Source organism: Hemiscyllium ocellatum, chromosome 15 (assembly GCF_020745735.1).
Source record: "Hemiscyllium ocellatum isolate sHemOce1 chromosome 15, sHemOce1.pat.X.cur, whole genome shotgun sequence".
NCBI classification, from domain to species: domain Eukaryota; kingdom Metazoa; phylum Chordata; class Chondrichthyes; order Orectolobiformes; family Hemiscylliidae; genus Hemiscyllium; species Hemiscyllium ocellatum.
Window position 1 is genome coordinate 24059646 of NC_083415.1, and position 144179 is coordinate 24203824.

Sequence of the window (144179 nt, forward strand, 5' to 3'; positions counted from 1 at the left end):
TAAATCAAATCAGATCAAAACTGATAAATAAAGAAGGTAGAAGAATTGAACTGGGTGTAGTATCTGTTGGCAGTGGGTAATAGAACAGTTGTGGGAGAACTGGAGCCAAGGACAGGTCTCATCTTGAATCAGGGATGAGCAAATAGAGCACTTGTTCCATGGGAACACATATTTTGATTTATCAGTAATGGCAACCAACTAAGGTCTGGTTTGACAACGGCAGCAAGGGAACCGCAAGAAAGGCCTTCGGCATGGTACTAGATATCAGAAACATAATGCTGAACAAAAGCGGATTAAAAGTCTGTGATGGTGAAAATATCAGCAATATCCGAGATGGAATGTGATTAGGATATAATGGCACCCTATTGCATGCTGTTAGAGAAGGGGGAAGGCTTGTGGGTACCACTCTGGAAAAATGTCAGCAACCCAAACAAGTTTTTTGCCCCAATCCTGTGTATTCAAACAGACATACTTGGTGTCGTTTCAGACAAGCACCAGTTTAAACTACACCATTGATATCAGGAGCTTGAATACTCACATCACTCAAGTAGCGTACATGGTGGGGGGAGAAGAGTGCATCACAACTCCCCTCAATACGGAACACACAACACCACTTTCTGCATTTGGTCTCACTTATCACCCAGGGTAGACCTAACTGAGCTTATAGACAAACACATAAGAAGTGGGATCTTTGGCAATGTCATTGAAAATCTCCAATGGACCTTAGGAGATTACTTGGAAAAGTACGACTCTGGTGTTGATCTCCTACCAGAAAAACTGTCAACAGGTCCAGACACAATCGGCTAATGCACACAGCATTTTCACTATGGTAGGCTGACAGACAGAGCAAGAACAATAAAGAGTAAAGAAATTGAATCACCAGTTGGTGAGATGAGTTTTGGAATCAAGGCACAAATGTACAAATCCACTCTTGGTTCTGCCTCCTATCATACTTCACTGTATTGTTCATTCTATTTGCTTTAACATATATCACCATCCTAGCAGATAAATTCTTTTAAGTCAAAATGGAAACTCAAAGAGTTTGAATGTAGAAACAGCACTGATCAGACAGCCCTGCTCAGCAAAAATTGAGTACTATAATTTATGTCACAAAATATCCTGGACAATTAGTAAATAATTTGCTCACTGCTGCTGTACAGACTCTACATTACCATGCATATGGATATTTGTTTAATATTTAATAATTGGCTAATGAAAGTTTTTATTCATTTTTCTCTTTTTCTCTATTCTCTATTGTATTAGAAGTATCGTGTAGATTAATGTTAGGTATTTAGACCCTTCACCTGGAAGCTTGCTAGTTACTTGTGCAATAGTGTGAGCAGTGCTGTGATCCCAATCTGTTGACACTCAATAAATCAACAGTGGGGAATCTGGTCAGGTGACCCATGCATTCCAGGATTGTTACAGAAATATTGGCATATTTTTTTCATGAACATGGATAAAACTTGAAATATAGAAGTCAAGTTTAAACCTCGCAAGACTCTACAAATTTGCAAACTGTGGAGCTGGAACAAACAGTATTCATGCAGCCAGGTCTTGGAAAATCAACTTCCTGTCGAAACCAGAAGGGCCTGAAACTGCCTGACAGCTACTAACAGCCACATTGTTTCAGAATGAACCATTGTTTGCTCCTCCAGTGAACCTGCTATGTTGGCAGAATGCTATGCAGACTTGGTGGCACCCAGCTCAGTAGGAGGCCAGAGGCACAGAGTGACAAGGATAGTGTCTGACAAGATTCAAAACCATGCTCTGCAAACCTAAAATATGGAAAGTTGTCACTTCATTAGATCCTGCTGTCCTGACGCAATGCTATTATTGGACACAGGCCACAGGATCTTTGAGAGGAACACAAAGACAGGTTTGAAAGGGGCAACCTGGACCCCCAGATCTCTTTGTTCTTTTTCACCTTCTTCAACCGAGTGGCCAGACAGCTGAGCTGCACAGTATCTCCAGCTCCTGGTACTTCATGATGAGCATGACTCATCAGACTCAGAGAGACCACCTCAGTGAGGTGACCCAGAGACCAGAACCAGCCCTAAATGAGAGGGGAAAGCTCGAATCGATGACTGTAGATCCTGAAACATCAGCCAAACTTCAAAGATGAAGGAAAAGCCTGTCCCAGCCTTACTGAAAGGAGATCCCAGACAACAGTACAAATACAACAGTGGGAAGCTATGGATAGGGTGTAGCAAATCCTCAAAAGTGCATTTCAGAGTTAGATAGCATAAATTTGAAACTGGTTACTTAGAGATTTAAGACATTTTATTGAAGAGTCATCTGAAGAGATTTATAGAGTTTGATAGATTTTAATAATTGAAATACACAGTAGATTTTGATAAGTGTTGTTTTTCCTTGATAAAGTGTTCAATACAGTTGAGTTAAAGCTTCTCTGTACTCTTGTCCCTTTAACCCACCTAAGTTAAAAAGTGTTACTGTAAACTGATCAACATTAGTCAGGGCACATTTACTCACCTTTTGCAATGCTGTTGTTGTAAAGTGAAGTTGCTATATTAACATCTTCAAAGCCTTATACATGACTCCAGCTGATTTACAAGGCAAGCAAGGATGTCATGGACTCTTTTGACATTATCACAGAAATACAACCAAACTGCATACTCCCACCATTTTGTTGGGATTTCATCGTGAGGGTGATGGCTGGTGCAGACTTTGACTGTTCCATCAAAATAAGTCTGGTTGCAAAATCTGGGTTTTGCAGGTGTCAACACTTGCTGGTCAGAGAATCATATACTCCAACCAGTCTAGATGGTAGCGACATCAAGGTTGATCATTCATTCAGCTGTGACTGGCAAAAAAGAGGAAACCCAAAATAAAGCAACACATGCAATTCTAAAGGTGGTACAGCAACACAGGGATTGAGGATATTTCTGAGAAATTGTTGAAGGTAGCAGGCCAGTTTGAGAAAATGGTTAAAAGGCCATTCATGATGCAGGGCTTTATAAGTAGAGTAATAGGACACAAAATGAAGCAAGCTATGCCTTTTATTTAACGAAACATTAGTTCAGCCTCAACTGAAGTATTGTGTTGAATTGGGCAGTACATATTTGGCAAGAATATAAAGGTTTTAGGGATGGTGCTGACATGATTTGTGAGTTTGATTCCAGGGATTTGAGACTTGAGTTATATGAATGCATTGGAGGAGCTGTTGTTGTTGGAAAAGGAGACTCCTTGATTGTTACTGACTCCTTGATTGTTACTGACTCTTAAATGTTTAAGTCTGACACAACTATGAAGAAGCACAGATATACATGTTTCCCATCAACTTGTTCAGTCATGGTGTGATACACCTACGGAACATGTGGGATCTAGATTTTCTGGTCAGAGACAGGGCCGCTATCACTGCAACACAAGAGCCCAGAATCACTAATATAGATTAGATTCCCTACAGAATGGAAACAAGCCCTTGGGCCCAACAAGTCCACACTGACTCTCCAAAGAGTAACCCGCCCAGACCCATTCCCCTACCCTATATTTATCTCTGACTAATGTACCTAACACTATGTGTTAGCAATTTAACATGGCCAATTCACCTGACCTGCACATCTTTGGATAATATACACAGACCATAATCACTTGGTCTTTGCTGATAAATTTTAAACATGAAAGGGAAGATTATTCTGACAGTTTGTTTGTTCAATAATAGAACCATCATCATATTGCTGGAGAAAAATATGTAATTGCTGATACATACACAATCTTGTAGTGATGCTAGAACTGTCTGAAAATTTGAGAAGAAAATTTGACAAGAAGTTGTATAAAACCTGGCTAAAGAATGACTGAGTAACATTCTTGAGTTTTACTATATATTTGTTATGTTTACCTTTGGATGAAACAAACAGAAATGACATTTCATCTCTTTCAACAGTAGAAATGTGTAAGGACCACTTATATATTCCTTTGGAATACAAACTGGGAAAAGTTGAGGCTTGATCCCTGCTGAGTTGCAGACGACCATCTGTTTCATTTACAACTCAATGGTCAAAAATGGAATCCTGTGGTGTTCACTTATTGGTTACACAAGGTAATGTAGACCTTGGAGAAGTTGGATTCGCTACCTTTATGACATAAGCTGGCACTACATGTCTTTGAGTTGAAAAGATGCCTAGATTTTGGATAGTTCGATTGTAACTTGTTACAGAAGAGGGTAGTTTCACTTAAATGTCCAGAAAATCTCTGGAAAGATGAACTTCTAATTCAAGCAAAGTCTTCGATTCAACTGACTGGGTATCAGATTGAAGATCTTCTGTGATCAATAATGATGTAATATCATCATCAAAATTGTTTTAAAAATGGTGAAAAAACTACCTTATTATTGTGGTTTACATCCTTGATCCATAGAATATGTTGCTTTTGTTTTCCATTCATGATGTTTTTACAGAATTGTCTTGTCTATCCTCTGAATTTATGAATTAATGTGTGTATGGTTGGATCTAAAGAGAGTGTAGTTTAAGTCTGATAGGTTTGTTTATAATGAATAGATTTTGTATTCTTTTTTATTGATGAAACCTAATGTTAGTTTCTTTTATCTTGATATTAGTCAAATTCAGGCAAATGAACCTCCTTCCTGATTAAGTTGGACGTTTATACACATGTAACAACTCATGTAATGGTGGAGCTTGATTATGAGCGCACTCCTCCCATCAGGGTTGTGACTGATAATTTCATGGATATATTTACATTCTGGTGACTATTTGACCAATTCCCTTTTGTATGACAAATAAAAATGTGACATTGTTCACCACATTCAGTGAGTTTAGTAAGTGTAACATCTCAAAAAATTAGGTATGTCTGACAATGGTCCATGGTTCACCAGTGCATCTTTGCAAGATCTTCAGTGTTCAACATGTTCGCTCTTCTCCTCACTAACTTCAGTTGAACAGTCTCGTACAACTTGCTGTCTCTATTGTGAAATCCACAATCAGTAAATGTAAAGCGACTTGCCAAGATTCTTGTACAGCTATATTAAATTTATATAGCATTCCTCTAGGCAGCAGTAGGCTCACTGATAGCACTCATTTGCAAAACTGATCTATACAGTCTCTCCCTTCCACTCTCTCACCACCCAACCATATGTATGTGGCTCATTATGAGGAAGAAGGGAGAAATTCTTATTAGAGAATGATCAATGAACATGCAGACAATTATCCTAGCTTGAAACAGGATGAAGCAGAAGATTTTGAGATTTTTGCATGAACATATGGGTGTGTGAGAAAATATTGCATAGGTGCGTCCAGCCTAGGTCACATGACATTGCAATAAGAAATGGTCAAGTGTCAGCAAAGTAATAGATGACATATTTGAACAACATATTATCAACCATTCATTGCACAGGATAATATGAAGTCATAATACCGGACAACAATTACACATTGACAATATATGGTGCACCTACATCTGCAACTACAACGCATTTCAGTGAGAATCTACATCACCAAGTAACAATTGCTGTATTAGGACTAGTTCTAATCTTGTTAAGCATCTTGTATATCTTAAAAGAGATCCCATTCTTTAAATGGTTGGGATAAAGGCAGGTATGGGTGGAGTGTTTTATGTGCTAGAAATTCCAGACCAGACAGGCCTCAATCTTTACGACAGTTACATGACATCATAACTCATGATGTTCTGTTATAAAGGAGTGCGCCTCACCTTCACTCTCTTTGTGTAATGGAGTCAGTATAGTGTATTCACACAAAAGCTATGTGTATATAATGTACACTAACATTAGTAAGCACAGAATACAGTTTGTGTGTGTAAGTCTTTGATATGGTAGCCATGGAAAGAATTAGTGTTGTTAATAAACTTCAAGGCAGGTACCTCAATAAGAACCAGACTCTTTACACTATGTGTTACAGGGGCTAATATATAGAAACAACAAAGTGCCTTACTCATGGTGTATAGTTAGCTGAACAATAATCAGGGCTTGAATTTACAGGATTAATGGAGAAAGGTGGCGGGCCCAATCAGGGGCCTTCATTTTTTGCAAATCTTCTCCAGTTTGCTATCCTGGAGAAAAGGTTTCTTACATGACCAGAGGGTTAACTGGCTCATTTCATGATCTCCCTTCACACATTGACCAGTTACACAAACATTGCCATTGCAACTTGATTCCACAGGTTGGACATGATTTCATTACGGCTAGTGAATTTTCAGCAGGGTCTATTGTCCAATGTAATTGTACCCAATGGTTTGTTCCCCTCCCTGTTGTCTGGATGATTCCTGAAGGCCTTTCACATTCCTTGATGGTGATTGTCTCTGATTGTCTCTGGAGAACCTAGCTACGTTTTATTGGCTTAGAAATTTGTAAAATACAAGTGTAAGAATGTTACAAACCACTTTCTCGGATAGTCAAGGTCATTTTTAAAAAGAGCTACTGCTCAGTCTTATAAAGTTCAACCAGTGATTTCAACTGTCTCAAATAATAGGTCATTGCATTATAATATTGTTTTAACACTGGAATTATTTGAAACGTTTGGCAAAAAGCAGTGGAATACAAAAGAAAACATTTATTAAATGTCTCCTGTTAATTTTAATAGAAAATTGAAAAACTTTTACAAATCAACATATAGAAATCTTTTCAGTAGTACAAAATTGCCCAATACTAGCAAAGACCCTGAGTTTCTAATTGTCATTGAAAAGTGCATTGTAAATTTGTCCCATAACAGGCTCGTAGTTCTGTAACCGAAATTTTTAATTACTAGAGAGACTAAAGCATTATTATAAACTTTGATTTGTTGCATTTCTATGTGGAGTAATTTATTGAGTAATAATATTTTCAATTGCACCATTTTCTAATAAGTATTTGACCTTAAAAATATTGCTTAATTTATTGCAAAAGAAATTATGGGGTATTGTGTCAGCTACCTTTGTATGTCTCACATGACTTTCAATTCAAATGAGTGGGATTTAATGCTCCCTGGTGATCAGATGTAAAGCAATGGGTGGCTATACCATGTAGCAGTAAGACATAGGGTGAAGGCTCCATCTTTCTAATTCCCCTTGATTAAATTCAAGGATAGCCTTCTACCAGAAACCAGTTGAGATTCAAAGACACCACCTGAGATCTGGTTAAGGGCCATAGCCTACTGCCTCTGGTCCAGAACCTGGCCATGTGGACAAAATATAGAAGTAAACCTGACTGGGTATTCTCATGGGAAAACCTATTTCTTAGGCATCCTGAACCCAACAGATGGGCCTGCTGGTAGAAATGCCAGGAACCTTGGAAAGTCACTGACATGTCCTTGACAAGGAGCATTCTATATCTCCCCTAACCCAGTCATCCTCATACAATATGACCCACTCAAATTGGTCAGAAAGGTCCCAGCAATCATTCGCGCAGTAGTTCCCACTGCAGTACTGGCAATAGCCATGCAGCCCATTGTTACTGCCAGGACTGGAGAGCTATTGGTTAAAGTCAGACTTTCACACCTCATTAGAAATCTGATTTAATTTGCCCTCATTGGAGCCAGTAGTGCCAATGGAGAATTTAATCATAATGGTTTTTCCATAATGCTTGTGTGAGGCTGTTGCAAATGGGGGGCCCCACTGCTGCGTTATAAGTGTTTTGTCCATTGATTATGATGCAACTGTATATTGGACAGAGTGTATAGCAGACAGCCAATATGATACATCCCATTTTACACTACCAAACACTAATTTTTACACCAGTTCTATGTTTTGTGATTATATATATATTCTGTGACTCTCTGCCAGTCAATCCAGAAAAGTTCCTGAGAATTTCTGATGCAAAAACAGTAAACATTGGAAAAATTCAGCAGGTCTGGCAGCATCTGTGGATAAAATGCCGAATCATTGTTTCAGGTCCAGTTCTGAAGAAAGGTCATTGGACCTGAAACGTTGACTATGCTTTCTCTCCACAGATGCTGCCCAACTTGCTGAGTTTCTCCAGCAATTTCTGTTTTTGATTCAGATTTCCAGCATTGGCAGTACTAGTTTGCAGTACCTAGAATTTCCTCCATGTTCAGAATCTCAGCTTCTTTCGACAACTTTGGCAATGTTCGTAGTGGGGAGTTGTCTGCCTCTCGCTGTCAGTAGTGTCCAAACAAACGCCTAGTTTCTTTCACTGAAGTTCCGTATCAGAGTTAACATTGGAACAGTCAGGCACGTTCGGATTATCAAGAGTTCTTTCTGGTTACTTACATCTTTTGGGAAGGTAGCATTATGACCAGCCATAATTTATATCTTAACCTGTCATGATGTATTAAGCATCAAATGTTGGATAATACAGTTTTTACTTCACCAGCAAAGGCTATTGCCAAGCAAAAAGGTCTAACAGTATAACTTACTGCATTACTCAATTTCTTATCAGAGCAGCCTTAGGATTCAAAATGTAAACCTTTGTGGGTCAGTGAATGTGTTGTAATCTTTCCATTCCCATAACATTCTTCTGGCCTTGCAGTGCCTTGTTTCACTGATTATAAAACGCTGAGCTTAACAAGAGTCTAGGCTGGGCTGTGCTCTCGAAGAATCACAGTACTCCTGAAAAGAAAAAAATATTGCCTGATGCAACAGCTATATGTAACTAATAAAGAAATGAATGTAAAACCAGTTTTCCAAACAGAAATATTTGTCGCTTTCTAGCTATGTTTGTTTGTTAGATTCAAGACACAATGTTCTTTGTTACAACCCATTTACCTTTTGCTCCATTCGTCTTGTCTCAACAAGCTCTACATTTAAAACGGCAGGATGTAAAACCTGTTGCATCAAAGCTGTTCTGTAATGACAGCTTCCAATTTTGGATTATAACCAAAATTACACAACCTTTGGAACTCATCGCTGTTTTTTCTATTAGCAAACAGTATGACTAACATAAGGTATTTAACAATAGACATTTACAGCTTTTAAGTATTAAGGTATTACAGGGAGAGCTGCATTGTGTTTATTTGCCAGGCCACAATATTCCTTGGAATACTAACATGTTAGCTTTACTCTGCTTCACACTGTAGAAGTCAATTTCTATTCTGCCACCTGGACAGTAACATGGCACAGGAGGTCACTTGCTCATTGCAGAACGCACAAGAGAACATCAGGATTTTCCTGGCTGTATGGTGAAGGCTCCCTGATATAGTTCCACTGTCAAAGAAGTTTCCAGCTGTGTGACCCCATCCAGAGGAATGCAGCCAATTTAAATATTTGAAGGTTCGATTAAAGGTGACTTCCCCAGCTTGCCAGCAATGGAGACCCCCATAAACCCCAGTCAGTCTGGGAAAGTGCCAGCCTCCTGGACATGGGCTTTCTGTGAATGCCCCAAGGGCAATAGGAACAGGATCCTTCATCCACTAAAGAGAGGGTGGGGGAAGGCCACACACATAACCTTAAATGGAGATCTGGAGACAACCTGTCTGAATGGCTCCTTAAATTGCTCTCTCAATCACAACCAGTTTCTGCACTGCCTACCCATCTCAGTTGCAAGACTGTATCAACAAAGCTGCAGAGCAATCAGTTCAATGATAGAGCCAGCAGATTCAACATCCTATCCATTGTCCTTAATCAGATGACAAGTTCAAAGGCAACCAGCTGCAATGGCCACTTGTAGGAAAATTGCTGAGCTAGTCTTAATGCTACAAAGTGCAGGCTCAGAACCCCACACACACCTCTACCCTGAATTGGTTCTGACATTGGGGGCCCAAAGCCCATACACTATAGGGATCACAACAAAGAATTTGCACCTTAAACCTGTTCCTTTATTGAATGGAAGCATAGCTCATCACAACAGAGATGAGGATCTGGCAGTTTCCTTAACAACAGCAATTCATATAACATTTTAAATGAAGATAAAGCATCCCAAAGTTCCACTTAAGAGTGTTATCAGACAAGCTATGACATAGCTTGCAGTCATAGAGAAGAATGCTATGAGATGTAACATAAATTCTACTTCTTTGATCAAGCCTTAAGAGGGAGGTGAGTAACTGGCTTCCTTTGCCAAAGAAATACTGAATTTCAAAATGAATTGCAGTGATCTTGTGGTATCATTTGACAGGACTAGGCAGAGAATGATGGAAAATATTAAGAATAAACCAATAGGTATCATTTTAAGGTAAGCCAACTGCAAGTTTTCAGCAGTATCAGCAGCACACAAGGACAGGAAAAGGGGAAAATCAAAGCAACAGGGTCACCTATGCAAAATTTCAAAGTAATGATTTGAAGACAATTGTAAGTGTACCTTAACGTCTGTGGAATGCTACTGGGATTTCCCGATTAGGCACCAGTGTCCCAGAATGCAGTGTTTCCACAGGATCTTCATCAGTTGCCACTATTTTGTACCTTGGCACCAGCTGCAGTGGAGATAGCAAAACCCTGATTAGAAAAATCTGTGACTGGTTGATTGCTGTATTTAAATATAGTTAGCAAAACAATGGTGATGCCCAGCACACGAGACTCACCCAACAGAGGGCTAACTGCAACTGTAGCTCAGCCAGCCGCCGGCCTATACACATCCTCTTCCCAATCCCAAATGGCACATGTGCAAAAGGATTGATTGTATGCCTATCCTGTAGCCATCGTTCAGGTTTAAACTGCATTCCATCATTGAAATATTCTTCATTCCACCCCAATGCATGACTGTTTATCATTAAAATAGTCTACAGAGAAAAAAAAAGAAAACCACATATCCTTATATTTAGAATGGAAGTGAGATCATTCTGGAAATGCATTTGTTTAACCCACTCAAACCCAAGACTCATATTTCCATGATATGAACAATGAATTGCTCTTATATTTTATAAATAGTTAGCTACTCTCCAGCAGCATTAGCAAATAAATAGAAAGAATGTGGCCTCTTTCCCTATGTGCAATTGTTTCTCTGTTTATCTTTCACTATCTAATTCTATTAGTTTGTGTTGATGTGTCTTATCTTTCACTATCTAATTCTTTCAGTTTACTTCTATTTGTCTGCTTTAGACACAGTTACATATTAAACATGATTTTGATCTTAAAATGCTATAAATAAAAGCGTGACAACAATTTGGCAACAGTTTGATGATTTAACAGAAGCTACTGCCCAGCTGCAGAAATCACGATTGACGTAGGTAGTCTCTTGAAATAGTACTTCAACCAAATAATTGTCAAGTGACAACCCAGCTCACTTGGCACCACTCAAAAAAACAGTTGTAGGAAGTTTATTTGAATGTATAATCTGGGATGATATCTCAGGGTATTACTAAAATCTGTTTGAGATACTCCGCTGTTGATGCAGGGGTCACAATACATATTCTTTCTCGAGGGCTCCTCTTGAGATTTTCAGAGGAGTTCTTTTTGGTTTAGAGCCATTCTTTCTGATTTTTAGGGCTCCTTTCTCATTGTCATTAAAGCCTTTTTTAGATGGTGGAGTCATGTAGTAATGATATGTTCTATATTTGTGCTGACATATGGAGTATTTGACTCACACAGAAGCAGATTTAGAAGAATTAATCTGTATTCTCAATAGTCAAGCTTGTATTTTTCTTCACTCATGGATTGTTGGTGTCGCTGGCTAGGTTAGAATTTATTGGCCTAGAGGAGGCTGTGGTGAGCTGTCTTCTTGAAACTCTGCCATGTTTGGGGTGTAGGAACCTGCATGGCACTGTTGGAAAGGAGCCCCATGACTTTTACCCAATGACAATTAATGAACAGTGATATAATTCCAGTTCCGGATGACAAGTGGCGTGGGGGGTGGTCCTTGTATGTGGCAATGTTCCCATCCAGGTGGCAGAAGTCACCTGTTGTTGATGAAGGAGCGGAAGTGATTTAGTTCAGTGCATCTGCAAATGACACATACTGCTGCCACAGTGTGTCAGTGATGGAGGGACTGAATATTGAAGGTGGTGGATGGGCTGCCAATCAAGTGAGCAATTAGATGGTGTTGAGCTTCTGAGTATTGTTGCAACCACACTCATCCAAGCAAGTTTAGTCAGTACTCCATCACATTCTTGACTGTTGCTTTGTAAATGGCATACGTGCACTGGGGAAATAGAAGGTGCATAATTGCTCACCTCTGGCTTCTTCAAATTACTATACTTATATGGCCTGTCCAGTTAAGGTTGTGGTCAATGGTAACCCCCAGGATGTTAACAATGGGATATTCTGTGATAGAAACACCTTAAAGTTCATGGGATGGCAGTTATATTTCTCTCTTGTTGGAGATGGTCATTGCCTGGTACTTGTATGGTACAATAGCTTGCCAGTTAACAGCTTGGATGTTGTCCAGATCTGGCATTATCTCCATTGGACATAAAGCAACAGCACACAAGGAAAGCATTAATTTTCTAGGCACCAAAGTATTTAAATTAGCATAATATAACTAACATGTTAGCAAAATATGTTTTTGTTTTAGAAAATAACTGAAACATTCTTCTATGTCCTAATAACCATCATCCTCAAAGTTTATCCTATAGAGTGGTCAGATCAGAAATAAATGGTTGCATGTTTGTCTTTGGCACTGTCATTACACCTCAAGTATTTCACAATACATGAAATGCTTTGAGATGTATTGATGTGTGTATGGCATTAGCTGCCAGAGGGAGTGGTGGAGGCTGGTACATTTACAACATTATTAAAGTCATCTGGATGTGTGTATGAATAGGAAGGGTTTAGAGAGATATGGGCCAAAAGCTGGCAAATGGGACTAAATATCTAGTTGGCATGGATGAATTGGACCAAAGGGTCTGTTTCCATTCTATACAGCTTTATGACTCTATGTGATCATATAGAAACACTAATCTTTAAGAAATAAAACCGTTCAATATTAAATTATAACGGTCATAATGTTCATTATGATAGCATCCATTATACATCCTCCTACAAAATACTTCATGAATTTCTGCAACTTCAGCCTATAGTTTCCATATTCACTTGGAAGGAATTCATTGCCTCAGTGACCTCAAGTTTTCCTGGTTCCCAGATAGCTGTGTTTTCCAATGTTGTAAGATGTAAATGTGCACTCTCCTGATTAGAGTCATTTCACATTGCAGCCCTTTATTCCCCTTTGAAGTCCTTCCCCCTGGTGTTTGCAGCTTCTCTTTTTAGCCTCACTTGCCATCCCCTCTCCTTTCCCCATCCCCAGCCTTACAAGCCCACAGTCCCAGCCCCTTGCCCTCTCAACCCAGTGGTCTCCTTCTCCTCGAGCCTAGCAGCCTGACCACCTTCTGTGGCCTTCAAGCTGACTTTCTTAGATCTCTACACCCTCTTTCACTGCTGCCACTCACCTCTCCATGTTGCACTAACCACAAACTGGTTCTCTCTCACATTTACTGCTGATAGGTATCTGTGACTATAGGAATGGCAGGTGAGAGATTTTTAACAGTCCCACTTATGAGGTGACTTTCCATTTTCCCAAGCATTTTGGATGATGGTTGGATAAGATAATAAAACTAGAACCTCTCAGCTTGTTCTGGTTCAAATGAATGTTAAAGATCCCTTATTGCTGTTCAAAGAAGAGCAGAATAATCTTCTGGTGTTCTCAACCAACATATGCCTTAACCCAACAATGTTAATAACAATTCACTGGTAATTAATTATATTGTTCTTTGTGAAAAACTAGTCTGACCAAAATAGATACCTTATTATATTTAATTAACAGTCATTTAGCTTCAAGTGTAATTTGTTATCTGAATGATTTTAGGATGCAATAAATGCTGAGTTTTGCCTCACACCATAATATGAAAAGTCCTTCAAACTATGGGATGATGAATAATTTAAGATGTTAATCAAGTAGCAGCAAAATGGAGCATTGTTATTTGTATCTGAAATGTCACGTGATACTTACTCCCTTCGGTAGTAAATAGTCACCAAGAACAGTTTCTTCATCCAGTGTACGACTCGTGAAGGGCACAGAAGGTGTAATCCTAAACAGGTATTTGATATTAGTGATTATTTTATTGAGGCATTTTGTTACTGCATTTTAACAGGACTACAATCTTCTTTGTAAACATCTTTGTTCATTTTAAAAAGTAATTGGAATGATCATTATAGTTGTATAGGATAGAAAGATACGTGCAATAGTGAAGTGCGATCAAATATTACACACTAAGTAGTTCTGAAGAAAATAAATCTAAATGGGGCAGATACAATTGCAATACATCAGCATTTTAGTCTTGTTCTGACAAAAGAATGCTTGACAGAACAGAGTCTGGACTCTTTCTCAATTAAAAAAAAATTCATGTCTCATTCTTAAAATGATACTGAAGTAATAAACTGAAAGTTTGCTAGTTCCACTGTAATTCACTAGTGTGATTTACAGTGCATGCTAAAGAATGATTGGATGATTATAGAATTGTTTGCTTTCAGAATTTTGTATATTTCACAATCTTGGCCAAACCATATAACGAGAGAATTGAGTGCTTGTTCAATAGAAGAAAGCTGTACAGTAAGTATCATTCTAGCTGTGATTAGTTGCTTATTTTTGACTGGGATTATATGCATAATATAAGGAAAACAAAAAAAAATGCAGGATTGGAAATCACAATATAAAGCACAGAACTATTAAATACAAATGTAGATTTATTTTTAATTTACTCATGCAGTGTGGATGTCAGTGGCTGAGCCAGCATTTATCACCCATCCCTAATTGAGCAGGGTGATGATTCCCTTTTATTTTGAACCACTACAGTCTGTTTTGTGTAGGTATAATGCACAGCCAGCTGGTCAAACAAACCTCATAGATTCCTTTAGACAAGCCTTCAGGTAAGGCATTTTCTTAATATCGTTTGCAGTTGGGATCTGGTTTTTAGACAGCACAGACAATATTTCTTTGTGAAGTTCTTCTTGTGCCTTGGGATTGCGAGACAGATTGAAGATAGCCCAAAGCAAACTGTTGGCTGTCTGTAATATAAGATAACATAAAACATAGTGGACTTAGTGCAGAATTTTCATTTAATTGCTGTCAATTAACTAAACTGTTACTATTTACAATATTTGTACAAAGCTTTTCCCTCACCTTGAATTAAAGACACAATGATGTCGTGCATGCATAATAATAGTAGGATCAAACTTTGTAATTTAGCTCTTCACAAAATTTAATCATTTTAAATTGATTGAATTAAGACTTGTGGGAAATCTTGCAAATCTTCAATATCGTGGCAGTTAATTCAAAATTTATAGTTACAGCTTAAACAATTATGGGTTTAGATCAAAGTTTTACAGTCCTGTCATGTAGTCATTAATAATAGGACAATTTCACAACTAACAAGGAGAAAGCTCAATGGATCTCCCATTCTAAATGCTTGCAGTGATCAGCATCTGGATGCAATAGGCAAGACTGAAGACTTCTAATTTTCAGGGTAAATGAGGTAGTTACAAGGCAATATTTCCAGAAGAAACCTTCAATCACATCCCAGGCTTACTCAATTCACTTTTTGAGTAAATCTCAACCCAGATGGAAAACTGGTTCTGTCAATTAATAATGAAATATAAGGAGATGGCAGACGAACTGAACAGGTATGTTGTATCAGCACTTTATAATGGAAGAAACACCCTAGATGCAGCAGTCAATCAGGAAATGGAATGTAGGGAGGAACTCAGAAAAGTTGCAATATCATGGATACTTGCATTGCACAAATTGTAGGAGCTGACAAGTCCCTGGGTACTGATGAAATTCATTCTGATGCCTTAAAAGAAGTGATTAGTGAGATCATTGTTGCAATGGTTTTAATTTACCAACATTCTCTATCCGCAGGAAACATTTCATCAAATGGGAAGACAGCAAATATAATTCCTTCATTCTAAAAGGTAGGGCAAGAGAAAGCAGAGATCTACAAGCAGTTGGTTAGACATCTGTTATAGGGAAAATGTTAGAAGCTACTTTTTCAAATATTATTACGGCTTTGTGAAAGGGAAATCATTTTTAACCATTTATTGGCATTCCTTGAAGAAATAACACAAATAATAAAAGGGAACAGGTGGAAATACTGTCCTTAGATTTCCAGAAGGCATTTATTAATGTGAGACATCAAAGATTATTGTCGGAAATATGAAAATATGAATTAGGAGCAGAAGTATATAATTTATCTCTTCAAACCTTATCATTCAATAAGATCATGGCTGATCTGTTTTTGGTCCAGATTCCACATTCCATCTGTAGCCAGTAATCATTGGTTCCCTTTCCTAACAAGAGTCTACCTACCTCCATCTTAAAAATATTTAATACTTCTATTTCCACCATTCTGCTTCAGAGAGTTCCAACTGAAAGATTTTATTTTTATTCATCTTTTTCCTAAAAGGGTAACACCCCAACTTCACCCTTGGCTCTGGATTCACCTACAAAAGTAAACATCTACCTCCACCTTGTCGAGACCACTTAATCTTTAATCAGATAATTTTTTTAAACTTCTGTGAAAAATAGCCAACTTATCTAATCTGCCCTCATTTGACTGCCCATTCATTCTGGATATCGGTATAATAAAACGTCTCTGAATTCCCTTCAACACAATTACATCCTTGTTAAATAAGGAGATCAAAACTGCAAAAAATATTTGAGGAGTTGTCTCATCAAACCCATATACAACTGAAGCATTTCATTTATGTTAAATTTATCTAGTAAGAACTTATAGCTTTCTATTAGTATTCTTATTCACTTGCTGCACCTGCATATTAACTTTTCATGTCTCATGCACTTGAACAGCTAGATCCTGCTGCACCTCAAAATTATACAACTGGTCTCCAGTTGAATAATACTGTTTTCATTAGAATCATAGAATCCCTACAGTGTGGAAACAAGCCTTTCAGCCCAACAAGCTTCTCCAAAGGGTAACCCACCCAGACCCATTCCCTTACTCTCTTATCCTATATTTAACCCCTGAATAATGCACCTAACCTACACATCCCTGAATACTATGGCAATTTAGCATGGCCTAATTCACCTAAACTGCACATCTTTGGATTGTGGGAGGAAACCGGAGCACTCAGAGGAAACCCATGCAGACACAGGGTGAATATGTAAACTCCATACAGAGTTTACAAGGCTGGAATCGAACCCAGGTCCCTGGTGCTGTGAGCCACCGTGCCGCCCTATTATTCCTGCCAAGGTGAATATTTAATATTTCATACTCCATCTGTCAGTGTTTTGCCCACTCTCTTAACCTATCTATACCTGTCTCCGTCCTGTGATGTCATCTCATGAACAACACACCATACTTTGTGTCATTTAGTAATTAAGCCTTTAATCCACTCAGGTAAATGCTGAATATAAACACTAAAATGTTAAAGGCCAAGTATGTAACCCTGCAGGCTCCCAATCATCACATCCTGAAATCAAAATTCAATTTCACCAGCTGTTATGGGTGAGGTTTGGACCCATGTCCTAATGTCTTGCCATTGGACTATTAATGCAATGCCATCACCACTAAAGAATTATTTCTCTGTATGTGAAGGATTAATATATTGGCTATGATAGAAGATTGGCTAGCTAACAGGCAATAGAGTAGTCATATATGGATCATTTCCTTATTGGAAGACTGTGATACACAGTTGTGCACCACAGGGGTCAGCGTTGGGGCCATAGCTCAACAATTTTTCTAAATTATGACAGTAACAAAGGCACAGTTATTAAATTTGCTGATAAATGAAATATAGATAGGAAAGAAGGCTGTGAAGAGGGCATAAGAAAGCTATAAAATGATATAGATAGGTTAAGTGAGTGGCCAAAGATTTGACAAGACGGATAAAATGTAGGAAAAGGGGCCATTTTAGAAGAATGGATAACAATGATGCATACTCTTTCAATGATGAGTAATTACAGAGCTCCAGAGGAATCCAGGTGTCCTACAGTTATTGCAAATGGCTACAATATCTGTTCAGTGAGTAATTAGGAAAGCTAATAGAATTCCATTGTTTATTGTGAGGGAAATTCAATATGAAAAGAGGGAGGTTTTCTTCAGTTGTACAGGGACCGGTGCAAGGCCATCTGGAATACTGTGTTCGTATTTGTCACCTCACTTAAAGAAGGTTGTGAATGCTTTCGAAATGTTCAGAGAAGATTTACCAGACTAATATCTGGAATAGACAAATTGTCTTAAGAGGGAGGTTTGGACAAGCTAGATTTTTAGTCAAAAGGTGGCTTGATTCAAGCATACAAAATTCTGATGGTTCATGACAGGTGGGATCAGGAGAGGATGTTTCCTCTTAAAGGAACATCTAGAACTCGGGATGTCAGTTTAAAAGTAAGATGTTGACCATGTAAAAAAGATGAGGCAAAGAAATTGAGAATTCTTTTGGAACTCTCTTCCTCAAAATCTATTGCAAGTATAATCTTATAAGATTTTTAAGGCAAAGGATAAATTCTTGATAACCAAGGAGGTGACAGGCTATTGGTATTGGTGGGAATGTGGAGTTTAAGTTACAGCCAGATAACAGGAGCAAGCCCAAGGGGCTAAATTATCTACTGTTTCTCCAAACTCATTTGTGTGTTCATAGGTGGCCAGTAGTCTTGTCCAAAATAGGATGGAACCTCAACAAAATATTTAAATCCGAGTTTTAATATGTGCTTATGCTCGTCTTTTTGTGGACTGGGCTCTGTATCTCAGCTGAATGGAATTCAGCTTTCAGAGTTCTAACCACTAGACATTAAAGGGACAATTAGAGGTCACTCTGGAACAGTTTTCCTAAGAAATTCCTGTGGCACAGGAATACATTGCTGGTCCTTCTGTGCAATCTGCTCCTCCCAGAGATTGCCCATTCTCCACTCAGAAGAACTAGTCAGCTTCCTAGAGGAGTTGTTGGATTTTCCTTTGCCTGACTCCCCACGCCCACACAGAGGGCTACAATTCTTATCTAGCATTGCCACCTAACTAAGATATTTTTTTCTAATGATACCTGACTGTGGTATATTTGGTTATATTGGACAGATAATGTGCAACTGACCTATTCCCACTGTCGGCCCAATGTGCACAATAACTGCCCATCACCTTTAGCAAGAGTAGATCATTTAGCGCCTTGGACTTGCTCCTGTTATCTGGCTGTAACTTAAACTTCACATTCCCACTGACATGAATAACCTGTCATCAAGAATCTATCATTTGCCTGAAAAATCTTATACGATTCTACTTGTATTGGCCTTACCAAGGTATCCTTCAGTTAGCATCAAATTTTCAGCCTCAAATCTTGGGAAAGAGCATGAAATCATGGCAATAAAAATGAAAACAGAAACTCAGAAGATCTGGCAGCATCAATGCACAAACAAATTTCAGTATTTTGAGTCTAGTATGACCTTTTGTCAGAACTAGAACATTCTGACTCCAAGGTGAGATTGATATCACGTGAGATAATAGTAATTAAGATTGTAACCAAGTGTTTTCTCCTAGTGTAGGTCGGAGCTACATCTTTCCAACAGCTGCATGTGGATTTCTGTCAGAATATTACCGTTTCTACTCCTCCAATCTGGAGCTCAGTGATTGCTGCATACAACTCTTTTCTCGATAATTCACTACCATTGTAGATTTCAGAGAGGAAGTCATTGGCTGGGCAAGCCGAGTGTCGGTTCAATCTTCCATCAATATGGCACTTTGCTAAAAAAAAATTGCACACAAGAAAAATTAAAATGACAAATACACAAGCAAAAATAAACAAATGAACAAAATATACAAATTCAAATCACTGTACCAATCTCCAGGCATTAAAGTGGTTTGCAGTTAGCTTCAGTTATGAGGACAAACTACTTCTTGAGAGTATCAAATTCTTCATGGAATTATCATTTAGACAACCTAAACTCTTTCCTTTTCAGTTCAGATGTTTTCTTGGTAAGGTCAATTTTAAAAATTGACGTATTCAAATACATTTATCTATGCCTGATCACTAGTTGACAAAGATAAAAAACAGGTGATAGCATTTAATAATTTCCATAAGATATGTTGAATAAATAACTAGGAAAATTGCACTGAATGGCATTGATTAATGGTCTTAAAAAAGTAGACTATTAATTTTCTTAAGTGCATTATTATTCAGAACTGAGTTACAAGAATCTGAATTCTTGAACAATCTGCTTGGATTCAGACAATTTGTGTGAGTGACATACAAACTGTTTTTATTTGTTCTGTTTATTGCTTTTTGCCCCCCTGACCTGCTAAATGTTTAGCATCTACTCAAGATGACAAACAGGAGATTATCTAAATCATCTGGCTCAAACAGTACTGTTTGGTAAACAATTATCTGAATAAGAAATAATTACCTTAAAAAAATAAGTTTTGTTTGATATAGCTGTGGTTGAGTTCAAAACTAAGGACCATAAAAGTAGGATAGTCACCAGTAAATCAAATGAAACAATCAAGAAATACCTCTTGGAAAGGTGGTTAGAAAATGGAACCTGATAGATTGTGAAGTAGTTGCTGTGAAGAGGATACATGCATTTTGGAGTGAAGCTAGTCAAACTAATGAGGGGGAAAAGGAAGCAAAGGTTGGGTTGATGATGTTAAATGAATTACATTATGAAAAGGCTTATGTGGACCATGTATATGTCTTAGATATGTTGAGTCAAAAGGCATGTTTCTGTGCTGTAACTTCCATCTAATTATACATAGCCACATTAGATCGAATTTCCACAATGTCCCCGAACTGATATGAATCCAGGATCCACTGGGTCTTTTCATAAGCCTACGTACAGTCCTGGCAGCATCCAGTACAGAACTCTTCTCCGTTCAAACATTTCTGCCCATGCTTCCTCTTAAAATTCCAAAATTCATTAATTATTCAGTGCTTTTCACATTTTGATTTCATCATAACGTTCCCTGTAGTTTCATCATAATGTTTGATTCTTCTAACACAAGTGAACAAATGTTGTGTATTCCAGTGCTTTGTTTCAAAGCTGGTGAAATTAATAATTTAACAGACAATAGGCTTACAATGAGCATCATTCTTGAGGTATCAGCTTTTTCAGGCGCTATTTTAGATTCTTTGAAACTGCTGTTTAGATTTTGTTTGTTTTCTAGTTTGAAATGAGTACTACTAGCCATTAACAAATTGTCTTTTTCAGTAAATAAGGTTAAAGCTAAAAATGTTTGTCATATTACTTTGACAGAACATAAGCAAAAGAAATACAGGCAAAGAACATGATGACTACAGGTTGATCAGTTAGAAAGCAGAACAAATATTCTCTGATGTGTTAATATCTGATACAATGCCCATAAATCATGTTGAAAGTGCTTTATCTTTGCTAAACTACTTCAGCTATTTTCACTCACGCAATAGGAAAGTAGGTGTGTCTGTCAATAGTGCCTCGAATGAATAAGCTATGTGCGCAACTAGAGTTACATATCGCTGTCAGTTCAGCGACCTTAGTCAATGTCTCATGTTAACCTTAGACTGTTATAAACACTTGGCTCCAATACCTACCCAGGTCATTCAGTTTACCAGTTAGATGACGATCCTAGAGCATGTCATTCCAGTGAAATGGCATTAGGTTCAGCAATCAATCACATGATCCAAAAAGAAGGGACTTTAATTTAATTCTTTTCAGATTTGATAAATGAATACCCATATTTTAAAAAAATGTTTGGGTAAAATAGTTGTTAAATTAGACACTAATTGATTCTTTAGCAACATTTGATGTTTTCCAACTGTAATGACTTTTAAATATCATTTAATTAGATTAGATTACTTACAGTGTGGAAACAGGCCCTTCGGCCCAACAAGTCCACACCGACCCGCTGAAGCGAAACCCACCCATACCCCTATATTTACCCCTTACCTAACACTACGGGCAATTTAGCATGGCCAATTCACCTGACCCGCACATCTTTGGACTGTGGGAGGAAATCGGAGCACCTGGAGGAAACCCACGCAGACACGGGGAGAACGTGCAAACTCCACACAGTCAGTCGCCTGAGTCGGGAATTGAACCCGGGTCTCTGGCGCTGTGAGGCAGCAGTGCTAACCACTGTGCCACCGTGCCGCCCACTAATTATTTGATAGTGACAAAACTTTTGCTTTAATGAAGAGAGACAAAACTAAAAACAGAAAATTGTAGGTTAGTGAGTCTTACTTTTCAGCTGCTAAAAACAAAATAGTGTCTACATTACAGAAAAGCATTATGATGCACATAGTCATACTTGAACTAAATGTAGCTGGTTAGCAGAAAATTTGAAAATGTAGGTTATACTTGGCCAACTCAGTAGAATTTTTGATGTCTAGGTATGCCAAAAAAACTCCGTTCAGTGTTATAATATTCTTTGTAATTTTTGTTTAAGCTTTATGTTCTTTAGGAATCAGTTGCATAGTAATTTTCAAATGATTGTTCAGTGTTTGAAAACATCAAATCCAACTCTGTTGATTGAATGGAGGTCCCTTCTATGAGCAGGAAAGATTCCACATGTGAAATTAACTTGTGTAATCAAAATCGAATTCCCAATCACGGTGGACTTGCTTTAATGACCATGATATTTTTTTCAGCCCAACCTCAGAAACGTTACATTTATTTCCACTTCTGGCATCAACCATCTGATGTATTTTTGAATGAGCATTTTAAAACCACATGTGAGCTAATTTTGTGCTGCAGATTATATACAAAAAGAACTGAATGAAAAGCTGCAGAAGTCATTTTTTGGTTTATCACCTTGCAACTGGTTTTTTATGCATAGAAAATTGGGAAACAACAAAGGATGATGATGTTATGGGGTAATATACTTCCAAAACAATGCAATCCTTTTCATTGCATATTCTACAGTCATGGTCTTACAGGATTCTAGTTTATTTTGGGTGGAACTTCAACCGGTCCAATCGGAATGGAATATTGGGTAAATAAAAAAGTGGAGCGTAAAACTGCCACTCTCAAATAATAATCATTTTGACAGCTTTATACATGCTGAAACAGACATTAAACTACTAACATGTCATACTGCAAGAAATACAGAACCACAAGTTCAAAAAAACTATTGCTTTGAAACCATTTTGTTAAATATGAAGGAAAAAAAAAGTCTATTTTCAGGTAGAAAAATGTTTCCTATGTGCAAGATATTAACCCACCACTTTCATGCTTAGTGAAATCATCAGTAAAAAATAAGTTGCCTGCAGGACAATGCCCAAGAAACAATAGCAAAAATTATTTCCCTTCCATCAGTCAGGACTACAATTTGATAGTAGAAGCATTATCATAATTTTTTTTCAGAATATTAATATATCAAATTTGAAACTGCCTGAAAGTCAAGAGTTCCCACAAGAATGCACTGAAGTTTGAGATTTTAGGTATTCATAGCTGTTCAAAGATTTCTATGGTTCCTATGATTAAAACATTAGCTTTTCGGTATATTTTGTTGAAATGATTTTTGTTATAATTTACATTACTAATATGCACTTTCATCAGACATGTACCTGTTTTGAATATATTGTCCCAAGCTTCAGTGTGGTCCTTCCAAGTCTTTGTGTTTAAACGTTTATGGAGCCCAACTGGAGTCACCATCATTTTACCAAATGTATTCATCATCTAGGATATACAAGAAAGATGGTCATTTGCAACTTATATACAGGGAGATGCTAAGTGTATTCTGAAGAATGAAATTAGCTTCTCTTCATTGAGTTTATATATAGTTTACCTGCAAAAGATGCTTCTTCCATCATGAAAGATGCAAGTAAACTGTTTAGTTACTTGCTATATTAAGTCAGATGTCACAGTCAACAGTGTTGATCTACATAAAATCATTTTGGGATCCCACTTATTTTAGGGATGTACCTAAATCTCGATTGCTTCGTTGCATCTTAACATTCAGAATAAAATAGAGAGCGCAAGCAACTTGTAACATTCTATAAAGTTCCATAAGAAGAAACAAAAGTAAGTGTTTCACATGTGGGGCTTCACTAGAACTCTGAACCTTGTGTTTGCTTTGCATTTTATCATTTGCTTTCCATTTTATCGTTGTAATTGATAGCAAGCTTTTATCCAATAAATATACAGGATGTTGCAGAAAATTATACTTGTTGTTTTAAATGTAGTTTTAATTAGATATTAATTCAGTAATCTGAGTATTTTATTGATTTATGTAATTAGTTAAAATGCTGCAGAAAAATTGATATCCTATAGCACTTATTAATCATTTATTGTAAATTCATTTATCACTGTGTACTTACAATTTTAACTGCCTGAATGAAGTTCAAAGATTCTTCAACAACATTTTGGTCCAGAAGACCAAATCTTCTATCATACAACACCAAACAAATTGCTGGAATTAGAAAGTTATTGATAAGTACATAATGCAATCGCCAAGATACAAAAATATAAATGATATATTAAATGTCATTATTCCTTTTGCACCTTCTGTAAGTGTACACTTTATTAAAGAACAAAAAATAGTAATTTGCAAACAAATATTTAATTCAAAGATAGATTGATCCCAAACTATGACAGAGCAATTAAGAACACTATCTGAAGGATGGAAAAAAATAATGCCACACGTGTACTTGTCTTTTTTAAATGTATTTTCTGAGATTTCTGGGATGGAATGCAGGGCAGAGGTCAAACGTTTCCCCAAGAGAATTTTAGCAACCCTAGAGAGGGCAAGTCTGAAGAGTTGTTTATATGATTTTTCTCTTGCATCATTCATCTCACAAAATTTGTATTATTTTGATACAGAATGGTACATGCAACGTTTGGGAGATCTTGTCTTCTGGGGAATTTAGAATGAAACAGGCAGCTTAATATTTGGGGAGGGAGGGATCGAATTGTAAAAATAAAGAGCGGGATCCCTACTTAAAGGATTTTCTTCTTGGTTTCTTCTAGCTAGAAATACATCATGGGCGGCATGGTGGCACAGTGGTTAGCACTGCTGCCTCACAGCGCCTGGAGACCCGGGTTCATTTCCCGATTCAGGCGACTGACTGTGTGGAGTTTGCACGTTCTCCCCGTGTCTGCGTGGGTTTCCTCCGGGTGCTCCGGTTTCCTCCCACAGTCCAAAGATGTGCGGGTCAGGTGAATTGGCCATGCTAAATTGCCCGTAGTGGTAAGGGATAAGGGGTAAATGTAGGGGTATGGGTGGGTTGCGCTTCGGCGGGTCGGTGTGGACTTGTTGGGCCGAAGGGCCTGTTTCCACACTGTAAGTAATCTAATCTATCTCTTGTCATATTCAAATGTTCACAAATAGGTTTGTGTGTGCATCCCCCACTGATCGCTTGGTTCTTACGGTATGATCGGTTAGAACTGAAGATTAGAGGTCTACAATCTGAGTGCCTATCTATTTCACCAACTTCACTTTCATTACTAGTAAGAAAACCCTGACCTTATAAAACTTATTAACCCCATACTGACATGTTTAAATACAGCACTGCGTGTAAACAAAGATCAAATAACTTTTGTGTCCATTTCAATTTAAATATTGTTGGTGTTTTAATTTACTGAAATGCAATTTATCAAATTTATTCCCACAAAAAATGAGTTGAAATGCTTAAATAATCTTAATCCAATTACCCTAATATTTAAAATGGATTTTATTCTAAAACTGGGAATAAGACCGCAAGGCGGGATTTGCAGCTCTATTGACCGTACATTTATTTTCAATGTGTTTGGCGTCGAAACAAGAGCTTACTTTCGAAGGACCATTTGTTCAGTTCCTGGTACAAATCATTGATCTTCCCGGTCTCATCGCGAAGCTTCTCCATTCTGTCGACGAAATCTTTCAGAACCTGACAAACATTTAACATAAACGGAGTGAACAAATATCCAAAGCAGGAGTTCCTGGAACGCACGGTTTGCAAAGGGGGGAAATCACAGGACCTCCTACTTGAGAATCTAATCGTTACATTTTCAACTTGCTCTCTCTCCCTATTTACAACACAATATTGATTTCCCTGCAGAACACATTTTTCTATAACGATCGCCCAGTTTTGTGGTGGGAAGTCATTCCAGCCTCTTGGAAGGAATATTAACTGTTGGAAGGGATCTCACACGGAAATAATTTTGAAAATCTCACTGTGTAACGAGTAACTTTTCTCAGCGGGTCCACCTGACCCGCTCACCTTATTCCTGACTTGCCTCATGTTGACTGATCCCTTTGCAATGTTTCCTCATACCAACTCCAATCACCAGCTTGCAACCCTAACCCTCCACCCTATTCATGTGGCAAAGCCTCTCTGTATTTCCAGGCACGTAACGGTGCTCTCCAACGATGCCGAGCACTGACCAGGTGCTGGATCGAAGTGCGTGCAGTGAGGCAAACACTTTTACTTCAGCGAACAGCGAACTCGGTAGTTTCAGGGAGATCAAGGCGGTCCCTTTTGCTTACACCGATACCTGTTTACATTGGTTGCAGAGCTCAGCTTTGGCGTACCCTTTATGTAATCCCTGTGTCAATCTTTTGAACTGCGCTGTGTAAAAAAAAAGTAATCTTTTTCAAAGTGTGTGGTTCTTGACAGTCTTACAGAACCCTGTGAGATGGACAGCTCTCGGATCCCTCTGTTAAACCGGTTGGCGTGGAGGCTCAGTCTTGCCTGTTCATTAAAGTCAGCGCCGCGACAGGGAGGACGTTATATAAACACCTCGGTCTCCCGCCCAGATTGATGTAAACGCCATGGGACGCGCGCTGAACTCCAAAATCCTCACCCCATTGATTCTTCCGTCCAGTTTTAATACTTCCGTTGGCTTCATTAGCTTTCGCTGAAAGATACTCCTCACCCTTTGCCAATCTTTTCCTTCCCTAAAGACAAGACAACGAAAAAGAAAAAATATATATATATTTTAAAACCCGAGCGAAATCAGGAAGAAAAACTGAAGTCACTGGAAAAGCTCAGCAGGTTCGGCAGCATCTGCAGAGAGAAATCAGAGTTAACGTTTCGGGTTTTAAAAAAAAAGTTTGTGTAAAAAAACCCCATCAGTGATCGCCTCGGCTACTTTTTTTTAACATTTACTAATTGTTTTGGAACAAGCGCCCCGCGTTTGTAATAATGCAGGTTCTCAGTCTGATATTTTGGGGGCTTTTTTTGCAAATATTTAAAATAGTACTAACTTGTAATTTCTAACGCAATGCGCTCAATGAAAAGTAGTTGGGGTGATTTGTCTGTACAAACAGATGTCGGCGTTTCTGGTAATGATATGGTCGGGCTAGCCCGTCCTTCCTTTCACCCGGGAACTCACAGTATGAGGAGTCCATATGCCTCATCCCTGTAATCGCGATAGGCTTTCCACGGTTTGATCTCCAGGCGCTGAGGGTAATTGCTTTCCTTCCGGTAAAGTGCTTCCAGGAGACACGGAGCCCCGATGTGAACGGATTCAAACGGACCCAACTTCATCTTAAAAATCTTCCCAAACTTCTTGTGAAATTCCACCTACGGGAAGGAATACAACACGCGCTTAGTTAGACTGTTAGGGGGGTGGTTCATGGGTGCAATGCATCCCTCTCTAACCTTATCGATATCTGTCTCCTTTTAACGAAATACATAGAGATCAGTTGAGCTACGATTTTTAACTTATTCCCTGCAGTCGCTCCCGTAGCTGAGTCTAACGCTGTTGCATCCCCTGAGTTTACCAGTGTTTTGTGCTGCTTTTGGAGTCCTCCCCTCCTAATGATCTCCAGCAGACTCCCCAGCACGGGCCAGTTCGTGGGGCCAGGGAGAGTGTTGTGCCCAGGCGGAACCAAGAGTTTTTCTGAGACACTGCCAGCGGTAGAAACCGGAATACTGCCCCGCCATTTCCCCCCTTGTCTCAAAAACTGCAGGAACATTCTGACATTTCGGTTCTGAAATCTCATTTTTTTAAAAAAAATCTCAAGTGTTAAACGAGGCAGCAAGAAATTAGCAGCTTCTGGTTGGGGCTGCAATTTCCTCACCAAATTTATAGACAGCGGCTTGTGTGGCTCCCAGGTTCCTGGCCAATCAGGAGTCCCACCTGCTTGGTGTGGCTGACAAGCCCATGGTTTTTTTTCTCTCTCTCGCTCTGCAAACACACCGAGTGCCAGAACAAACTGTGGCGTGGACTGTAGCCGCTGCAAAGTTGGCTCGCACCTGACTGACTGACTGTGAGTGCACCTCATTGAATCGCGTCAATCGTTTCAGGCCAGGGGCACTGAGGTCCGCCTTCGTTTGCACTGCAACCTCAATTAGGAATCCCGTCTGTAAACAAAAGCCAGGACGAGAAAGAAACAACCTCCATCAACAACTTCAGTTTTCTCTTTTATAAAAAACAAAACTGAATTTGGGAGTGATAGAACCTTGCATCCGATAACTTCTGCTTTAATACGAAAGCTAACATGCACACTATCCGCAGAAATCTTACATTCCTGGCTTCCACCTCCTGACACGTTCCCATTATGAACCTGAAATGTTTTTCTCTCCTGTTCTGAGGAACCTCCTCTGGACTCAAAGCTTTACCCTGCTTTCTCTCTCTCCACAGATGCCGCCAGACTTGCTGAAATTCTCCAGCAATGTCTTTTTTTTTGCCATCTTCCCTGTTCGTTTATCTTGCCTTAACGAAATATTCGTCCAGGTAGCAGCTTCGTGGAAATATTAAAGGAGCGAATGTTATTTAACATCGCCAATCTGAGTTGTAACTATGTGTATTTGTTTCCGTCTAAATAATATGGTGTCACCTGGGCACAGACCGTCCATGATAACTTGTCAGTTAAACGCAAGCGCCCGTAATTGAGGCTGGCACGTTCGTGTGAATGCCGCCCTATTCAGGATGACACATATTACACAAAACCCCACCCTATTATACAACTGCAAAGGCTACAATGCATGGCACAGTTCCGAAAGATGAACGGAGTTGGAGCTCTCTTCCTTTTACCTAGTTCCTTCAGAAGACAAAGAACTGCTTATCACTAAAACTAAGAACAATGGATGCTGGGAATCTGAATCACAAACTGAAATTGCTGGAGAAACTCAGCAGGTCTGGCAACATCTGTGGGGAGAAGGCATGGTTAACCCTTCAGGTCCAGTGATCCTTCTTCAGAACTTTAACACTGCTTTCTCTGCGCAGATGCTACCAGACCTGCTGGGTTTCTCCAGCGATTTCTAATATTGGTTCATGTCTCTGTTGTTTTGGATGGTTGTGTAGAAGAAACAGTGGGGTTTACTTAAACTAACAACTAGTTGACTTTCACTGGAGATGAAAGTGGTATCAATCTAATAGAAATGAACGTAGAATCCTTACAATGTAGATAGAGACCATTCAGCTTATCGAATGTATCAACCCTCCCAAGAGCATCTCACCCAGACCCACCCAATTCCCATTTCCCACAGCTAACCCAATAAACCTGCACATCCCTAAACACCGCAAGGTAATTTAGCACTGTGGCCAATCCAACTAACCTGCGCATTTTTAGGCTGTGGGAGAATGTGCAAACTCCACACAGGCAGTCACCCAAGGCTGGAATCAAACCTGTGTCCCTGGCACCAGTATTTTCTAAGTTAATTTCTTTCCTTCTCCAAAATGATCAGATTTCCAATTTTTAAAAAAACAGAATCGAATATCTTATTCTTATCTGCTTTCCTTTCTTTTTCTGTTGATTTCTCTGCTACTTCTCCCACCATTTCTGCATTCCCCACCACACCGCATGTTTTTTTCACGACTATCAGTTTCTCATTATAACAGAAACATGTTCTTCCTTCTTTAAACTATTTGAAGATTACTTTTACTCCATTAGAGTCAGATACCAAAGTCTCTTATCTAATCCCACTGACCCTTCATCAACCAAAGCACTCTTATACATGAGCACAATGTTATGGGGTGACATGGTGGCTCAGTGGTTAACACTGCTGCTAGGGACTCATGCTTGATTCCAGCCTTGGGTGACTGTCTGTATGAAGTTTGCACATTCTCCTAATGTCTTTGTGAGCTTCCTCTCACAGTCCAAAGATGCACAGATTAGGTGGATTGGCTATGCTAAATTGTCCTGTGGTGTTTCAGGATGTGCAGGCTAGGTGGATTAGGTGTGGGAAATGCAGGGTTATAGGGATAGCGTGGGTCTGGGTAAGATGCTTTTTGATGGGTTGGTGCATACTCGATGAACTGAACAGTCTCTATCTGCATTGTAGGGATTCCCTGTTCTTTTCTCTTGGATTAGATTCCCTACAGTGTGGAAACAGGTCCTTCAGCCCAACTAGTCCGCACTGACCCTCCTAAGTGTAACCTCCAAACCTATTCCCCATATTTATCCCTGACTACTGCACCTAACTCTATGGCAATTTAGCATGTCCAATTCACCTAAATTGCACATCTTTGGACTGTGGGAGAAAACCAGAGCACCCAGAGGAAACCGATGCAGACACAGGGAGAATGTGCAAACTCCACACAGACAGTCAGCCGAGGCTGGAATTGAACCCAGATCCTTGGTACTGTGAGGCAGCAGTGCTAAAACCACTGAACCACCCATTGATACCACTTTCATCTCCATTCTAACAACTGCTGTCACTTTACCTACTTCTTTGGCTGTTTCATACTTTGATTTATTTCTCAAATTATTTTGTAGATTATGGTGGCATGATTACACTTAGCGTCAAGAGTGTGGTGCTGGAAAAGTACAGCAGGTAAGGCAGCATTCGAGGAGCAGGAAAATCAATGACTCGGGCAAAAAACCTTCATCAGGAATGAGGCTGGGAGCCACGGAGATGGAGAGATAAATGGGCTGGGGGGAAGGTAGGAGAGTGCGATAGGTGGACAGAGTTGGGAGTAAAGGTAGGAAGGAAGATAGACAGATGGGACAGGCCATGAGGATGGTGCTGAGCTCGAATGTTAGAACTGGAGTGGAGGAAGTGAGAGAAAACAAAGGAGAAATTGTTGAGGGTGAGTACCAGTTCAGCCAAATGAATAAGAGTGTCAGTGGAAGGGTACTGGTGGGGACACCGGGAGAGGAAGAAGAAGGATTCAAAGAAAATTATTACACTTAATGACTAGGCAAAAGTGAGGACTGCAGATGCTGGAGGTCAGAGTTGAAAAGTGTGGCACTGGAAAAGCACAGCAGGTCAGGCAGCATCCAAGTAGCAGGAGAATAGATGTTTTACCCTTCATCAGGAATGTGTGTGTGTGTGTGTGTGTGTGTGTGTGTGTTGGGGGTGGGGGGGAGGGGGGGAGAAGGAGGGAGGTGAGGTAGATGGGGGGGAGAAAGGGGCTGAGAGGTAAATAGGTAGGGCTGGGGGAAAGTAGCTGGGAAGGCGGTAGGTAAATGCAGGTGGGAGTGATGGTAATAGGCCAGAGGGGTAGGTGGAGCAGAAAGGTGGGAAGGAAGATGGACAGATAGAACAGTTCAAGAGGGCGGTGCCATGTTGGTGGTTGGATCTCGGATGAGGTGTGGGGGAGGTTAGCGAGTAATTGCAAACAACTAACTTTAGGGATCAGTTGACCACAATGTAGAGTGACACCAGCAGGCTGAGTTCAATTCCCACACTGCACACTGGCTGAGGTTACCATGAAAGACTCTCCTTCTCAACCTCTCCCCTCACATGAGGCATTAAACCACCACCAGTCGTCTCTCTCTAATGAGACAATATGACTATGATGACTTTATCTGTAAGAATAATTATGTTCAATTGATTTCGATAGATATAAATAAAATGTACCATATTTTGTACAAGGTTGTAAATATATCCATACATTGAACTTTTCCAAAGCATTCATTTTTTTTTCTGTAACAGCTTAAATTTATCTGCCGTGTGAAAAAATCATGTTACTTTTTTTTACTTATTCTGGACATCCTTTATGATACTGATTAGCACAAATATGGATAGATATACAAAATTACCGCTTAAAAATAAAGAATGCACACAAAATGTAATCACCTGACTTTTCTAAATTTAACAATCTGGTAGCAGAGGCTATACATAAACAATCAATCAATCACATTGTTCAATTTAATTTCAAACAAGTTTCTGTCACCATCAAGGTCTCTGACCCAGCTGTATGTATAAGTAACAAAGAAGAATAAAGATATGTAACAAATGCAGAGACAGCAACAGCGGCACTTTTAAAATCTAGAGGCTGTAATATCATATGAGTTCCAAGCCTGCTTGTTCTCAAATTCACAAATACAGAAAACCAACCTCCTGTACCAAAGCTGCAGGTGACTAAAGTTTGTGACATGTTAAAAATCCATCACTTCAAATATATCATTCAATAATTCCAGCAATATGACTGTGGTTACTGATGTCAACTTGACTATACTTGAGAAAATAACAAAAATCATCAGGCCTGTATGATCTGATTTACAAGATAAATAAATCACTGTTGTGAATCATTCTTTTGTTTATAACTTGTAAAAATGCATTATTTTCTTTAACTGCAATTTCCTCAAGTGCATTTCTCTGTATGAGTGATCAATATACCATGAGATTTTCTGGGATGAACAGATGATTAAACAATCCTCTTTATTTAAACCCATGAAAGGCTTGCCACTGGTTTTCAAATGATCTCAACACTCAGGATCGAAAAGCACACATATCCTCCTTTTCAAAAACACAATTATTAAAGATTTGGAGATGCCAGTGTTGGACTGGGGTGTACAAAGTTAAAAATCAAATAACACCAGGTTATATTCAACAGGTTTAATTGGAAGCACTAGCTTTCGGAGCGATGCTTCTTCATCAGGTGGTTGTGAGTACAAAAGTGTAAGACACAGAATTTATAGTAAAAGTTTACAGTGTGATGTAACTGAAATTATACATTGAAAAGTAACTTGATTGTTTGTTAAGTTTCGTATGATCAAGATATTTTTCAATGTATAATTTCAGTTACATCACACTGTAAACTTTTGCTATAAATTCTGTATCTTACAGTTGTGTACTCCACAACCACCTGATGAAGGAGCAGTGCTTTGAAAGCTAATGCTTCCAATTAAACCTGTTAGACTATAACCTGTGTTTTGTGACTTTTAACAATTAATAAAGGTAGTTAGGGAAAGGAGCAGGGGTTTCAATTCTTTCTCTTCCAAGTTTGTAACATTTTCAATGCTCATCAGGAATGCCATTATTTAGATGAAATATTAAACCAATACCCCTCTACTTGTTTTGGTGGTTGTATAAATCCAATGGCACTACTTTGAAGAAAAACAGGGATGTGCTCTTCATGGCCTGGTCAATACTTATCCCTCAATCAACAGCCTGCCAAAAAAAAACAGACATTCTGGTCATTACCATGATGTGGAGAAGAAATGAGTTGCTGAAGATGAAGTCATTATGGCTCATCACCACAAGATGTTTTGCCTGTTTATTTAATTCTGCATCTTCTATTAGATGCTTATCCACGAGAATAAGTGTCCTGAGATATTGGTGAGGCCAGCAGAAATGCAGACTAAGAATGTTTTGAAGACAACATGGCTTTTGTTCTTTTAGAATTATACTTAAATAATCTTCTTTGCTGTAGTGATTTCAGAGTTAGAGATTTTTCAGAGTTCAACAGAGCTTTCAGAATTGAGAAAGAAGGAGAGAGGCTCTAATGTGTGGTCGTAACCATTGAGTCTTGCACAAACAATTCTTTCATTTGAATTTCTCAGGAACAGCCAATGGGCTGACTGGGCAACAGACAACAGCAATGTCATTGGATAGGAGTGTCAATGATCTCATCCTGATGGAGCATTTAGGTTTCTGTTTCATGGAGCCACAGCCAATCTTTGAGGTGGTGGCTAAGCAATCCTCCTGTCCTGTTAGAAAAGACTTTGATGGAATAGTGAGACATCCTAGATGTTGCTTCATACAATGGCATTCTGAGCCACATATGGTGGGCGGCACGGTGGCACAGTGGTTAGCACTGCTGCTTCACAGCGCCTGTAGACCCGGGTTCAATTCCCGACTCAGGCGACTGACTGTGTGGAGTTTGCACGTTCTCCCCGTGTCTGCGTGGGTTTCCTCCGGGTGCTCCGGTTTCCTCCCACAGTCCAAAGATGTGCGGGTCAGGTGAATTGGCCAAGCTAAATTGCCCGTAGTGTTAGGTAAATGTAGGGGTATGGGTGGGTTGCGCTTCGGCGGGTCGGTGTGGACTTGTTGGGCCGAAGGGCCTGTTTCCACACTGTAAGTCTAATCTAAAAAAAAATTAGAAATCTTTGAGTTTCTATTGAAACACTCAGTGACCCACAAGGGAAACTTTTGCATTGCAAGTGAAGGTATTATGTTGGCTATTAGATGGTGTATCATGATTGGTTCCATTGATATACTGACGTAAGTGGGCACCAATTCGACTTGGGCAGAATGAGCCCCAAGCTGTGCACCAAGTTCCATATTAAGTTAGTGTTAAATGCCTCAGTCTCCTTTACTGGCAGGCTTTCCAGTGCAACAAGCATTTTATCATGTGTACCTATCAATTTCCTAAATTTGGCCCATCAAAATCTTTATTTAAGTCGTCTGGAGCAGAACAAGTGCGCGACCTTGCCCTCTGCTATCCTTTCTTCCATTTTCAGCAACAAGACACTGATAACAGTTTCTCTAACATATCCTTGCTTTCTCTTAACATTTAAGATACATGCAGTAACATTAACGTCTAAAATACATGAGTGTCACTCATTGAGCTGGCAGCTGAGAGAGTAATATCATGTGATACTGTTCCTTTGTATTCAATATCCTCTTCCTCTTTCTCCTTTGTTTGTGAATATTCCAGTTCTTGTGTACCTGTGATGAAAAGGAACACGGGTTTGTTTATTTTGAAGGAGACTAGAAAGCATAAATGCATGCTCACACTATTTGTAACTTGACAGTCAGAAGAGACTGAAGGGTGAGGGAGAAGTGGAAGCAAGAAGAAAAATTTGCTATTTGTATATCTTTAATAACTTACAAGTGCCTCTTCCCATAATTACTCTATTTTGTATTCATGCCCACCGATCTTGGATCACCTGAGTAGCTTCACTGCCAACAATCCTTTTTGGTATTAGTCTAAGTTACTGATACCAAGTGGAAGATTGCTCACATGAGATCTTCAGCAGAAGATAGGATCAATCTTTATAAGTGGAATAGGTTTATTGTATAGTATTTAAATAGCTAGTGTGGAACATCTGAGATATATAAATCTAGAAGATAGCAAGCTGTAACTAAGAATAAGATCACATTATACTCATGAAACATTCTGCTAAATGACTGAGAGACATCTGAATAACCTAAAAAAAATGTCAGTACCGTCTCCTTCATGAGAATTAAAATGTATTGTCTTTCAGTTCATTCCTGTTGTCTTCTGTTATACACCAACATCTCCCGTAATAAACAGATGCATATAAGTAAATATTTTGAAATATGGTTGGATGATGTAGCTATTGTGGTTGGACAATTGCCTGTGTGAGAGAGCTGTGTGTTGTGAGGTGAAGTTTGTAGCGGTGCTAAGTGTGTGATGGTGAGTTATTGAATTGAAGGGTTGAGTTCGATGGTTAGAGATTTTTGAAAGATTGATGATAGGAATATGGTGAATTAATCAGGGGATTGATTTCATGCTCCATTGGTAGGATAAATCATTTATGCTTGCTGATACCCAAGAGTATGCACAGTTACAGCAATTGTTTTACACATGTGATCAAATAGTGACAAATACCTAATAAGGAAAATCATTTAATGCAAGAGTATATCCCTAAGAGAAATAAAGTCTTAAAATAAAAGTTTATTTTAGTTTTTAAAAATCAAATTAATGTTGTGCACTTGCATGTGCAATCTGAAATAATCACCAGTGAATATGCACAATTGGCAATCATCATCAGAGCACTGGTGTTAGTAAACATGTCGTTTGAAGATTGAGATCTACCACCTTGATAACTTGTCAGACTGTTCAGTTTCTTTCTGTATTATCAATTTTTCTGAAGCAACAGTCTTAATATTGATCTCCATCTCTACTTCTACCCACTGCTCCCTGAGCATATGTGGAGATCCTCCTACCTACCTGCATCAGTTGCATTTGTTTCCTCCATGTTATGCACCAAGGCCTCTGGTGCAATCTCAGAAGGCTGAGGTGAACAGTCTCTCATCATATTCTTCAAAGTGTGGTACCACTACATTCCTCCTTGCAGCCACATGCAGATCCCACTGAAGAACTGCAGGCTGTCTGGAAGCAGGGCTAACCACTCACTTTGGTGATCCAGCTTCTGATGTATGCAGCAAATGAATGATGTATATAATGTGGCAGCACAAAGCAATCATTTTGAACTGACAGTAGTACAAATTTAACATGCAGCATGGTGAATGAACTTAGTTGAATTGTGTGTTTGCAATCCCCACAATCAATTTTGAAGTTGCCTGATCTAAAGCCCATAATGCTTTATTTAGATTTAATCATAAACAATGTGTAGAATTTGATGATTCATAAAGGTATTAATTCAGCGCCATATGCTATTTAATAAATGGCAACAGAAGTCCCCGTGAGCTTTGATTGGTTTTCTATGGGAAGATAAAGTGGATTTATAGGTTTAGGAGACGTTCAGTCAGGTCAAAATAGAGTCACTGAGTTCTTTCCAGTAAATTCTATTATCAGCAAATCTCTTTGCCAAGAGAAGTTTGTGAAATTATTGCCAGCGTCATTACCAAAGGCGTAATGAACCAGACTGCCGTCCACAGAGTAGGCTTGTTTTATTTACTCATCAAATGCAATCAACAAAATCTGATCTTTAGATTTGACTGTTGCCAGTGAGCTATAAATTCCTGACCCCAGTCTCCTAGATACACATGTGTTTCTGGTGCTCTGGGGATTAGAGCCAGTGAACTGGATTTCAACTCCCTTTTTAATTTTTGTTATTCTAAACAACCTGTTCTGGTTTGTTATGACATACTACTGAGCAGGTCGGACTTGAATGTGGACCTTCTTGCTTAGAAATAGGAACTCGCTGGATCCTGGTTCATGCTCAGGCACGACCTGCCCTCTGCCTCCAATCACTGGATCCCTCGCCAGATCCCGGTTCATGCTCAGGCACGGCTTGCTCTCCGCCCCCGATTGCTGGATCCCTCGCTGGATCCTAGTTCATAGTCAGGTGGGGCCTGCACTCCGCCCATTATTGCTGGATCCCTCACCAGACCCCGGTTCATGCTCAGGTGGGGCCTGCTCTCCTCCTCCAATCGCTGGATCCCAGTTCATGGTCAGGCAGGACTTGGTCTCCGGCTCCAATTGCTGGATCCCTCATTGGATCCTGGAACATGCTCAGGGAAGGCCTACTCTCTGCATCCAATTGCAAGATCTTGGAATATGCTTGGAAATGACCTGCTCGTAGCCTGCACTTGCTGGATTCCTCGCCAGATCCTGATCATACTCAAGCACAACCTGCTCACAACCTCTGGTCGCCAGGTCCTGGAACATGGTTTTATAGAGCCCATCACCAATGGCTCACTGAAGTGAAAGACTTTGAGGAATAGGGAAGAAAGAAAACAAAATCAAGAAAAGCAGATGGGAGTGAACAAGTTCAGGAACTTGAATGCAGCCCTGCTACTCCACCGCCATCTTGGTAATTGTTTAAGACTACAGAGAATAACAATGAACAATTTTCAAATGGCAAGCAGGAGGATCATAGAGTAGGGGAATGGGTCTGGGTGGGTTGCTCTTCAGAGGGTTGATGTGGACTTGTTGGGCCAAATGGCCTGGTTCCACACAGTGGGGGTTCTATGTGTTCTATTTGATGTTTCAGCATCGCTGTTGGGATTGGATAATGCTCCTGACTAGGTTGTATTAAAGGGGAGAGTGAAATGTAGTTGCTCTTGGAGTGTTACAAAGCAGTCATCACTAGAGCAGAGAGGCTTGGCCTTCATGGGGAGAATGAAATTTTGACAGGAGCAAGGAGCAGCCAAGAGCATCTCCAGCCCAATCTGCATTGGAGCTGTTCTTTTGACTGGATAGAAGGACTACTACTCCTCTGCCCTTCCCATTCATCCATTGCTAAATGCATTGGCTGTCATTTACCACTTAATGTATCCACTCATGTCTGGTTCCTGCCCAAGACCTGAACTTAGCTCAATGCCAAATAACGGTTGACCTTGTGGATTAAAGGAAATTGTTCTTTACTCTAATATTAGCTACTGAGCATGTGTGAAAGACTCTATTATAGTGAGATCACATCAAATAGAACTGGTGCCTGGCTCCTGTGGTTGTCTTTACTTGCCACCTGCTGAGTACAGTTACCTTCAATAAATTAATTCTCCCCACTGCTGTGCCTTGTTGATTGGGAGTGGATGGGGAAGGGTTTCTTCTGGAAGAGGGGTCTATTGATCAGTCATTACCATCAGCCAGTGTGGTTCTCTGTCTTGACCTGATCACTCTCTGTTTCTTTGATGTGAATTCTTATTGGAAGGCAATGGAGATTCTAAACTCCTTAATCAGAATTATTGAACAAAAACTTTAAAAAGTGATCTATATCTTACGTGTCCATGCCCACTTTGCAAAAGCAAGTGCTTAAACCCTTCGAATGACAAGTACTTGTGGATGAACCATTCCTTGAGAGTGTAGAATTTCTAAAGGTAAACTCTTAAGATAGGCTTTTTTACTGCCTCATAATCAGTGGTACTTTCCTGAGGCCAAGGTGAGTAAACCTTGTGCATTTTCCCGGTAAGTTTCCTGTGCAGTGATACGGACCAATAATTGATCACTTTAACCACTGTATTACTCACTTGAAGAGACAATGAAAGATCTTCCTTTGCCTCCTGAAACTTATGAACTAAATGGCCAACACAGGCACACAGGTTAAAAATAAGAGGTGTGTCTAAAACATGATAGTTTTTTAAAAAAAATATATGGACCTGTGTTTGAATTGGTCATGAAGAGAAGATACAACAAAAATGCATCTGTGATTGGGTGGCACTAGTAGCATTGATCTTGATGGTCAACCAGTAAATTTTGGGTTCTTACCCTTGTAGGCTGGTTGAAGTTCCTTCTTACCTGACTTTTTAAAAACTGTTTTGGAGTGACAGTTATTCTTCCTTTGTTTGCTGTGGTGCAGAGATGCCTATTGGCTGTTCTACCACATCTAGATGCATCGTAGTCCACAGCAGCATAATAAAACACACTCTAATGTTGATTCTTGCTTTTAATCTGTGGTTGTGTATTCCTGGAAGGGCAAACCACCAAAAATATTTGCAAGAAATTGCTGTCTACCGACAGTTGGGACAGAAGGGTAGGGTGTGTTGGTTTCGGATAGACAGCCACCTTATTATCTCTAGTTGCTGTCTTGCTGCTTGAAGTTTATTTGACATCTTAATGTATTACATTCCATCACTGCTGCACTGGAGTCTTGCCAGCAAACCAATGACATTGCACATCGGTTATTTTGACTCTGTAGCAGTCCTCTTTAGAAAAAAACAACACATTTTCAAATTAAGAACTAACATTGTCATGTAATAATTTAGGGTTGCAGCCTATTTTATGACACATTGCTATGAACATTTAGAAGTTTGTGATGGATTACTAATGCTGAAGTGTCCCACTGTTAGGACATGGATATGTTCCAACCATTGGGATCCTGACCTCAGAATGAAAATTCAGCCATTGGGATTTGCCTGTGCATAAGATACTCCCAGTAAAAAGATGGTTCATTCACTTTGTTCAGTTTCTGTAACCATTTCCAGGAAATTTTTACACCGTACACATGATTTACTAGGTTATTCTGAGATATGGAAATGACACATAATTACCTAGAAAACTTACGCTACAGCAACATACATTTATATAATATGTTTACATAATGGAATTTCCCAAAGAACTTTACAGGAGGGGTATTTGACACTGAACAGCAAGCTAGAGGATGTATCAGAAAATATTATATGCAAAAGGATAAATTTTAAGAAGGTTTCTGAAAGTTGAGAGAGAGATTATAGAAGTTTGAGAAGAAGATTTGAGAGTGTTGATGATGAACTAACTCCACAGGGGCCAGTATCCTATCACCAAGTCACCCTTTATTTACAAATGGAGAGTTCTTGTCACTGATCCAGCTTCCTTAGAGCCAGCTTTCAGAATGAACAAAATTCTTTTCTGTGTGTGTACAGGTGTTGGACACAGTGAAAAACAACAAGTCTGAAAATCTTTATTTATATTCCACCACCAGGAAGAAAGGAAACACCCGAGTTGGAGGGGGAAATAATACAGGGTAAAAACAATGACTGCAGATGCTGGAAACCAGATTTTGGATTAGTGGTGCTGGAAGAGCACAGCAGTTCAGGCAGCATCCGAGGAGCAGCAAAATTGATGCTTCGGGCAAAAGCCCTTCATCAGGAATAAAGGCAGAGAGCCTGAAGCGTGGAGAGATAAGCTAGAGGAGGGTGGGGGTGGGGAGAAAGTAGCATAGAGTACAATAGGTTAGTGGGGGAGGGGATGAAGATGATAGGTCAGGGAGGAGGGTGGAGTGGGTAGGTGGAAAAGAAGATAAGGAGGTAGGACAATTCTTGGGGACAGTGCTGAGCTGGAAGTTTGGAACTAGGGTGAGGTGGGGGAAGGGGAAATGAGGAAACTATTGAAGTCCACATTGATGCCCTGGGGTTGAAGTGTTCCAAGGCGGAAGATGAGGCGTTCTTCCTCCAGGCGTCTGGTAGTGAGGGAGCAGTGGTGAAGGAGGCCCAGGACCTCCATGTCCTCAGCAGAGTGGGAGGGGGAGTTGAAATGTTGGGCCACAGGGTGGTGTGGTTGATAGGTGCAGGTATCCCAGAGATGTTCCCTAAAGCGCTCTGCTAGGAGACGCCCAGTCTCCCCAATGTAGAGGAGATCACATTGGGAGCAACGGATGCAATAAATGATATTAGTGGATGTGCAGGTAAAACATTGATGGATGTGGAAGGCTCCTTTAGGGCCTTTGATGGAGGTGAGGGAGGAGGTGTGGGCGCAGGTTTTGCAGTTCCTGCGGTGGCAGGGAAGGTTCCAGGATGGGAGGGTGGGTTGTAGAAGGGCTTTTGCCCGAAACATCGATTTTGCTGCTCCTCGGATGCTGCCTGAACTGCTGTGCTCTTCCAGCACCACTAATCCAAAAAAAAGGGGGAAATAATACGCTCCACTCCCTGCGGCACCCACCTCTCCCTGAACAACGCCAGGGTGTTGGTGGATACCGCGTGTTCCTTCTCCAAGGATACCTGGGCTTGAACATAACTGCGGAAGAGGGGCAGGCAGTCGGCCCTCACGACCCCCTCCACGGCCCGCTGCCTGGACCTGTTTATGGTCAGTTTGGCCAGGCCCAGGAGCAGACCCATGAGGAGGTCTTCAGACCTATCCACCGGCTGGGTACCCAAATGTCAGAGCATGGGACTGAAGGAGACATTCCTGGTTTTTAAATATTTTTTGTTTTGTCTTTTTTTTTGTTTTTTTTATTGCCCCCACGCTACCGCCTGACTGCGGTAGTGCTTATTTTTCCCCCAGCACCCATGTTGTGTGTGTGCGGGTGTGAGACACAGTGAAAGACACAAGGTGCATGAATCTTTATTCAGTTTCCATCACCAGGAAGAAAGGAAACACCCGGGTAGCCAGTGACAAGCAGTGTCCTTCACATCAAAGGGCAATGCTGTGTGATCAAACAGTGAAGGGTAGGGCAGGGATTAAATCAAAATAGAGTTGGAGGGGGAAATAATACACTCCACTCCCGGGCACCCACCTCTCCCTGAACAACTCCAGGGTGTCGGTAGACACCGCGTGCTCCTTCTTCAAGGACACCCGGGCTCTAACATAACCGCGGAAAAGGGGCAGTCAGTCAGCCCTAATGATCCCCTCCACGGCCTGCTGCCTGGACCTGTTTATGGCCAGTTTGGCCAGGCCCAGGAGCAGACCCATGAGGAGGCCTTCAGACCTGCCCTCCGCCCTCCGTCCTCCGCACCGGGTGCCCGAAGATCAGGAGCGTGGGACTGAAGTGCAACCAAAAGCAGAGGAGGAAATTTTTAAGAAAATCAAAAAGGGAGTGCAAATGCCCACACCCAATATACACGTGGTCCACGGACTCCACAGCGCCACAGAACAAGCAGTTGGGCTGGGAGTCCGTGAACCACCGCAATCTACGGTTGCAGGGGACTGCTGCATGCAGCACTCTCCACCCTAGATCCCCGAGAGAAAGGGGGAGGACTCCCACATAGAGAGCCATCCACTGGGGATCCCCACCGCCCGGTGGCAAATGGGCACGCCAAGGCGTGTGCGGATGGTGGACGAGGGAGAAGAGGTGGACGAGGGAGAAGAGGTGGATGGTGTGCAGCAGCAGTCGATACAGGGCCCGCCTTTTTACGTCCTTGATAGGGAAAGAATTAAAATTCCGGAGGCGACTCAGGTAGTGGGGCACAGGCTCCTGCGGGAAGTACGGGACCTTGGGACCAATGTGAAATTCCGTCCAGGCTGGGGTGTGCGCAGATGGGATCCCGCTGCACACCTGAGCATCCTCCAACTGGTGCACTACGTCGGGTCCGAGCACTGCCGTTTTAAGGCGTCGGATGGCAGTGGCCACGTACCGGACGTCTATCGCTGCCCTACATTCCTGTTTATTTATTTATTTTTTAAAAATAACTCCACAGAGGCTGGTATTCCGTCACTAAGTCGCCCTTTATTTACACATGAGAGTTCTTGACAATGATTCAGCTCTCTCAGAGCCAGCGCTCAGGCTGAACACGATGTCTGACACTCCTGTTCAACATTCCTGTTTATTTTTTGTTTTTTTTATTGTTTTTTATTAAAACATTACAAAATAGGTTACAAAAAACAGTTAACATTAACAGCTGTATACAACAGCAATTTTACAAGGGAGAGGAGCAGCAAAGCTAGGTCCCAAACCCTACCGTTCAACCAGTTTACAGGGAAATGAGGACAAACCTCAAATCCCAGTTTCACATATAAAAGACAGCGACAATGACATTTGTACATAAAAAGCTAATCCAGTTACATAAACAGTGCATACAATGCAGACCCAGCAAGCCCCCGTCCCTCCCACCTTCCGACCACTATAAGGCAGCACGCCCCTATACACCTTTGGGCTCTCGGTCCACCTCATGCCCCTTCCAGTTCTCGGTCCGCCCTGACACACCTTTCGACCACCTCTAGGACAGCCCGCCCCGGTACCTGCCCAGGGTGACAGCAGTCAGGATGGCCTACCCACCTTCCACCTTCACTAACCACCCTTAGCATCTTTCGACCACCTCTAGGGCAGCCCGCCCCGGTACCTGCCCGGGGTGACAGCGTTGAGGATGGCTACCCGCCTTCTGGCTCTCGGTCTGCCCCTGCATACCATTGGGCTCTCACTCACCCCGATGTGCCGTCCGGCCAGTGGGCTATCCTGGCACACCTTCCGGCCAAATTCTAGGACAGCCTACCCCAGTAACATTCCTGGTTTTTTTTGTGTTATTAAACAAATTACAAAAACAGTTTACAACAAGGTTACATTTACAGCTGTACACAAGAGACAGCAATTTTACAAGGGAGAGGAGCAGCAAAGCCAGGCCCCAAACCCTACCGTACAACAGTTTCCAGGGACATGAGGACAAACTTCAAATCCCAGTTTCACATATAAAAATATAAAGAGACATCAGCAATGACATTTGTACATTAGACAATACTGTTACATACAAAAGTGCAGACAATACAGACACAGCAAGCCCCCGCCCCTCCCACCCTCCGACCACTCTAAGGCAGCCCGCCCCTACCCACCTTCCAGCTCTCAGTCCAGCCTATGCCCCTTCCAGTTCTCGGTCCGCCTTGACACACCTTTCGACCACCTCTAGGACAGCCTGCCCTGGCACCCGCCCGGGGTGACAGCGGTCAGGACGGCCTACCCACCTTCCGGCGTCAACCTCAACACCTTCCGGCCACCTCTAGGACAGCCCGCCCCAGTAACATTCCTGTTTATTTTTTTTTCCTGTTTTATGTTATTTTATTCAACAAATTACAAAACAGTTTACAATAAACATTTACAGCTGTACAAGAGACAGCAATTTTACAAGGGAGAGGAGCAGCAAAGCTAGGCCCCAAACCCTACCGTTCGACTATTTTACAGGGAGATGAGGGCAAACCTCAAATCCCAGTTCCACACATGACAAGACAGTGACAATGACATTTGTACATTAAACAATACGGTTACATACAGAAGTGCGGACAATACAGACCCAGCAAGCCCCCACCCCTCCCACCTTTCGGCCACAATAAGGCAGCCCGCCCCTACCCACATTCCAGTTCTCGGTCCACCCCGTGCCCCTTCCAGTTCTCGGTCCGCCCTCACACACCTTTCAACCACCTCTAGGACAGCCCGCCCTGGTACCCACCCGGGGTGACAGCGGTCAGGATGGCCTACCCACCTTCCGGCTTCACTAACCACCCTCATCACCTTTCGACCACCTCTGGGGCAGCCCACCCCGGTACCTGCCCGGGGTGACAGCGCTGAGGACGGCTACCCGCCTTCTGGCTCTCGGTCTGCCCCTACGTACCATTGGGCTCTCACCCACCCTGTTGCGCCTCCGACCAGTGGGCTATCCTAGCACACCTTTCGACCACCTCTAGGGCAGCCCGTCCCCTTCACTGGGACGACAGCGTGTAATGTAGCCCACAAGCCTTCCGGATCTCAGCCGCCCCTATGTGCCTTCTGGCTCTCGGCTGCTCTGACACCTTTCGACCACCTCTAGGACAGCCCGTCCCGATTACATTCCTGTTATTTTTTTTTCAATTTCCACCACCAGGAAAAGTAGGAAAACACCCGAGTGGCCTGTGACAAGCAGTGCCCTTCACCATCCCCTGTTTATTTATTTTTTCTTTTTTTTATTTTTTTTTCCGACACCCCTGTTTCTTTTTTCTTTCCCCCCACACTACCACCTAATTATGGTCGTGCTTATTATTCCCCCAGCACCCATGGTGTGTGTGTGCGCAGGTGTGAGACACAGTGAGAGACAAGGTGTACAAATCTTTATTCAATTTCCACCACCAGGAAAAGTAGGAAAACACCCGAGTGGCCTGTGACAAGCAGTGCCCTTCACCATCCCCTGTTTATCCTTTACATTCCTGTTTATTTTTTTTTTCTGTGTGATCAAAACAGTGAAGGGGAGATACTCCAGTTTTTTTATCTTTTTCTTTTTTTTTACACTTCTGTTTATATTATTTCCCCCACACTACCACCTAACTGCGGTAGTGCTTATTATGTTTATCCCCAGCACCCATGGTGTGTGTGTGCAGGTGTGAGACACAGTGAGAGACACAAGGTGTACAAATCTTTATTCAATTTCCACCACCAGGAAAAATAGGAAAACACCCGAGTGGCCAGTGACAAGCAGTGCCTTTATTCCCTGTTGATTTTTTTTTCTCTTTTTTTTAGGGAAAACACCCGAGTGGCCAGTGACAAGCAGTGCCCTTCTCAAATCTCCGGTTTAATTTTTTTTCCATGGTGTGTGTGTGCAGGTGTGAGACACAGTGAGAGACCTGTCAGGCAGGGCTCCCTGATTGGGCCTGTTTAACAGCCCCAATTGGAGAATTTATATTAAGTGATGTACAGCACAGAAGCAGACCCTTCAGTCCAACATGTCCATGCTGACTAGATATCCTAAATTAATCTAGTCCCATTTGCCAGCATTTGGCCCATATCCATCTAAACTCTTCCTATTCATATACCCGTCCAGATGCTTTTAAAATGTTGTAATTGTACCAGCCTGGACTACTTCTTCTGGCAGCTCATTCAATACGCACACTACCCTTTCCACTCAGGTCCCTTTTAAATCTTTCCCATCTTGCCTTAAGCCTATGCCCTTTACCCAGTTGCCAATCGAGGTTTACCATTTGTTTAAAATCTGCACAAAGGAGAACGGACCTGTCAGGCTCCATAATTAGTGTGACCTGCCCACTCTACAAACTGTACTGGTTTGATGAATCCTTTGCTTTCCAGCCACCTGAAGTTTGCCCCTACTTTTGCCTGTAAGGAAAATGGCACTGGGCAGGCCTTGCAGAATCGTGGAATTGCATCCTGGTCAAAATGCATGGTGGCCTTGGCTTCTTTGTTAGTCCCTAGCCCTTACTGAAAAACATCCAGATATTTAATTAGGACTTTACTCAGACAGCCACTTTCTAATCTCAAATGTTGAATAGGCAAATCTTTCTCTCTCAGTTTCGCACCATGATGCTTTGGCTCGAGTCTTTTACCATAATAAGACCATAAGACATAGGAGTGGAAATAAGGCCGTTCAGCCCATCAAGTCCACTCCGCCATTCAATCATGGCTGATGGGCATTTCAACTCCACTTACTCGCATTCTCCCCGTGGCTCTTAATTCCTTATGACATCAAGAATTTATCAATCTCTGCCTTGAAGACATTTAGCGTCCCGGCCTCCACTGCACTCTGCGGCAATGAATTCCACAGTCCCACCTCTCTCTGGCTAAAGAAATGTCTCCGCATTTCTGTTCTGAATTTACCCCCTCTAATTCTAAGGCTGTGTCCACGGGTCCTAGTCTCCTCGCCTAACGGAAACAATTTCCTAGCGTCCACCCTATCCAAGCCATGTATTATCTTGTAAGTTTCTATTAGATCTCCCCTTAATCTTCTAAACTCCAATGAATACAATCCCAGGATCCTCAGCCGTTCCTCATATGTTTGACCAACCATTCCAGGGATCATCTGTGTGAATCTCCGCTGGACTCGCTCCAGTGCCAGTATGTCCTTCCTGAGGTGTGGGGACCAAAACTGGACACAGTACTCCAAGTGGGGCCTAACCAGAGCTTTATACAGCCTCAGTAGCACAATGGTGCTTTTATATTCCAACCCTCTTGAGATAAATGACAACATTGCATTCGCTTTCTTAATCACGGACTCAACCTGCATGTTTACCTTTAGAGAATCCTCGACTAGCACTCCCAGATCCCTTTGTACTTTGGCTTTACGAATTTTCTCACAGTTTAGAAAGTAGTCTGTGCTTGTATTCTTTTTTCCAAAGTGCAAAACCTCGCATTTGCTCGCATTGAATTCCATCAGCCATTTCCTGGACCACTCTCCCAAACTGTCTGGATCCTTCTGCAGCCTCCCCACTTCCTCAGTATTACCTGCCTGTCCACCTAACTTCGTATTATCGGCAAACCTCGCTAGAATGCCCCCCAGTCCCTTCATCCACATCATTAATATATAACGTGAACAGCTGCAGACCAAACACTGAACCCTGCGGGATACCACTTGTCACCACCCGCCATTCCGAAAAAGAACCTTTTATCCCAACTCTCTGCCTTCTGTCAGACAGCTAATCCTCAATCCATACCAGTAGCTCACCTCGAACACCATGGGCCCTCACCTTGCTCAGCAGCCTCCCATGTGGCACCTTATCAAAGGCCTTTTGGAAGTCTAGATAGACCACATCCACTGGGTTTCCCTGGTCTAAACTACTTGTCACCTCTTCAAAGAATTCCAACAGGTTTGTCAGGCATGACCTCCCCTTACTAAATCTATGTTGACTTGTTCTAATCAGACTCTGCTCTTCCAAGAATTTAGAAACCTCATCCTTAATGATGGATTCTAGAATTTTACCAACAACCGAGGTTAGGCTAATTGGCCTATAATTTTCCATCTTTTGTCTAGATTCTTTCTTGAACAAGGGGGTTACAACAACGATCTTCCAATCATCCGGGACTTTCCCTGACTCCAGTGACTTTTGAAAGATCTCAACCAATGCCTCCGTTATTTCCTCAACCACCTCTCTCAGAACTCTAGGATGTATCCCATCGGGGCCAGGGGAGATTTGTCAATTTTAAGACCTTTTAGCTTTTCGAGCACTTTCTCTTTTGTAATGGCAACCATACTCAACTCAGCCCCCTGACTCCCTTTAATTGTTGGGATATTACTCATGTCTTCCACTGTGAAGACTGACGCAAAGTACTTGTTAAGTTCTCCTGCTATTTCCTTATCTCCCATCTCTAGGCTTCCAGCATCAGTTTGAAGTGGCCCAATGGCTACTTTTGCCTGTTGTTTGTTTCTTATGTATTGAATAAGAGTGCTGACTGATCCCAGCTGCTTCTCATAAGAGACTGAAACCGAAGTTGTACCCTCAATCTATAAAGGACCCCCAGTATAGGTTCTTTGTCTAGACACAAATTAAGGGTTGGAGGCCAAAGCGAATTTTATTAAGACTAGGTCTACAATCATTGAAACAGCCAGGGCAATATTGACCTCAATTAGAACCAGGTGACCATTTAACCCAACTTTTATTTTGACTGGTTCTGATTTGGTTGTTGCTAATCAAGTTAACTGTTTCAAACCAGATGTAGGTGGACTTTCCTGCTGTGCACTCTCCTAGATACCGGCCTATGAGTTATCTTACTCAGTTTAGGTTTAGTGCAGATCATAGAGTTTTTATGTATCTCTTGCCCTTGTCCTTGCAGTCAGTAGAGATTACAGCTTTGGAATGTGCTGTTGAAGAAGCCACAGCGAATTTTTGCAATGCATGTTGTAGTTGGTTCCATGCTGCAGCTTCAGTGAGCCAGTGGTGTAGGAAATTAATGATTAAGTTTGTTGATTGCATGCCAATCCCTTGAGGTACTTTATCCTGGATGGTGTCAATTCTTGGATATTTGGAACTAGACTTATCTAGGCAGGTGTATGGCATTCCATTACTCTCCTGAATTGTGTCTTGAACACCTTGAAAAGTATTAGGGTATCAGGAGATGAATCAATTGCCAGAGAACACACAGCATTTGACCAGCTCTTGTAGCCACTGCATCTATATGGCTAGCCCAGTTAAGGTTCCTGTCAATGGTTACCATAAGATTATGGGAAATTCAATGATGGTAAAGCGGCTGAATGTGAAGGAGAGGTAGTTTTATTCTTTCTTGTTGGAAATGATCATCACTTGGTACTTGTATGTGAATGCTACTTTCCATTTGTCACCAAAGCCTGAATGTCATCCAGGTTTCACTACATGCAGCCATAGAAATCTTCGTTTCTCAGGAATTATGGATCAACTTTTTAAAATATTCACTCATGTGACATGTGCACCATTGGCTAGGCCAGCATTTATTGTCTATCCCGAGATAACCTTGAAAATTTGGTGGTCAACTGCCCTCTTGAACTGCTGCAGTCCATGTGCTGTAGGTAGATCCACAATATTGTTCAGGAAGGAGTTTCAGAATTTTGACCCAGTGACACCAAAGAAACCGTAATATATTTCCAAGACACAGTGGTTAGAGAGGAACATGCACTTGGCAGTGTTGCCATGTATCCACTGCCTTTGTATTTCTGATGGAAGTGGTCATAGAGTCATAGAGATATACAGCATGGAAATAGACCCTTCGGTCCAACTCGTCCATGCTGACCAGATATCCCAACCCAATCTAGTCCCACCTGCCAGCACCTGGCCCATATCCCTCCAAACCCTTCCTATTCATATACCCATCCAGATGCCTTTTAAATGTTGCAAATGTACCAGCCTCCACCACTTCCTCTGGCAGCTCATTCCACACATGTACCACTCTCTGTATGAAAAAGTTGCCCCTTAGGTCTCTTTTATATCTTTCCCCTCTTGCTCTAAATCTATGCCCTCTAGTTCTGGACTCCCCCACCCCAGGGAAAATACCTTGTATATTTACTCTATCCATGCCCCTCACGATTTTATAAACCTCTATAAGGTCATCCCTCAGCCTCTGACGCTCCAGGGAAAACAGCCCTCATGGATTTGAAATATAAATTTATGCAGTGCATCTATTAGATGATACATACTGTTGTGACAGAGCATCAGTGGGGGAGGGACTGAATGTTTGTGGACGTGATGCCAATTAAGTGGGGTGCTTTGTCCTAGATGGTGTCAAGCTTCTTGACTGTTTTTGCAGCCGCACCCATCCAGGCAAGTGGAGAGTATTCCATCACATTCTTGTACCTTGTATATGGTGGACAAGCTTTGGGCAGTCAAAAGGTGAGTTACTCACTACAGGATTCCTAGCCTCTGATCTGCTTTTATAGTCAATGTGGTGAGTCAGGTTCAGTTTCTGGCTGGTGGTAACCCCAGAATGTTGACAGTGGTAATTCCATTTATGGTTATGTCATTGAATGCTGCTGGGCATAGTTATTTCTTATTGGAATGATTACTGCCTAGCATGAATGATACTGCTACTTTTCAGTCCAAGCCTGAATACTGTCCAGATCTTGTTGCATTTGAACATGGATTGCTTCAGTATCTGAGGAATAGCAAATGGTGCAGAACGTTGTTCAACCCTTGCATTAAAATCCCCATTCTGAACCAATGTTTGTAGGAAGTTCACTGATGAAGGAGCTGAATATGATGGACAGTCCAGAAGAATCTCTGAAGCAATGTCCTAGGGTTAAGATCAGTGGCTTCCAATAATCATAGCCATCTTTTTTTCCAAGGATAATTTTACCCTTTACAGAGCTTTTCTCCAGATTCCCATTGTCCTTAATTTTACAAGGCCTCCTTGATACCACGCTTAATCAAATGCTGCCTTACTGTCAAGGGGAATGACTCTCACCTCAATGTTGAAATTCAACTCACCTTTTCATATTTGGATTAAGACTGTAATGAGGTCTGAATCTGAATGATTCTAATTAAAAATACTCACAACTGGTGAATATGTTAATGTTGGTTAGACGCTATTGATAGCTGAAAATGTGTTGCTGGTTAAAGCACAGCAGGTTAGGCAGCATCCAAGGAATAGGAAATTCGACGTTTCGGGCATAAGCCCTTCATCAGGAAGGCCTAACCTGCTGTGCTTTAACCAGCAACACATTTTCAGCTGTGATCTCCAGCGTCTGCAGACCTCATTTTTTACTAGCGGCTATTGATAGCATTGTTAACAAAATCTTTCACAAGTTTCATGGTCAAACAAGACTGGTAGGATAGTAATTAGGAGGATTGGGTTTGTCCTGCTTTTTGTGGAAAGGGCATACCTGGTAAATTCCACTTCTCTTCTGGAAATCCTCCTATAATTCCCTGTTTGAATAATTCCAGACTGGTTTCTGTCCTCTGCAATGCATGGCGATTTTCCCAGGAAAAGATAGCACCTGAGACAGCAATCTTGGACATTACGCACAACTGAAGTCTGCTGCTGATAATGGTCATTTAATCCTCTGTGATCTAACACTGGGGGACAACTCTTGCCTGGTTGCATGCTGTCTATCCCAATTCATCCAGCTCTCCAGCACTTAGCTGCCCATAATGGTCCACATGGTCACATTTGGAGTTCAAAAATCTCCTAACTTGTTCTTTTCCTTTGCTTTTTCTATGTTTAAACAAACAAAAAGCAGTCTGGAATTAAGATCACTAATCACAACACAGATGCACACAGACAGATTTAAAGAAGTAAAAACAATGACTGCAGATTCCTGATGAAGGGCTTTTGCCCAAACATCGATTTTACTGCTCCTTAGATGCTGCCTGAACTGCTGTGCTTTTCCAGCACCACTAATCCCGATTTAAAGAAGTGATAGGAGCAAACTTTTATTTTTTTAACAACATTCTCACATATACAGTATTCTTGGTCAAAACATGGCTGACACGGTGGCTCAGTATTTAGCACCGCTGCCTCACAGGGCCAATGGAATGGGTTTGATACTACCCTTGTGTGACTGTCAGCATGGAGTTTACACTTTCTCCCTGTGTCTTTCATCTGGGTGCTGCAGTTTCCTCCCACAGTCCAAAGATGTGCAGGCTAGGTGGATTAACCATGGGAGGATTATTGGTGGGGAGTCCCTATTTGGAGGGATGTTGTGGACTGAATGGCCTGCTTCCACATTGTGGGGATCCTACGGTTCTTAAAAATCTAATGAATGGCTTCAATTATAAGGCAGCATAGACAAACAGGAGGCTGGAAGAACACAGCAAGCCATGGAGTGTCAGGAGATGGAAAAGCCAACATTTTGGGTAAAACCCGTCTTCAGGACTGGATGTGGGGTTTGGGGGAGGGGGGGAGCTACAGCTAAAGAGAAGGGGGTGGGGAGGAGAGGCTGCAAACTAAGGCAGCTGAAAATGTGTTGCTGGTTAAAGCGCAGCAGGTCAGGCAGCATCCAAGGAACAGGACATTCGACGCTATGCCCGAAACGTCGAATTTCCTGTTCCTTGGATGCTGCCTGACCTGCTGCTCTTTAACCAGCAACACATTTTCAGCTCTGATCTCCAGCATCTGCAGACCTCACTTTTTACTTGAAAACTTAAGGCAGTCTAGATTTCTAAAAAATTGAGAGATCACTTTATTCCCCGTTTAGATTTTTGGAAGATTTGCTGGTGAGACCCTGAAGGGTAGCTGTATTGAGACATTTACACATGTGCAAAATTATGCAGTAAATGTGATTACTATGAAAATGGATGAATGTTACACAGGAGGCTGGGCTAAATCCAACCACAAACACAGTTGTGGCAGCAGGGGAAAGAGATGAAAGACATCAGGGTGCAAGTCTACATCCAGGATGAAGCAGATGCCACAATGTAGACCCTAGTAGCCTCCAGCTGGATTCTCTCTCTCTCTCTCTACCCCGGGACAGGCGGAAGTCTCCCACAGCCGCTTCCGTCGCGCTGGATAGCTCAGTCCCAGCCTTTCATCTCACTAGTTTGTTTGCAATTAACATTTATTTATTTCTGTGGTTGCGGGGGTGGTGCTGGGGAGAGCGGTCGAGCCCGCCGGGCGCTGCGCTATGAACGCGGGCGGACAGAGCGATGGCTTCGCCCCGGTGCCGTGTGAGTATGCCCGCAGTGTGTATGCAGGGGCTGGGGCGGCGGAGGCAGGGCCCGCGTGCAGGCCCGCAGCAGCGCTTGCTGCCAAGGCCAGCCCCGGAACCTGGGTAGTGAACACCCCGGGAGCCTGGCTCTCTGGAGGCAGCATACTCAGGTTCCAGGGCTGGCATCCAGGTATCTGTCAAATGGACAAGGTCAGGGGGCTCCCCAAATCCACTCACCCGCTCAATTCAAGGGCACCCTTCCAAATCCAAGCCCTCAGAAGTCACGGCCTTGCACTTAGAGAGTTGCACTTAAAATGCAAGGGATTTCAAAGGTTTCAGATTTAAAAGTGCACTGTTGGACTCTCAATACTTTCAGCTGCTTTCCCACTGACTTGTTCTCAATGCATGGGTTCAGGTTACAAAGTTCAATTGTGTAACCCTCCCCCAATTTTGGTGCTCGTGCTTCTGGTGCACCATTTTTGGTGCATCACTGAATATGTACCAGAAGTGTGCAGGCTAAGCAGATTGAGAGTATTGTGTAACACTGGTTTGATTCTCACCTGATGACCTTCCAGTCAATGCCTTCTCATGACCTACAAGGAGCTGAAGGTATCTACAGTAGCAGAAAGGATACCTCCATCAGTCTTGAAGGATCATCACTATTTTAAGACTAGTGGCTGATGGATTTCTGCTGTCTCATGCTGAGTTAGTCATATGCTTGGAGGTTTAGTCTGTCACTTAATTTTGGTGACACCTATAGAATGTGGATGGTACATGGTGAACGCCTTGGTTCTCACTTCAAGAATTCTGCATAGAACACTTGCTATCAGCTTTTGGTGCTGCTATTTTTAATATGCTTGGTGTGCTGCATGAATAGGGAGGAAGGATGGCAGTGTATCAAAGGGGCTGTAGCCACCCTGGATTTTTTGGGAAGCAGCTTTCCTCTTCTGAGTACAGCAATGAAGTACATGTGACTTTTCCTTTTTTTAAAATTTGTTTGCAGGCTGTGGGAATTACTAGTTCAGTCAGCATTTATTGCCATCCCTAATTATCCAGAGAGCTGTTAAGAGTCAACCATATTACTTGGGTCTGGAGTCACATGTAGGCCAGATCAGGTGAGGGTGGCAGATTTCCTTCCCTGATAGGTTTTTCAAACAATCAACAATAGTTTCATGGTCATCATTAGAATCTTAATTCCAGATTATTAATTTGCTAAGGAGATGCTCATTAAGGTGTGGTATCTCGTGTGAGCAGATCTGCGTCCCCCGTGCAAAGTGAGAATGCCATTGCCAGTGGCTGTAGAGGTCATGACGGCCTTGGAATAATTTATGTCAAGTTTCTTAGAAGCTAAATCAAGCAATACCTCCATCAGATGATTCAAGGAAGTGGAATAGATTCTACTGTCACTTTCCTAAGCACACAGCTCCACCTGGATAGATTTTTATTCATTCATGGAACTTATGCTTTGCTGACTGGGCCATCAGTTATTGCCCATCCCAAGCTGCCCTTGAGAAGGTGGTGGTGTGCTGCCTTCTAGAACAGTCTTGGAGGAGAACCTGCAGTAGGTGATATTCCCATGTACCTACTGCCTTTGTCCTTCTAAATGGTAGTGGTGATAGGTGAGAAGTTGCTTCTCAAGGGGCCAAAGTGAATTTCTGCAGTACAGCTTGTAGATGATACATAATGTTGCTACAGTGCATCAACGGTGGAGGGAGTGAATGCTTGTCGATATGTGCCACTTGATGGAGCTGGTTTGGTGTGTCCTGGATGGTGTCAAGCTACTTGAGTGTCATTGGAACTTTAATCATCCAGTGGGGAGGATTATATCACAGTTCTAATTTGTGCTCTGTAGATGGATAGGCATTGGGGAGTTAGGAGGTAAATTACTCACTGCACGGTTCCTAGACTCTAACCTGTTGATTTAGATTTACATGGCGAGACCAGTTGAGTTTCTGGTCAATGGTAATTCCCAAGGATGTTGATAGTAGTGGGGGGGGGGGGGGGGGGGGGGGGGAGGTTGCATTGGGGGTGCAGTGATGGTAATGCCATTGAATGTCAAGGAGTGATGGTTAGGTCGTCTCTTAGAGGAGATGGTCATTGCCTGGCACTTATGTGTTGTTAACATTACTTGCTACTTGCCAGCCCAAACTTGGACATTGTCCACACCATGCTGCATTTGGACTGTTTCACTAACTGAGGAAATGCAAATACTAACTGATGGCAGCTGTCTGAGCATACGTGTTGGTAAGCTGAACATGCAGGAATCCCTTCTGAGTGTCATTACAGCACTGGGCCAGTGGATGAATCTTGCTTGTTCTGCAATGGAAGTTGGTTATTAGCCATTGTGTTCATGATCAGTCCAAAAGTATTTTTTAACAGGGTGGGGGGGCTTAAATATGGCGGTGCGCCATGGTTCCAGGATCCTTGCTCCCATTTTCATCCAGTGGCATTTTATGGCTCCAGGATAAGCGAGTCCATATGCAGCAATTCTGTCATTGTGGAGAGGGGCATCTTAGATACCCACTATTTCCATTGAGTTTAATAAGAAGACTAATGAGACCTCAGAGAAATTGTGAACTATAGGTGAAGCCAGTTGTGGAGTTCTTTTGACAGGCATTTTTAAAAGGTCTTTCTAATTTTACTGTCATAATCATTTTCTGTATGATAAATTAGATATGTCTTAGTGTAGTGTGCTCATAAAGCATTATCCTTTATAAGGTAAATCTTCATTAATTTGACCTATGTTATTAATATGCTCTAGTATGCCTTATCTAATAGATAAAGTCCACTTCTGCATTCAGAATTATTAAGAAGTAAACATTAAAATGTCATCAGACTGCTGTTGATTTAAAATCCAGAGATCTGTTTAGCCTTCAAAGCACTCTTCCAGTATCCACCAAGGGTTCTTATACTAATGCTGCAAAATCTTTTGAAGTGCTCATAAAAATAATTTAAAATAAACGAACATACATCTGAAAAGGGATTATTTCTATTAAATGTTCATAAAACCATTAAAATAAACAAGACATTGAAGAGCCACTTAAAAGAAAGCAATTCTACCTCAAAGATGACACTCTGGGCCTATAGCTTTGAACGGAGGCAAACGAGAGAGAAAGTTTTGCAATATAAAGAAGATATCAGGTGAAACAGAAAAGGTGGACTTAAGAATTGTTTTAAGTTCACAATAGAAAGAGAGGACATGGGTACAAAATGATAATGAACAAATACAAATCAGGAAGTCACTTCAGAAAAATAAGCTATTTCTGATTTGAATGGTTGATTGGATTAGATTGTGAAATTAAAATGTCTGAAATCTTTTAAGAGACTCGTTTTGATTGATATGAAGTAAACAACTGGAAGGGTGAGTGACCTGGATCAAATGGCCACTCTTACATGTACTGAACATATGGATAATGCTTTATGCACAAACATTAAAACCAAATGTGTGGTCAGGCCTTTGTCTTCCTAAAGATGGTGTATAAATTGGATGAATAGGCCCTGCTCTCCATATATTGTCTTGTGAAGCAGTTAAATCTATCTGTATAGGACACAAACCAGCAGGTAACTTCATGATCAACAGAACAAAATTTACTAATCACCTTTATAAGGCACAATGAATACACCAGACTATAGTCTGGTGCAGTAAATGGCCACTGCAGATGAATGGTTCATCCTAGATCCTACTTGATTCCCATTCCCATTTCTGTGTTTGGACAGAAACTGGAAAATTTTCTCCAAAGACTCCTGTAGCCTCAGGGTATATACTGTTTCCTTTGCAAATTATTTTATAAGTGAGTAATTTTATATTAATTAAAGATTTGTCAAATTGCAGATTTTATTTTTTTTTATACAGGGAAGTTTTCTGGAATGGTATTTAAGTACATAGTTTTATCAGTATCTAAAGCAGAAAAGGATGGTTAAAAGTCCGATTATAAAATAAAACTCATACATTTATCATTCATGGTATCCATAAGTCATTTATAAATCTACTTCTGCTACACTTGCACATTTGTGCACTTCTGGTCTTTGATCCTGAGATAGAAGTAATTATATGTTTGAAACTAAATTCATGCTAGTCCTGTGTCCTTCCGCATGCACCTTTTGTGGCTCGTGATATCTATATTTAATGCACCGTTTGAGTGGTCAAGCTTTTAAAAAGAAACACACCCACTTTTGCTACTTGCTTAGCCTAAACTATAAAGAGAGGAGGTATCAAGTTGGGCATGATTTACTGAGTTTTAAAGACCCTATGATATATTGTAAAGCAAAATAATAACTTCTCTTAATGCACTTTTCCTAAATTCCTCCTTGAACGAATATCACCGAAACAAAGAAAAACCCTTATTTAAACACAAATGGAAATTTCTGGAGAAATTCAGGAGTTGTGACAGCATCTGGGAACAGAAAGCATTGTTAATGTTTTGAATCCCTTCTTCAGAACTGATGAGCATTGACTCTTCTTCAGAGATGCTGCTAGACATACAGCGTTTCTCCCACCATTTCTGCTTCTGTTTGTTTAAGATCTCCAGCATCAGCAGTTCTTAGCTTTCTTTCACTTTAATCGCAAGCGTTTATAGAACTTTTGACATGGTGTTAATTTAAATTGTGTTTAAGAAAAGTAATCTTTGAATACATTCCTATGACATATAAAAAACACCGTGCGACTGATGTTTCAAAGCAGAGAAGGATCCCAGCTCTATCTCTTACCTCATTCAAATTTGCATGGCAGTTGTCTGTAAGGAAGATTAATAGCTCCCTCTGCTGTCCTAAAAGGTACTTGCATAATACTATGGATTGAGTGAAAAGCATTAAAAGAAATTGATTTAAATGCAACATGTCATATTTAGTGCACTCAATTTCACATTTACTATGAAAGCAGGTAACAATTTGTTAACATTTTTAAAAAAAATTATTTTGTAATTAGTAACATGGTCACAGTGAAATTGTTTATGGAAGTAAAAATATCTGCAAAGTGTACTAGTTTTGTTTTTAGCAGTTCTTCCCTTCATTCCTGAAAGCAGTGAATTTTTTGGAGTTGGCTTCACCTTGGCTATCAGCCTTTTCAGTACCTTAATCAAGCCTTCATGCCTGAACATTGACCTCTTGTCTGTTTGGCTTAGTGCTCTGCCCAGTAGTGTTAATTTTTTGTGCATACTTAGTGCAAAACATTTGATATATTTTAGGAGGAGACAATGACCTGATGGTATTATTGCTGGACTGTTAATCCAACGACCTAGGTAATGTTCTGCGGGCCTGGGTTTGAATCATGCCACTAAATATCCAGAATTAAGAATCTAATGATGATGGAGTGGTGGGATGGACCGTGCTGTATGATTCTATGATCATTTGTCTATGATGAATCCATTGTCAATTGTCTGAAAAACCCATCAGGGTCATTAATATCCTTTAGGAAAGAATTTACCATATTTATCTAGACTGGCCTAAGTATGACTCTGGACCCACAGCAATGTGGTTAACTCCTAACTACCCTCTGGGCAATTAGGGACAGGCAACGAATGGCCGAGCCAGTGATGTGCTAATCCTGAGAATGAATAAAATATGTATATTTTTTCTGTACTATTCTTACCTAGGCTGGACAACAAATGACACATAACACTGAAGAATCACAATCCAAATTCACTGCCATGTTTTTGAGAAGTTTTAGTGAGAATGTTGCAAGTCTCCTTATTTTTAAACATAATCTTACATGAACAATCTTGGGTCTAAACTCTGGCACAAGGTTTGAAATGTACCCTGAACCTTATTACTCTAAGCCTTCAAGCTCAGACAATTTCATCTCATTGTGATTCTTTATTGTATTTGCGGAGGTTTGGAAAGATTTTTATTTGGAGCCAGTGCTTCACTGATGCATACAACACTGAAGTGTATTTGTGTCATCTTGAACCTATCAGTGTATCCTTCTAGCAAGTTTATTTGAATCCATTTAAGGAGATAATAGGTACTGATGGCAAATTAAAGTCTGTGTCTGTGGTGTATTTGGAATTCAACAAGAACACTGACATTGGAACACTCAAGCAATTAATCCACAGTTAGAAAGGTTTGTACAGAAGGCAGTCCTCTGACATAGTTTGATTGCCAAATGAGAGACAACAAACTTTATGCCATTGGTGAAGCTACTTTGGTGTGACGAGGTGACTGCAGCAGAATGCCTTGGGCTTCAGTGATTGTTGCTTAAGGAAATGTCAGCATTTCCTACATTACAACAGTAACAGCACTCCAAAAAGTGTTTAACTGGCTGTAAATTGCTTTGGGATATTTTGAGCATGTGAAAGTTAGTATACAAACATAACTTCTTTAATTTCAAATGGTGAACAGAACATTAGTTCCTAAGTTTCTGCTTTAGGATTCAAGAAAAGTGCAAGATTTTGGGTTGAACTTTAACAGTAATTGTTGTAACCTAAGTCAATTACAGTTATAGACTGGCTGTCTCAAAATTCAATCTAATGGTTTACAAGTCCCATTTCAGGTACAAAAATGTTTTCACTTTTTTTTCCAGAATTTATTTAGTTTATCGTAACTAGTACAAAAACAAATTTAATCAAAGAAGTAGTTTTTTAAGTCAATGCCATTCATGGCACTGGTTGACTGGGCACAGGTCTCTTGATCTGTTCTGTTGATTGAAGTTGTTCTTCTATCTGTGATATTCCTTTTCTTTTACACTGAACCAATGATATCTCCACTTGTAAGGCAGGTGGGTGATCAGGAGTGGTGGTAGGTCATTCTTTGAAATTATATGCCCAGTGTGTAGCAGAAGCAAAAAAAAGTTAATATTAACTTTGGATGTATAACCAAAGGAGTAGATTACAATTCAAGTAATTAAAAAAACACACATATAAGACATGACTGGCCCTCATGTGGAGCACTGTGTATATTTCTGAATGATTTAAAACTATTTTCAGATTTGGAGGTGATACAGAATATGTTTAGTACTTGTACATTATTAACTGAATGCTAGTTGGTGGATGAAAGATTATTCAGACTATGCAGGAATATAGAGTTGAGGTTAAAATCAGGTCAGCTATGATTTTATTGAATGGTGGAGCAAGCCCAAAGGGCCAAGTGGCCTATTCTTGTTCCTTATTCATACATTTGTATTGTAGTAACTACATTGCAGGAAGTACCTGCTAAGGTCTGTCTTGTATTGTTTTCATTTTTAATGCAATAAAATCAACTGCCATATATATTCATGTAAAAGTCAAAATTTTTAGACTTTTTTTAAGGTTAAATTTATGGGGTTGACTTTTACATGGATACTACTTTTGAGGAGCTGAAATTTATGCTACAGTCCAAAATACTGCATCATTAGCGGAAGGCCAATTGATCTCTCAAGGAACAAAGAAAAATAACACAAAAGGAGATTTGACGCCTGACTCTGACCTTATGCATCTTAACCTTTCACACCAAATTCTTCCATTTATTTCCATTTTCTCTCATCTACTGTTGTTTTAGTTTTTCAAACAAACAAACTAACTAAAAAAAATTCCTCATAATGTTTATGTACATGATGATACCTTGACATACAAATGTTGACCTGTTATTTGTGAAGAACTGAGGTTGACTTTTACATGAGAAATATGGACATTTCCAGAATTTCTGGTCAAAAGTAGGGGGTTGATTCTTACGTGAGATCAACTTTTACTCGAGTGTATACAGTTGTTATTATCATGACAGCTTTAGTTTTATTCAGATGGCAACCCAGGCAAAGCAACAAATCTGAGACCTAGCTTGTTTTTTGCTGGGTGGGGCAAACCTGAGCTACGAAGAGAGATTGAGTACTCAGGATCTAGATTTATCGTGAAGAAGAGGCATATCATTTTATTGTATTCAACTATTCAAGATCCTCAATGGAATATATAAATTGAGACCCAGCACGATGCTTCCTGAGATATGAGATCATGGCATTAGCATTGGTGTAAGGTGATGCCTCACCAGGTTGTATGAGCTGTCTAATTAGATTTCGTTGCAACTGTCCTGTTTGCTGGTCTAGCGCTATAGAGAAAAACCTGCTTTGTATTCCAGCAAGAAGACGCTCTCGTCTTAAACAGAATATAGTTTATTTCATGTCAGCAACTAGATACATTAGTTTGATAGACATTGCTACAGAGTCTATGAGGAAGGCTGAGATGATGGGTCTTACTCCGTCTCTCACCAAATCTATGCGACATCATAATAGCAGGTGGTCCTTAAGGTGCTCTTAGATCATAGACTATTACAATGCAGTACAGGCCCTTCGACCCTCGAAATTGCGTCTATCTGTGAAAATAATCTGATGCCCATCTAACCTACACCGTTCCATTATTATCCATATGTATGTCCAATGCTCATTTAAATGCCTTTAATGTTGGCAAGTCCACTACTGTTGCAGGCAAGCTGTTCCACGCCCTTACTACTCTGAGTGAAGAAACTAACCCTGATATCTTTCCTAAATCTATCACCCCTCAATTTAAAGCTAGGTCCCCTCATGTTAACCTTCACCATCCGAGAAAAAAGACTGTCACTGTCCACCCTATCTAACTCTCTGATTATCTTAAGCATTGAATCTTTCAAACCCTTAAACTTTATCTATCCCAAGGTTTTTTTAATGAGAAATATTTTTACATTTTTGCATATAATTACATTTACCACATACACTATCCCATCTCCTGCCAAATCTACAAATTAAATTTCACAAATCCAGCTGGTTTGGAGATTTCTTCATTCTCCTAGAATGTGATCTCTTCTCCTTTGGTAGATTGGTAGATCTCTGGGTTGAAAATGTTGAGGTTTGAAAGTCCCTTGAAGCTTAAGGGCCTTCTTATCTTTTGCATTTCCTTCACTGAGGAAATCTTTTCTGCTGAAGCAGGCAACTGCTCCATTGTTATATCTGGAGGGCTGTTAATGTGATGAATTTCTACATGGAGGATAGTGCCCTGTGGAAACAGGAACTTTCTTTTGTGCAATATCTAGGATCTGGACAAGGCACTTTTCTATTTTGATAGTATTTTGACAGGAAATTTCTTCTTGACTGTCCTTGTCTTTACCCTTGGTCATCGCCTGAGTGGAAGTTGCCATCAGGTTGTATGCAGCACATATGTGTGTGATTCAACTGGAAAGGGTGCAGAAGAGATTTACAAGCGTGCTATCAAGACTGGGGGGTTTGAGTTATAAGGAGAGGCTGGATAAGATTGGACTTTTTTTCCCTGGAGTTTAAGAGGCTGAGAGGTGGCTTTATAGGGATGTACAAAATCGTGAAAGGCTCAGTTAAGGTGAATAGCCAAGGTCTTTTCCCCAGGGAAGGGGAGTTCAAAACTGGAAGGCATAGGTTTAAGGTGAGAGGGAGGAAATGTTTAAAAGGGACTTGAGGGGCAACTTTTTCAAGCACACAGTGGTGCATACAATGGAACAAACTGCCAGAGGATGTAGTAGAGTACCATTACAAAATTTAAAAGATATTTGGATAAGTACATGGATAGGAAAGATTTAGAGGGATATGGACCAAATGCAAGCAAATGGGACCAGTTCAGTTTAGGAATACTGGTCTGCATGAATGAGTTGGGCCAAACAGCCTGTTTCCTGCTGTATTGCTCTATAACACTATTGCTTAGAATGCAGCAGGGACTGGCATATTTAAAGGGTGCACCTCATACGAATTCTTCTTTCTAGTCATCTCTCAAGACAATCTTTGTTTCATTGCTAAATGATAAAAGTGCCATCTGTCCTTCAATTTCAGTTTGATAGTGACATGTGTAATTGCCATCAGCTTGACTGTTTTGGATGTTGATGCTGAAAATCACAGCAAAGTATTGTGCTGCTGTGTTGTTTCTGTGCAAGTAAAACATACCCCTTCTGGCATGAGTCTCTGCTTAGCAGTTTATTTTAACCTGCGTAGTAGAAACCACACCATTGGATGGATCATAGAATCTCTACAGTGTGAAAACAGGTCATTCAGCACATCGACTTCTCAGCACATCGACTTCACACCAACTCTCCAAACAGCATCCTGTCCAGATCCACACCCTTATCCTATCCTGCATTTCCCATTGCTAATCCACCAAGTCTGTACATCCGTGGACACTATGGGCAATTTAGCTTGATCAATTCACTTAACCTGCACACCTTTGGACCGTGGGAGAAAATCTACTCAGACACATGGGAAATATGCAGACTCCACACAGACAGTCACTCAAGGCCAGAATTGAACCCGAGTCCCTGGTTCTGTGAGGCAGTAGTGCTAAGCTACTTTGCCACCCCCCATTGAGACCTTTGGGGCTATGGGCGATCTGTATTAAATAAACAGAACAATTTTTTTTGTCAAAACGACACTGATGTGAAATTGTATGGAGCCAGTTCAGCGAGGTTATTACACCAATCATGCCAGAAGAGAGCAGACGATGAGGAAGGCAGTGAGGAGACAGGTGCAAGAGATCCCGGGAGAAGTACCTGTCAGGAACAAGTTGAAGCTTTTGGAAACAGTAGAGACTGATGACACTGCCAGTTCGCAAGGCAGCCAGGTCTGTCAATCGAAAGTTGGCGCAGAGGCAGAGCGGAAGAGTCGGACATCGCACAGAGCCGTGGTAATTGGGGACTCCATCGTGAGAGGAACTTACAGGGGTTTTTGTGGCAGCAGACGGGATTTAAAGATGGTGTGTTGCCTTCCTGGTGCCAGGGTGAAAGACATCGTGGACAGAGTGCGGGAAATCCTCAAGGACGAGGGTGAAGAGCCAGAGGTGGTGGTACGTGTCAGCACAAATGACATCGGGAAGAAGAGGAGAACATACTACAGATGGACCTCGGAGAACTAGGAAGAAGGCTGAAAAGCAGGACGTCCAAGGTGGTTATCTCCGGTTTGCTTCCAGTTCCTCGGGCTGGTGTGGCCAGAAACAGGGAGATAATGGACTTGAACTTGTGGTTGGGAACTGGTGCAGGAAGCAAGGATTTAATTTCTTGGATCACTGGGGTATATTTTGTGGGAAGCATAAATTCTACAAGAGAGACAGTTTGCACCTTAATAGGTTAGGGACCAGCATTCTGGCAGGCAAGTTTTCTACTGCAACACAGCTACGTTTAAACTAGGTAGCAGGGGGGAAGGGACAAACTGGATGTTTAAAAAGGAAATTGAAGGGAAAGTTAGAACAGGAGAAGTCAAGAAAGACAACTGTATCAATGAGGCAGAAAACTTGGAAAGGGATCATGCTGTAAGGTTGAGTGAATTAGAGGTTGATGGGAAGGGTGAGAGCAGTAACAAATTAAAAATACTATACATGAATATACGAAGCATTAGACATAAGATGGATGAGCTTGAGGCTCTTTTGGAAATTGGCAGATACGATATTGTGGGGATAACAGACGTGGTTTCAAATGGACAGGGCCTGGGAAATGAATATTCAAGGCTACACGTGCTATCGTAAGGACAGACTGACGGGCAGAGGGGGTGGGATGGCCTTGTTGGTAAGGGAGGATATTCAGTCCCTTGCGCGGGGGGACCTAGAGTCAGGGGATGTAGAGTCTGTGGATAGAGCTGCAAAATACTAAGGGTAAAAAGACCCTCTTGGGAGTTATCTATAGGCCCCTAAATAGTAGTCTGGATGTTGGATGTAAGTTGAATCAGGAGCTGAAATTGGCTTGTCACAAAGATGTTACTACAGTTGTTATGGGGGATTTTAACATGCAGGTAGACTGGGAAAATCAGTATGGTATTGGACCTCAAGAAAGGGACTTTGTGGAGTGCCTCAGAGATGAATTCTTAGTGCAGCTGGTGCCGGAGCCTACCAGGGAGAAGGCAATTCTGGATCTGGTATTGTGTAACGAACCAGAATTGGTCAGAGACCTCGAAGTGAAGGAGCAATTGGGAAGTAGTGACCATAATACATTAAGCTTCAATCTGCAATTTGAGAGGGAGAGGGTACAGTCAGAAGTGACAGTACTTCTGTTGAATAAAGGGAACTATGGAGCTATGAGGGAGGAGCTGGCCAAAGTTCAATGGTGCAATACCTTAGCAGGGATGACCGTGGAGGAAGAATGGCGGATATTTCTGTGTATAATGCAGAAGTTGCAGGATCAGTTCATTCCAAAAAGGAAGAAAGATCCCAGGAGGAGGCATGGGCGGCCGTGGCTGACGAGGGGAGTAAAGAAACATATAAAGTTAAAAGAGAAAAAGTATAACATAGCAAAGATAAGTGGGAAAACTGAGGACTGGGAAGCTTTTAAAGAGCAACAGAGGATTACTAAGAAGGAAATACGCAGAGGAAAAATGAGGTACGAAGGTAAACTGACCAATAATATAAAGGAGGATAGTGAAAGCTTTTTTAAGTATATGCAAGGCAAAAAAATGGTGAGGATTAAAATTGGGCCCTTGAAGATAGAAACAGGAGAATATATTACGGGGAACAAAGAAATGGCAGAAGAATTAAATGGGTACTTCAGATCTGTGTTCAATGGGGAAGACACAAGCAATCTCCCTGAGGTAACAGTGGCTGAAGGACCTAAACTTAAGGGAATCTATATTTGCCAGGATTTGGTGTTGGAGAGACTGTTAGGTCTGAAGGTTGATAAGTCTCCGGGGCCTGATGGTCTACATCCCAGGGTACTGAAGGAGGTGGTGCGGGAAATCGTGGATGCATTGGTGATTATTTTCCAGAGTTCAATAGATTCGGGGTCGGTTCCTGAGGATTGGAGGGTGACTAATGTTATACCACTGTTTAAGAAAGGTGGGAGAGAGAAAGCAGGAAATTATAGACCAGTTAGTCTGACCTCAGTGGTGGGAAAGATGCTGGAGTCTATTATAAAGGATGAAATTACGGCACATCTGGCTAGTAGTAACAGGATAGGACAGAGTCAGCATGGATTTATGAAGGGGAAATCATGCTTGACTAATCTTCTGGAATTTTTTGAGGATGTAACTCTGAAGATGGATGAGGGAGATCCAGTAGATGTAGTATACCTGGACTTTCAGAAAGCTTTTGATAAAGTCCCACACAGAAGGTTAGTGAGTAAAATTAGGGCACATGGTATTGGGGGCAAAGTACTAGATTGGATTGAAAATTGTTTGGCTGATAGGAAACAAAGGGTAGCGATAAACGGCTCCATTTCGGAATGGCAGGCAGTGACCAGTGGGGTACCGCAGGTATCCATGCTGGGACCGCAGCTTTTTACAATATATGTTAATGATGTAGAAGATGGTATTAGTAATAACATTAGCAAATTTGTTGATGATACAAAGCTGTGTGGCAGGGTGAAATGTGATGAGGATGTGAGGAGATTACAGGATGACCTGGACAAGTTAGGTGAGTGGTCAGATGCATGGCAGATGCAGTTTAATGTGGATAAATGTATGGTTATCCACTTTGGTGGCAAGAACAGGAAGGCAGATTACTACCTCAATGGAATCAATTTAGGTAAAGGGGCAGTACAGAGAGATCTGGGTGTTCTTGTACACCAGTCAATGAAGGTAAGCATGCAGGTACAGCAGGTAGTGAAGAATGCTAATAGCATTCTGGCCTTCATAACAAGAGGAATTGAGTATAGAAGCAAAGAGGTACTTCTGCAGCTGTACAGGGTCCTGGTGAGACCACACCTGGAGTACTGTGTGCAGTTCTGGTCTCCAGATTTGAGGAAAGACATTCTTCTATTGAGGGAGTGCAGCGTAGGTTCATGAGGTCAATTCCTGGAATGGAGGGATTACCTTACACTGAAAGACTGGAGCGACTGGGCCTGTATATCCTTGAGTTTCGAAGACTGAGAGGGGATCTGATTGAGACATATAAGATTATGAAAGGATTGGACACTCTGGCAGCAGGAAACACGTTTTCGCTGATGGGTGAGTGCCGAACCAGAGGACACAGCTTAAAAATACGGGGTAGACCATTTAGGACAGAGATGAGGAGAAACTTCTTCACCCAGAGAGTGGTGGCTGTGTGGAATGCTCTGCCCCAGAGGGCAGTGGAGGCTCAGTCTCTGGATTCATTTAAGAAAGAGTTGGATAGAGTTCTCAAGGATTGTGGAATTACGAGTTATGGAGATAAGGCAGGAAGAGGATACCAATTAGGAATGATCAGCCATGATCATATTGAATGGCGGTGCAGGCTTGAAGGGCTGAGTGGCCTACTCCAGCACCTATTATCTATTATCTATTGTCTATTATCTAAGTCAGAATCATAGAATTATACAGTGCAGTGGGGGACCTTCAGCCCATTCAGACTGTACCACTAAAAATCCACTATTACCTGCACTGGGCCCATGGCCATGGAAGAACACTCGAAGTGTCAAAACATTCAAGCTCTATTTGGAGATTAGGGGATTTTCCATCTCGACTACACTCCCAGGCAGTCCTCTAATCCCTCTCTCGACCTCCTGCCTTTCACTTTAAAATTATGCCTACCCCCCACCCCCCTTGTTATTGACCCTTCGACTAAGGGGAACAGCTGCTTCCTATTCCTCCCTGTCCATGTCCTTCATAATCCTACACCCCTCCATCACGTTCCCCTTCAGCCTCCTCTGCTCTGAAGCAAACAAGATTATCCAGCCTCCCTCCATCGCTAAAATGCTCCATGCCTGGCAATATCTGGTGAATCTCCTCTGCAACTGTGCCCACCCGCCCTCCCGTTAGACTTACAATTCCAGATTTTTATTGTGTTCAAATTCCACCATCTGGTATGAGCAGGATTTGAACTGGGATCCCAGGAACATGACCGAGGTTGCTGGATTAATAGCCTGGCGACAATACCACCAGACCATCACGTCCCCAGTTGAGATGGTTAATTGTTTCTGACTGGCACAAACTGGATGGAGCAAATGGCCTCTCTCTATGCTCTGTATATGTTTGTTCCGACTGTCACTTTACCTTGCCACATGAATTCACTATAGTCGCTAGTCACGTAAAACTAGTTTGTTGATTGCTGCACAATGATTCCTCCCAACGTCACCTCTCCAGAATGAATGAATAATCAGCTCACCACCATCAGCAGTCGCTTGGTAGTTTGCACTTCCATTTCTTAGCGGCACGTTGTCATGGTACCAAACAAACCGGGCTCAATGCCTTGCCTCATCAGATATGGGAGAACAAGGTGTCCCCAGTCCCTGACTCAGTCCATTGGTACAGGAAATCAGCACAGCATCTGTGACAGGAACTGAGGAGAAAACACACAGAGTTAAAAATTCCTGGGGTTCATCTATCGATTGAGACTATCGGGAGGAACGGTTTGGCACAGTGAATGGAAAAGAGAGTTAAGCATTTCAATTGGTTTAAATGCTAATGCAGAGATTAATTCCACCCAGCTATCAACATCCTGGGGGTTATTATTGAGAGAGAATCTAACCACTGTCCCTTGGTGTTCAATGGTGCTACCATCACTGAATCACTTCCATTGACAAAATTCTGCAGGTTACCATTGAGAGAGAATCTCACCATGCACTTGATGTTCAATGGTGTTACCATTACTAAATCCCTCCCACTGTCAACATTCTGGAAATTATCATTGAGAGAAAATTTAATTATCAATCCCTTGACTGAAACCCCTCCAGTGTCCTGGGGTTAATCATTGATCACAAATGAAAATGGACTGGCCAAATGAATACTGTTGCTACAAGAGCAGGTCAGAAGCTAGGAATCCTGCACTGAGTCACTTACTTCCTTACTCCTCAAAGCCTATCCACCATCAACAAAGCATGATTCAGGAGTGTGATGGAATGGATGGTGCAGCTCCAACAAAGTTGAGAAGCTCACGACCATCCAGGGACAAAATAACCCCTGCTTGATTGGCACCACATCTACAAACATCTACCTCCTCCAGTGCCAATGCTCAACAGCAGTGTGAACCGTATACAAGACACACTGCAGAAATGCACCAAAGATCCTTAGGCAGCACCTTCAAAACCCGCGGTCAATTCCATCTGGAAGGACAAGGGCAATAGATACCTGGGAACACCACCCCCTGCAAGTCCCCCTCTGAGCCACCCACCATTCCGATTTGGAAATATAGCGGCTGTTCCTTCAGTGTGGCTGGGTCAAATTCCTGGAATTCACTCCCTAAGAGCATTCTGGGCATACCTACAGCATGTGGATGCAGCGGTTCTTGAAACCATCTCACCACCACTTCTCAAAGAGGGCAACTAGGGACGGAGCAAGCGACACCCATGTCCCACAAGTGAAGATATAACTCTCTGTGGTGTAGGCATGACTGTCATTGTTCATCAAACATCGCACCCTGTTTGTTGCATATAGTTTAAATTCAGTTTGTTCTCAGAAGCAGGAAGTAAAAAACAGCTCCAGCAATGGTGAAACGGGGCCAGTCATGAAATCCTGGTGAATAGTGTCATTGGGAGAAGGAAATCAGCCATCCTTACCTGGTCTGGAACTCCACATGACTGCAAACCCACAGCAAAGGACATTATTTCTAACTGCCCTCAATTACAACATTTAAAAGGCATCTGGATGGGTGCATGAATAGGAAGGGCTTAGAGAGATATGGCAACATGCTGGCAACTGGGACTAGATTAATTTAGGATGTCTGTTCATCATGGACCAAAGGGTCTGTTTCCATGCTGTACATCTCTATGACTCTGACTGTAAGAGGCTGTTCAAGTCATTCCCTCAATTCACTGTCTAAATGCCTGGCATTCTGTCTACAATCATTGTTTTGTTCATTATTGTTACACTCTGTGCTATTTTGATCAGAAGATAAGAGATTGGGGCAGGAGTTGGTTATCCAGCAGAATATCCAACAAGATCTGCAGAGGTGTGTGACTTTTCAAAATGACAGGCGTGGACGCAGTGTGGGTGATCAAGCTCTGTACAAGATGGAACATGTATGACAGCAATAAGAGTGATCTACGATCAGATGGTATAGAATCCACCTTTGGTGGAGTGAAGATGATATCAGCTGGAGTTTAGAAGAATGTTGGAGGTTCGAATCTTACAGAAACCTCTAAAATTTTAGACAAGCGCAGGAAGGATGTTCCCAATGACCAGGGGATGGAGGGAGAAGTCCAGAACCTGGGTGGGGGGTCGGGGAGGGGAGATCACAGTCTAAAGGCAATGGGGTAGGACTGAGATAAAGAGTAATGTCTTCATTCAGAGAGTGTGGAGCCTGTGGAATTCTCTGCCACAGAAAGCGCTTGAGACCAGAACATTGAATGGTGTTCAGGAGGGAATTGGAGCAAGGTCTGAGGGGCTAAAGGGAGAAAGTGGGGAATTGGATGATCAGCCATGATCCCACCGAATGGAAAAGCTGAATGGCCTACTCCTGTTCTGATTTTCTATGATTCTGTGTTAACAGGGTGTAAGAGTTGGATGATCTGCCATGGTCATGCTGAATGGCTAAGTTCGGACCCAAAATGCTGAGTATTCCTATATTATAGGTTCCTATGTTTCGATTTACTAGCAAGCTCAACATTATTTACCCTGTGCCATTTCCCCTATTTTTGGCATTTAATTCAGACAAATGGGAAGTGTTGCATTTTGATAAGACAGACCAGGGCAGGATTTATACAGTCCTGGGGAGGTTAGGGCCCTGGGGAGTGTTGTTGAACAGCAAGAACTAGGGGTGCTGATACATAGTTCCTTGAAATTAGTGTCATAGATAGACAGGGTGAAAGGCAGCATTTGGCATGCTTACCTTCATCGATCAGAGCATTGAGTACGGAAGTTGGGACATCATGGTGCAGTTGTACACGACATTGGTTAGGCCATATTTGGAGGACTGCATACAATTCTGGCTACCCACATGAAGGATGTTATTAAGCTGGAAAGGGTGCAAATAAGGTTTACAAGGATGCTACTTAGATTGGAAGTTTTGGGTTATGACAAGAGGATGGATAGGCTGGGACATTTTCCCTGGAGTATAACAGGCTGACCTCATGGAGATTTATAAAATCATGAGCGGTATAGATGAGGTGAATAAAGCCAAGGTCTTTTCCTTGGGTAAGGGAGTCTAAACTAGAGACCATATATTTACGGTGAGAGGGGAAAGGAACCCAAGGGGCAATATTTTCACAGAAGGTGGTGTGTATACGGAACGAGTTGCCAGAGGAAGTTGTCGAGGTGGTTAGCATGACAACAATTAAAAGACATTTGGACAGTTACATGGATAGGAAAGGTTTAGTGAGATATGTGCCAAACGCAAGCAAACAGGAGTAATTCGGTTTGGGAAGCCCGGTCAGCGAGGACGAGTTGGGCCGAGGGTCCTATTTCCCTGCTGGACACCTCTGTGACTCTATAGCATTACCAATGATGGATCAGATTTTTATTCCTGGTCTGTTGGTAAATCTATGCTGAAGTGTCTAACTCTTTAAGTTGTTGCTTAGCTTCGATGCTTTCATTCACTTTGGTGAAACTAAAATGCTCACTTCCTCAGTCCTGCTTTTTGTGGGTTGTTTCTTGCTAGACATGAATTCAGTCACTGATACTGAGGATTCTCTTGGAGAAATATCGAAATAAATATTCTACTTCAATTAAGCATCTGACATTAGATTTAAGTGGGTTATGCTGCCCATTAGCTGTGCCATTATTTGTGTTTCCTTGCAAATTTCTCAGTTTGTTTGCAATTTATACTTTCCACTAGAGACAAAGGGTTACAAAAGCAATTTAAAATGAAACAGCAGACCCAGAAATGTCACACAGCCAGAAATCAGGCATTGAAGGGGCAACTTGGAAGCCTTAGCTGACATTTGTTCTTTGCAGCAGCCAGTTGCATTGCTGTTTATTCTGTTCCTGTGCTTTCGTATTTCTGTGTAAGTTGATATATTCATAAATTAATGGAATTATTGATTTGGCTTTTTTACATGGTCCCATTTGTGTGGCACATAAGTGTGATTCACAAAGAGAAAACAATTGAACACTACTTTCTTAGGGTTCAGAGGGTTATTTGATTGGAGCAAGATTCAGGGGTTAGAGCTTTTCTGTGTCTCTTGAGTATGCCAGACACGATGATGTGGGAAATGGAAAGTACTGAAACTGTTATATTTGAACTTAGAAACTAGAGTCTGAATGTGATATGCATACATAAGCATGAGGGTTTCCTGTAAAATATGGAATTAAAACTAGAGCAATTTATTTCAATGTGGAATATGTCACTGCCTGTAAGAATTTCACCAGTATCTCTCAGAATGTTGTTACATTGAGTAACAGGTTATAATGTTCATCGTAATAAAGTTGTTACAAAAATTATTATGAGAAAAGTGTTACAAAAAGTAATTGTGTACTCAAAGAAGCATACCTCATGCATAGGATTAAGAGTATTAATGAATTATAAATCTGAAGGATTTAATTTAATTTCCACAAATAGATTTGAAAGATTTTCTAAGTTCAATGCTGATTTAAATTTGTTGAGTTAAAATGTTGAAACTAATTACAGCTCTCGTTTTAATTGAAGCGAATCAGTCACTTGAATAACTAATTCTTGACAATCTTCTCTAAAGGGATACAGAAGGACTAGAAAAGGTGCAGGAAAAAGTCCACCTTCACAGTAGAATACACAAGTCACATACCAGATACAGCGAGTAAATTAGGTGCTAATAACATTGAGATGACTTGAGGTAATTAATATTAGTTGAGAATCATTAATGGAGACCTTAAGGAATTAACATTTGGCAAGTCCTCAGGGCCTGATAGTCTATTTTCTTGAGTAACTGCAGATATAAATTTGGGCAATAGATAGGTGTTTTGTAACCACAGAAAGGCCTGCATCTGGCATGGTGTGGTATCCCTTTGGTGGCAATATCAAGGATGTCATTGAGCAGCCGCAGAGCACTCTTTGAGAGGAGGAAGGTGAACAGTTAGCAGTCATGGTTCATATTGGTGTAAAGTTCATGGGCAAAAAGAGGGATATGGTCTTCTAATCTGAATTTAGGAAACCAAGCAGGAAATTAGAAGAACCTCAAAAGAAGAAATCCCTGCTTCACTCCCACTATCATTCAAAAATGAGTGTAGCAATAGGCAGGTAAAGAAGATAAATATACTGTTGGAAATGTGGTAAAGTAGGGAGAGCTTTGGATTCTTGGGACATTGGGAATGGCTCTGTGAGAGATAAGGCCGGTATAGACTGGATATGTTACATCTAAATAGAACTGGAACTGAATTCCTTTTGGAGCATTTTGTTAGAGTATTATTAAGATGGTTGAAATCAAGCGATCATATGTGAGAGGAGTGTCATGGTATAGAATATTGGGAAAAATATCTAGCTCTCGAAAAGGAATAAAAGTTTAATTGATGGGGCCAGCGTAGGAGAAGGTGATGTCTAAATAAGAGTTATTGTACATGTATGTGAATACATAGATTGTTATAAGTAAGATTAGTGGGTTATAGGCATGGATTACCCATATGGAAATATAATGATATATTTATATCAGACCTTGCTCAAAGAAGGGCAGGACTGGATGTTAAATATTCCTGTATGCAAAGTATTCAGGAAAAGGTGGGGAAGCGATAGTGTTGATTAAAGAGGACATTGCAATGCTGGAGAAAGAAGATGTCTCCGTGGGGTCGAAGATAGAATCTACTTGGGTAGAGCTAAGAAACAAAACATTGATTACTGTTGTCTGCAGATCATCAACAATTAAGAGGATGTAGAGCAACACATTTACAAGAAAATTATGGAGGTGTAAAAAACACATATCTATAGTGGGGAACTTTAATTTTCTGATTGTAAACTGGGAATGTAGTAACGTAAAGGGTAGTGAGGGGTAAGAGTTCCCAGAGTGTGTTCAGGAAAGTTTCTACAATATGTTTCTAGTTGAATAAGAAAGGAGGCAATGTTAGAACTGATAGTTAAAATGACGTTAGTCAAGTGAGTCAGGTATCAGGAGAACATTTAGTGGACAGTGATAATTGGATTTTAAGATTTAGGCTGACTATGGGAAAAGGGCAAATAGTAAGCCAGATTTACCAATGATTAACTGGGAGAATGCCAACTCCAATGGCATAAGAGCACATCTGAACCAAGGTAAATTGGAATGAAAGAAGAGTTATTTCAGGCACTGTATTTTCTTTCAAAATGGAAAGTCAGGATTAATACCTCCAGGGTTTTTTGAATAATGAAAGGGATAGAAAGGAAGAAAAAGTGTGCAAATAAAAGATGTCAAGTAGAATATTCAATTGAAAATCAGGTTGAATAAAGGAGTTTCAGATGGGAGGTGAAGAAGCAACAAAGAAAAGCAAAGAGGGAGTACATAGAGAGGCTGGCAGCCGATGTAAAATGGAATCACAAAGTTTCTCTGGTCACATAAATAGGGAAAGAACTTTAAAAGAGTATTAGGGCTATTTTGGGACTAAAAACAAAATTACCCATGGCGGCAGCAGGCATAGCTTAGGTTTCAAAAACGTTGCATCTGCATTTACCAAGGAACAAGATGCTATCCAGGCCATGGAAATAGAAGGGGATTAATTGAGACACTAAATGGGCATAAAAATAAGGAAGGAAGAGTTATTAGATAGGCTGCCAGTACTAGAGTAAATGAAGCACCATGAATGAATGAGATGCATCTAAGGACCTTGAGGGAGGTGAAAGTGGAAGTGGCACAATCTTTGAAAATAATTTTGTAGAATTACTCAGAATCAAGTGTGGTGCCAGAGGACAAGAGATTTTCAACTGTTACACTGGTTTGGAACAAAGGGTAAATTTTGTTCCAGCAATTGTAGGATAGTCAGTTTAACCTTGTTTGTAGGAAAACTCTTAATAACAATCATAGAGGCAAAGTTAGTTGTCGTTGGGGCATATGTTAGTTAATTAAAGAAGGACAGCATGGATTTCTTGAAGGACGGATATATTTGACTAATTTACTGGAGGAGTTCTACACAGCTTACAGAGTGGATGTGGGCAATGCAGTTGGTATGGTGTACTTGGACTTTCTGAAGATGTTTGATCTATAGTGACAGTGGATTTGTGAACTAAATTATAGCTCATGGAATAAAAGGAGCAGTGACAACATGGATATGGAAATGGCTAAGTAACAGTAAACAAAGAGTACTGGTCAATTGGTGTTGTTAGAGCTGGGGGAAATTTGTGCAGTGGAGTTCCCCAGTGGTTGGCATTGGAATCCTTACTGTTCCTGATATTAATGACTTAACAGATCGGACACCTTTTCGAAGTTTGTGGACAGTGCAAAACATGGAAGCATTGTCAAGTTTGAGGAGTATAGAACTTCAAAGGGACAGAGAAAGCTTTTGAAATAGATGCAAAGGTGGCAGATGAAATTCAGCATGAAAACTGCGTTCTTACATTTTGGTTGAAATGTAAGCAATGATATAAGTAAAGATAAATTCTAAAGGAAGTTCATGAATAGAGAGACTTGGATGGATATGTGCATTTGTTATTTGAAGGTGGCAGGCCAAGTTGAGAGAGCATAGTTACAAAACCTTACCGTAGCATAAGCCATAATAATTAGGGCATTGTGTAAATAAGTAAGGAGATTATTTTGAACGTATGCGAATCATCAATTTGGCCTCAACTGGAGTTTTGCATCACACTTTAAGAAAGATATGAAGGCATTTGAGAGAGTACAGAAATGATTCATCAGAATGCTTTCAGAAATGGGGAGCTTTTAGTTTTGTAGATTAATTGGAGATGTTTGAACTGTTTTCTTATGAAAGAGGAAGACTGAGGATATTTGATAGAGGCATTCAAGACCATAAGAGATCTGCACAGAGTTGATCATGGGGAACAGTTTCCACTTGTGAATGGATTGAGAATGTGAGAGGAAACAAATTTCAAATATTTAGCAAAAGAAGGAAAAATAATATGAGAAAGAAAAGCATTGTCAAAATATGTAGTGCTGGAAAAGCAGAGTTGGTCAGGCAGCATCTGAGGAGCAGGAGAGTTGGCGTTTCGAGCATAAGCTCTTCATCAGGAATGTGGGGGAGGGCTAAAGGGGCTGAGAGAAAAATGGGGGAGGAGTGTGGGGCTGGGTGGAAGGTAGCTGGGAATGCGATAGGTAGATGGAAGTATAGATGGTGATAGGTCAGAGCGGAGGGTGTAGCGGATAAGTGGGAAAGGAGATGGATAGGTAGGACAGATCAAGGTGGTGGTGCTGAGTTGGTGGGTTGGAGCTGGGATAAGGTAGGGAGAGGGGAGATGAGGAAACTGATGAAATCAACATTGATCCCATGTGGTTGGAGGGTCCCAAGGCAGACGATGAGGCACTCTTCTTCCAGTATCTGGTGGCTAGAATCTGGTGGTGGAGGAGACTCAGGAGTTGCATAGTCTGCCCAGTGTAGAGGAGACCACATCGAGAGCAACGAACACAGTTGATGTGTATGGAGGTGCAGGAAAATCTCTGCCAGATGTGGAAGGATCCTTTGGGGCCTTGTATAGAGGTGAGGGGGGAGGTGTGGGTGTAGTTTTATACTTCCTGCGATGGCAAGGGAAGGTGCCGGGAGTGGAGGTAAGTTGGTGGGGGGGGCATGGACCTAACAAGGGAGTCGTGGAGGGAATGGTCTCTGTGGAACACAGATAGAGGTGGGGAGGGAAATCTATCTCTGTTGGTGGGGGTCTATTTATAGGTGCGGAAATGGTGGAGGATGATGTGTTGTATTCGAAGGTTGGTGGGTGGATGGTGACGTCTAGGGGATTCTGTCCTTGCCATCCTGTGGAACAATTTGAAGAACATCCCTGGGATGCCAACTTGCGTAACGTCGACTCTCCTGCTCTTCAGATGCTGCCTGATCTGCTGTGCTTTTCCAGCACCACACTTTTTGACTCTGATCTCCAGTATCTACAGCCCTCACTTTCTCCTCTGGTATACATTGCCTGGGACTATGGTAGAGGCAGATTCAATTCAAATATCCAAAAGGAATTTTGATGATGATCTGAAAGGAAGATGGACAGGATGATGGGGAGAAGACTTAGAATAGAATAAAGTGAATGACTTATTCAGAGAATTTGTGTAGATATGATAGGCAGATTGGTCTGCTTCTGCCCCTTAACAATTCTGATTCTGTAATTGTTGATTCACTGGTTATGATTTTCTAAAATATGCTGGATTCAAGAACGATCCCAGCAGATTGGCAGACAGTAAATGTAATAAGGAGTAAATACTGGAATCTGTACTGAAAACAACAATGCTAGAGATCACAGTGAGTCAGGCAGCATCTGTGGAGAGAAAATCCCAGCTGAAGTGAAATATGGACGAGGTGGTGTACACATAATAGTTGGCCGGGGGTGGGGGAGGGACTCCCCTCAACTCGAAACACTAGCTTGTTTTCTCTCCATGGATGCTGCCTGGCCTGCTGTGATCTCCAGCATTTTTTCTTTGTTCTCAGTAAATATAGTAATCCTATTTAAGAATGGAGGGAGAGGAAAAAGCAGAACTGTGGGGCAACTGGCCTGAAATCCATCATCAGAACATGACTAACTTTAGAAAAGAGAAATAAAAATTTGTTGTGCTGTTCTCTAATTCTGCTTTATCTGTAGTTTCTCCAGGGGCCACAGTGTTGGTAGAAGTAAACGCAGATATACACATCTGCGGAATCTGCAAACAGCAGTACAACACTCTGGATAACTTTGTGGCTCACAAGCAAAATGGCTGTCACCTTGGGACAACTGCAGGCACCAGTTCCATACAGTTTGTGGCAGAGGCAGCAACACCAACCACCCAGACTCAGACTGCTACAAGTATGATTACTGCACAGACACAGACCATCTCAGGTATGTGAGAGACTGGCAGAACCTTTTTAGTGCATTAATTGATTTACTAGGAGAAAAATGGTGGTGATTTCTTTTCTGAAACAGTATTAGCAACACTTGTTTGAAGTACGGTCACTGCTGTAGGTTGAACTGTAATTACATAGCTGTGTGAATTTGAGAAGGAAATTATTTAAGCTAATAAAGGTCAGCTTTCCATGTAAAGTAAAGGCGCAAAGTTAATAGAGTACATAGATGTTTTTAATTGCTTAATCGACTAGAAAAATTGCTTAGTTACTTGATCTGGCATGCTTGAGGGATGAAATTGACTTCTGACAGGGAAGGTTTTGGAAAGGAAAATACATCTGAAATCCAACATTTTCCACAGAATATTCGGAATCACATCAAAAGTATCTCAACTGTGGGCTGTCAGTTTATTTAAAATTCTGATTTTTTTTTAAAAAGCAGTGAATATTTGTTGCTTTAAGTTAGTGTGTCACAAAGTGACAGGGAGATGGCCAGCACAGTTTCAGGCTTAAGCAGCAATGATAAATCTAGAGTGCAGCCTACACGTATTTTGATGTGGCTCTTGTTACTTGGAATGAGTCGACAGGAAGAAGCTATGTGAGATGCACCTTAAGTCAATTGTGCAAATTCTTGATAAACAACAGAAATAGAACAGTAGATGATAGACTGTGAGTTTCAAAACAATAATTAATTAAAATGGTTTGAGGTTCTATACCACAAAGGCAAGGCGACGCCCTGAGATTAAATTCTGACAGTAAACTCACTGGAAACAATATGCTATTCTCTGCATTTTACTTCTACTACCCTGACTGTGAAAGAAAATATGGTTATCTTTATAGTGATGCAATGCAGAATAAAAAGTTAAAAAACAAGAACATAAGTTGCTGAAGGAACTCAGCAGGCCTGGCAGCATCCGTGGATAGAAAGCAGGGCAAACGTTTCAAGTTTAGTGGCCTTTCTTCAGAATTGATAGTAGCTAGGAAAAAGTAATATATGTACCTGAGACAGGGGGTTGAAGGAGAGAAGGAGTGAGCAGATTGGAGGAGATGGAGCCCAGAGAGAGAGATAGAGAATGACAGGTAGACAAAAGGATGGACAAAAGTATTATAGGGAGAAAGAGACGTTAACTCTACTTTCTCTCTACAGACCTGCTGAATTTCTCCAGCAATTTCTGTTTTTGTTTCAGATTTCCAGTGCCTACAGTTCTTTTTTTTTAACTGTAAAGAACATTGCCTGAAAATATAATAGTTCAGTGTACAACAAATGTGAAGCATTGAGCCAAGGAGTTTAGTATCTGAATTCACTAATTTTGGCTGACACAACTTTGGGGTAACTGACATTGGCTTTTAGCCCACCCGGATTGATGAGACTGAACATTCAGCCAGGATCCCCATTTCCTGGTAAACAGTTCTAATGGAATGTGTATATAGGTAAATGTTGATAAAGGCAGGATAAGCACAGCAACTCATTGGGTATCTTATTTGTCTAACCAGCTATTAAGAAAGCAATGGAAGAACGTTCAATGTGAAAAGAAGTTTTGCCTTTTTTTTTAAGCACTTAAAGAGCAAATGCAACATAAATGCTATGCTCTGTGAGGATAGCATTCATCAGGGATTTCATTTTTTTTTGTTCAGAGAGGATTGCTATTGATAAGTGTACCTTAAAAAAAGAAGATTGGAATGTGGTTGCTGTACCCATAAACATCAGGGAGAAGAGTGATCTGGAGCCAAGATATGAGCTTAGAATGATAAAATAGTGACAACATATGCGCACATTACGTCCGTGCCAGCTCTCTGCAAGAACATCTCTGCTTGGCACACACACCTGCCCTTTCACTATAGCCCTAGCAATGTTTTTTCTCTCTCTGGGTGTTTATCTAGTTCCGTTTTGAATGGCACAACTGAATCCACCTCCACACATTCTGCAGCAATGCATAACAGACCCTAACCTCTCACGTTAAAATATTTTTCATGTTTTTGTTTTTGCTTCTTTGTCAAACATCTTCAGTTAGTGTCTCCTGGTTTGTGACTATTCCACCAATGTAAACAGTTTCTCCCTGGCTTTTTTTGTCCACAACTCCTCATGGTTTTGAAAACCTCTCTCAAACCTTTCTTCTCCAAACAGAACAGTGTCACCAGATCTAACTGAGGTTCCTCATTCTTGGAACCACTCTTGTAAAATCTTTCTGCACCCTGCCTACATGCTTCACATGCTTCTGAAGATGTTGTGCCCAGCATCAAAACAGTACTCCAGTTGAGACTGAAGCCGTATTTTATGATGATTTATCCTAGGGTCATAGAGATGGACAGCATAGAAGCAGACCCTTCGGTCCAACTTGTCTATGCTGACCACGTATCCTAAATTAATCTAGTCCCATTTAAACATAGAATCCCTACAATGTGAAAACAGGCCATTTGGCCCAACAAGTCCACACTGACCCTCCAAAGAGCATTTACCCAGACCCATTCCCCTATCCTATTACTTTATATTTCCTCTGAATAATTCATTTAACATACACATATCTGAACACCATGGTCAATTTAGCATAGCCAATTCACCTAACCTGCACAACTTTGGGTTGTGGGAGGAAACCGGAGGAAACCTACGCAGATATGGGGAGAATGTGCAAACTCTACACCGACAGTCACCCAAGGCTGGAATCGAACCTGGCTCCCTGGTGCTGTGAAGCAGCAGTGCTAACTGCTGAGCCACCATGCTGCCCACTTGCTGCTAATTGTCAGCACTTGGCCCGTATACCTCTAAAACCCTTCCTATTCATGTACCCATCCAGATGCCTTTTAAATGTTCTAATTGTACCAGACTCAACCACTTCCTCTGGCAGCTCATTCCATACACGCACCACCCTTTGTGTGAAAAAGCTGCCCCTTAGGTCCCTTTTAAATCTTGCCCCTCTCACCCTAAACCTATGCCCTCTAGTTCTGGACTTTATCTATTTATCCTATCCCTGCCCCTCATGATTTCATCAACCGCTGTAAGGTGACCCCTCAGCCTCTGAGGCTCCAGGGAAAACAGCCCTAGCCTATTAAGCCTCTCCCTATAGCTCAAATCCTCCAACCCTGGCAACGTCCTTGTAAATCTTTTCTGAACCCTTTCAGGTTTCACAACATCCTTTCTTTAGGAGGGAGACCAGAATTGCACATAATATTCCAAAAGTGGCCTAACCAATGTCCTGTACAGCCTCAATATGACCTCCCAACTCCTATACTCAATGTTCTGACCAATAAAGGAAAACATAATGAATGCCTTCTTCACTATCCTATTCACCTGAGACTCCACTTTCAAGGAATATGAACCTGCACTCCAAGGTCTCTTTGTTGAGAAACACTCCCCAGTACCTTACCATTAAGTGTATGAGTCATCATTTCCTATTTATTGTACTCTGTCTGTAGCTATAAAACCCAGAATATGTCTTTGTGATTTGTCCACAGATATCCTAGTGCATTCGGTTCCTGCACCCTTTTTCAAATTGCACTGCATGGATTATGTTGCCTCTCCCTAACATTCCTATCAAACTATAATATTAAACAACATACCATACAATACAATACAGCCCAGTAACAGACTGTTCGGCCCACCAAGCCTGTGTCAATTTCTGATCCTTATTTTGACCCACTACTTATTGCCCAAACACAGTTTCTATCCCTCTTCACTTCCTGTTCATGTGTCTATCAAGTTATGCCTTAAATGTTGCTGACATGCCTGGTTCCATCACCTCCACTGGCAGAGCGTTCAGGCACCCATCACCCTCTGTGTGAAAAACTTCTGCCCTAAACTTTCCCCCTCTCACCTTGAATCAGTAGTTGCCCTTTCCACCCTGGGCAAAAGCCTCTGACTATCCACCCTATCTATGCTTATGATACTTTTGTTGATCTCTATTAGGCCACCCCTCAGCTTCCGTCTTTCCTATAAAAACAATCCGACTTTATCCAATCTCTCCTCATAACTAAAACTCTCCAGCTCAGGCAACATCCTGATAAGCCTTCTCTGTAGCCTTTCCAAATCTGGCTTAACTAAAATTTTATACAGTTGTAACATGACTTGTCAGCTCTTATATTTGATACCATGGCTGATGAAGGCAGTGTGTTGTCTGCCTTCTTAACCACTTTATCAAATTATGTTACCACTTTCAAGGATATGTGGACCTGTATGCCCAAATCCCTTAGTATGTCAATACTGCTAAGGATTTTGCCATTTATTGTATAATGTGCACTTGAATTTGATCTTTCAAAATGCATCACCTTGCATTTGCCCAGATTAAACTCCACCTGTCATTTCTGTGCCCAAATCTGCAATCTAGCCTTTGACAATCCTCCTCACTATCCGCAACTCCACCAATTTTGGTGTCATCTGCATACTTATTAATCAGACCACCTACATTTTCCTCCAGATCATTTATATATATTACAAACAACAAATGTCCCTGTGGAACACCACTAGCTACTGATCTCCGTTCCGAAAAGCATCCTTCCACAGGTACTGTATGCCTTCTATGGCCAAGTCAGTTCTATATCCATCTAGCCTGTACATGTCCATGTTGACAACATCCACTGCCCTTTTACACTTCTTTGTGTTACATTTTACCTCTCAGATGTCTGCTCATTCTACTCGCCTGTTTGTATTATCTTGAATTGTACCATTGATCTCCTCACAACTCACAACACAGTTTTGTGTTCGTCACAGATTTTGAAATGACACCCTGTGCCATTATATATATCATTAATATATTGTCAGGAAAACCAGTGGTCCTTGTAATGACCTCTAGGAAACCCCACTGTACACTTTCTTCCTGCCTGAGAAACACTGTTCTCAGCAGGGGTAAACATGGGGCATGGGGAATGGGTCTGGATGGGTTACTCTTCAGAGGTTTGGTGTGGACGTGTTGGCCTGAAGAGCTTGTTTCCACACAATAGGGATTCTCTGAATCTCTGAACTGCTCTGTTTCCTGTTGCTTTTGCCAATTTTGTATCCAAACTGTCAATGTCCCTTTTACGCAGTGGGTTTCAACTGTGGCATGTTCACAAATGCCATTTGGAAGTTCATATAGGTCGCATCAACCTCATTACCCTCATTAATTTTCTCTGTTACTGAAAGTACCACCATTCTGGATGACATTCAATTTGAATAATCACTGAACTCAGTGTTCACCAAATTATTTTAAAAGATCAGACACTGTAACTTTCATGTCCTTTGTGTTTTTGGCATTAATATATTAACATAACGATGGACAGCAAGAGCTTCTTTAACTGTATGAAAGGAAAGAAGAAAAACAAAGTGAACATAGGTCCAGGAGAATGAAGTTGGGGTAACAGGAAATGGCAGAGGATTGGAATAAATACTTTACATCAGTCTATCCTGTAGAAGACACTAATAGCATTCTAAAATTGCTACATATTCAAGGTACAAAAGGAGGAGAGGAAATAAATAAAACAACTATTGTTATAAAAAACATGTTAGGGGTAATATAATTTTTTAGATTAGATTAGATTCCCCTACAGTGTGGAAACAGGCCCTTTGGCCCAACAAATCCACACCCACCCTCCGAAGAGTAATCCACCCAGACCCATTTCCCTTTGACTAATGCACTTAACACTAAGAGCAATTAATTCACCTGACCTGCTCATCTTTAGACTGTGGGAGGAAACTGAAGCACCTGCAGACACGGGGAGAATGGACAAACTCCACACAGATGGTCGCCCGAGGCTGGAACCGAACCTGGGACTATAAGGCAGCAGTGCTAATCACTGAGCCATCATGCTATTTGGAGAAATGTAAGAAGGCAAACCAACAGATTAAAGCCAAAAAAAAATTTAAATTATTTAAAAACTAAGAGCCCATGGTTTTGGAGGTAGTATATTAACATGGACAGAGAACTGGCTAATAGAAGACAGAGTTGGGATAAATAGACATTTGTAGGATGACAATGTGCCAAAGGAATCAGTACTAAGAATGAAATTGATTATAGTATGAATTAATAACTTGGATGAGGAAAGTGAATGTACTGTAGCCAAGCTTGATGACACAAAAATAGGTGGAAAGACAAAGGGTGAGGATTACATCAAATCTGCAAGTGATATACAACAAATTCACCCAATGGTAAAAACTTGGCAGATGGAATATAATGTGGGGAAATGTGAGCTAACACACTGTGGCAGGAAGAGTAGAGAAGTTGAATATTATTTAAGTGGAGAAAGACTACAGAAAGCAGCAGAGGAATTTGGAAGTCCTTATCCTTGAGTAACAAAAAGCTAACATCCAAGTTCAGTGGGTAATAAAGAAACCAAATGGAATGTTGACCTTTATTTTCAACAGGAATGGAGTCTAAAAGTAATGAGGTTTCATTAAAACTAGATCAGGCATTGGTTAGAATACACCTGGATTGCTGTGAACAGTTTGGGTCCCCTTATCTACTCCCCTAATGCTGGGTATAGAGGTACTGTCTTGTGAGGAGAATTTGAATAGGTTGAGCCTGTACTTGTTGAAATATAGAAGAATGAGTGGAGACCTAATTGAAACATGCAAGATTCTTAAGGACTTGACAGTGTAGATGCAGAAATGTTGTTTCCTCCTTGTGAGAGAGTCTAGGATCAAAGGGCATAATCTCAGATTAATCCCAAGGGTTGGTCATTTAAAATGAGGAAGAATTTCTCGTCTCAGAAGGTAGTGAATCTGTGGAACCCTTCACTGCAGATGGATCTTGAGGCTGGGCCATTAAGTATATTCAAAGCTGAGACAGATGTTTTGTTCGTAAGGATATCAAAGGTTATAGGGAAAGGCAAGAAAATAAAGTTGAGAATTATCAAATCAGCCATGATCTCCGCCTTTTAATGATGGAACAGACTCGATGAGCGGAATGGTCTACTTTTGCTCCTATATCTTTCGGATGTATAACACTGTTTCTGTTATTGCACATTTGATCTAGGCTTTGCTGTAGTGTCCCTACCTGTGATTTCAAATCTAGAAAAACAAAGAACTTATTCATATGCAGTCATCTTTCTCGGTTGAAATTTCTCCCATGTTAATTGACTCAAAACATAATTGTTCCCAACACTAACAAAATGTTGCTCGTGTCTAAACATTTATGTTAATATTATGCATTGCTTGTTTGACATTGCAAAACAGTGTATTCCTATGAGAGGCAATAATGTACTACATTGTGCAATTTGCTTATAGAATGATACTTCATTTAATCAGCCAATTTTTTTTTCACTTATAAATGATTAATTTAATTTTATAGGCTGGTAAATTGCCACACTCAATATGTAAATATACGGTCAAACAGAACAGTTGATTAATGGCACAATTAGCATTAATGATACAGTCCACATTAATAATACTGTATATAATGTGAAAGTCATTTGCTCTGCATCCCTTCCCCTGTACTCATGCTGGGGATAGATTAATGAATTGCCAGAGGTACAACCAAAGTAAAGACTTTTTTTATGCTGTGTTTGTGGCACCAAGTTTGTGAATTGCAGGTTTTTGTACAGCCAAATGTAAAATTCCTTGGGCTAGAATCAACATCTCAAAAGACTTACTAAGATTAGATGTTTCTGTTAGTGGTCCTAGCAATTATAGATTTGGAATATGTATTTGCAGCTTCCACCACCTTGCTTTCTACGATATGAATCTCCCTCAGTGAACGGCTATTTACATTAATTTGAATAAAACGATAAACTCGGAGGTGAGGTGAGGTGGTTTAGGAGAAGGAGAAGGCGGAGGCACTAAACTATGTTGCAGGAGAAAGGATCTCCACAAGCCACTTCACTGGCCCAGTGGAACTATTTCACCTTTTTTAGGACAACATGCCTTGAATTTACCTACTGCCTTCAGCGAGCTAATGTCACAAACCAAATCAGACCCTGAAACGATAGAGAAAAAGATGGAGTCAGTTTGGTGGCAGTGACTGGGGAACTTGACTGTACATTGTGCAATGCAGGGCATTCTGGTTGCAGCTACAAAATGAAAGGTAATACATTATAAGATCATGAATAGTTTCAGGTAGGATTTAGTGGCCTTATAACTATTGCTACCAGTTATATAAGGAGCTTTTGTTTAATTATTATCAGTTGTGAGGAAAATGTAAGTTATCAGTTTAGTTTTTTGATGTATGGTAGTGTGGCTAGTCCCTTGGGTTGCAGCATGTCCTCATTCCATTGTCTTTCCATTAGGCATCTGTTGATGAAATTGCGGGGGTATCCGTTTTTGGTGAATACATTGTATAGGTGTTCTTCTTCCTGGTTTTGCAGTTTTGGTGTACTGCCCCGTGTGTTATGGCCCTTTTGAACAGTGTCTTGATGCAACTTCTTTTGTGTGTGTTGGGGTATCTGGGTCAGATATGTGGATGACACCTTTGTAATTATTAAAAACACAGAAATAGAGAACACACACTGGATCATCAACGCCACACTCACAGGAATCCGATTCACGAGAGAGGAAGAAAAGGACAACCAGCTCCCATTCCTAGACGTGATGGTACAGAGAACACCTAACGGAGACTTCACCACAAAGGTATACAGGAAAGCCACACACACAGACCAAGTCCTGAACTACGAAAGCAACCACCCCAACACACACAAAAGAAGTTGCATCAAGATACTGTTCAAAAGGGCCATAACGCACTGCAGTACACCAGAACTGCAAAAATAGGAAGAAGAACACCTATACAATGTATTCGCCAAAAACCGATACCCCCGCAATTTCATCAACAGATGCCTAAGGGAAAGACAATGGAACCAAGACATGCCACTACCCAAAGGACTAGCCACACTACCGTATATCAAGAGCATTTCCGAACTGACAGCCAGATTACTGCAACCACTAGGACTCATAACAGCACACAAACCAACAGCCACTCTCTGACAGCAACTCACCAGAATGAAGGACCCGATACCCAGCATGAGCAAAACCAATGTAGTGTACAAAATCCCATGCAAGGATGCACAAAACACTACGTAGGACAAACAGGAAGACAGCTAACGATCCGCATCCATGAACACCAACTAGCCACGAAACGACACGACTAGTTATCCTTAGTAGCCACACACGCAGATGACAAGCAACATGAGTTCGACTGGGACGACACTACTATTATAGGACAAGAGAAGAGCCAGGGAATTCCTAGAGGCATGGCACTCATCCACAGGTTCAATCACTAAGCGCATCGACCTGGACCCAAGATACCGGCCACTGTAGCAGACAGCAAGAACTGACAACCGGAAGCGGCAGAGACAAACCACTATAAATGTTGGAGGAAACATCACAGAAGTGCTTCACAGGAGGCTCCCAAGCACTGAGGATGTCATCTAGACTGGGGACGAAACGTCTGCAACACAAATTCCCAGAACCACAACGAGCACCCGAGCTACAAATCTTCTCACAAACTTTGAAAACTTACCCTTTCCTGATAAAAATAAATCCTGGTTAACTTGGCTCCTGTTGAAATGTTAATACATTTGGATCGGGAAAAAGCATCCACATGGGAAGGGAATTAATCTGCTTAAAACCAAACAAGAGAGGGGTTACTCCTCACCCAGGAGCATACCCGTTTGGGGATGTCTGGTCCAAATTGCAATAAATTGGTGACTCTCACCCAGGGAGCAATTGTAACAAACTGGGAGCTCATGTCCACTTTATTACCCACAGACAAGACAAATAAATATAAAATGGCAAAAGTGAATTGTTCCTTTTTAACAGAATTTTTCAATTTCAGAAAGACTTTTTTGAATTTGTATGACTAAAGTGTAGAAATGTCTGCGTTTGATGCAATGCTTTTTGAAACATAAATGCATTTGGATTACCCAGAACTCTTTTGCAGAGTTAATATATAACAATAATATTAATTACCCCTGTCACATGACACAATGCTAGATCTAAAATAGTCTGGTCACTTGTTGATTCTTTAAGCATATCGTTCTCGAAAAATATCTTGGATCCATTCTATTGAACTTGTTATCTGTTGTGTTATGAATGATTCAAGGTTTGGCTCCGTTATGTTAAGTAAGGATCTTAAGCCTGATTTTCAGTCTGTGCTATTTCAGCCAGTCTTATGGGCATCAGTAGTTTGGGAGTTATATGTAGCCTGAACTCCATCAGGCTTTACAGGAGGAAATAGTTACCCATGAATCCTGGGAAGTTCGTCAATGTGGACGTTGGGTAAGAACTTGAATCAAACACGCCAAAAACCCTAAAAAATAACCTGTTCTTTTTGGGTATAATTAGAGTCTCATCTGTTCTTATCATGAAGAATGGCTTCTATTGAGTTATCTGTGGAACTACAACAATGCTGGAATTATTTGTCTTCAAAAGAGCTCAGAATAAAGAGGTGGAGAAAGGCCCAGGTTTACTGTTGTGATATTATCACCTGAGTACAAAATAATGTGATTATAAACATTGATGACGTCTTGTGTTCCTGTAGCAGCCCTTGTTTAGTGAGATAGCTCAGATTGGATTGCAGCCAAGAGGTAATTTGGAGAAGACCAACCAGTTGGAAAAGGTCTGGTTCATTTGAAGCAAGCTCAAGGTGAAGAGTTGTCAAGGTAGGGATTGAATGGGCAAGGAGAGCAGAAGCCAGAGCAGAAGGTCATAATGCTGAAAGAGTGACAGCGTAGTGGAGCGGATGACGATGATGTTGAATAAACAAGTTGGCTTCCACAAATTTATCAAAAGAGACGACTGATTTTGGTTTTGAGTTTCACTCCTTGTTTGATGCTGGGTAAATTATTTACTAGTTGCAGTACATGGCTCATCCTTGAATTGACGTTTGTTTTTATTGTCAGTGATCCCTGACAAGACAGTTTCTTCTTTTTGACTGGTAAATTTATTGCTTGGTTCCTGGTTTTAATGTTTACAAAAGCAGTTCACATTAATCACGAGTTAATGTTGTCTCCGATGATCTGTTTTGGAAATGGATTTTAGTGCCAAGGTGTTGTTTTCCATTAATCTGACTGAACATACACTTGATACTTGGAATCCTTGGGTCTCATGTCATGCATACAAGAGAAACAGGATGGTCAAGGTTGATTAGTTTCCGTAAAGAAAGCCTGAACGTGCTTGGGTGTCCAGGAAAGTCTTGATAAGTTTTCAATCTGTGGTATCAGATTCACCAATTAGATCATGAAGCCAAGATTCCAATAAATACAATCCCAGATACATTGTTGTTGTTTTACATCTTTAAAAAAAACTAGAATAAAGTATGGTCATCTACCTGATGATAATAGAAATTCAAATCTTTTTTCTTAGCTATTGGCATTTGCACATTTATTTGGCACTCAAAAGAAAACACTAATGAATTTGCATCAAGGATTTCCTCATTCTTCATGAGTAAGTAGATCATTCTGTCAGTTCTCCTTCACCTTTTATAATCCTGTTGTCTGAACACATTTTCCCTTTATTTCTAAATTAATTTTGTTTTGACTAAGTGAGGGGGTGGCTGAATAAAGAAGGGATACCAATTCACTCTTCCTCACCCTGAAGCTTGACAGTTTAGGGTATCCTCTCTGGAACTGCAATAACCTGGTGAACCATGCCGAGTGTCTGGTTGTAAAATTAGTCTAAAAGCAGTTTGCAGGTGACTGTCATTGTTTATGGATCCTCGGCTGGGAATGTTTTATTGCCGTCAAGTGGGGAGGGAGGGCTGAAGAAAAAGATGGTGAGGAAAGATCACCTGATTTTTTAAAAATCAAGACTTATTATATGAACAATCAACATATCTTTGGTTAATGAGAAAACAGGAGAGTGCTTGTTAAGGCTGGCATTTGTTTCATTAAATATAAAGCACAAAATGTGTCTCTTGTTCTCATTCAGTCTGATTTCATTTAGGAGAGACTGTGTAAATGTAGCTTAGCATTTAATAATGTACTACACTCTGTGTCAATGAAAATAGATCTGAGGTTTGGAAACTGTCCCATTGTACAAAGCATTATTCTAATTAGTTATATTCTGATAAGACCGCTTTTGTTTTGCAGCATATTCAAATGATCTTGAGAGATCTTAGCCGAGATATTTTGCCTTATCAGCAGAATCTAAGAGCTGCTCTAACTAGCAACAAGATTGAATCGGGGTCTGGCCATAACCACTTGCTAAATTTTTACTGTGTGATATGTTTTAAATGCTACAAAGAAGAAATCTATTCTAAATTATGGTCTGCATTATATATTGAATACACAGTTCTCTGTGCATTTTGTATGTGTAGTGATGCTTTCTAAAATGAGTAATGGGGTCCTGACTTTCAGCTATAAGCCGACTTATCGTTTGATGCATTGAAAGGACAGAGGATTTGGAAATCAACATGTTGAGTGGTACCTCCAAAAACGTGCTGTCTTTTTCCCCTGAAAGAGTGCCTGAATGAAGATCCTTTTTAAAAAATGATTGGGTCACTGGAAACCAAAGGCTTAAATAGTAGATGGTCCAACTGCAAGAAAAAGGTGTGTGATTTCTTCCCATCATTGCAAATTGGCACTGAGGAAATGTTTTGTTTTTCAAGTGCTCTTGTAAAGTTTATGAAATTGACACCCAAATTAAACAAATGTATACTGAGCATGTCTTGTGCACCGTTAGTGTGCAGGCAGCTAGTACACTAGGCTTTTTCAGACTGCATTGGTAATATTGTACAGTCCATTTATACCAGTGCAGATTAAGCTTCAGGGTTCCAACCCTGTAAATGTAGGGCCATGTCACAGTGAACTTAAAGTATCTTATATTGCATTATCACCACCACTGTGTCAACTGAATGTGCAGCAGTAAGAAACAAGGTGAATACAATGCTTAAGCATTGTTGCCAGGTCATTTGAGTATAAGTCTGGAAATACCAGACTAACAGTGTAAAGGGACCTGGTCAGGTTTCAGCCTGATCACTGTTTTCAGTTGGGTCATTAAGATATAAAGGAAACATTCAATTCATTAAGGGGAGGTGGATGGGAGCCACCTGGCTGACAACTGGTAACAAAAGATTGAGCTATGGAAGGTCTGGAGTAGCTGAATCTTATTTCTTTTTGGAAAGAAACATATTAGAGGCAGTCTTACCGGAGGAAGAAGATACGAACAAGTGCAGATAAAATTAATCCAAAATTTTATTTCCTATAATGATAATGAACCCTGGTTGTAAAAGGAACATTTTTAAGATGGATGTTGGCAAGGGCTTTACACAAGGGAGAAAGTGAGGACTGCAGATGCTAGAGATCAGAGCTGAAAATGCAGCTGGAAAAGCGCAGCAGGAAACCTTCCTGAAGCAGGGCTCATGCCCGAAACGTGGATTCTCCTGCTGTCTGACCTGCTGCGCTTTTCCAGCAAGAGCTTTACACAAAGCATGATCAGTCCTTTGAAAGGATCCATAAGACACAGGAGCAGAAATTAGGCCATTCAGCCCATTGAGTCTGCTCCGCCATTCAGTCATGGCTGTAAGTTTCTCAACCCCATTCTCCCCCATTCTCCCTGTAACCCTTGATCCCCTGAACAAACAAGAACCTATCTATCTCCATCTTAAATATACTCAATGACCTGGCTCCCCAGCCTTCTGTGGCAGTGAATTCCGTAGATTCACCACTCTCTGGCTGAAGACGTCTCTCCTTATCTCTGTTCTAGAGCGTCTCCCCTTTACTCTAAGGTTGTGTCCTCAGGTCCTAATCTCTCCTACCAATGGAAACATCTTCCCAGCATCGACTCTGGCCAGACCATTCAGTATTCTGTAAGTTTCAATTAGATCCCCCTCTCATCCTTCTAAACTCCATCAAGCATAGATCCAGAGTCCTCAAACGTTCCTCAGATGTGAAGCTTTTCATTCCTGGGACAATTCTCATTAACCTTCTCTGAACACCCTCCAGGGCCAGTACATCCTTCCTGAGGTATGGGGCCTAAACTGCGCACAATATTCAAAATGTGGTCTGACTATAGCCTTATAGAGCCTCAAAAGTACACCCCTGCTTTTATATTCAGATCTTTTGAAGATAAATGCCAACATTGCATTCGCCTTCCTAACTACTGACTCAACCTGTAAGCTTATCTTGAGAATATCTTGGACTAGAATTCACAAGTCTCTTTGCACTTCAGACTTAGAAATTGTCTCTCCATTTAGAAAATAGTCCATGTCTCTGTTCTTCCTAGGTGCATTACCTCACCCTTTCCCACGTCGTACTCTATCTGCCACTTCTTTGCCCACTATCCTACCCTGCCCAATCCCCACCTCCTCAATGCTACCTATCCCTCTACCTGTCTTTGTATCATCTGAAAACTTAACCAGAATGCCCTCAGTTCCTTCATCTAGATTATTAATGCATAAAGTGAAAAGTAGGGATCCACGGAATCCCTACAGTGTGGAAACAGGCCATTTGGCCCAACAAGTCCATACCGATACTCCGAGCGGCATGCCACCCATCCTATCCCTGAATCCCTGCATTTCCCATGGCAAACGCACCTAACGGCACATGCCTGGACACTATAGGTAATTTAGCATGGCCAATCAAGCTAACCTGCACATTTTTGAACTGTGGGAGGAGACCGGAGCACCTGTGAAACCTACAGACACAGGGAGAACATGCAAACTCCACACAGACAGTTGCATGAGGGTAGAATCGAACCCTGGTCCCTGGTGCTTTGAAGCAGTAGTACTAACTAAGCCACCAATATTGAAATCAAAATCTTAGACTCATTTTTGGAGACAGTTAAAGGCAGAAGAAAAACATCTTGCACATATATAGTGCCTTTTATAATCCCAGGGGTTCTCAAAGTACTTTATAACCATATAAGTCACTGTGTAATCCCAAAATTGTTATACTACTGGAGACCATTCAGCCTACCATCTCTATACTGACTCTCCAAAGGCGTAATTCACTATATGTCACTATCACATCTTCTCATTGCAGGTCTTTTTTTTGCATAATTATCTAACTCTCTACAATGATTTAATTGAGCTTGTCTCCACCAGACTTACGGACAGCCACATTCCTGACTCTACCTTCTCATGGTGAGAAATTTTTTTCTGTTCATGTTCTCCAATTTTTTTTTGCCAATTACCTTAAAACTGTGTCTTCTTTTTCTTAATCCTTCCACATCTGGAAAAGGTTAACCACTAACTCTGTCCAGATTCTTCATGATTTTGTGTTCCTCTGTCAGACTTCCTCTTAGCCTTTTCTTCAAAGAGGTCAGTGATTTAACTGACATTCATCATTCATGTCATTTTATTCTCAATCTTGAGCAAATTGATGGAACATGTCATTGATGGTGTTTCCGAGTGGTATGTAGTCAACAATAACCTGTTTATTGATGTTAAGTTTGGGTTCTGACAGACCAACTGAACTCTTGACCTTATTACAGGCCTTGGTCCAAACATGGACAAAAGAGGTGAACTCAAGAGGGGGTGACTGCCTTTGACATCAAGACAGCATTTGACCTAGTATTGCACCTGGACTCCCCACAAAACTGGATTCTGTTTGAATCTGAGTAAATTTGACCACAGGACCTCACTGCATGAATTCCTCAAGGTGGTGTCCTATGCTCAGCCATCTTCAGCTGCTTTATCAATGACTATCTTCCGTCATAACACCAGAGGTGGGACTTTTGCTGATTGTGCAATGGTCAGTTCCATTTGTGACTCTTTGCATAATTAAACAGTCTGTGTCCAAATGCAGCAAGAACCGGTTGATATTCAGGCTTGGTCTGATGTGTTACAAATAATATTTGCACCATACAATGCCAGGCAATGACCATCTACAAGAAGAGAGGATCCAACCTTCACCCCATAATATTGTCATTACCATGAATAACAACCCCAGATTACTTATGCAAATATCAAACTTTTAAGCAGGCCCTTTTGGTTTCTTATAAATAAAACACCTACAAGCTAAGATTGGCTGATAAAAGTAAGTCATGAGAATGGAATTGCCTGATTGCTGAGACTCCTTTTATGAACCTGTGGAATGTCACATGTGTAGAGTTCCAGGGAGACTTCAAACAAGAAACTTGAAGAGATGCAAGGCAAAATCTGATTAGCTCTCTCAGCAGGAAAGTCATTTCCTGTGGATTATGTCATTTTTATATGAGTCAAAAGACATGATCATGTTTTACCCTCTCAGAAAAATGCAAGAACAGGGGCTAAAAATCCCTATCGTCCTAGTCTCCACCTACACCCCTACGTGCTAGCGACAGACAGGCTCTTGATCTGAGTGCTGGAACCAGGAAAACGAGCAAAGTTACTATAAAAAAGGCAACAAAATAAAAACTGTCAGTTAGCTCACAGAGCCGAGAATCTCAAAATCAACCTCTTCCCTATCAGTGTTAGTGGTATCATTCAACATAATAGCTACAAAATTCTATTGTGCAATCCTCACAGAACCCAGCGATTAATACATGCATTTTCACTGGATTCATTTTTCTAATCTGTTTACTTAAGAAAGCCTGACTAATTTGGTCCTTTTAAAATGGTAAAGTATTTGAATTGGGTAAAGATATCCTTTGTGGGAAAGCATCCTTTTTTACGTTAATCTCCTTATGACCAACCAAGAGAGTGGTTGAACTAAGAAGGGGAACCAACTCATTCCTCCTTACCCAGCAGCATAAGCATTTAGGGGTATCCTATCCAGCATTGGAACTAGTTGCTGATTCTTACTCAGGGACTAATCACAACAACATTCGATGGCATTACCATCACTTTATTCCCCCATATTAACATTCTGAGGGTTACCACTGGCCAGAAACTAAACTAAACCAGCCATAACTGGCTACTTTCATCAAATACTTTCTTTTTCTCTATATACTATTGCAAATATAACTCTTTTTAAAGAAAATCCTCTTAGAAATCCAACTACTAACAAGAAAGAGAAACTTGAAATTTAAGTAGTCCCACAAAACTAAATTAAATGCCAAATTAGCTGCCACATTTTTCTTTTTTTTTAAAACTATGATCATTAATACAAAAGGATTTTTCTCTGCTTTGAGATTGACTTTCTTATTGTGTAATTGAGTCTGATCTTTTCAATCTACAATAGGTTTATTTTATCCTTTGAAAATTCGTCTGACCCTTATTAATGTAGAAAATGTAAGCTGCCAATACTTAGACTATTGAGAGGAAAAGTTACATTACTGGAGGTGCTGTCCATTAATCCGATATTGAGCCAGGGTTTCATCTACAGGTTCTGCTTAACATCGGAGATTATATAGGATCACCCAAAGAAAAAGAGGGAGGGTTTTATTATTCAGTAGTTGGATTAGTTTGTTGCTGATTTTAGGACAAGGTTAGAATTCACTGCCCTTCTGAATCTCCTTTGAAGGTGCTAGTACTCTATTGCTTTCTTGTATCACTGCAGTTGGTGAGGGTTTTAGGACACTTATCGGGGAGGGAGTTCCAGAATTCTTTTACCCAGTCATGTTGAAGGAAGGGCAATATATTTTCAGGTCAGACCAAGATGGTGTGTGACCTGAGAGAATCATCTGCAGACTACCCATCCTCTGACCCGCCTTTGTAGCCAAAGCATTTATTTTGCCGGTTGAATTAAAGGTGGCTCCCAGGAAGTTAATGAGAAGTGTAAGGAAGATTTGATTTTGTCAATGCATTGAATATCAAAAGAACATGATTTTTGTTTCTTGTGTACCAGTCAACATCCCTTCATTCACAAATGCTACAAATTTAATTCATTAATCATTTGTTATTTGTGTAAACCTTGGTGTACAAATTTTGTATTTAACAAAATCATGGTTTAGATTTTGCTGTAGTAATATTGACATGTAACATTTGTGGGGAAAACTGGCAGCAGCGTTTTTTTTCATACCCTCCCAGATACAATAAACATGGAAATCAAAAAGTCTTCTTCAGGTTGCCTTGTTGCAGTCTTTGCTGATGGAATCCACCCAGATAGTCATGTTTGAGACATGAGCTAATTACCTGCTATTCTCACTTTAAAAAGGGCTGAAGAAGTCAGAGCTTCAATCAGGAATGACTTTATTTTAAATACTATACAAAGTAATAATTACTGTTGAAGAACATTTAGCTCTGAATATCCAAATTTAATAGGTATGGATTCTTGTGCCTTCAGAAAATAATTTATGTTGCCTACTAGCTTCTGTTTTGCTCTTGTCTGCATTTGCCTTAATCTTATGTCCATGTCCAATTTTTATTTTGCTTTTTGTACAATGACTTAAACATAATGTATCTTTCCTGTTTCTTTCTTCCTGCTTTGCTGCCTGCATATTCCAGTGAGGATTCTTTAAGAGTCCGCTGTAGTCCAGCAGACACTGGAGGAGTAGCCATTTTGGTTGCTCAGCCCAAAGGCTGTGGGCAAGTGCACTTGAGGTGAACGGCAAAAGTTGTACTTCTCTCTCTCACAAAATCCAAGCCATTAACAGTGACAATTCCTACACTATAAGATGCTTTCAGAGAAAGGAAAGGCAAATAATTACTTTTTTTTTCAACTCACATGATGGAGAAAGTCTGATGGGAAGCTGGGTCTGTGTTCTTTTTGACATGATATTTCAGTCAAAAGGCAGCCAGCACTTAGACTGTACCGAGGGGCAGCCACAGTACATCATATCCTTCCTATAGTGTGGTGACCAGAACTTTGCACAGTCCTCCAGCTATGACCTAATCAAAGTGTTATACAGCTCCAGCATAACCTCCCTCATCTGATAATCTATTCTATGATTTGTAAGTAAGTGTCAAGTGTGCTTTCATAACTATCCAATAACCTATACTGCCACTTCAGGGATAAGAGGACAAACACTGCAAGAACCTCTGTTCCTCTGAGCTTCCTAGTGTTCTGTATCATTTATATATATATCACAAACAATAAGGGATTCAGCATTGATTCCTGTGGTACTTCACGGACATTGTCCTCCAGACTGAAAGACATATTCTGTCTGTTTGTCTGGCTCTCCGATGCTCTCATGGCACCATCACCTGCTGTTTATGCTTTGTGTGTTGTTCAATGAACCCTCCTCAAATTGATACGCTCCTCATCATCCTGTCACCAGTCCCCCTAAAAAGCAAAACAACCTACAGGTCTTTCTGCTATAATACGTGTTTCCTCAACATGAATTTGCTGTGATGCATTTGACAAACTGGGGACCCTGTTTCTAAAATGCAAACTTTTAAAATGTGTGTTGGGTGTAACTCGATTGCAGTGCGAACACTTTAAATGTTACTTCTAAAGCGATTTTTCTATAACACGGGGTTGCACAAGAATGCAATCATTACACTGTGGAAGAACTGACTGTAGAATTCTTATAAGGCTCCAGTCTCACATTGGTTCAGCACTTATGCTCTGTTTATGAAAGGCAAGTGTGACTCAAGATGCTGAGATAATCTGGCTTCTGGAGTACCATTAGTCTCCATATCTGGTGCTTGGAGTTTCTGAAATGAAACTGCAGTGGAGCATCTTCAAATAATGCTTTGATGACTAAAAATCCTTGGTGATCTGCTTGGATGTTTCCATATGAGTGGAGTGAGTACATCAAGGGAGAGAAATGCTGGGCTCTGTAGAACACTGAAGTGTGTGCATGCATCTGTGATTCTACATGCACTGAAAACTCAGATCTTTGGGTAATCAGGAAGAGGTATGTCTATTGGAGATAAAGGTCTGTTCAGTCAGGAGAGGTTAGAGAAACATTTTGGGTAATAATAAGCAGCTGCCACTTTGGGGAGTCTCCTAATGATCTTTTGCAAACCTTGGAGAAAGTGTGCATAGGAGGACTTGTAACAACAAGAACAGAAAGTCCAGAAAAGAAGGATTAATGTTTTGCGCTGATAACTTGATTGTTAGTATTCATCCAAATTGTAAATTAAAAGTTTGCTTTTACAAATAAAAATTTTCAAAAAATGCAGAATGTATAACAAATTAATGTTACTTCTATTGAACAGTTTCCAGTCAGTTATCAGAATTTGGTTTTGAACAAGGATACCAGACATATCTACCCAGTACCAGCAATGCAGGTGAAGTTTCCAGTCTATCCTTAGGACCCACCAGGCCAACTCCAAAAAAGTCAAAATCAAATTCAACATCACAAAAAAAGCTGACGTGTTGCTATCCAGGTATGTACAGTACAGACTCCTGAAATAATTAGCTTTGCGAGTTCCTATAATAGCTTGGCATGAGATTTATGTCTTGGAGAATTCCTGTACTGATTATTATATGCAGAGAAAATAATAGGAGTTAACAGAAAATGCAACTTTGATGTTTGTTGTGTGGTTAAAACATATGCATTCTGTGAACTCAGAAGTCTCCACACATCCCAATACAATGTTCCACTTGGTTTGCATGGTATAAGTCCGAGTCCTACAGCCGTAAAGCACAGAAAAAGTCTTTTGGTCCATCGTTTGCACCAACTATCTACATTAAACCAACTTTTTTTTCAGATTAGATTAGATTCACCACAGTGTGGAAACAGACTATTTGGCTTAGCACTGCCATAGTGTTAAAGGTTTAGATGGAGAGGAATTTCTTAAGTGTGTACAAGACAATTTTCTGATTTAGTATGTGGGTGTACCTACTAAAGAAGGTGCAAAACTTGACCTACTCTTGGGAAATAAGGCAGGGCAGGTGATTGAGGTGTCAGTGGGAGAGCACTTTGGGACCAGCGACCATAATTCTATTCGTTTTAAAATAGTGATGGAAAAGGATAGACCAGATCTAAAAGTTGAAGTTCTAAATTGGAGGAAGGCCAATTTTGACGGTATTAGGCAAGAACTTTCGAAAGCTGATTGGAGGCAGATGTTCGCAGGTAAAGGGACAGCTGGAAAATGGGAAGCCTTCAGAAATGAGATAACAAGAATGCAGGGAAAATATATTCCTGTCAGGGTGAAAGGGAAGGCTGGTAGGTATAGGGAATGCTGGATGACTAAAGAAATTGAGGGTTTGGTTAAGAAAAAGAAGGAAGCATATGTCAGGTATAGTCAGGATAGATCGAGTGAATCCTTAGAAGAGTATAAAGAAAGTAAGAGTATACTTAAGAGGGAAATCAGGGGGGCAAAATGGGGCCATGAGATAACTTTGGCAAATAGAATTAAGGAGAATCCAAAGGGTTTTTACAAATATATTAAGGACAAAAGGGTAACTAGGGAGAGAATAGGGCCCCTCGAAGATCAGCAAGGCGGTCTTTGTGTGGAGCTGCAGGAGATGGGGGAGATACTAAATGAGTATTTTACATCGATGTTTACTGTAGAGAAGGACATGGAAGATATAGAATGTAGGGAAATAGATGGTGACATCTTGCAAAATGTCCAGATTACAGAGAAGCAAGTGCTGGATGTCTTGAAACTTTTAAAGGTGGATAAATCCCCAGGACCTGATCAGGTGTACTCGAGAGCTCTGTGGGAAACTAGAGAAGTGATTGCTGGGCCTCTTGCTGAGATATTTGTATCATCGATAGTCGCAGGTGAGGTGCTGAAAGACAGGAGGTTGGCAAACGTGGTGCCACTGTTTAAGGAGGGCGGTAAAGACAAGCCAGGAACTATAGACTGGTGAGCCTGACCTCAGTGGTGGGCAAGTTGTTGGAGGGAATCCTGAGGGACAGGATGTACTTGTATTTGGAAAAGCAAGGACTGATTAGGGATAGTCAACATGCTTTTGTGCTTAGGAAGTCATGTCTCACAAACTTGATTGAGTTTTTTGAAGAAGTAACAAAGAAAATTGATGAGGGCAGAGCGTTAGATGTGATTTATATGGACGTTCAATAAGGTTCCCCATGGGAGACTGATTACCAAGGTTAGATCTCATGGAATACAGGGAGAACTAGCCATTTGGATACAGAAGTGGCTCAAAGGTAGAAGACAGAGGGTGGTGATGGAGGGTTGTTTTTCAGACTGGAAGCCTGTGACCTGTGGATTGCCACAAGGATCAGTGCTGGGTCCTCTACTTTTTCTCATTTGCATTAATGATTTGGATGCGAACATAAGAGGTACAGTTAGTAAGTTTGCAGGTGACACCAAAATAGGAGGTGTAGTGGACAGTGAAGAGGGTTACCTCAGATTACAACAGGATCTGGACCAGATGGGCCAATGGGCTGAGAAGTGGCAGATGGAGTTTAATTCAGATAAATGCGAGGTGCTGCATTTTGGGAAAGCAAATCTTAGCAGGATTCGTACACTTAATGGTAAGGTCCTAGGGAGTGTTGCTGAACAAAGCGACCTTGGAGTGCAGGTTCATAGCTCCTTGAAAGTGGAGTCGCAGGTAGATAGGATAGTGAAGAAGATGTTTGGTATGCTTTCCTTTATTGGTCAAGAGTATTGAGTACAGGAGTTGGGAGGTCAAGTTGCGTCTACAGGACATTGGTTAGACCACTGTTGGAATATTGCATGCAAGTCTGATCTCCTTCCTATTGGAAAGATGTTGTGAAACTTGAAAGGGTTCAGAAAAGATTTACAAGGATGTTGACAGGGTTGGAGGATCTGAGCTACACAGAGAGGCTAAACAGGCTGGGGCTGTTTTCCCTGGAGTGTCAGAGGGTGAGGGGTGACCTTATAGAGATTACAAAATTATGAGGGGCATGGATAGGATAAATAGACAAAGTATTTTCCCCGGGGTCGGGGAGTCCAAAACTAGAAGGCATAGGTTTAGGGTGAGAGGGGAAAGATATAAGAGAGACCGCTGCCGGGGGATGTGGTGGAGGCTGGTACAATTGCAACATTTAAGAGGCTTTTGGATGGGTATATGAATAGGAAGGGTTTGGAGGGATATGGGCCAGGTGCTGACAGGTGGGACTGGTTTGGGTTGGGATATCTGGTCGGCATGGATGGGTTGGACTGAAGGGTCTGTTTCCATGCTGTACATCTCTATGACTCTATGATTCTAAGTCCACACCGACCCTCTGAAGAGTAACCTACCCAGACCCATTCCCCTATCTTTACCCCTGACTAATGCACCTAATGCTATGGGCAATTTAGCATGGCCAATTCACCTGACCTGCACATCTTTGGATTGTGGGAAGAAACCGGAGCACCCGGAGGAAACCCAAACAGACACAGAAAGAACGTGCAAACTCCACACAGTCACCCGAGGTTGGAATCAAATCCAAGTCTCTGGCGTTGTGAGGCAGCAGTGCCAACTACTGAGCCACCATGCTGCCCTAGTACTTTCTAGTACTTGGCCTATAGCCTTTAGATGTCAAGTACGTGTCCAGTGTGCTTTCTTAATTATACAGAACCTGTACTGCCACCTTCAGGGAGCAGAGGACAACCACTGCAAGAACCTCTGATCCTCTGAGCTTCCTGGTGTCCTATATCATTTATATATATCACAAACAATAAGGGACTCAGCACTGATTCCTGTGGTACTTCACTGTGCATCGCCTTCCAGCCACATGAACAGCCTTTTACCTCCATCTTCTATCACCAATCCCGAAGCCAATGTTGGACATCAAGTGACCTGGTTCACATGTGCTTTTAACTTCTTTATCAGTCATAGAGTTAAGAAAAAGAAACTGTACAGGAGGTAGTTGGTGGAAAGTAATTCTTTGTGAATATATTTGCTTTGTATACAATGCTGAATGAATTGCAGGTGAACTATCTTTTTAAAATTAATTATTTTTCTATCTAAGATTAGTTTATAAACATAGAGAGACTATGCAAACGAGCACTGTAAAGATCTTGGCAAACTTTGCAGGTTAGTGAAAAAGTAATTCAGACTCTCAAGCATTTATTGCCCCTCTGCTTGAGAGACTTTAAGGAGAAAAGAAATAAAAGATCGAGTCAACAGTTGGTTGCTCAGTCCCGCTCTGCCATTCAATATAATTATAGCTAATGTTTTACACTCACTTTCTGGGTTCTGCACTACTCCCTTATTTCTGAATTCCCTGAACATCGAAAGAGCCATCAACCTCTGTCTTGAAGGTTCCTATGACTGCATCTCCACAGCCTTCTGAGTTAAAAAAATTCAAATATTAATAATTCAGTGAGTGAAGTAGTGAAGAAACTTCTATTTTAGCTGTAAATGGCTGAGCGCTTACTCTCCTCACTCTAAATTTCACAATCAAAAGAAACATTTTCTCAGTTATTGACCTCAGTCAAACTCTTTAAGAGTAATATCTTTTCATAAGACCTCCACTTATTCTTCTGAACTCCAGGAAATATAGACCTTCAGCTGATAAGACAACAGTCTATTAAACCTTTGTTGCACTTTTCTTCAGGACACGTATATCTTTCCTTAGATACGGAGACCAAAACCGTACACACTGCTCTAGGTGTGACTACATCAATGCCCTGTATAATTATAGCAAAACTTATTTAATCTTTATATCAATCTGTTTGTAACAAAAGCCAACATACCACCTGACTTCCTAATTATTTCTCATACCTGAATGTAAATTATTTGTGCTTAATGTGCGAGGACATCCAGGTTTCTCTGAATGCAAACATTTCTCATTTCCTTCCCATACGAAAATATTCTGTTTTATTTTTACAAAAGTTGATAACTTCACACTTAACCACATTGAGTTTCATCTGTTACTTGCTCACTCACCCAAACTTTCAGTATCTGCAACCTCCTTGCACCCCTCTAGCAGATTAACATATTCCATTTTCTTTTCACTAGACAGCCTCCATCACTAAACAAATGCTTGCATGGTTTTTGTGTCGCATATCTGGTGTGACTATCAAATACTTTAAGCTTTATTAATAAAAAAAATTCTTTTTTGCACTTTTCCTTCTGAAAGCACAGTTTATTGTTGAAATGCATTTTGTACAGGCATCAGTAGCCAACATATCATCATTCATTTTATGCAAGTGGGAGACTCTACTGCAAGAGGCATCAGTACCAGTTTGATATCTGCCCTTAATTATTGTCCTTTCTTGGGGCAATGTAGGGGGCTGACTCTGGGCAGCAATTAAACATGAGCAACAGCTAATCTTTTTAATCTACTCTCCACTGCCTCGGGACACTATGACCAATTGCTGCCCTCCTTCTGCTGCCTGGACTGAGATTGGTTGACTCACCCTTACGAATGAAATAGTATAGTTTTGTATCATGGTGGACAAGACTTAGCTGCTGAGTCATCAGATGTAGAAAAGATGTTAAAGTTTTTTTTTGGTCACTAGGTTGTGCATTTAAAACATCCCATGGAAATAAAGATTTAGATCGACATTTAAGAACACACACAGGTAAGACCAATTTTAGGTCATAATACTGCCCAAATCCCTTCAAATTTAGATAAGTTTTGCCTTTGTCTTTTCAGACCAAATGCAATTGATGTGTCAGCAAAACTAGCAATTTTACATTCAAGCTTTAACTTGAGGCTGTCTATATTGGGAAATAATGGGACAAACTTTTCATAGTGCTTTGTTGAGTCTGTTGTATGTGTAATCCTAACTCTGCATTCCCATTAATTATTATTTCTGTCAATGTGAAGGCACATGAGTTAGCATGCGGGGAACTTCCAAACAGCTGAGCAACTGTGCAACTTACTGGAAACATTATCCTCATTGCTGACCACTGAGTTACATGAGGCTGTCTGTACTATTGCAAGCCATGGATTAGATTTGCTGCCACCGTCTTCTTTTAATGCCAAGACCTAGTACTATCCAAGATGGTTTGCTGACAACTGGTCTGCTCTGTCTGGGATGTGATAGAAGAAACTACATTTTAGATTAAAGAGACTGCACTAGTCTTTAAACAAGATGTAGTTTATTTCATGTCAGCAACAGCTTATGGTGATGGAATAGACATTGTTACAAAGTCTATGATGAGGACCTGGATATTAGGTCTAACTCTTTTGAGATCCTAACCTGACTTATCACAATCCGTGCTGCTTAAAACTTAAACCTTTCAGACCCTTACAGCCTTTATCCAACAGATTCTATCAATACTTATTTACCTTTTCAAATCAAACTTAAAAATCTCTCTTTGTCAGCTACAGTGCTTGCATTTTCACACAGACAGGCAGTGTACTTGGCTCCACCTTTGCTCTATAATGTTGATTCGTTATCTAAGGTCAAGTGTTAACAATGTTGTTGGGAGGTTATTTAACTGCTGGAGTGGATTATGAACTGATCCTGTGTTGTGCTCACTTAGTCTCCATCTGTTATAATTTTTCAGAAGGAATCACTGAGCTGCAATCATAGTATGCATGGTGATTGCTCTGTCCCTAAATCTGGAGAACTTAGGCCAATTGTAGGACTCTTACTAGCATATCAGAGAGAACCAGCTAACTAAGCTAAAAAAAATGGAACTGGGCAGCCTCAGTAAATGACTTAGAAACCTGTCACCAAAGAAGATTGGCAAAGGCAAAGTGGTAAGCATTGTCTAAATGGACTTCAGCAAGGCGTGGAACAAGGTTCCCCAGAGTAAACCATTAGCAATGTGAGATCACATGGAATCCAGGGAGAGCTAGCCATTTGAATACAAAATTGCCTTGAAGGTAGGAGACAGAGGGTGATGGTAGATGGTTGTATTTTGGACTGGTGGCCTGTGACCAATGGTGTGCTGCAAGGGTCAGTGCTGGATCCACTGCTTTTTGTCATGTATATAAATGATTTGGATATAAATATAGGGGGAATGGTTAGTCAGTTTGCAGGTGACACCAAAATTGGAGGTGCAGTGAACAGTGAAGACGATTATCTCAGAGTACAGCAGAACCTTAATCAGATGGACTGATGAGCTAAGGAGTGGCAGATGGAGTTTAATTTTGATAAATGTGTTGCATTTTGGTAGGACAAAATCAGGGGAGGACTTATGCACTTAATGGTAGGATCCTGGGGAGTGTTGCTGAACAAAAAGTCCTTGGGGTACAGGTTCATAGTTCCTTGAAAGTAGACTTACAAGTGGACAGGGCAGTGAAGAAGGTTTTGGTACACTTGCCTTCATTGGTCAGTGCATTGAGAACAAGAGTTGAGGTGTAATGTTGCTGCTGTACAGGACATTGGTTAGGGTTATGCCACTTTTAGAATACTAAGTTCAATTCTGGTCTCTTTGCTATAGGAAAGATATTGACAAACTTGAAAGGATGCAGAAAAGATTTATAAGAATGTTGGTGGGGTTGGGGAGTGCGATTTGAGCTACCGAGGGAGGCTAAAAAGGCTGGGGCTGCTTTCCCTGGAGACTCAGAGAGTGAGGAGTGATCTTATAGAAGTTTATAAAATCAGGAGGGGCATGGATCGGGTGAATAGCCAAGATCTTTTTCCCATGGCAGAGGAGTCCAAAGTAGAGGCATAGGTTCAGGGTGTTAGGGAAAGGTATACAAGAAACGTAAGGGGCAAATGTTTCATGCAGAGGGTGGTGCTTATATGGAATGAGCTGTCAGAGGAAGTGATGGAGGTTGATACAATTATAACATTTAAAAGGCATCTAAATGGGTATATGAATAGGGTGGGTTTAGAGGGATATGGGCCAAATGTTAGCAAATGGGACAAGATTAATTTAGGATATTTGGTCGGCATGGACACATTGGACTGAATAACTCTGTAACTTTATCCATTGCAAAATTTATGGTTTTAATTCGAAGGCTTTTTTTTTCTGAGTAGGGATTTTGTAAATGACATTATTGCCATCATCCATTTATATCATGTTTTTGTTGTCCACCTGAGAGTGGGAATGGATTGTTACAATTGAGGTAGTAATGCAGTGTGCATTCCTGATGTTCCACATGAACTGCTGATTCAGCTGCTGACATTTCCCAGGAAGGTGTTTGTATATAACCTCTAGGGTGGTAGATCTATATCTGTGTGAATTTGCAGCAATCTGGGGGGGGAGTGAGGAGTTTGTACTTGTTATGGTTTGTTATACTAGTTTCAACTCTACTTGGCCATTTAACCCTTCAATGCATGACAGAAGAGATTGGGTGATCCACTCATGTAATCATTATCCTTTGACTTTGCTTAGTTCTTCTTCTCGAAAAGTCCTTGGACTGTTGCTTTGGGCTTATTTTCTTAATTTGCAGGATGACTGCCATTGAGTTCTTACTGTACAGAAATCACAATACATAACCAAGGTGAAATGTTCTTGAGGAATATTCCATCCTTTTCAACCAGTGCCCTCATGCTCCCATTGTGTATTGACTAATTGTCTCAAATTGTGCCCTCAGCCTGTGTAGTTAATTAAATATCATAAATATTAGCACTACTGAATTATTTAAATGTTTACCTCATTACTGCATTTCAAGTCGCGTGAATTTATTTAAGAAAATGAAAACCAATAGTGCAGTCAATCTGGAAAAGTCCATATCTTTTTGGGATGATTTTTGTTTAAACCATGCTGTTTTGTAGGTGAAAAGCCTTTCAAATGTGACACTTGCAACAAGCGATTCAGTCGTTTGGATAAGCTGAAGATGCACAATCGTTCCCACACTGGAGAGAAGCCTCATAAATGCCAGCATTGTGACTATGCAGCAGCAGACAGCAGCAGCCTGAAGAAGCACCTCAGGATCCATTCTGACGAGCGTCCATTTAAATGCCAGATCTGTCCTTATGCTAGCCACAGCTCTAGCCAGCTCATTATTCATCTCCGCTCTCACACTGGTAAGACGTTACTCTCCTGGTACAAGTTAGATTGAAAAGATATGCATAAGTAGTTTGTTATGCATTGAATGGAGAAATAGTAAAACAACTTGTTGCAGAAACCTACTTTCACAGTGTTTAGTCTGCTCACATTGTAACTTTCCAGAATATTCCTCAAATACATGCAATTAGCTCTAGTCATTTCCACCTCAACTTTGGAAATGGCAACCCCACCAAAATAATGTCCTAATAATCTAGCTGAGTGATTTTTATTTTGCTGGTTTAATCTGTATGCTGATTGTATCTAAAGTAACAATCTAATTCTTCAACAAATTCAGATGAGTCTGCTTAAGATGGTTCAGCCCCGTGGTGCAAAACTCATACTGGGTCTGATGCAATTTCCTGACACTCGGCGTTGGCCACATTCAGCAAAATATATTAAAATAGAAATAGATAACAATGAATCATGTTGCTACTGGTTTATAGTTAGATTTTTATAAACTGTCTTTGTTCACACCTCTTAATATGAACCGTAAATATAGATATTTGAAGAAATGGACTGGACTGTGGCTACTTTGAGACTCTATCCTTGTCCACAGCTTAACCTGCAAATGTCTAGGGATGACCATGATAAGTACCTTTCCATAGTGCAACGCTGATGTTTCTCCAGTGTTTTTCTTATACACTTTATAGTGAAGATTGGCTTCTTCTCTGCACCACCTCCAAAATTCCACTGGAGCCAATATTAAGTGTAATGCTCAAGGATCAGTCTGGATTGCTATGAGGTTTCACCTGTAATTCCCCTAGCTTGCACACCACCAATTAGGCCATATTTTTGATTCACTTTTTTTAATTGTTTCTCTGCATAAGTCGACCATGCTCACATTAAGTTTATCTAGCCTTATTAAATATTTTATCCACTTGCAGTATATTAGGTTGCACGTTCTTTCCTTAATGTGTAGTACTTTGCATTTGTGTGCATTATATTTTACGCACTATTAATATCTTTGCTTCGTTCTTGTAGTTTGCTGTTGTCTATAAACCCTATACTGCTGACAGTATTTTAATTTGAATTTATTCATGGGATGAGGATGTCACTGGCCAGGCCAGCATTTATTGCTCAGAGGACAGTTGAGAGTCAACCACATTGCTATGACTTTGGAATCACATGTAGGCCAGACCAAGTAGGAATGGAAGTTTCTTTTCATCAGACACGTTAGTGAAACAGATGGGTTTTTCCAACAATTGACATTGGTTTCATGCATCATAAGACTTTTAATTCAAAATTTTTAATTGATTCTAAATTCAACCATGGTGGGATTTGAATTGGGGTCCCCAGATCATTGCCGAGGTCTCTGGATTAATAGTCTACTGATAATACCACTCGACCACTGCCTCATAAACAAACATAAAAAGTGAATAGGATAATGAGCAATGTGGCCTAAATAGTGTAGTACAAGTCAGGGGAATTGAAGATGAATCATCATAGCAATCCAGGTATTGAGTCTCAGGACATTTTAGTTCCTCCAACTCTGGCTTACTGCTTTAAAATAAAATATAATTTTCACTGTTTAAACTAGTGGTTACTCTCAATACTTTTTGTGGTTCTCAGTTTAAACAATCAACACTTCCATCAGTGACAGTTAAAATCCTCATGATTCGGTGCAAGTTGTGTTTTGTTGTTCAGATTCTGATATAATGTTGATGCAGACCACCATGGAGTTCACTGTAGCTGACCCCAGTGGAAAACCATTATTCTGGAATCAATAAAAATCATTCATTTGGTATATTTTCAACAGCTGGATGATATTAGTTGCTCTCCCTCCACTTCACTGCTAATCTTTTTCCTTTTCAATCATATCTCCCTTGCTTTCTCAAGTTATTTCCTTCTCTCTCTTTTTATGAGACTGATTTATCGATTGCTACATTGGCTCCAAGTCTTGCAATGCCATATTTAAAATACTCATCCTCGTGTTCAAATCCCTGCATAGCCTTACTTCTTTCTACCTCTGTGACCTCCTCAAAGCCTAAAAACAAATCTATGTTCTCTTCCAGTTCTGGTATCCTGTGCATCCGTGATTTCATTGTCCATCTTTAATGGCTTGGCCTCTACTGCCTAGGTTCCACATTCTGGAATTCCCTACACCTCACTCCTTCACCTTTTAGACCCTACTAAAAATTTGTGTCTTGTTCCAAGTTTTTCATCAGTACCCAATCTTGGGTGGTTCCTTGTTTAATTGGTAGCATACTGACTGTGAATCACAGGATTCTGGGTCATGTGCTACTTTAGGATTTGTACACAATTTCAAGGTTGTCACACCAGTGTCATACTGAGGGGGCATTGCACTTTCAGATGACAACTTAAAATAAGATGTCACCTGCTGGCTTAAATGAATGGAGTAGATCCAATGGCACTGTTTTGAAACTGAGCAAGAGGTTAGCCCCAGTGTCCTGGCTAATATTTATCCATCAATCAACATCTCAACAAACATTATCTGGTCATTATGGCTTTGCTATTTGTGAGAGTTTGCTGAACAAAATGACTTGCCATAATAGCATCATTTCAACAGTGACTATGTTTCAAAGAAATACTTCATTGGCTGTAAAGTGCTTTGAGATATCTGGCAGTTATCAACATTGCTATATAACAGCAAGTCTTTCTTTCTTTGGTAGTAACAGAACAGAGTGACATAATGGCTCAGGAGTTAGCACTGCTGCCTCACAGCGCCAGGGTTTGATTCCACCCTCGGGTGACTGTCTGTGTGGAGCTTGCACATCCTCCCAGTGTCTGCGTGGGTTTCCTCCGGGTGCTCCCGTTTCCTCCCACAGTCCAAGATGTGCAGGCTGGATGGATTGGCCAGGCTAAATGGCCTATGGTATCCAAGGATGTACAGGGTTGGTAGATTAGCCATAGAGAATGCTAAGTTACAGGAATGCGGTGGGTCTGGAGGATATGCTCTTCAGAGAGTTAGTGTCGATTCAAAGGCCTAAATGGTCTCCCTCTGCACTCTGAATGCTGTATGATTCTACCATCTATCTTAATATCCATTTGTGGCTTAATGTTAAATTTTGTTTGATATTGTGTGTAATATCTTGGAATGTTTTACTATGTTAAAAACACTGTATAAATGCAGTTGATCATTGTTAACTTTTATTAATATTATTATTTATTTATGCTATTTCTGACTCAAAATCTAAAAACTGGTAAACTAATACAATTTTAGGAATGTTCTATTGTGTAAGACACAATACATTAGGACAACTTCTGCTGTTGACATTGTTCCAGGGATGAGGAATTTCAGTTATGAAGATAGATCCAAGGAGCTAAGTCTATTTTCCTGAGAGAAAAGAATGCTGAGAGGAGATTTGATAGGGGCATTTAAAATCATGAGGATACTGGCAGATGGATAGGGAGAAAATATTCACATTCATGAAAGTATTCAAAGGGACAGGCCACAGATTTTAATTATGTAATTAAAAAAAGCAGAAGGGATACAAGGAAACCTTTATTTTCACACAGCAAGTGGTTGTGCTCTGAAATGCATTGCCAAATAGTGTGGTGGAGGTAAGTTCAATCGAGGCCTTCAAAGGGGAATTAGTTGGATGAAAAGGAAGTATGTGCAGCATTGTGCAGAGGAGAGGCAAGTGCTGATTAGTTAGCAAGTAAACTTCTGGCAGGTAACTTACCAGGTATAAAATTTAAACTAAGTTTCACAGTTAATTGTCAGTCACCATCTAACTGGTACATTCTCCACAGCAAGACCTCTACCAATCAGAATCAAATTGTCAACCAATCAGAACTTTTCTTCATACAGTATAAATGTTGTTTTCTCTGTACCTTGGCATTTCTCGTGAATTGTACTGATGAACGCATGATGAAAGGCTTTGGCAAAATGAGTCTTTGTTTTCAGAAAGAGTCAAGTTCTGTATCATCAAATGACTATATGTCTGTGCGTAAATTATTCAGCATTTCTGGTGAGGGATGTGCAGTTAAATGTTAATATGCAAATATTGTTGTCGATGTTGCATCCCTTTTGTCATTAAATTTGCTAAACTGCGATGTCACTAACTGCCTCATCATTGAAATGCATTGAATGCAATGAAGATGCTACTTTTGGCATGGTGTCTTCGAAAGCTAAGTCCTTTCATTACACCCTAAGTCCCCTTTGTGCAACTTGATAACTATTCATTACTGCCAATCAACCTGTATGGAAATAAACTGTTACAAGAGTGGAGTCTTACTCCAGGATTAATTGTTGAATACTTTAAATGTATTGAATTTACCATTTAACTATGTTTTCAGTTTTTCTTTGTCACATCAGAGTTCTGTCTCTTAATTTTTCTTTCTGTTTTTCTTTTCTGCACTTGATCTGACATTGAATTCACCTACTCCAATTACACTTGTTTCTCAGTTCTTACCCTGTTAACTTCACAATCCTTGATCTGATCAGTTAAGAAGATATACCATTGGTTACCTGTTTACTTGGTCTCTGACATCCTTTATTCCTCATTGCCCTGTATCAGCATGTTGAGTGACTTAGTGCAAAAAAAAATGTATTGAGCTGGAGTGCAAGGGAAGGTCTGACATGGCAGATGCTGTGAGATAATTCTCTGCTATGAAATCTTTCTCCTCATTCTCTTGCTGAAATTGAGTTATACTTTATGAACATTCTCTGAGACTACATTTAAATTTATGTTGACATGGCATAAGGTCACTCAGAGTTTGTTGGTTTGATGAGGGAAGTTTATAGATTAGGAAGTACTTATAAATTTTGGCTTCAGTGTTCAAAAAATGGATTACCACTTTCTATATAGCTTTTACACTTGATCTTTCTTTCATTATGCTTCTATCTGCATCACAGCCTTGACATTGGAATAGTGGAAAATTCCATAAAAAAGCAAATTGCAATATCTGTGACATATTAATGTTGGAAAACCAGTCTAATATGACATCTATTCACTTAGCAAATCTGCCCTTAGGACTTGTTTCACGCTGTATTACTCTATGACTTAGGTTGGGAAAGATAAATGACATCCTATAGTTACTCCCCTGGTCTGCATCATGTAAACTATTTGCAGTCAGAGTAGTGAAAGCGGTAGAATTCAAGGACTCCAGGGTGGAATGCTGGGCAAGAATTTCAGTTCCTGAATTCTAATGAACGATAACAGCAGGAAGTGCCCAATGTCTTTTGATGAGTGTGCAATAGGACTTGGCTTCCTTCACAGCAATATGATCTACTGCCATAATTGTCAAAGATGATGTGAATAAATAGCTGCTTAGTTATTGGGATTGAAGAGAATCTACCATGTTTGCTGTGCTATAGCAAGGTGTTAGTCTCTCCACGAGACAGAAAGAAGGAAAAAGTATAAGAACCTCCTGAGGATTAAGTGTTTCCCTTTACATTAGTAATTATACCTTCAGCATGTGTAAGATTGAAATGTTGGTTTTGCCTTAACTGAGTGGATCTTAACTTCTGCTTTTGAGTTGAGCTGATTAATGAACTCAATAACGCACTTAAGACAAAAAAAAGTTTGTGTTAGTAAAATTGCAATTAATGAGAAACTTGTAAATCTATTCAAGGATTTGCTTCCCATATCATTTCAATTTCTCACGTTGAAAATGGTAGCTTCATTTGAGTGTTGCTAGGATGCTTGTATTGAGCCTGGAAGGCAGTTTTGCCCGAAGGAGGAGTTTCTTTTTGTGAACTTGCAACATGAGCATAATGTAAGTCTGTCAATGCTCAAAACGTAAGAGAAACTGAAGGGTAAATAACAGAGTGAGATGATGATCTGACATACTCATTGACTTGGACTTCCTAGCCTCTGACCTATTCTATTAGCCATTATATTTATATGCCTTATATAGTTCAGTTTCTGTTCAATAGTCACCTCAAGGATGTTGATAGTGTGGAATTTAGCAATGGTAATTCCATTGAGAGCCAAGGGGTGTAATTTTCTCATGTTGGGGCTGTTAATTGCTGACAATTATGTGGCCGGATTGTTACAATCCACTTTTCAGACCAGATATTCTTCAGGTCTTGCTGCATTTGAACATGGACTGCTTCAGTATCTCAGGATCTGCAAAGAGTGCTGAACATTATGTAATCATCAGTGAACATACCCACTTCTGACTTCTGGATAGAGGGAAGGTCACTGATGAAGCAGCTGAAAATGGCTGGGTATAGCACATTACCCTGAGGAATGCCTGCAGAGATGTCCTAGAGCTGGGGTGATAGACCTTAAACAACCACAGCCATCTTCCTATAGGCCAGGTATGACTGCAACCAGAGGAGCATTTTCCCTGATTCCCATTGATTTTCGCAGAGCCATAGAGATGTACAGCCCAGAAACAGACCCTTTGGTCCAACTTGTCTATGCCGACCAAATATCGTAACCAAATCTAGTTCCGTTTAACAGCACTTGGCCCATATCCCTCTAAACCCTTCCTATTCATATACCATCCAGATCCCTTTTATCTGCTGTAATAGTACCAGCCTCCACCACTTCCTCAATACACGCACCACCATCTGTGTAAGAATGTTGCCCCTTATTTCTCTTTGAAATCTTTACCCTCTCACCCTTAACCTTTGCCCTTTAGATCTGGACTCCTCCACCCCAGGGAAGAGTCTTTCTCTATTTATCCTATCCATGTCCATCATGATTTTATAAACCTCTATAAGGTCACCCCTCAGCCTCTGATACTCCAGGGAAACCAGTCCCAGCCTATTCAGCCTCTCCCTTCGCTCAAATCCTCCAACCTTAGCAACATCCTTGGACATCTTTTCTGAACTCTTTCAAGTTTCACAACGTCCTTCTGAAAGGAAGGAGACCAGAATTGCACACAATATTCCAAAACTGGCCTAATCAACATCCAATACAGCTGCAACATGACCTCCTAACTCCTTTACTCTATCCACTGACCAATAAAGAAAAGCATACCAAACACCTTCGTCACTATCATATCTACCTGCCACTCCACTTTCAAGGAGCTATGAACCTGCACTCCAAGGTCTCTTTGTTCAGCAGCACTCCCTAGGACCTTACCATTAAGTGTATATGTCCTGTTCTGATTTGCACTCTCAAAATGCAGCACCTCGCATTTATCTAAATTAAACTCTATCTGCCATTTCTCAGCCCATTGGCCCATCTGATCAATATCCAATTGTACACTGAGGTAACCTTCGCTGTCCACTACACCTCCAATTTTGGTGTAAGCTGCAAACTTACTAACTATACCCCTTATGTTCACTACCAAATCATTTATATAAATGGCAAAAAGCAGTAGACTCAGCACCGATCCTTGTAACACACCACTGGTCACAGGTGGAGCTCCTTCATGCCACAGTTGGTCAAATGCAGCTTATGTATCTCATCTCACTGTATTTCAGTGCCTCTTCTGTTTTGTGGCTTACTGATTATTATTTTAATGCACTCCATGTTATGACTTACTGAAAGGAGTACCTGTGAAACATTTCTTGTCCTGAGGACCTGATAATAATGTTGGTGCATTTGGCCCTTCCTCCTCTACATGGTGTCAACCTATCTCTATGCCAAGAGTAGCCTTATCTAGTTTCTGTTGTGACTTACGATTGTATTGTGCTCCTGCTTCCATTGTAGGCCTGGTCAAATTTATTCTCCTAGTCTAACTATGCAGAGATTATTGCTGATCATTGATGAATGATTGAAGCATGCTTCCATGCTGGTCTTAGTTAGATTGAAGGGGAGAAGAGGTGAGCAATGCACTGGTCTTTTGCTGATCAGTGTTTTACAATTCAGCTCAGCTTTACGTGGCTCATCAGCCACCCTACTGACAGGAATTTCATTCAGAGCATATATTCTACTTCTAAATACACTGAAGGTGAGCTACTTAGAATGAGCACATCTAGCTACACTTGTAAGTCCTTGCCCACTCCTGCAACCATGTCCCTCCCCTCAACTGTAGCCCTTAATATTTACCCCACCTCTTTGCTGATCTTGCCCAAGCAAACATCCTTTATGTCTCACTTTATGGACAAAGTATTTGATACTGGTGGGTATCCAGCCAAGCTCAGTCCTGTGATGATTTTACATGATTTGACGTGTCCATTAATTGGAGCAGCCAATCTGCTGCTCAGCAGAGATCCTCTGTCTTGGTAGTGATCCCATTTTGAATCTGGTACTCTTAATCTTTGTAGCTCATTTCCTTTGGGTAGTGCATTCACTCAGGAAGGTGCTGGTACCTACTAATTGTAAAGTCTGCTGCTGTGGTATATGAAGAACTCAGAAATGACATTAATTGCTTTGAAATTACTCACTATCGATTCTAAAAAGCCACACAGGAAGTAAATAATTGTACAGTAAGAGATTATTGTTATGTTGTGACAAAGCAGCACATTCTGTTTTTGCAAATAATTGCCATTTCGCGGCAATAACACACGCTGTAGGAATTTTGAGTAAAATATCAGGGCGTATGCTCTAGTTACTAATATTGTGTAAAATGGTTTAGGCAGGGCCTCAGTTTGTTTGTATGCATAGCCACAGCTGGAGTTCCTCAGCTGCTGTGGAATGTGAAGGCTGCCACTGTATCATAACAAGGACTCAAGCTCAAGCACACTTGCAAATTTATATTGCAAATATCCAATAAATGAGACAATTAATTTAGTTGCACATCAAAATCATAATGGAATCCATGAACTGTCTCCACATATATATGTATTAATATCATCAGCAGTTTCTATTGTGTTCTTGAAGGACTAGCAAGAATTCACCTGCCAATTAAAGATGTAACAAATCTCTATAGCTGTATTCTAAAAGGAGAAAAGAAAATATATCCTGCAAAATGGTGAGGACTTTTTTGTGTAGAACAATGACAAGCAAGAGCTGAGAAAACCCAATATTCCAGTAACCAGGCTTTCCATATTTTCATATGTTCTCATTTTTAATGGAAATATGAATACATAGAATCGTACAGCATGGAAACAGACTCTTCAGTCCAAACCATCTGTGCTGCCTGCAAATCCCAGTCTGACCTAGTCCCATTTTCCAGCATTTGGCCCATATCCCTCTGAATCCTTCCTATTCACATACTCATCCAGATGCCTTTTAAACATTGTAATTGTACCAGCCTTCACCGCCTCCTCTGGTAGCTCGTTCTGTACACACATCACCCTCTGTGTGAAAATGTTACTCCTCCGGTCCTTATTAAATTTTTACTCTCCTCTCATAGATCTATGTACTTTAGATTTGGACTCCTCCACTTTAGGAAAAAGACCTTAGTCACCCCTCAGTCTCTGAAGCTAAAGGGAAAATAGCCACAGTCTATTCAGTCTCTCCCTAGAGCTCAAACCTCCAGTTCTGGCAACATTCTTGTAAATCTTTTATGCACCCTCTCAGGGTTGACAACATACTTCCTATAGAATAGTGACCAGGATTGTACACAGTCTTCAAAAAGTGGCCTCACCAATGTCCTTGATACCTGAAAAATGTCATTCCAACTCCTATATCAATGCACTGACCAATGAAGACAAGCATGCCAAATGCTTTTTTCACCAACTTGTCCACTTGTGACTCCACTTTCAAGGAGCCATGCACCTACACCTCTAGGTCTCTTTGTTCACCAACACTCCCCAGTGCCCTACCATTAACTGTATAAGTCCTGCCCTGGTTGACATTGAACATTTGCTACGCCAGGCCTTTACAGGTCCAGCTACATACAGTAAAAAGTGAGGTCTGCAGATGCTGGAGATCAGAGCTGAAAATGTGTTGCTGGTTAAAGTGCAGCAGGTCAGGCAGCATCCAAGGAACAGGAAATTCGACGTTTCGGGCAAAAGCCCTTCATCTTTCCTGATGAAGGGCTTTTGCCCGAAACATCGAATTTCCTGTTCCTTGGATGCTGCCTGACCTGCTGCGCTTTAACCAGCAACACATTTTCAGCTACATACAGTGGCTGTTCTCTAAAATTTCTATTGTTTAATTCTAAAAGAATCTAGAAACTTCTAATTTGCATTAAAATTGTGTTGTTCTTGGTCAACTTTTCCTGCGCATGTCACTATATACTCTTGTGTTTCTTATCATTGATTTCAAATTCCTATGTGGCTTCCTTGTTTATGTTTTGAAAGATTCTACCTTGTTCCCTTGACCAAAAATAGTACTCGAAGTACCATGTATGTCTGTTCCATTCTAACTGCCAATCCATCCATTTTTTTTTTTAAAAGGCTTGAAATATCATGTTCATCATTTGGTGACTCTGACAGAGGCCTATGCTGCTGTGGAGTATTTGGGCTTTGCTCATACAAAATACAGTTTAATGTCATAAGGACTGTGTAAGCATTTGAGATACAAGACTGAAAAAGAAGGAAGAAAAGCACCTTCCTTGGTTTTGAAAGATATTATTAGCCCAAAGTAATCAAGTGGTTGCCTTGGCTGTATCCAACCTTAATAGTGATACAATTGAGGTAGAAAAAAAATAAAAATTTTCAATTCACAATGAACTCTTAGTATAAACTAAAATTTGGACAATGGCAAATAGATCAAATCAAAGCATGTTTCCCAAAAAGACTTTGACAGTCTGTGTGCAATGGAGTTATTTATTCTGCCTGTGCTGAGTAATTCACTTAAAAGTAACAAATGTAAACATCTTTAGAATGACTATTCAGTATTACAATTAATTGTTTAAAAAATCGTTTGCAGGTACATCATTCTTTTAACAGAACATTACACAGATCTTTAAAAATATATGACACCAAATCATTTAAGATACTAGGATAAATTACAGAAGTTTGATCAAAGAATTGGGTTCGAAAGAATGTCTCAAGAAAGAAAAATAGGTGAAGAATTGTAAGGAAAGAATTCCAGAGCTTAAAGGCTTGCCTGTTAAATGGTTATCAATGGTGGAGCAATCAGCAGACTAGATGCTAAAGATACCAGAACTGAAGTGCAAGTACCTCTGGAAGATTTTGGAGCTAAAGATGGAGGGGTGTGGGATGAGGCCAGGGAAGAATTTGAAAACAATGCTGATAATTTCAATTGAAAATGACCAATTTTAATCTTGTATTTATAATTTTGTTCTCCTCAGGGGATGCACCTTTCCAATGCCAATTGTGTGATGCTAAATTTAAAATCAACTCAGACCTAAAAAGACACATGCGCATCCACTCTGGTGAAAAGCCCTATCAATGTAGCTTCTGTGATTACCGCTGCGCCATGAAAGGCAACCTCCGATCTCACATCCGTGTAAAGCACAGCATGGAGAACACTTTCAAGTGCTCACAGTGTGACTTCCAGTGTGGGAACAAGTCCACATTGCGGCAGCACACAAGGACCCATCAACCGGATAAGCCAATAAAATGCTTGCAGTGCAGCTACTCCTGTGCTAGTAAAGGATCATTGAAGGTACACGAAAGAATTCATTCTGAAGATCGACCGTTCAGGTGCAAGTTTTGCTCCTTTGATTCGAAGCAACGTAGCAATCTCCTTATGCATCTTAAAAAACATCATATAGGCAAAGATAAACTGAGTGCAGGAAAGAAAGATGTTGATGGGCAAAAGCAAGGCAGTTCGCGGCTAGTGGTCAAACTAGATGCCAAAAAGCCTTTCAAATGTGATATGTGTGACGCAAGTTTTGTCAGAGAAGATTCACTTCGCAGTCATAAGAATCAACACCGTGATTTATCTCACAGCAGTGATAACAGTGCACTAGCCATTTTACAGTTGCAGATACAACATGAAAACCAAACCAGTGTTCCTTCTGTGTCTAATCATCTTCAACCAAGATCAGTCACATCCTTTAGTAAAGGAGAGGTGAAGATTATAGTTAGCCAGCAGCTGAATCCAACTAACAGCAATGTTCAAACAGCAGTAAATGAACATCATACTGTAAGAGATACTGTGGTGTCTGATCCAAGTCATCAGAACAGAAATAATGTGACCTCCAGTAACCAATTGCAACTGTTACAGCAGGTCAATTTGATTGCTCCAACTCAACAAGCATTATCACAGAATGAAGTTGAAACTAACTCCACTTTAGAGCAGGAAGCCACTTTGCTTAGTCCTATTGATTCCAGTGCCACTGACAATCTCCATCAGGCGCTAATGCAAACTACAGCAGTTGATAATCAAGCATCTTCAAACAGCCAATCATTCATCACTGCTTCTACAATCAACTGTTCAGACCTGGATGGCCTAAATGCACTCATTCAGGAGGAGAGCAGGGATGTCACTGTAGTTAGTGACCCAAGCCAGACTGTTGCAACCTCCTCCTCATCCTCAGCATCACCCATCTTCTCTTCACCATCTCCTCAGTTGCCAGGACCTAAACATACCTATCCTATTGTTCCAGCAGCAGCTCCATCCAGCGTTACATGCTCAGTATTACAAATTCCATCTCATAATTCACCAGCTACAGGATTCCCTTCACAGCCTGAGGAAACAAACAGTCTTTTGGTATCTGGCATTGGCATCAGCACTTCAGGAGTGATTATACAGAGTCTTCCCATGGTTGTTACAACAGCACAGCAACAACAAACTGATGATCCACTCTCTGAGCGGGCTTTCTACTCTGAGTCCAGTGCTTCATCAACCTTAGTGCTACAGGAAACCTCACAGCTTTCTGGTCAACAAACAATACACCTTACCTCCAGTGGAGACAGCACACAGCCTTCCTGTTCAGTCACAGAAACCCAAGGGTGGACAATGTAGAATTATATTATCAATCTGGATTCTGAATCCCGTTGGCTAAAATGCAACGATACTGCAGAATCTAATGTCTGTTGAGTTCTGTGGACAGCTGTTGGGTGTCTTACACCATAGATCACAAGATGTAATCATGAAAGAATGAATTATTTCATATGTCATTATCTGAAACTTTCAGCTAGCTTTCATAGCTTTGGTCATAGATTAGATTCCAGTCTGAATCCTACTTAATATTTGAAAACGTTAACCACTGTATTCTTAGGTGCTTCTCCATCCTAAGTACCTTAGGAGAAGGGTTGATTGAAAACTAGGAGAATAAGCAAAATTAATAGTGAATCACAACCTGACACCTGAAGAGTCTCAATTGTTTGGATCAACAATTAATTATTCATTCTGGTTGGAGGATGGAGGAAATGGGCTGAGGGGGCCCAGGGTTGTTCCAGCTTTGTAAGGAATGATTGGGCATTTACTGAATCTGCACTATGGTGTTTGGAAATGTTCCCATCCAAATTTCTATCTTCTGCAGGTAAGCATATGAGTGGCTATCACAGGTGTCATGACTTCAGTCATACAAGAAACACAAAAAAGTTAATAAGCATGTTTATACGTAGATTCAGCAAATACTTAAGAATGCAAATGAAGTTGATATTATTGCCAGGGGATTGGAGTTAAAGAATAAGAAAGTCCTGCTACAGTTGTACAACACTCCCATTGCATCTTGGGTGGCTATCCTTCATATATAAGGAATGATACATTGCCTTGAAAGTGGCACAGTGAAGGTTCGTTAGATTGGTTCCTGGGATTAGAAGGTATGAGACTGAGTAATTTGAAGTTTAAAAGAATGATAGATGATCTCTGCAATTTAAAAGATTGATACATGATCTCTTTCAAACTTACAAAATTGTGAATAGTTATTTCTCCCATCTGGAGAATGTCGAACAGACTCAGGATAAAGGGTCAGCCATTTAGGATTGAAATGAGGAAAAAATATATTCACCAGGATGTTGTGAATCTTTGATGTTGTTTGGCCCTAGAAGGTTGTGGACATGCCATTATTGAGTGTGTTAAAAACTGTTTTTTGATCTCTCAGGGAACCAGAGTATATTGAGGGGGAAGGGGGTGGGGAGGGGGAAGAAGGAGGCAGGTTGAGGATTGTCAAAGACAGGGAGTTAATGTAGAAGAAAAGCCATGATTGTATTGAGTGGTGAGGCACATTCAAGGAGCTGAATGATCCACTCCTCCTTCTATTTCTTATGTTCTTATTGATCTGCATTCATAGATTGATGTTTATTGTCTAGGCTCATGGATATAGGAAAGGAACAAATACAAATACTTGTAAATCAGTCATCATCTAGTGTGTATCTGATAGGGAGAGATGTTTGAGGGAAAATAACTAGTTTTCGTCAGACCTTATTAGAATGTCTTATCAAATGTTTTGACTGACTACAGCAAAGTAAGCAGTACAAACTATGCCAACTGGAGAGAATCAGCAATGAAATATGTAGGGCAGTAGAGTGTATAAAGTTCCCTCTAAATGTATTTCAGTCTTAAATTTAATGCAGTTGTGCACAATCATTCTCAAGTGGATTTAATTTTAAATTAAAAATTATCTAAGAGAAAATTATAGCAACTAAATATGTGAATTGTCCAAGAGACAAATAAAATCAAATACTGAATCCATGAATCAACTGGGCTCATAAAATCATCAGTAAGTATAACCAATTAACATTGTAATTTAATGGAGGAACACCCTTTCTATTTTTAAAAAAGGTTATTTTACATAATTTCTATGAACAAATCAGCAAAACACCATTGACAATAAAAGTTATCATGTAAGAAATAACATCTTGTTGGTCTTGCCTTATAACTTGAGCTTCATCTGAAGATCATTCCATTCTCCTCTTTCCTGTCTGTGCACTCCCCTCCGAGGTGAGACAATCTGCTTAACTCTGTGCTGCTCATGTGACAACTGTACTCCGCTCCCAGATCTTACTTAGGCTGCTGCTCATTTGTGTACTGCTCAATTATTTTATGGGTCCCCAGGGCAGTGTCTTTGGAACACTAGAGGTGTATGGATACCTGTTGGAAGAACTGTTGCTTAAACTGAATTTTATTTAGAACTTAAAAGAAAATTATTTGCACTGAAATCTGCTCTTCACTTCCTGTTTCTTTTACCAAACTTACCTAGCACCATTCATATTAAAATTTGAATATCACCACTCCCTTCACAAACCCCCCCAACCCCCATAGATTTTTAAAATTCATTCATGAGATGAAGGTATCACTAGATAGACCAGCATTTATTGCCCATTCCCAGTTGACCAGTGAGCAGTTAAGAGTCAAACACGTTACTGCGGGTCTGGAGTCAGATGCAGGCCAAGACCAAGTAAGGATCAGTTTCCTTTCCTGAAGGACATCAGTGATCCAGATGGGTTTTTCCTGATAATCCTCAATGGATTCATGGCCATCATTAGATTCTTAATTTCAGATTTTTACTCAATTCAAATTCCACCATCTGCCATGGTGGTATTTGAACCCGGGTTCCCAGAACATCTCCTGGGTCTCTGAATGATCAGTCCAGCTATTATACCATTACCATTGTTATACCTGATATATAAATTTTAAGTAGAAACTTAAAATTTGAGTTTCAGAAAATTTTAATACTAGCATGGTTTCAATGTTCCTTTGGAAATTATTTACCCAATTAATGCACATTTACACCCATTTTTAATTTGGGTATATTTCAATGAGATTGAGAGGATGCTTTGGCAAAAATGGACATCAGCAGTATGAGGGCAAAATTGGACATGATTTCAACTTTAATTTCTGGGTTGCACCCAAGGCTGTGGACATGAGATTTCAGGAGCAATTGGTTTATGAAGAGCCCCCCTTTCCCGGTGGCATAATTGCTTCTGATCCATTAAAAGTATAGAGTCATAGAGAAGTACAGCATGGAAACCGACCCTTCGGTCCAACCTGTACATGCTAACCAGATATCCTAATCTAATCTAGTTCCATTTGCCAGCACTTGGCACAACACAGCTTTGGGTAAACATGGGATTGCAATCAACTGCTATAATTCACAGATCGATCTTACTTGTATAGGACAGTCTGATGTCATTCAGTCCATTACGTTTGTATAGGTAGTTTTAATTAACCTGTTCAGACACATTGTGATACACCACTGGAGAAGGTAGGACTTAAACCCAGGCCTCATAGTTCAGAGGTAAGGACATACCATAGCACCACAGAAGCCCTTATTGAGTCTAAGCTCTTTGAAAGTAATCCAGTAACCTTGATTTCCCTAAATCCCTGCAATACTTTTCTCTTCACATGTTTACCCAATTTCCTTTTGATGACCTAGCCAAATTGTGTGTAGAGATTTTTCCTCACTTCTGTTTCTTTTGCCAATCAATTACTTTGAAGTTGTCTTTTCCAAAGAGAACAATTTTAGCCACTTTTACTTACATTTATTTCCTAATTGAGGAATAGCTCATTTTAGTTGATCAGACCTATGTGTTCTGAAGGGTAAACAATATCAAGACAGTTGTTGCTTCAATGAATGTTTTATGATTACAGTATGACCTCATTTAATTTGTGTTTTATCAGTCTGCTACTTTTCTTTGCAGCCAAAAATTAGGCTGATGATTTAATAGATTTATCTGCAGCAACTGTCTTGATCAGCATCCTTCGGGTAAATTCACTTAAGTAGACTGCCTCATGGTTTCTCGGTCCAATATAATTATTTTACAGCCTCTATATTAAACAACATCTGGCTAAAAGTCCTATTTAACTGTGCATCTGGCTGAATTGATTTTTATTTTGTTGTCATTTCTTCCATTTTGGTGTCCTTTACAAATCTTGAGATTTTGCGACTAATTGAGTGATTCTTAGTTGAGTGATTCTTAACTATTGGAAATGATACGGGATCCAAATCTGAACCAATGTCCAACACCAGCTGAGATTCAGGAGTTGTCATGCTACTATAGTTTAGTGTCATTTTACTATCATTTAGGGTTTTCCAGGTCAAACAGTAACTTGCATGTTCTATAGTCTTGTGGCAATAATTCAAGTGATTCCTCCTGCCTTCTCCAGTCATGAACTCATTAACAGTGGTATAGCAGTACATTCATTGTTCATCTCTGGATCTTTGGGATGAATTAATGGGCTCACAATCTTAGTTGACTTTAGGATTTCTTCAATAATGTACTTGCGGTATCTGCTTTTTGATCTGCAACATATCTGAAACCCGACTCACTGGCACAGTCTTAGCCAGAGTTCAAAAAAATGGATGTGACCTCATTGAACGGAGAATTCTTAGAAAGCTTGACAGGATGGATACTGAGAGGTTGTTTCCCGAGACTGGTCTGTCTAGAACCAGGAGTCATAGTGTCAGGATAAGGAACATTTTATTTATGACGGAGATCGTGGATAAAATTCTTCACCCAGAGAGTTTTAAATATTTGGCATTCCCTTCCTCAAAAGGCTGCAGATGTAAAATATACTTAGATTATGTTTGGAAATGAGATTGAGGGGATTTGGGGTATTAAGGAAACCAAGGAATGTAGGGATAGAATGGGAAGATGGAGTTGGTTGCAGTAACAGGTCTGCCATGGTTTTATTAAATGGCAGAGCAGATCCAAGGGGCCAAGATGTAACTCCGATGTTTTGTATATGTGGGCCAGGCTTGATGGCCCAATTGATTTTTGCCTGACATTTTCCATAGTTTTGTATTATTAGTCTTTGCTTGAATGGGTCTCTTGTGAGGGAAGCAAAACTTGCTGTAAGAGGCAAAGCAAAATGCACACTATACACTGATCATACAAAAAGGTTATATTATTTTTAAGGAATTGACAATGTGTTACCTGTGGCATATTTTTAATAGGAGACCGTTTCATTTTTGCAGCATGTTTATGATTACAAAGGATAATGTGAATAATGGTATGACAGACAAAGGGCCTGTATACCCCTTTTATAGAACTCACCACGATGTTTCATGTAGTCAGCCAGGATGTAATTTGAATCATTCTAGCTAGAATGGGGTGTCCTCCAAGGTTCCCTACCATTCACCAAACCATGAGCAAAGATCAGAAAGGTCAGGTCAAGCAGGGGGAAGCTCACTCAAAGCTTCCCTATCCAAGTTGACGATAAGCCAAATGTGTTTTCGCACTGATCCCATTCTCTACTTTCTTCCATGTAATGTTTCAGACAGTGAAAGGAAACTGGAGGGGGGGAATCTATGTTGGCTTATGAACAGGTGGTGGTCTGTTCAATGTAGGCAACTGTGAGCACAGACTACACCATGGAATAGCTTCTTGTGAAACTCCTGGTTACTGACGATGGCACCTTTCTGGCACACACTGAGCAGGCTGTGTTGTTCCTTGTAAATAGAGGTTTCTCTGAGGCTTCTGTGCTTTTGCCTAAACTTATGCCACTGTTAACATAGGAAATTGACTGTCCAAGGTGAATAGTGCCTCAGCTACCTCTCTCAAACCTTTTTGCTAAACATCTCCATGAAAGCTCAAGAATAGAGTAGTTAGCATCTCCTCTCTTTTTTATATGGGTTAGAGCATTTTATATGGGTACTTGTACAGAAAACAAATGCACCTGCTGGAAAATTTTGACAACATTTAATACATCATGAGCATCAAATGGCAGTACTATACCCCAAACAAAGAAATCCTCAATAAACCTAAAATACCCATTGTTGAATGCATTTTCTTAAAATGTCAACTGAATTGCACAGGACGTGTGTCACTATGGAAGATTCCAAAATGGCAGATGATTTGCTTTGTGGTGAAGTGCGCTCTGGTAAGCAAGATCAGACTGCACCTTGTAAATGCTTCACAGATTAGCTGAAAATGGCCCTCTCTAACAATTGACAACTACCAGACAAGCAATCTCCAACTCTAGAATAAACAGAAAGTCATAGGCAACAGGAGGAGTCTTCTGGTATCAGAGCCCTTCCAAACCAGGAGTTTGTGTGGCCCACCTGATGAAGAATCAACAGATCAAGAATTGGTTCTTTCAGTCAGTGGTCATGTCAATAACAACAGAGATAAGCCTTCCCATAATCTGTGCTTGGGAAGAAAGTACTATTATTACCATCGGACAAAGGAGGCAACATTGTATTCCACAATCACCCTGATGCTTCATATGCTTCACAGCAAATGCTAACAAAATGGCTCTGAAGGTTCAAATATTTATAAATAAACATTCTGCATTGCTTTTTGTGGTTTTGTTATTTCCATGCTTTGTCAAGCATTTGTTTGAGAACCCTTAACACTGTATTAGTATTATTTCCAATTTTTAGTGTAATCCATTTTGCAGATTTTATTTTTAAAAATATTTATGTTGCAATAAGTACAGATACTTAAGTACAATCTTGATTTTATTCATTTTGAATAAAAATGGTTTTGATTGCTTGTTTGGTAAGATGAGGCATGAAATTAACTTGCTGAGCTACCTTAAATTCTTTCCAGGCTATTTCTCAGAATAAAACATTTCCAGGATGGGCAGGCAGCCATGTCCCGTTCCAGTCAGCCCGTTCTATGCGTCATTTCATTAACACCTGTTTTTAGATTTATGCATCTCTGACTGACAGAAATAGTTGGGGGTTAAAAGCTTTAAAGTCAGGTTGGCATAACCTGCATAATATGAACTATTTAGCGATAACAGGGACATTTCTTCCACCTGTTTAATAAATGTTATTGTTACTCTGAAGTTAACCCTTTTGCTATAGAATATAGTAATTCCATTATGGTAATATTAAAACCATCAAATCTTACAATACAGTCAAGCTGCATTAAGAAAATTGTATCCTGTTCATTGTTAGAGTTATTAATAATAACTAATTCCACTTCACTGTTCTCTTTGGAGAGCTATGTTCATCCATCTGCTTCAAACGATATAAGCCCATAATATCTCATAGTGCACAAAAAGGCCATTCAGCCCATTGTATTGGCTGACTAAAAGAGAAATGTTTATTCACTTTTCATTGAAAAGGTGTACTGCTTTCAACTTCCTTTACAGAGAGAGGTTTTTAATTAGTAAGAGCTTGCAGATACATTCTCGTGAGTGTGAACTCCCTGCAGACCTTCAAAAGAGAACTGTTTAAGTGGAAGGCATCTCAGGTTACAGCAGGTAGGTGGGTCAACTGATGGCAAACATCACTGACCATGACTTCCTGAAGTTTGATTAATCATCTTTAGGGTTAAAAAGAAATGTCACAAAAACATTGATCCTACATTTCCCTGCAGCATTTTTTTTCTCCTCATTTTGTCTCTTCCAGGAGAATTTTGTGACTAGGGAAAGGTGACTGAGGAATGCTGAGAGATTTGTGAGGTGCTGATGGGACTAGATTGATAGATCAGTTCCCCTTTTTGTCTTTTTTGCGTGTTTGTATCTTCAGCTATGCCTCGTGGCATTTAAGTTCCAACAATTTGCTGCATATCTTTAAAAAAATTCCTCTTACCTCTCTCTTCAATCTCAGTGTTAATTTTAGGTTAATGAACTCTCCAAGGACTCTTGGTATAACTGCTTAAATTGTTTCCCCAAGGAAATTTCAGGCTACTGTTTTTAATGTCCTTTTCATGATCTGTCATCCTAACCCAAACACTGCATCTTAATGCCTTACCATTAGTTTGCAGAGTCGATTATAATATTATTTGTTTTTGTACTCTTGCATAAGTTTATGGCTGTCTGTTTGCATAATTTAAAAGGTGTCGAGTATTGAGAGCTGGAAGATTCCAGCATTAATGCTTTAGCTGTGCAGTGATAATGTTGAAGGTGTTGGTTTTGGTTGAAGTTGTGATATAAATATTACAGTTGTGTTCACTGCCTCTGTGTTAGGAAGTAGGCAACCAGCTAAACAGTAGCTTCAGCTGGAATTTGGGACAATGGATGTTGAATACGGACTCAGTCAGATTTGGTAGTAAAATCTTTCACTGTTGATAAGTTAAGATACCTCGTGCTTGATTTTACACAACACCATGTTATAGCATCTCCACAACCACCTGATGAAGGAGCAGCACTCCAAAAGCTAGGGCTTCCAATTATACCTGTTGGACTATAACCTGGTGTTGTGTGATTTTTAACTTTGTACACCCCAGTCCAACACCGGCATCTCCAAATTGTGTTTGATTGGTGGCATGGACATATTGAACAGGTATTTGGAACTGGGATTCTGAATGCCTTCAGGATTGAAAAGCAGAACAAAGTGGGAATGAGGAAATACACTTAAGAAGTGCCTTTTCCAGGTGCACTTCTTAAGAAAGATTATGATTCCTTTTCAATCTGTGTGGTTTGTTGAAATTACTGCAAAGAACTATGAGCAATTTCTTTCACTGATGACCACTTTGCAGTAATCAGCCTTGTGCTGTGTGCTGTCTGGATGTTTTAAAGTCTGAACAGGGCTATCAGCAGTTTTCAAGTGCCAAATGAGATAGGAGGAGTTCTATGAAGCCTATAACTAAGATTGCAGAGGGTTGCTGATTTTCAATGCTGGTGTGATATCCTGCCAGTTGGCCTGGTCTAGCTGCTTCAATGATGCTGACCTTACAGAATAAAAACTTAGTGAGAGAAATGCAATAGTTTTATGGACTGTTGAGAATTCAGGCACACACATGAAAACAATGGTGTTCATCAATGTGTCACAGCCGCTTTTGCACCAGATCTAAATGTGGTACAGTCTTTTTTAAAAATATTTTATTATTGGAGATTCTATCTGAAGAGTCTTTGCTGCCGCATATATTTTAGGAACAAAAAGTGCTTCATCTGCTTTTCTCCTATTTTCTATAATTACAAACACAAATAGCTATTATTCTGTCACTTGTTGCTCTATAAATGCTGCAAGTGTAGCATTTGAAAATATTGAAAAAAACACACATAGCGTCAGAGAGATGTACAGCACAGAAACAGACCCCTCAGTTCAACTCCTCCATGCTGACCAGATATCCTGCAATAATCTCGTCCCATTTGCTAGGTCCTTGTCATTTTCTCTGGAAATTTCTCAAGCATCCTTTACATAAAATAGACAGGTCACGGAATTTGAGTGCTATTAACACAGTAGTGAGATTTGCAGCAATTAACCACAAGTGAATGAAGACCATTTTCAATATCATTCTGAGCATCCTGGAACCAAAAATGTGAAAAATTTATCATCCGCATCTCATTTGCAAATTCCAATGAACTCTTATCCAGCTGCAGGAAACAGGAAGATCAGAATCCACTGGGTGGCACCACTGAACTGCTTCAAACCTCAGTAGACTAAAGCAGCTGAAAAGTTCCAATGAAAATATTGGAAATCCCTCATTCTGCAGAATAAGAAATACTAGCTCACAACCTTACTTTTATGAATGATAGCTAATTTTTCTAGTTTCAAGTGATTATATGTGGTCCCTTACAAGCGATTGAATACTTTAGTCTCGGTTTGTGATGCATTGGCAATGGTCATTGTGGATGCAGACTCCATCTAGCTTTCCTCATACAGCAGTTTCTTACTATTTACTTAGTTACCTCACTGTCCCTCCAGCAGAGATAGGGAAAGCTCAAGGGACAGCTCATATTGATTACTCTGGCTCAGAGGGGAAATGCAAACAACTTTGCTGGGAATCGTGTTGGAAGCTTACTAACTATTTATTTAATGTTTGATAGAGATGGTGATCGGGGAATCTTGATATGAACTATGCAATCTACACAATTTTTGCAGTAGTTGCTGTATTAGAAAGAGAATTTTATTTTGTTGTAAATTACAAATGTTAATTGACATAATGAAGCCACAGTTATGCAAAATACTGTTGGTACTGGAAATTTGAAATGATAAAAGAAAATGTTGGAGAAACTCAGCAGGTCTGGCAGCATCTTTGGAGAGAAACAGTTAATATTTTGAATCCGATATGATTCTTCTTCAGAACGGAGGTTTGTTGGGATGCTGAAAAAGCGAGATATCAGATTCAAAACATTAACTCTGTTTGTGTCTGCTCAGGTTTTGCTAAAGCTGCTAGTTTCTCCAGCAGTTTTTCTCTTTAGTTAATCCTCATGGTATATGTGCTGCTGCAAACATGCTGATTTTATTGGATAAACAACTTATACTATAAATTAAACGACACTGTTTTCTTTTCAAATTTCTCTCATCCTTCTTGTATGGTATGACTTGTGCTGAGCTTTCATTTTATAAATTTATAAGATAGAACATAGAACAGTACAGCACAGAACAGGCCCTTCAGCCCATGATGTTGTGCCGACCATTGATCCTCATGTATGCACCCTCACATTTCTGTGACCATATGCATGTCCAGCGGTCTCTTAAATGTCCCCAATGACCTTGCTTTCACAACTGCTGCTGGCAACGCATTCCATGCTCTCGCAACTCTCTGTGTAAAGAACCCGCCTCTGACATCCCCTCTATACTTTCCTCCAACTAGCTTAAAACTCTGACCCCTCATGTTAGCCATTTTTGCCCTGGGAAATAGTCTCTGGCCATCGACTCTTAGATGTAGAGAAATGTTTTTGGGAGAGCTATGGAATGGTCACACTCGCGTCTTTTCAGTACTGGTAATGTGGCAGAAACCCAAGTCACATTTCTACAGACTCATCACCATACTTTCAGTGAGATTACAGCAGTAGAGCACAGGTAACTCAGTATTTTATATCTCTTATACAGTAAGGTAGTTGAAGAAAGAAGAAATTTAGGTGTAAGGGGATTGATTGGTCAAATGAGATTAGGATTATTACTTATGAGGAGGATAAACCCCAACACAGACTGGTCAGACTTTGGAGAATCTATGTTTTAATCTCAAAGCAATTCTATGAAAATAATCAGAGGGTTATCATCATGGCTTTGGAGAGACATTCCTCTTAGCTCTGCCCCCACCCCCAGCATATAGTGATGCACTCTGATTACACACTCTCTGTTTGTTTGTGACCTATGACTAATTGCTAACTTATCTATCACCGTCCACAGAACTGTACCGTGGACAGACTCAATAGCTTTAGGGGAGGAACGAGACGTACGGGGAATAAAACTAATAGGAACACAGTATTTAATCTTTGAAAAAAAACTTGCAATTATGTTAACAATTAAACAGTGAGCTCTCAGTTGAACACACTCTTCTTGTAAATGGTCAATGCAGATTTTGTTTTGAAATGGGTAACTAGAACATAAAGTGTTAATATAATTATAGCAATGTAAATATACAATGACCTCAAAGCGCAGCAGAAATGTCAGTTGTGATGCACTGCAAAGATAAGGCTGTGGCTAAAATATAACGACTGGAAGAATTATACATGCATTCTACCTGATGGGCCAACATTGCTAGATAACCACAGCTGTTAAAAGAATCTTGCAGCAAAATTATTGTCCGGTCATTTTGTTTGCTTTTTAATTCTGACATTTCCTAATGCACTTCCTGAGAAAAATGTAAACCCAGATATCTGCTTCCTTTCTTGTAACAGCATTTGGTCAGTGATTGCAAAGTACAAAATTCAGAGTCACTGAACTACCTTCTAAGAGCTTTTACTTTGTGTTTTATAATTGTACACCCACACAATATATCACTTCAGCATGAATGTTCTGGCCTGGGGAAATGAAAACGTCTTATGAAACCACATTGGTTTTCTAAAAGAATTATATTTATTTAGAGATGTTGTATCTCTCTGTATTTTTGTATAAAGTTTGTACCTGCTTCCTGTTTAACTTTTCAAAGACTAGATTCCTCATAGCTCAAAGTTCATCTTCTGAATGTTTGAGCCGTGGACACTAGGCTGGTTTAAACATCACATGGTACTGTGTAAGCTAATTTCAGCCTGGAGTGGGGGCAGATAATTAGCTTCCTTCATTTGGCCTCAGTATCTCATAAAAGATTCAAATTTGAGATCACTTTCCAATGATCTTCCTCCACCAATGGAAAGTGCACAAAATGAAAATAGGATTGAGCTGGGATGTGTTGTAAGACACAGGACCATCAGGCTTTAACATTAGAGTAGATCATTTCACTGAGCTGTAGTTTTGATATCCAGACGTTTCATTACCTGGCTAGGTAACACCATCAGTGGTGACCTCCAAGTGAAGTGAAGCTGTTGTCTTCTGCTTTCTATTTATATGTTTGTCCTGGATGGGTTCGTGGGGTTTGTAGTGATGTCATTTCCTGTTTGTTTACTGAGGGGTTGGTAGATGGTATCTAGATCTATGTGTTTGTTTATGGTGTTGTGGCTGGAGTGCCAGGCCTCTAGGAATTCTCTGGCATGTCTTTGCTTAGCCTGTCCCAGGATAGATGTGTTGTCCCAGTCGAAATAGTGTTTTTTTTTCCTCCGTGTGTAGGGCTATGAGGGAGAGAGGGTAGTGTCTTTTTGTGGCTAGCTGGTGTTCATGTATCCTGGTTGCTAACTTTCTTCCTGTTTGTCCTACATAGTGTTTGTGGCAGTCCTTGCATGGAGTTTTGTAGATGACGTTGGTTTTGTTGTTTTTGATCATTTCTCCCTTCAAGCCTACTTGGTCATTCAATAAAATTGTGGCTGTTTTGATTGTTATCTCAATTCCACTCTCCTGCCTACTCCATCACTCTTTACTTCATGCCTTCAGAAATCTATTAACTCAGACTCAACCTATCCTATAGTGTTTTGTAATGAATGGAATTCTAAAGACACTTAACCCTCTGAAAAGAAGTTCTCTTCATTCCTGTTTTAAAAGGAAGAGCTCCTGTTCTTAAGTCCCTAAGTTCTAATGTCCCTCAGAAGAGAAAACATCTTTTCTGTGTTTATTCTATCATACCCTCTCAGCATCTCAGATGTTTCAATGAGATCATCTCCCAGTCTTCTAAATTCCAATGCTTTGGATCAACCCATTCAAACATTCTTGATAAGATAAGCTGCTCATTGCAGGAAAACATTGTCAAACTTCTTAGAGCTGCTTCTAATACAACTGTATTTTTTTTTATTAATTAACAGGATCAAAACTGTACACAGTACTTCAAGATGTCTCACCAAGGCCAGGAACAAATGCAGTCAAACCTCCCTAAATTTATATTTCAATCCCCTTGCAATTAATGGCAGTATTCAATTTGCTTTCCTATGCACTTTCTGTATACTTTCTTTTTGTGATGGACTGAGAAACCCAGACATTTCTGTATCAGTTCTATGTAAATAGTATACCATTTCTTCATTCCTCCTGCTAAGCAGACATGTTCCTACTTATCCACATTATATTCTATCTGCTCAATATTTGCCTCTTCAATTAGCTAGTCATCTCCTTTCAAGCTCTCTACCTCTTGACAACTTACTTTCCAACTACCTATGTGTCATCGGCATATTTAGCTTCCATACATTTGCTTCCTTCATTCAAATCATTTAATATAAATTGGAAATAGTTGAAGCCCCAGTACTGATACCTGTGGCACTCCACTAGTTGGCACGACACCTCCTCCCACCCTGCCCCCTGTTAAAAACTCCATCCCATATTCCCAATTCCTTTGCCTCCGCCGCATCTGCTCCCAGGAGGACCAGTTCCAATACCGTACAGCCCAGATGGCCTCCTTCTTCAAGGACCGCAGACTCCCCCCAGACATGATCGACGATGCCCTCCACCACATCTCCTCCACTTCCCACTCGTCCGCCCTTGAGCCCCACCCCTCCAACCGCCACCAAGACAGAACCCCACTGGTTCTCACCTACCACCCCACCAACCTCTGTATACAGCGCATCATCCGCCGTCATTTCCGCCACCTCCAAACGGACCCCACCACCAGGGATATATTTCCCTCCCCTCCCCTATCAGCGTTCCACAAAGACCACTCCCTTCGTGACTCCCTCGTCGGGTCCACTCGCCCCGCCAACCCAACCTCCACTACCGGCACCTTCCCCTGCAACCGCAGGAAATGCAAAACTTGCACCCATACCTCCTCCCTTACTTCTCTCCAAGGCCCCAAGGGATCCTTCCATATCTGCCACAAATTCACCTGCACCTCACTCACATCATCTATTGCATCCGCTGCACCCGATGTGGCCTCCTCTATATTGGGGAGACAGGCCGCCTACTTGCAGAACGCTTCAGGGAACACCTCTGGGATGCCCGAACCAACCAACCCAATCACCCCGTGGCTCAACACTTTAACTCTCCCTCCCACTCCACCGAAGACATGCAGGTCCTTGGACTCCTCCATTGCCAGAACATAACAACACAACGGTTGGAGGAAGAGTGCCTCATCTTCCGCCTGGGAGCCCTCCAGCCACGAGGGATGAACTCGGATTTCTCCAGTTTCCTCATTTTCCCCTCCCCCCACCTTGTCTCAGTCGATTCCCTTGAACTCAGCACCGCCCTCCTAACCTGCAATCCTCTTCCTGACCTCTCTGCCCCCACCCCACTCCAGCCTATCACCCTCACCTTGACCTCCTTCCACCTATCACATCTCCATCGCCCCTCCCCCAAGTCCCTCCTCCCTACCTTTTATCTTAGCCTGCCTGGCATCCTCTCCTCATTCCTGATGAAGGGCTCTGGTCCGAAACATCGAATTTCCTGTTCCTTGGATGCTGCCTAACCTGCTGTGCTTTAACCAGCAACACATTTTCAGCACTAGTTGTAGGTAGCCAATCCAAAAATGACCCATTTATCCCTTCTGTCTGCTTTCTGTTAGCCAGCTAGCCTTTTATTCTTGTCAATGTGCTACCACTTATACCATGTGTTTATAATTTATAAAGTAATCATTTTGCTGCTTCCCCAAAAGTGATAAAACACAGTTGAACACAATTTCCTTTTAACAAAGCACTATTGACTCTGTCTGATTGCATTTGCCTATCACATTATGACTTTCTAAGTATCTTGCTATTACCTCCTTAATAATAGAATCTTGCAATTAATGATATCAGGAAGTCTATGGCTTCCTGCTTTCTGTCTCTCTCCTTTCTTGACTATCATTTTTGAATCCATTGGGTTCCTTCCAGAATCTAAGGAACTTTGGAAGATTAACGCATCTACTGTCTCTGCAGCTACTTCTTTTAAGACACTGGGATGTGTGATGTGGTCCTGAGGAGTTGTCACAAGTCTGATATCCCATGTTTGAAGAGCTTGGTCCAGCCTCAAGTTGAAGTCAAATCCCAGTGTCTCTTACTTGAGAACTAATTATATTTCAAAAATTAAAAAAAAAAGCAAAATCCTGAAGATGGTGGTGATCTGAAATAAAGATGTTGCCATGTTTCAATTTCAAAACTAAAATTACATTTCAGCCATCCTTCGATATTTCGATTGTGTATTTTGTGTTAAAACTGGGCCTATTACTTTGCTAATCTCAAGGGCAAACATGTTACAATGTGCCTCTAATCATGCAATGTGCTACAGTGAAAGAGGAAAAGCCAACAATTCACAGAAGTCTTATGGTGCAGAAGAAGGCCGTTTGGCACATTGTGCTTGTTTTGGAGTCATAGAGTCATAAAGCAGAGAAACAGACACATCAGTCCAACCCATCTATATCGAACAGACATCTCAATCTGACCCAAACCCATTCACCAGCATTTGACCCATTTTCCTCACCCCTTCTTATTCATGTACCCTTTTAAATGTTGTAATTACACCCACCTCCACCACTTCCTCTGGCAGCTTGTTCCTGACATGCACCAATCTCTGCACCAACCCCCAGGTCTTTTTAAAATCTTTCCCCTCTCATCTTAAAGCTATGACCTCTAGCACTGGACTCCCCTCCCATGGGAAAACAAACCATGGCTATTCATCCTATCCATGCCCCTCATGATTTTATAAACCTCTAAAAGGTCAGCTCCTTTGTCTCAGATGTTCCAGGGGAAAATACCCCAGCCTATTTAATATTACCCGATAGCTCAAACCCTCCAGTCCCAGCAAAATCCTTGTAAATCTTTTCTGCACCATCTCAAGTTTAACAGCATACTTCCTATATAAGGGCATACAGAATTGCATGCAGTATTCTAAATGTGGCCAAATGTCTTGTACAGCTGCAACATGACATTCCAGCTCCATGCTTAATGCACTGACCAGTGAAGGCAGGCATGCCAGATGCCTTCTTCATCACCTTGTTTAATTGCAACTCCACTTTCAAGGAACTATGCATGTGTACCACTAGTCAGCACTCCCAAAGATCGTACAACCTACTGTGAAAGTTCTGCCCTGGTTTGCCTTATCAAAATGCAACACCTCACATTTATCTAAATTAAAATTCATCTGCCACTCCTTGGTCTGATCAAGGTCCCATTGTACTCTCAGATAATCTTCTTCACTGTCCACTCTGCCACATAGTTTGGTATCATCTGCAACCTTACTAATTCCTATATTCACATCCAAATCATTTATATAAATAACAAAAAACAGTGGACCCAGCACAAACAGCTTGTGGGTGGTGTGACAGTTCCCCTCACCACCCCCTCCAAGTCTGTCTGGCTTGGCTAGACTGTCTAGTCGGCATGGACGAGTTGGACTGAAGGATCTGTTTCCGTGCTGTACATTTTTATGACTCTATGGCTTTATAAATCCTTGTGGCACCAAGTGGTAACAGGCCTCCAGTCCAAAAAACATTCCTCTACCACCAGCCCTGTCTCCTACCTTCAAACCAATTTTGTGTCCAATTGGTTAGCTTCCCCCTAGGTCCCATGTGATCTAACCTTACTAATTACTATATATCTGGAACTTTGTAGAATGCTTCACTGAAGTCCATGTAGACAATGTCCATCACTTTGCCTTCATCAATATTCTTTGTTACCTCTGCACAAAAACTCAATGAAGTTAGTGAGATATGCTTTCTCACAAACAAAGCTATGTTGACTATCCCTATCCCTTGCTTTCTAAATACATGTAAATCCTATCCCTCAGAATCCCTCCAAAAACCTACCCACCACTGACCTAATGCTCACTGGTCTATAGTTCCCTGACATTTCCATACAACCTTGCTTATTTAATGGCACCACATTAGCCAATGTTCAGTCTTCCACCACTCAAGTGTGGCTATCAATGATACAAATATCTCAACAAGAGGCCCAGCAATCTCTTCCCTTACATCCCACAAAGTTCTGGGGAACGCATGATCCCAGGATTTATCGGCCTTAATGCGTTTTGAGACCTCCAATACTTCTCTTCCGTGCTGTGGACACTTTTCAAAGTATCACTATTTATTGTCCTATGTTCTCTAACTTCCATGTCCTTCTTTACAGAAAATGCAGACATGACACACTTATTTAATATAGCACTCACCTCCTGTGGTTCCACACATAGATAGTCTTGTTGATCTTTAAGGGGCTCTATTCTCTCCCTAGTTACAGGTTTGCCCTTAATGTTTTTTATAGAAAATCTTTGGGGTCTCTTTAGCTCTATTTGCCAAAGTTAGTTCATGTCAACCTTTTTGCCCTCCTGATTTCCCTCTTAAGTGTAGTCCTATTTCCCTATAACTCTCAGTACCAGTTCTTTACACCTGATAAATGCCTCCTTTTTCTTAACCAGAGCGTCAATTTCTGTAATTATCCAGCATTCCCTACACACCAGATGGATACATATACACTGGAGGACAAGACCTACAGCTGGGGGAAAGGCAATTATGATGTGATAAGACAAAATTTAGGATGCATAGGATGGGGAAAGAAACTGCAGGGGATGGGCAAAGTAAAAATATGGGGCTTATTCAAGGAACAGGTACTGTGTATCCTTAATAAGTGTGTACCTGTCAGACAGGGAGGCAGAAGGCATGGTCTACTAAGCAAGTTGGATCTCTTGTCAAGAGGAAGAAGAAGGCTTATGTTTGGATGAGATTTAAAGGCTCAGTTAGGGCAATTGGGAGTTACAAGGTAGCCAGGAAAGATCTAAATAGAGAGCTAAGACAAGCGAGGAGGGGACATGAGAAGTTGTTGGTGGATAGGATCAGGGAAAACCCTAAAGGATTCTACAGGTATAAGGGATTAAAAAAAATGACGAGAGTAAGATTCAGGCCAATCAAAGACAGTAGTGCGAAGTTGTGAGTGGATTCAGAGGAGATAGGGGAAGCGTTAAATGAATATGTTTCGTTAGTGTTCACACTGGGAAAAGACATTATGATCGAGGAGAATACTAAGGAACAGGCTATGAGACTAGGTTGAATTGAGGCTTACAAGGAGGAGGTATTAGAAATTCTGGGAAGTGTGAAAATAGATAAATCTCCTGGGCCAGATGGGATTTATCCTGGGATTCTCTGTGAAGCCAGGGAGGAGCTGGCTGAGCCTTTGGTTTTGATCTTTATGTCATCATTGTGTACAGGAATAGTGCCAGAGGACTGGAGAATAGCAAATGTTGTTCCCTTGTTCAGGAAGGGGAGTAGAGACAACCCTAGTAATTATAGATCAGTGAGTCTTACTTTGGTTGTGGGTCAAGTGTTGGAAAAGGTTATAAGAGAAAGGATTTATAATCATCCTGATAGGAATAAGTTGATTAGGGATAGTCAACACAGTTTTGTGAAGGGTAGGTAGTGTCTCTCAGACCTTATTGAGTTCTTTGAGAAGGTGATCAGACAGGTGGATGAGGGTAAAGCCATTGATATGGTGTATATGAATTTCAGTAAGGCGTTTGATAAGGTTCCTCATGGCAGGCTACTGCACAAATACAGAGGCATGGGATTGAGGATGATTTAGCGATTTCGATCAGAAATTGGCTAGCTGGAAGAAGACAAAGGATGGTGGTTGATGGGAAATGTTCATCCTGGAGTTCAGTTACTAGTGTGTACCGCAAGGATCTGTTTTGGGTCCACTGCTGTTTGTCATTTTTATAAATGATCTGGATGAGGGCGCAGAAGGATGGGTTAGTAAATTTGCGGACGACACTAAGGTTGGTACAGTTGTGCATAATGCTGAAGGATGTTGTTGGTTACATTACAGAGGGACATAGATAAGCTGTAGAGCTGGGCTGAGAGGTGTCAAATGTAGTTTAATGCAGAAAAGTGTGAGGTGATTCACTTTGGAAGGAGTAACAGGAATGCAGAGTACTGAGCTAATGGTAAGATTCTTGGCAGTGAGGATGAGCAGAGATATCTCGGTGTCCATGTACATAGATCCCTCAAAGTTGCCACCCAGGTTGATAAGATGTTAAGAAGGCATACGGTGTGTTAGCTTTTGGCCATGCTGCAGTTCTGGTCACTGCATTATAGGAAGGATGTGAAAACTTTGGAAAGGGTTCAGAGGAGATTTATTAGGATGTTGCCTGGTATGGAGGGAAAGTCTTATGAGGAAAGGTTGAGGGACTTGAGGCTGTTTTCGTTAGAAGAAGGTTGAGAGTTGACTTAATTGAGACATACAAGATAATCAGAGGGTTAGATCGGGTGGACAGTGAGAACCTTTTTCCTAGGATGGTGATGGTTAGTATGAGGGGGCATAGATTTAAATTGAGGGGTGATAGATATAAGACAGATGTCAGAGGTAGTTTCTTTACTCAGAGAGTAGGAGGGGCGTGGAACGCCCTACCTGCAACAGGAGTAGACATGCCAACTTTACAGGCATTTAAGTGATCATTGGATAGGCATATAGATGAGAATGGAATAGTGTAGGCTAGATGGGCTTCGGAACAGGGTGGTGCAACATCAAGGACCAAAGAGCCTGTACTGTGCTGTAATGTTAAAAACAAGAGTCTTGCCCTTCAAACTAACAGGAACATGCTGTTGCTGACATCTCATTATATCATTCTTAAAGGTCTCCCACTTGCCAACTGTCCTTTTACTGCCAATTGCTTTCCCCAATAAACTTTTGTTAAATGAGTATCACAAGATGACTTTTATATCATTGTATAGTGCCAACCTCCTGCTTTCTCCCTATATCCTTGCACATTATTTTTATGTAAAAAATCATTCAATATCTTCTTGAATGCTTCAATTGAACCTGTATCCCCCAAGGCAGTACATTCTAAATCTTAACTACTTGCTGAGTGAAAATATTTTCCACACTTCACCTTTGCTTCGTTTGATGATCACATCAAATCTATGTCATCTTTTGTTCCTTTTATGAATGGGATCAATTTCTCCCCGTCTACTCTATCCAGCCCACTCATGATTTTGAAAACCTCTATCATATCGTCTCTTAGCCTCCATTTTTCACAAGGAAAGTGGTTCCAATTTCTTCACTTTATCCTCATAACTGAAGTTCTTAACAAAACCTGTTGGGTTGATCCTTTCTACACCACTGATTGCCTGATTGATGGGTCAAACAGGGAAATGGGCAGGGTTCACAGAGATATATAATCCAGGTCAACATGAAAAAATATGGGATGTGTGGTTTGCTGACTAGAAATTCCAGTTGGCGCAGAAACAGGGACTTAATGGGCCACATAATTAATAGAAATTAGCCTCAATGGCTTCATCACCATGAACTGAATTATATGCATTAAAAGTGGTTTGGTACTGGGATCATGGCATGATCTTGACTCAGACCTCATATTACATGATTATTCACCGTGCAATCTAGATTGTTAACTTTAAATCTAAGAATTCTTTTGTTAAGTAAAAGTAAGGTATATGGAGATCAGCCATGATCTCATTCAATGGTGAAACAGACCGAATGCTTTACTCTTGTTCTTTTGTACCTAGGCCCTGACCTTTCAAAAAATCCAGCCCATAGTCTCTAGTCGATGTAGAGTTGTGCAGTATGAAGTACAGCAGTTGTCTGGACAAAGAGACTGCAATTGACATCCCATCGTAAAAATCGGTTGAGACTAACTGCTCCAGACTCATTCCAGTATATCCAGTTGGAAAGAATTTGGGTCCTGTGTAAAGATGGGATCAGGTTTCATTGTGATCAGTCTGCTGAGATCCTGTGGCTAGGTTTTCCTATGAAGAAAGGAAAATGGAAAAGATGCTGTGGGGGAAGATATCTTAGCCAATAATATCCGAATCCAGGCCACTCACTGCCATACAAGAAAGCAATGGGTGGTAGATCAGTTAAATATTTATGGATATATGCATTTATTAATTTATATTAGATTAGATTACTTACAGTGTGGAAACAGGCCCTTCGGCCCAACAAGTCCACACCGACCCGCCGAAGCGTACCCACCCAGATCCATTCCCCTACATTTACCCCTGCACCTAACACTATGGGCAATTTAGCATGGCCAATTCACCTAACCTGCACATCTTTGGACTGTGGGAGGAAACCGGAGCACCTGGAGGAAACCCACGCAGACACGGGGAGAATGTGCAAACTCCACACAGTCAGTTGCCTGAGGTGGGAATTGAACCCAGGTTTCTGGCGCTGTGAGGCAGCAGTGCTAACCACTGTGCCACCGTGCCGCCTATTTGTTTTAACAATAAGCAGATAGCAATGTTATCTCATAATTAATGACAAGAAGCATGTCAGCTTGCACTTTGCTGTTTATTTCCACCGATATAATAAAGACATTTAAAAAACTAAAGCATCAGAAAAAGGCCACAGATCTATTTAAAATACATCCCTCTAACTCCTTAACTCTATATTTTTGGCCTCTAGTTGCATTTTGATATCTTTGTTTTTATTGCTTATCCCTACCCTGCCAGTTTTTGAAACATTCACCATTTTAGTGAAAAAAAATTCTAATATCTAATTTAAATGTATTTTTCAACATACTTTTATGTGCTTGTTCTAGGCTTGGTTTTCAGTAAACTGATTTTACTTTATACTATTAAAAATTTTCTTACCACTTTCTTCATTCCAGCTTAAGATATTTGACTCCCTTCATCGTTATAGGAATCAAGTCCTTGTTGTCATGCACCGTCCCATCTCTGGCCCTCCTATCATCTTTACACTGGTCATGTAGCAATTAGGCAAGGGACTTTAGATTGTTAACATAAAGTATGACATAATATGTCAATTCTCTGCAGGGATTTGGATATTATATTAGATTCCCTACAGTGTGGAAACAGGCTATTTGGCCTAACAAGTCCACACCAGCACTCCAGAAAGTAACCCACCCAGACCCATTCCCCGACCCTATATTTCTCCTGACTAATGCACCTAACACTATGGGCAATTTCACATCACCAGTTCACCTGACCTGCACATCTTTGGATTGTGGGAGGAAACCAGAGCACCTGAAAGAAACCCACTCAGACACCGGGAGAATGTGCAAACTCAACACAGACAGTCGCCCGAGGCAGGAATCAAAACCCAAGTCCCTGAAACTGTGAGGGAGCAGTGCTAACCACTGAGCCACCATGCCACCCATATTAAACTGCAAAGTAAGAAAATTATTTTAAAAAGGATGATCATTAATTTAGAATGTAAACTGACATTTATTGGACAACAAAGATTGATGTTTATCATTTAACTGGATGCTACATGGCATAATACTGAAGTTGAATGTCTTGATCTAACTTTCCCATGGATTCTGGGACTTCTAGACTCTTCTCTTGGTCCCTATATCCTGGTCTATTGACTCACAATGTCAATCAAGATTTAGCTGAGTCATCTTAACTCTAATATATGTACAAATTTCTTTGCAGCTTTAAAGGTTTAACTCTCTGTTTTGACTCTTTTATTCACTTGTGAAATGTGGTCATTGCTGACTAGCCAATATTTAGTGCTCTTCCCTAGTTGCCCTTGAGAAGTTTGTGGTGAGGTGCTGCTTTGAACCTCTGCATTCCATGTGCTGTAGGTTGACCCACTATGTCCCGCAAGTGGGAATTCCGTGATTTTGACCCATGATAGTGACAGAACGATGATATATTTGCAAGTCAGGATGCTGAGTCGCTTAGAGGTGAATTTGTGAGTGGTGCTTGGTGAATTTCTGCAGTACTTCTTCTGGATAGTACTCACTGCTGCTACTGAGCATTGGTGATGGATGGAGTGGATGCTTGTGGATACATTGCAATCAAGCGGGTTGCTTTGTCCTTGATGGTGTCAAACCACTTGAGCACTATGTGAGCTGCACAAATCTAGGCAAGTGGGAAGTGTTTCATAACACTCCTAACGTGTGCCTTATAGATGGTGGACAGGCTTTGGGGAGTCAGAAAGTGAGTTACTCGCTGCAGTATTCCTAGTCTCTATCCTGCTATTGTAGCCATTGCATTTACATAGTGAGTTCAGTTGAGTTTCTAATCAACGGTAACCTCCCACAATGGTGGGGGAATTCAGTGATGGTAACGCCATTGAATGTCAAGAGTGGTGGTTAGATTGTGTCTTATTGGAGATGGTCATTGCCTGGCATTTGTGTGTTGTGTATGTTACTTGCCAGTTGTCTGTCCAAATCTGGATATTAGAGTCATAGAGTCATAGAGATGTACAGCACGGAAACAGACCCTTTGGTCCAACTCGTCCATCTCGACCAGATATCCCAACCCAATCTAATCCCATTTGCCAGCACTTGGCTCATATCCCTTCAAACCCTTCCAATTCATATACCCATCCAGATACCTTTTAAATGTTGCCATTGTACCAGCCTCCACCACTTCCTCTGGCAGCTCATCACCTGCTCTGTAAAAAGCTTGCCCCTTGGATCCCATTTATATCTTTTCCCTCTCACCCTAAACCTATGCCCTCGAGTTCTAGACTCCCCCACCCCAGGGAAAAGACCTTGATTATTTATCCTATCCGTGCCCCTCATGATTTTATAAACCTCTCTAAGATCACCCCTCAGCCTCCGGCTCTCCAGGGAAAACAGCCTATTCAAACTCTCCCCATAGCTCAAATCCTCCAACCCTGACAACATATTTGTAAATCTTTTCTGAACCCTTTCAAGTTTCACAATATCCTTCCGATAGGAAGGAGATCAGAATTGCATGTAATATGCATTTGAACCTGGACACTTCAGTATCAGACGGGTAATGAATGGTACTGTGCAATGATTGCAAACATTCCCATTTCTGACCTTATGATGGAGGGAAGGTCATTGTTTAATTAGCTTAAGATGGTTGGGCCAAGGACACTATCCTAAGAACTCCTTCAGAGATGTGCTGGAGCTGAAATGACTGACCCCCAACAGGCACATCCACCTTCCTACGTGGCAAGGTTAAAAATCATACAACACCAGGTTGTGGTACAACAGGTTTATATGGAAGCGTGCTTAGGGTCGCATAACTATTTAGCATGTGCTACATGGCCATTCTTAATTGGTGGATTGGTTTGTCTGATTACTTCTGATAATGAACGAGACTCCCACATGCTAAATAGTTACACGACCCTGAGCATGCTTCCAAATAAACCTGTTGGAATATAAGCTGTTGTGGCTTTTTTAACTTAGTACTCACCACCATCACCCCCCCCACCCCCCCCCCCCCCCCACCCCACCCAGTCCAACTCCGACTCCTCCAAATCATTCCTGTGTAGCAGGTGACTCTAGCTGGCCAAGAGTTTCCCTTGATTCCCACTTCGCTAAGATTTCTTGATGTCACACTTAGTCAAATGTGGCCTTGTTGTCAAGGGCTGTTACTCTCACCTCACCTCTGGACATCAGCGCTTTTCCACACATTTGAACCACGGCTGTAATGAGGTCAGGAGCTGACTGGGCCTGGTGGAACCTAAACTGAGCATCACTGAGCAAGTTATTGCTGAGCAGGTGCTGCTTGCTCGCACTATTAATTACACCTTCCATCACTTTAATAATGACTGAGAGTACACTGATAGGGTGGAATCGGCTGTGTTGAATTTGTGCTGTTTTTTGTTTACAGGATTAAAGCTGGGCAATTTTCTGGTCGATGCCAATGTTGTAACTGTACTGGAAGAGTTTGGCTAGGGGAGCAGCAATTTCCGGTACACCAGTCAGGGCCCATAGCCTTGACAATATCAGTGCCTCCATCTGTTACTTGATATTATTGACACCAATTCTGAAATTGACCATTTCCAACAAGTGAAAAGTTTAACCCTCTCCTATAGATGTCAAACAATAGTACTGTCATTGAATCCCCTATTACCATTGACCAAAGAATTCTGTAAAATTGGGGATGTGGACTCAGTGAGTTGATCTTTCAGAGAACTGACATAAATGTCATGGGCCAAATGGTATCCTCTGGGCTATGATTCAATTATATAAATAATGAAATGATGTGTACATTAGAGACCAGGAATTCAGCAGTGAATAATTAATCTACTATTCCATTTGAGTAAATAATTGGTGCTGCATTTACATGCAAGAAGCTCAATATCATCCAGGATAAAACAACCTGATCAGGTTGCCAAACCCATCCTCCATGTTAAATAATAATGTCTTCCATCATCAGTCCATGGTGGCAGTACTGTGTACTATCTGTAAGATGCACTGCAATAACTTGGCAGTACGTTTTAAAGCTGCAAAGAAATGCCACCTAGATGTACAAGGGCAACAAAGGTATGGGAACAGCATTAGGTGCACCCTCCAAGGCACTCACCATCCTGAATTGGAACAATATCACTATTCCTTTACCATCACTGGATCAAAAACCATAATCTCCTTACCGAATATCACTGTGGGAGTGCCTACACCACAAGAATTACTACACTTTAAGAGGTGGCTCACCACCATCTTCTCCAATGCTATAATCCTATGAAAGAATTTAATTAATAGCACTAGGGATAAAAGAAATTGTTGTGATACAAATGATACTGGTACCATTTCAGTATACGAAGAGGAATTTTAATCGAGTCTTCTTTTAAAATTAGGAAGTTTTTGTTTCAATGAATAAAGCTTTTTCCCCTAGTAAGTTAGTAAAGAGGGATAAACAATTTAAAATTGCAACCAAGCAAATTTAACAAAAACCTTATCAGAAATTCCTCAGTGCTGGATAGCAAAAGAAAATTACAACTTCAGAAGTCCTGAATTAAAAATAAAAGTGCTGAGAAGTCAAATTAGGTTGTCAACATTTGTAAAGGTTAGTGATTTGAAAAAGATTCAGAAGTTTGCAGATAAAATGCTAATTTGATTTTCTTCTTTCTTTCTATGCCATTGTTCAGTATTGACAACATTTCCTGCTTTGACTTAACAATATGTATCAAGATCATTCTTTACTTCTATTATTTCCTTAATAAAGTTTTTGAATTAAATGTACACCAAAATATCCTGCTCATGAAAAGGAAAATAAAGCTATTGAATTATATTAGTATTTTAA

The 144179-nt window shown here is 40.6% G+C and overlaps 2 protein-coding genes across 2 annotated transcripts; one reads left to right on the forward strand and one right to left on the reverse strand.

Annotated features, from left to right (window-relative positions):
• Nucleotides 1-8422: 8422 nt before the first annotated feature.
• LOC132822650 (1,25-dihydroxyvitamin D(3) 24-hydroxylase, mitochondrial) lies at nucleotides 8423-35864 on the reverse strand. Its single transcript, XM_060835896.1, has 15 exons — nucleotides 35777-35864; nucleotides 34409-34527; nucleotides 27901-28047; nucleotides 27465-27674; nucleotides 27074-27264; nucleotides 26543-26636; nucleotides 25530-25626; nucleotides 24079-24170; nucleotides 23326-23437; nucleotides 19387-19532; nucleotides 14687-14853; nucleotides 13799-13877; nucleotides 10440-10637; nucleotides 10220-10331; nucleotides 8423-8535 (listed from the first exon to the last, which is right to left on the reverse strand). Exons 1-14 carry the CDS (start codon nucleotides 35862-35864, stop codon nucleotides 10221-10223), a joined length of 1851 nt encoding a protein of 616 aa, XP_060691879.1. The 3' UTR covers nucleotides 8423-8535; nucleotide 10220.
• Nucleotides 35865-52413: 16549 nt separating this feature from the next.
• Nucleotides 52414-119261, forward strand: zfp64 (zinc finger protein 64 homolog (mouse)). Its single transcript, XM_060835898.1, has 6 exons — nucleotides 52414-52456; nucleotides 76839-77072; nucleotides 96937-97107; nucleotides 102106-102168; nucleotides 105268-105519; nucleotides 116552-119261. The coding sequence occupies exons 1-6, from the start codon at nucleotides 52414-52416 to the stop codon at nucleotides 118171-118173; spliced, it is 2385 nt and encodes a 794-aa protein (XP_060691881.1). The 3' UTR covers nucleotides 118174-119261.
• The last annotated feature ends 24918 nt before the right edge of the window (nucleotides 119262-144179 follow it).

What these genes read in the sequence shown, in the direction of transcription:
- zfp64 (XM_060835898.1), top strand. Translation starts at nt 52,414, where the DNA reads ATGAACGCGGGCGGACAGAGCGATGGCTTCGCCCCGGTGCCGT. An exon ending in ACAGACACAGACCATCTCAG is followed by an intron (nt 77,073 to 96,936) that starts GTATGTGAGAGA and finishes TCTATTGAACAG; the next exon opens with TTTCCAGTCAGTTATCAGAA. An exon ending in TCATCTCCGCTCTCACACTG is followed by an intron (nt 105,520 to 116,551) that starts GTAAGACGTTAC and finishes TGTTCTCCTCAG; the next exon opens with GGGATGCACCTTTCCAATGC.
- LOC132822650 (XM_060835896.1), bottom strand. Translation starts at nt 35,864, where the DNA reads ATGATGAGAGACTGTTCACCTCAGCCTTCTGAGATTGCACCAGAGGCC. An exon ending in GCTCAATGAGTGACACTCAT is followed by an intron (nt 28,048 to 34,408) that starts GTATTTTAGACG and finishes TTTTGTTTACAG; the next exon opens with ACGGGATTCCTAATTGAGGT. An exon ending in GGACAATATATTCAAAACAG is followed by an intron (nt 19,533 to 23,325) that starts GTACATGTCTGA and finishes ATTTTTTTTTAG; the next exon opens with CAAAGTGCCATATTGATGGA.